The sequence below is a fragment of the Sarcophilus harrisii genome, chromosome 2, assembly GCF_902635505.1.
Source record: "Sarcophilus harrisii chromosome 2, mSarHar1.11, whole genome shotgun sequence".
NCBI classification, from domain to species: domain Eukaryota; kingdom Metazoa; phylum Chordata; class Mammalia; order Dasyuromorphia; family Dasyuridae; genus Sarcophilus; species Sarcophilus harrisii.
In genome coordinates, this window is record NC_045427.1 from 436,596,098 (window position 1) to 436,740,276 (window position 144,179).

Here is a 144,179-nt window from a genome sequence, read left to right on the forward strand (position 1 = left end):
TATTTTATGTATGTTATTTCCCTGAGAAAACATAAATCCTCCTTCTCCTTCCCCTCCTCTTCTTCCTTCAGTCTTTTTCTTTCCTTCTCCCCCCTCCTCCCCTCCTCTCCCTTCCTACCTCTCCTTTTCCTCTTCTCTCTCCTCCCCTTCTGTCTCCTCATTCCTCTCCTTCCCTTCTTCCTCCTTCCCCTGCCCCTCCTTCCCCTCTCTTTCTTCCTCTCCTACTCCCTCTCCTACTCCCCTTTTTCCCCTGCTCCCCCCTTCTCTCTCACACATACACAAAGGGATTGAACAGAAGTCCTGAGGTTCAGATGGTTGAATAAACTTCCCTAATGTTATAGAGCCAGTTGGCGTCATACAGCCTGAATATGGATTCAGGTCTCCTAACTCTCATTTTAATGTTTTTCTCACCATTCTATCACTCCATAAATATTAGTGAATGAGTAGAGTTGGAGAAATGGGTACTTCAATACTTTAATGGACCTAGAGTCTCTTTCTTATGGCTACTCTCTCTGTGGATGCCTATTGTAGCTCATCCATCCGCATCTTTTCATCCAGTACAATTATTCTTTGTGTCCTTTCATGATACCTCCACAAAGTGTTCATCCAAAGCAATGGAAGCCACTCTCTATTTCTTTAAATATTTCATGAATATCAGTGTAACATCTGAGTTGTCCTCTTATCTCTTACTTTAGATACCTTCTCTTCCCCCCAATTTTATGTGTCAATAGTGACTTTTATGTAAATTCTATTTTGATTGTTTAAAAATGTATTTATATCTTGTTTTTATATTTCCTTCATTCCCCAATATATCTCTTAAAACTCTAATCCAATGAACCATCCCATTAAAAAAAATTAAAAAGAAAGGAGAAAAAAGCAGTTAGTGAAATTAACCAGTATATCTATCATGTCTGACAACATATGCAATATTCCAGATCTCTAGGACCCTGTCTGCAACAAGGGAAGGAAGAACACTTTTTCAACTCTTCTATAGATACAAAGTTGGTGATTAGAATTACATTGCATTCAGTTTTATTTTTTTTTTTTTGCTGCTATTGTTGCTTTCATTAACATTATTATAGTCACTATATCTACACATGTCTGTTTCTATCTGCAATAAATCTTTTCATGCTTCTCTGAATTCTTTATATTTGTCAGTTCTTAAGGTGTTAAGCAAGCAAGCAAGCAAGACATGGTTGGCCATCACATATCTCTATTGCCCTTTAGCGGGGCTAGATTATGGTTTTAAAGCCCCTAAGCATTTTTGTTTCATAGACCCTTTGGTAGATTCATTTTTCAAATATATTTATATGTGGACCATGTCTATTCATTTATATGTGCATCTTGGGTAAATTATTCACATATGGTGCTCATTCAGAAAGATTCTTTTTTTTTAAAAAGGGTCTACTTAGAAAAATACACTATAGTTTTCAGTAGTCCCTAGATTTAGCATCTGTTAGATAATATAGTCTTACCTTTTGGGCTAATAAAATATGGATTCTGTAGAATTCCTGTGTGTGATTTGAATAGTATATATGTTGTGCGTTATCAAAGAATTGAAAAAAATCATACCTAATAATAGCAATATATTTTTAGAATGACAACTATAAAGAACATATAAAGAAAGATATTACCTGTATCCAGAGAAAGAACTGATACATAGAAATATGCATAGAATAATTTTACATGTATATATCTATTGTTGTTTGTTGTCGAAGAGGACCATGACATCAGATAGATGATGTCATGAAATGCAAGTGAGTTGGAGTTGAGTGAAAGAGGGTTGTGCAAGGTCACCTGCTTCACTTTCCCCTCCAGAGTCATTTGGGTCCAGTGGCCAGATATAGATCAAGACAACTGGAGATGGCTCTGGATAAAATGGGAGACCTTGGCCTTTTTAAGCTAAGATCTTCAAGAGGTCTCAGTTTTTCTGAGGCCATGCCCATTCAGTGATTAAAGGTAGATAGCTATATAAGGCTAGATAAGCCCCCCCCCCTATTTTGGGGGAGGAAGGAGGAAAGGAAAAAAAATTCACTTGATGACTTTATTATATATTTAAAAGGAATAGCAGTGAGTCAAAATAATTTGCAGTTTCATGAGCAATCATCTTTTTATTATGCAATGTTGTTATAAAATGCTTGTATTATATACTAAAAATCTATATTAAAAAAAGATGAATTGGTTGTTTTTTTTTAATCATGCTAAAATTGGGGAGTGCTAGGAAATGTGAAAGGAATTAGAATATTTTTATAGAGCTTGGCTCAGAAGTGTCATGATAATGCAATGATTTTTTCCTATGACTCAGGAGTCCATAATTCTGCACTAATTTAGAAATTGTTTCTGTATTGGGGACTGAGCCCCTTTTATCTTGAGCTGGCATGAAACTGAAGTTGCATGGCAAATGTGAGAAAGATTGACTAATATGCTCACCCCTTATGAGCAGGTGCAGAGTGCTTGACTTTTCCCATGTGGACTTTGGATCATGTGAAAATGTTCTTATTGGTCTGATCTGTTGCCCAAGTGAGAGTCTCTTTGATTTTTCTGCTTAGCCAGAATGGGGAGTCATTCAAAAGATATTATTTGTTTTCCTAAGGCAGATTCTTTTCTGTTGCCTTCTTTCTATCTGAGGTTATTGTGTTGAGAGAATTACTATAAGGTTAGGGCTCTTGGGTTTTTTCTATCTGAAGTCAATATGTGGCTCCTGAATATAAGTTTTGGCTTTTCTCTGCTGTGTTTGCCCTAAGCTTAGGTGGAGACCAGAGGGTGTGACTCTGAATTTCAAAGTCAAGAGAATGAATCATTTGGATGTTTAGGAGTGGGATATGGAGTCACTAATTTAACTTTGAAACACTAGGGAGTTAGTGGCTAAGGGCTGCTCTTCCAGCAGCAATGCTACATTGGGACATGAGTTACAGTGTTAACGGAGAAACTGTGTTTATTCTTCCCAGAGAACAAATTAAATAGGAAAGATTGTGTTGTCAAGTTGTTGGAAGAAGTTTGTACTTCTTGTTATATGCTTTTGAGGTAAACATCCCCTTGTTATTGGTATTAAATAGTTAGATGTAACTGGAATAGGAGAAACACTGGAATGAGGTCCAGAGGCAAGGGTAGTAGAGACACTCTCAAAGTATACCCTTATGACCTCAAGAGGAAACTGTAACTGGTTTTGCTCAGGGACTGTGATGTCAGAAAGTACTTGTTATATTTATAAAACCACTTGCCCTGCTGGAAAAAGATACTTCCCTTATCTTTGTTTTGCTTTTAGACCCTCTGGCAGGGAGTAGATGATGAACCCTGGACTAGGGACAAATAATAGTAGTCACAGCTTGGAGATGGATGAATGTCAAGTTCAATTCTGTCAATTTTGTCACTGACACTTTTATCTCTTTAGTCTGAGATGAGGAGCAGAGAAAAGAAAATGGGAACTTTGCTAGAACTAGGGAACTACTGGCAAATGAGAAAAGTGGTGGTGGGAAATAGAGGACATGTTCAAGACATGTTATATCTTCCACAAAATGCAAACTTCTTGTGGGTAGGGGTTGTAGCTTTGTCTTTGCATTCTTCCCCTTCCAGTTAGTAAATGCTTATTGAATTGCACTGAATTGGTCTTGTAGCCCTTTAGGGTATAGGTTTTTTTGGAGGTGGGATTCTTAGCAAGTGTTATAAAGGTTAAGATTCTATGGGACACTGAGAGCCACAATTGGGAATTCTGGTGCCTGAAAAAAGTCGGGAGTGAAGAAGTGGGGAAAGATCATGAAACCAACCTGAAGCCAGGAGCAGGAAGGGCTCAAGGAATGGTTAGGCCAAGAAGAAATGGGTGGACGAATGAATGAAAAATAAGTATCTAGGTGGCATAGTGGATGGAGTGCTGGGTCTGAAGTCAGCAAGAGTCCTCTTTTTGAGTTCAAATCTGCCCATAGACCCTTACTAGCTGTGTGATCCTGGGCAAGTCATGATCTTGTTAGCCCCAGTTTTCTTATCTGTTAAATAGTTTGGAGAAGCCATTCCAGTACCTTTGCCAAGTAAACTTCAAATATAGTCACAGAGTCAGACACAACTAAACAACAACAAGTACTTCTATGTGTAAATCACCCAACCAAATGATAGGAATTTAGAAAAAATTGAACAGCATAGGAAGTTTCTTAGGAGTATGGGAAAGCATGGGGATTCTATCTCCAAAGTAAGCCAGCTTCATCTCCATTTTGCTATGATTTGTGCTCTCTGAAAGGCAGCCAAAGACCCTCAGTCCCATTTTCTCCATCCTGCATGGCAGGTGTATGCCTCGATCTTGGGATTCAGCAATGAATTGCAGCAGGCAGGACAATCAGGTTCACTCAGTAGTGACTAGACCTGGACAAAGGATTGGTAGTAGTTGCCGCAGATGGAGGTGAGGTGAGCTGTGATAGTATCTAATTAGTTACAGAACCGGATGCAGCTGAGGAGACACATCTTTTAATTTGGGCATCAAGGCAGCAGCTTCCTCATCTCCCCTTCCCTTCTTCTTTGACATGTTTCCCTGTTGCTATGGTAACCTCCTTGCTGAGGCAAAATATTCCAAGACTAGAATAATATTATCTTGAAACTTCTCATAGGTTATACATTTAGAGCTGGAAGAAGCATTAGAGGCCATCTGGTCCCTTCCAGATGTGATTTTACAGAGGAAGAAACTGAGACCCAGAGAAGGGAAAGTGACTTCTTATTAAGTCACACAGCTATTAGGGAACATTTCTGGGGTTGGAATTCAGGTCTTTTGACATCAATCAAATATTTTCCCCCGTATATTATATTTCCTTTGGATATTGGGGCTTAGAATATTCCCATCCTGCCTTGCCCCACCCCAGCAATATTTTTTTAAAAGTTCTTTGCCTAGAATTTGCTCAGAACTAAGACAAAAAAGTGTCTTAGCCCGATGATGACTTTTTCATTTATATGGCTCCCTTCTTGTTAAGGTCTATTTGATAAAGCAGAAGAGTTTATAAATTTATAAGTGGAACCTTGGGGGAGGTGATATACAATGTTCAACTCATATTAATAGTTCTTGTTGCTTGCTGGCTATCGTTTGCCTCCAAAAAGCTTTGCTATGAGATCTTTGTGAAAACAGGACTTTTTTGGTATATATTTCTGGAAAGGATAATTGGAAAATAAATATAAAGCTAGAAGGAATTTGACACCATCCGCCAACCCCTTCATTTTACAGATGAGAAAACCAGAAGTTAAGGTCCCACAATTAGTAAACATCCAACAGGAGATCTGATCCCTTTCATTGCAGGCCTTGTAATACACTTTCTACTAGACAAAAGGTGATTTTTTTTTTTCAGAGAAAAAGAAACTAGAGAAAAGCAAAGAAAGCCCAGCTTACATTAGACAAGTGGTTTAAGAAGGACAACATCCTTTGTGGTTTGGATACTTTTAATATCTGATATTTTGTCTAGACTTTCGGTGCCTGTTGAGGAAACTCCTTCAAACTGCAACTTATATTTGTATGGAGTTGCTTGGTTTTTAGTGACTTGTGGGGGTCATACAACCAGTATGTGTTAGTGGTAGAACCCTGAATCCAGGTTTTCTTGAATCTGAGGCTGGCTGTCTAAACACTATACTATGTTGTTGTTGGAATCATTTTTCAGTTGTATGTTACTCTTTGTGATCCAATTTGGGTTTTCTTGGTAAAAATGCTAGAGAGATTTACCTTTTCTTCTCCAGCTCATTTTTATAGATGAAAAAGTAAGGAGGAGTTAAGACTTGCCCAGAATTACACAGCTGGTAAGTGTCTTGAGGCAGGAGTTGAATTCAAGAAGAGAAGACTTCCTGACTCCAGACCCATTACTCCTTGGCACCTGGTGCCAAATCATTATGCCATGCTTTCTCTCTTCCTGCTTTTCCCCCTAGACTTGTAATTTCACTGGTTTATGAAATCCCTTCTATCACTACAGACCAATGATTATTCCATAACTTTTAATCTTTTTTTCCAGAAAAAGAAATTTGGGAAGTTTAATATAAATTAATGCAAAATGCAGTGAGAACCATGAGGACATTATACATAGTATTAGGAATATTGTAACAATAATCAACCATGAAAGATAACTACTCTGATCAAGATAATTCCAAAAGAAACATATTTTAAAATTCTGTCCACCTACAGAGAGATGATGAATACTGGCTATAGATTGAAGCTTACTTTTTTCACATTATTTTATTTTTGGTATTTTCTTTTTTTAAAAAATTATTATAGCTTTTTATTTACAAGTTATATGCATGGGTAATTTTACAGCATTGACAAATGCCAAACCTTTTGTTCCAATTTTTCCCCTCCTTCCCCCCATCCCCTCTCCCAGATGGCAGGTTGACCAATACATGTTAAATATGTTCAAGTATAAATTAAATACAATATCAGTATACATGTCCAAACAGTTATTTTGCTGTATAAAAAGAATCGGACTTTGAAATAGTGTACTATTAGCTGTGAAGGAAATCAAAAATGCAGGTGGACAAAAATAGAGGGATTGGGAATTCTATGTAGTGGTTCATAGTCATCTCCTAGAGTTCTTTCGCTAGGTGTAGTTGGTTCAATTCATTATTGCTCTATTAGAACTGATTTGATTCATCTCATTGCTGGAGATGGCCACATCCATCAGAACTGATCATCATATAGTATTGTTGTTGAAGTATATAATGATCTCCTGGTCCTGCTCATTTCACTCAGCATCAGTTCATGTAAGTCTCTCCAGGCCTTTCTGAAATCATCCTGTTGGTCATTTCTTACCGAAAAATAATATTCCATAATATTCATATACCATATAATTTTTTATCTTAAAGAATAGCTCTGGCCACTGAGAAGAGAAATGATTTACCTAAATGACAGAACTAGGACATAAACCTGGCTATTGCTGATTTCCAGGCTAGCTGTCTACTTATCTGTAGCTTATGCTCTATTTCATCATGAACACAGATAAATGATTACAAAACTTACCTGAAATGATTTTGGAGAGGGACTAAGCAAGTAGAGGGTGATTTGATAAGCTTTGTTAAGAGACTTAAGGTGAGCCGTGAAGGAAGTTACAGATTCTAGCAGGGTGAGGTAAGGAGAGAGGGAGGGCTTCATAGACTCATGGAATGTCAGAACTAGAGAGGGATAATAATATTTGCAATACCTTTCTCACTGGATTGTTTTTGGGAAAGCCTTTTGTATACCTTAAAGTGCTATTGGAATGTGAGTTATTATTATGACACCAGAAGGAGGGAGCAACATGAAAGCAATCTACCAGGATGGGGATGAGGAAGCTATTATTCAGTCTGGGAGAGAATGGTAAGGTAAAGGTGACTGGAGATTTAGAAAAAAAATTAGGCAGCGGCTAACTATAGATGAAATGTAACACAGTTATCCTCATCTTCCTCCTACCTTCAATCTTTTAAATTACTCTTCATTCTCCCTTGTCCTTGCCCCAACCGTAAGATTTATCCCATTTCTTCTTCATTCTCCACTTTGGTATTCCTTGGACCCCCTGCGACAGACCTGGATCTACTGGAGGGAAAGAAATAAGAGACTCAAGCTGGAAGCAATAGGTACTTCATTTTTCAAATAGGGCAAAGAGGCCCAGAGAGGGGACCAAACCACATAACCAGTTAATGAAAAAACCAAAATTGTATCTTGGGTCTTCTCTTTTGCAGTCTAATATTTGTCTTTTTTCTTCTTTTTCTTTTTCTTTTCTTTTTTTCCCCCCTGAGGCAATTGGGATTAAGTGACTTGCCCAGGGTCACACAGCTAAGAAGTATTAAGTGTCTGAGACCAGATTTGAACCTGACTTTAGGGCTGATGCTCTATCCACTGCATCACCTAGCTGCCCCTCTAATACTTTTCTTATCACACACACTGCTTCGTCAGTGGCGCAATCTGTATTTCCCTTTACACTCAATTCCTGAAAGAATACATTAGTCTACTCTTAGAATCTTTAGTTGTCTTCAATATTCAATTCTAATTTCTCCTCCCATGAAACTCTTTTTTTAAACTGATGATCCTTTCCATTAGTGCCTACCTGCAGAGAGAATGTAACAAAAAGTGAAATGGAAAGTGTTAGTTGCCACGGTTATTAATAGGACAGTGATGGACTAGGTTATATCTGGATCATATTTTGGCCCTGGAGATCTCAAATGCTAAAAAGTTTTAGGGGTAATTCTCATACTTCTTATATGGGGAATATAGCCCTTTCAAAATTTCAAAAATGAATAAAGAAATGCCTGTAAAAGGAATGGTGTAAAGGGACTGGTCCCTTTCTGGCTTGAATTCTTTCTTTCTTTCTTTTTTAAATAGGCAGATAAAAATTCTTAAAAATTAAAGCTGTGCTTTAGGCTACTTTGCACCATGGGAAGTGTACCCTTGTCATAGATATCTTAGAAAGAATTCATGCATAAGACAGGGGACTGAACTAGATAATTTCTAGGATATTAACTCTAAAGATAGAAGATGCTGTGATTTTTTGAGTATTGTAGGATAAATGAAAATGGATGTGAACAATTCTGTAGATCTTTCCTCCTACTTAGCTCCTGGCAAAATAACTTCTTAAGAATTGTAGGGAGATCAGTGGTGCTTCAGATGCAATACCAATGAGGTTGTCTTTAAAAAATATATTACACTTAAATTATGCCAGAAACAAAAATGGAGATATTATGCTTTGTTGAACATTAGTACTTTACAGCACTGGCTAAATAAAACTTTCTCAAAGAACCTGTTTCATTCAATCTACTTTTATTAAGCACTTATTTTGTGCCAAATATTGTGCTACAGGGGAGGTCCACTAGAGAGAGCTGACTGGTAACAAGAAGATGACTTCTCCAACAAATAACTCCAGAACTCTCAAAAGAATATGATTACCAATGAGAAGATGACCCAAAGACCTTGTCTGGCCTATCAGGATAGTGCAGAAATGAGCAACTAGAATTGCTGGGTCTGAAGTCAGAAAGACTTGTCTTCATGAGTTCAGGTCTTATGTCAGACCAGTCATTTAGGCCTGTTTGCCTCACTTTTCTCCTCTGCAAAATGAACTAGGGAAGGAAATAGTAAACCACTCCAACATCTTTGCCAAGAAAACCCCAAATGGGGTCACGAAGAATCAGACGACTGAAATGATTGAACAGTGAATAAGTACTGCTCACTATTTTAAGTCTTTCTGTCAGTGCCCACTTGTAAATGTTTTGTGTTAAGTATTTCTTTTGAATGCATAAAATAATTCCTTGCCCCATTCCCAATTCATATTATATATTGAGTACTTTTCATTCCTCCTCACTTTTCATCAGCAAGGTGCCCAAATGGATAGGTTTCTGTATCTGGAGTTAAAATGATGAGCTCGAACTTTATTCTACTGGCTACATGTACCTGGTCAAGTCATTTAACCTCCTTCTGCCTCAGTTTCCTCATCTGAAAAATGCAAGAATTACCTGCAAGAATTATGAGACAAAAATGAAATAATATAGGTAAAGTGCTTTCCAAACTTTAAGGAATAATATGAAAACTAGCTATTATTATTATTAATCAGCTCAAAAGAAATATGAGATGTGCAAATTTAAGACAGTTCCACTCCAAATATTTATATGGACTATTTGTGCCCATCCTGTGGTAGAGCATTCAAAACTCATATTGATCTGATCAGCTATAGCTGGACACACTATACCTTGACTCTAACACAGTTATGCCATTTTGTTATGCTTCAAGAAGAGACTATTCTCCCACCAACTATTATTATTGTTGTTATTATTATTATATACTCTAGATCCACATGCCATTATTATCTGTGATTAAGAATAAAAAATTATTATTTTTCTTTCAGTTTATGTATATAATTTTAAGGGGTTACCAACTTTTAAAGACATACTGATTAATTTATTTGGATATAAATAATATTTGGAACAGTTAAGTGTTTCTTTTGGTCTGGAGATGCCCTGAAAAAATTACTAAGAAAGTAAGATCTCCATGAACTGAGAAAGTTTTGGAACCTACATTCTAAATATGTCTAAACCTCAGTCTTAAGAAATTTTCCCACTTAGGTACTATGGAGGGGGACATAGAAAGAGAAAGAGTTGAGAAAAGTGAACCTAACTTTATTATTTTTTAAAATCAGAGATCAGACTTATCCAATTTGGAATACATACATTAATCTAGGGGAGAGAGGTCTCTGAGAGATGGAATGGGTTAAATCTCCTAATCTCTTGAGCCAAGTAGTGGTTTCTTAATGTTAAATAATACATATAAAGAGCTTTACAAACTCTAAAGTTCCATATAAATATAACCCATTATTATTGTTTATTGTTATTAATTATTATTTTGTCTCATCTCTTCCCTGCCACTGCTTATATGGAAAAATGAGTATTGGCTCTACTTGAGGTTTCATGATAAGAAAATATCAGTGATTCCATTGGGATGACTAGCTAATGAGGCATGTTGACATCCGGAAATGTCAAGTTAGGAGGAGGAAAAAGAATAAGGAAAGTACCTGATGGAATTAGTGAAATATTTAAATGGCTGTGGGGTAGTCCCTTTCTCTGAGAAACTGATAAAGAAGACATCAGAGCTGTTCCTGACCTTATACTCTTATATCAAGAACATATATTAGTATCTTATCCTTTTTCCTTCCTCCATCATCAAACTCTACCAAAATATAAGAAATCTCCAGTATTTATTTATTTTTTTTTTGCTATTTCTCACCTTCCCTTCTTCCCTCCCCAAATCAGTCATGTAGATGTTCTGGTAGGTGGGGTGTTTTCTCAGCCTTCATTTTTATGAAGTCTTTGCATAATTTGATATTTGGTAATGAACTTTCCTAGTTCTTTTATCTCTGATCACACATCTTCTGATTCTTTCCAGGGTTCTGGGCTCCTTCTACTCCTGAACTTTAAGTGTTATTCAAGAATCAATCCTTAATCTTATTCACTCACTCTGCTCTTTATTGGTGATCTCAACCACATTCATGGCTTTAGCTATGACTATTGCTGATGACTCTCAAACTTGAGTCCCTAGCTCTGATCTCATAGAAGTGAAATTGTCTGTTCTAAAGTTATGTCAAGTTACCGGTGGCTGAGGGACTACCTCAGCCTAAGTCTCAGTCTAGTACTTGTTAGGTTGTAGTATACTACTTGTCTCTTGGATCTTCCTTGTAACTTTCTTTTTTTTAATTTAAATTTTTAATAGTATTTTGTTTTTCCAAACACATGCAAAGATAGTTTTCAATATTCACCTTTGCAAAACCTTGTGTCCCAATTTTTTATTCTTTTCCTCTTCCCCACCTCCCTAAGACAGCAAGCAATTTGATAATAGGTTAAAGCATGCAATTCTTCTAAACATATTTCCGTAATTGCTTGTGACTTCCTTATTACTGAGAGTGGTATTATCATTTCTTTATGGTCTTAGAGTCAGCTTGGATTTTTTCCTTTGCTTCACCTACCAGAATCAATCAGACCTCATGTTATCAATTCTCCTTACCTCTTAGGTCATCCATTCTTTCCATTTCTACAATCTCCATTGTAGTCCAAACATTCATCACCTCAAGCCTAGATTATTTTAAGAGTTGCTCTTTTTTGTTTGTTTTCATTTGGGTCCCCTTGTCCTCATTCTCTTCCCCTTCAAATCCATTCTGCATCTTACCTTTATATTTATCTTATTAAAAACCTTTTTTTTTTTCATATTGCATTCAAGGATCTCAATAGGTCCATATGATCTGCAGAATTAGTTAAAATTCTTTAGTTTAGTATTTTAAACCTTCAAAAAGCTCACTGCACCTTATCTGTTGAAACTTTGAGACTACTTTTTCCTATAAGGAGCTCTTTGCCTTGGTATCATGTCTACCTTTATGGCATTGGCTCGTTCTGTGATTCTATTTAGAAGATGACTTCTTTTCTCTCAAATTCTATACACCCTTTAAAATCCAGCTCAAATTCCACTTCCTTCATGAAGCATTTCTTGACCTTTCTACCTCATATTTCTTTATCTAGAATTCCTGAAATATCTATTACTCATTTGACTCATAATTATTTACTGCTTTCTGTCTCTATTTGACTTTTAATGTGTATTCCTAGTTTTCCCAACTAGATTGTTTTACACCTTGAAGCTTACAAATCCTCATATGATGCTGTTCATAATTTTCAATATTTGGCAATTTACTTCCTTTGTGATTCATTACTTTACTGTTCTGGGGCTTAGTTTTTTCTGCAAAAATGAAGTGGTTGAACTAGATCAGTAGTGAGCTGGTAAATGTTTAACAGCTGGCACTCTTAACAAGCTCAGTAGATTTTTAAGTTTAATATGCACTATTAAAATTGTTTTCATCATTTCCTCAAATCGGTAAAATCAATAAAACAAGCCCGATTTGTAGTGTTTGCCATTTTTGAGGTGTATATGCTCACATTAAAAATTTAACAATCGGCTCTGAGAAGATTCTATCGTGCTTCCGGGCCAGATGACCTCAATTAAGCTACTACATATAGCACAGGGTGCTTGGCCAAGGGGAAGCTCTTGATAAAGCTGGGAATGGTGGCACATGGCAATCATGTCTAGTAATAGTGGAGGTTGGGGCTCTTGGCAAAGTTTTGGAATTCTGAGCTTCTGTGGAACTAAAGTGAATTAGGTGTTAAAGTCTGATACCAACATGATATGGTGTATTCCTGCAGAAGGGATTATCAGCCTGCTGGAGGAGAATTGAGTCATTCCAGGTCAGAAATGGAGCAGGTCAAAGCTTCTGTGCTTATCATCAGTGAGAAACCAGCCTGGGCAAGGTAAGAGGAACTTAGTCTTCAAAAAATCCAATCCAAACCAAAATAATGCTAAAACACATTTGCTGTCCTCAAGGAATGTTTTTGTTTTAAGTGCAGTCTGGTGTGGTAAAATGATACTTACTTAGTCTTGGCTCTATTCACTTATGTGTGATCTTGGATGAATTTCTTTAATTGTTTACTCAACTATCATATGGGAATTATGGGATTTAGATTTACAAGAATTTTAGATTTCTTCCTAGTCCAATTTCCTGTCACCCTCCCCTTTTTCTTTTATAGATGAGGAAACTGGGGCCTCGATAGGGAAATGCTCAATTTAATATTTTACAGACAACAAGAAGTGAGGAAAGAACCAAATTCAGGTCCAAATTTAGATCTTCTGACTCTGAATATATTGCTCTTTGCACAATGATATGGGATCACCTTGGCCTACTTTATAAGTAAATTTTTAGGGTCTGATGAAATAATAGATGTGAAAGTGCTTTGTAAACTAAATGCTGTGTAAAACATAAATTATACTACTTTAATCATAATCCAGTAGAATGTAACCTCCTTGAGGACAGGGATTTTCTTTTCTTTTTGTTTCCTTAGTGTACAACAGATTCTATTCATGGGGTCATAGATTTAGAACTGGAAGATTTTATAAAACATCTAGTCCAATTCTCTTCTTTTCAGATTAGGAACCTGAGTCCCAGAAACATTAAGTGACTATCATAAAGTCTCACACATTGTAAGTACTTAATAGATGCTTTTAGAATTGAATTGAATAATCATTAGTATTATTCCCAACTAGATTTTAATAGCAGAAGTCTTTCTGTTTCTCTAGTATACATTGTCTCTCTATTTTTCTACTGGTATTCAAAACTGTTGTCAATGAGTGGTAGTAGTCGACTCTGAGGGATGGACAAGAATTAGGGAATTGATGATGATGGTGTTAAAAGTAGGCAATAAGGCTAAGAAATCTATTCTTACTATCTACAGAATCCAACATATCTGTGAAAAACCCTACTTCATATTACCCATAAGAGTGAGAGTGTTAGACTTGACTGCATAGTTTTTAAAAATAGCCCATATAATATCTACTTTGGGTGCCCATGATGTCACTAAGGAGTTTCCCTAGGCAGTATCAGACAAAACTGGGAATGCCTCTATGGCTACTGAAAGTTGCTTTGAGCGGGGAACATCCTAGCTGAAATCCTTTTGCCACAGTTCATAGGAATGATTCCAGTAAGTGAAGTGCCTGAGGCAGAAGCCAAGTGGCATTGACAAACAGATTCCTGTGGAGGAGGGTAGCAATGATGGCAAGGAGGTTAGGGCATTAAGAGATTAATTTGAAGGAATTAGGCTGTTAAATATGAAGTCTACAAGATCTTGGAGTGATAGTGGTGGTGAATGACTAATATCTTCTAGTATTCATTGTACCTTTTTGTACCCAGATGAAACTTGTTTAGATTTTCCCCAGAGAGGGAATGAGCAGCCCATGAGTTGAAGTATAGACAGGCTGAATATTAGCTGAATGAAAGAGAAAACATTTTTAATGAGTATGGTATCTCAAAGTGGAATGGGATTCCTCAAAGGGTGGTGGGCTCACCTTCAATGGAGGTCTTCCAGCAGAGGATGCTGGAAACAGAATCATTGGTCAGGGATGTTGGAGGAGTTCCTGGTCAATTACAAGTTGGACTAGATGCTCCTTGAACTCATTTCCACTTTTGTGAATAAGACAGATCTAGAGAATTATTCTTGTTTTTCTATTGACAAAGGAATACAAAAATATTTAACATTAAGAACAAGGACAATTCATTCAATAAATATAATACATACTAATAAGGTTAAGAGAATGGGGAGGAAGAAAAAGAGAAAAATAAAATAGACAAAGATACAGAAGGCAAAAGAAAATGATCAAAGAGGAAGAAGCAGAAGGGAAAGAAGATTGTGTGTGTGTGTGTGTGTGTGTGTGTGTGTGTGTGTGTGTGTAATATAAAGTACACTAAAATTGTAGCCTGAAAATACTGATTCAAATCCCAGTTCTACCTGTGTGATCTCATTGGGCAGTGAGTCACTTAAACCTTTCTGGATCTAAGTTTCTTTCACCATAAAGAGGGGGTTGGACTACATGACCTATGTAGTCCCTTCCCACTCTAGATCTCTGATCCTATGAAGAAAGAGGAGACAAATACAAATATCTATAGACAGAGAGCAGGTAAGAAAGAATGTAGTTATCAAAATGAGTTTTGGTACAAATGATACTTGAGTGGTCAATTTCAAAGAATTATCTTTTATTAAAAGATAGTATTGCTTAAAATTCCTTAATTTTACTGATTAATAATCACTCTTTACAGATATTTAAGTGCCCCAATCCTTAAACCTTTAGAGATCTTGGGATTATTAAACATAGCTCACCTAGAAGAAGGGAGTTTTTATAGTGAGAATCGGAGGTTCTAATTTAAGCAGATTTTTATCATCTCTAGGACCAGATATCTTATGAGACCAAGCCAAAGAATAAAATTTGACCACTTCAACATTTATTAAGCACAGTGGCACAATGATCTTGGGTGGTAGGTTCTTTAATTAAAATGATCTTTATTTTTCTTGTCTTTCAATGTTTCCTTCCTTTGTGCATATCTTTTCCTTTTCCTTTTTCCCTATTTCTTGCCTCTTTAGTGTCTCTTTTTCCTTTTCCTCCTCTCCCCCTCTTACTTTTCTCTCCTTTCCTACTGTCTTCTTTCTTTCCCTATGCTTTTCTCTTTCTCCCATCTCTGTTTTTCAATTATCCTTTTTTGTTTTTCCTCCCTATTTCTCATTCCTCTTTGTTTCCCCCTTTCCTTAACTCCTTTATTCCTTTCTGAACATTTCTTCTTGTTCTCCTCTTCCTTCTTTTCCTCTTTCTCCTCCCCCTTCCTCCTCTCCTCCTCCTCCTTTTCTCTATCTCTCTGTCTCCTCTCGTTCTCTCTCTCAACTTATCCTTTATGTGCTCCTGCCACATTTTTGTTCCTCTGTATTTCTGTCTCTTTTTGTGTCTTTCTGCATTTTTATATAACCTGCTCCTTTCTCTTTCGTCTTTTTTATTCCCTTACTTCTTTGTCCTGTTTTCTATTTCTTAATCAGAGTGAAGAGTATTTATTGTGTGGCTCACAGGGAAAGAAGAAAAAAAATCCTAGTTTTCTTTGCCCTGCTCCCTTTCCCCGCTCCTCATATTCTCTGAGGGAGAGTTTCATTGATTCTTGTCAGGAAGTAAAGCAGGAAGTTGGGGCCACAGGGTGGTTACTTTGCTCTTATCAGAGAGAGGGGGTGCCAGACAAGAATTTTATCTATCTACTCCCTTTAATAGTGCTAGTCTAGGGTAGCAGATTTGTAATACTTGTAAATACTTGCAAGTATAGCCCAAACCAGACTAAAAATATAATTGTGAAATATTCAAACAGAATAAATTTTAAAATGTAATAAAGCATAAATACTGTTTATTTGCGGTTTTCTAAAATAATATGTGGTCTATAAGTATCTTTACATATAGGTAAGTACCTCTTCTTTATAATTGTTTGGCATCACCTGTCTAGAAGAGTTAATTTTTAGGTTCCAGCTAAATAATTGATTTCTATTTATTAATGGGAAAAGTGACCCCCAAACTTGATATCCAGAGAGTAACTCTTTTCACATCAAATACCATCTTCACAATGAACATATGTAGAAAATAGCAAAGAAACCCATTTATCCAAGTTGATAGAAAAATAGAAATCAGTGAAAGTGAACATATGACAATGTTTACCAAACAATACAGATTGAAAGAACTCTCTCATTGGGAGCAAGATATCTTAGCTCAATCAAGAGAAAAAAAAGAGTGAGTTCCAGATCTCACCTAAGGGGGGAATTTCTCAAAGTTCCTATTATAGCAAGCTGAGAAAACGAATTTCATGAAGACAGCTGAGTCCTCTGAAGTCTACTTTTTCCAAGAGTCTTTTTTTCCTTTCAGCAATGTGAGGAGAGGTTGGAATAGTGCATCTTTTCTTTTAAAACTGTAATCCAAAAGCACTAAAGAGATCACATGTCTCTTCTGCTCTCATTAGCTCCCCTACCCTTCTCTTTCATGAGGTCCAGGGTATTGACCTCCATCAATGAGGAAAGCTAAGGACAGCTGGTTGGCATGGTGAATATGGAACCAAACCTGTTACTCTAATAACTTTTAGCCATATTAGGTTTTGATTTTGTTTCAGGAGGGTTTCTTTGTTGGGTATATTTCCTACCTCCCTTTCTTCACTTTAATGTCTTTTTTGGGTGTATGGAGCACTACATTTGACTTTTTTTTATTTTCAATATTGAGTCATGTTTGTTTGATTCTAGGTAATGGAGTGGTTTGCCATTTCTTTCTTCAACTCATTTTTCAGATAAGGAAACTGAGGCAAATGGGATTAAATGACTTGCTCAGGATCACATAGCTAGTAAGTGTCTGAGATCACATTTGAACTCAGATCTTGAATCTAAGTCCAGAATTCTATTTACTATTTAACTATCCTAATTATTCTGGAAGAAATGAAAAGCAAAGTAGTTTCATGGGAGGGAAAAAGTGAGTGAATGAATGATCTCTCCTATGGAAATCACCCCTTTTTACAGAATTGGTTGTAAAAGTTAGCATGAGGAAGGAAGATGCAACCTCAGAGGAACCTTCTCATGGATTTGCTCTCCTTTCCTCCTTTTTATTAATAGTGCAGGGGGTTAAAAAGGAAGGAAGGCTGGGTGGGAGAGGCTGCCCAGGTGCCCGGGATTCTTTCCCCAATCTTTTCTCTAGCCATGCTCTTTTTTACTGACTACCCCTACTCCTCTAGCATCTTAAGATGCTAATCAATTGAAGAAATATTTTTCACATCAGTGTGAGACTCATAAGAGGCATTTTCCATTCAGCTAAGGTAATTCTTAAAGCTATAGCTCACTATTTCACTTTGTGAGCAGGTTTAAAATTTCTAAATGGGTTCTATCCCAAGGCTCTGTATTGTCACTTCTCTTTCAGTTATAGGACCCTCCTCTAGCTCTTTTTTTTTTAAAGCAGGATTTGAGATTAAGTCTCCTGAAGTTGTCCACAGAACTGAGTGAGGGATTTCCCAAGGTTACATAGTTAGGAGATGTCTAGACTGGGTTTGAAGCTAGCTCCATATAACCTCAAGGTTGCCTCTCTAACTCCTCTAGGTGATTTCTTGTATTTGATGCCTAATTATCTATGGATGACAAAGAGGGTATGTGAGGCAATGCTCCTCTTTTTATTTTGATTCTAAAATCTTAGAATCAGACAAGTTCCAAATTCAGAATAGGGTTCAGGGGATAGAGTACCAGGCTTTGGGTCAGGAAAACTCTTCTTCCTGAGTTCAAATCTTGCTTCAAACACTTATTTGCTGTGTGACCCTCTGCAAATCATTTAATCCCATATTGGAGAAAGAATTAACAAACAACTCCAGTATCTTTGCCAAGAAATCCCCTAACATGACCTCACAAAGAGTAGGGCGTCACTGGAAAACCACTGAACAACAACAAAAACGTAATTTTGAAGTGTAGATTCAGGTCAAAGTAAATCTCTGAAAGAATCTGGGAATGATCTTCTAAAATGCAATTCATTAGGACCTCTCTCTACTCTAACATAGGATCATAGAAATTAAAAGCTAAGAAAACCTTAGAAGTTATCTAATCCAATCCCTCTTATTTTATATTTAGTGAATCTTTGGGAGCTATATGACTCAGAAGGGGAAAGGTTTCCCCAGATCACACAGAAAATAACTGGCAGTGTCAGAATTTGAATCTAGGACCTCAGACTCTCCAGCACTCTTTACAACATTGTACTGGCTTTCTTTGAGTCCCTTTGTTTTGTATGGTTTCTCCATTCTGATTTCTTCCTCATATCTAGATTCAACTTCCTTTCAATCCCTTAATTAGTGAAAAAGTGGAATTTTCTCTCTCCCCACAATAGAAGCTAATTTCAGAGGCACCTCTTCCAAATGCTGTGACCTGCCTTTGTCCTGACCTCCAGCTTTCACTAATCCTAATAGCTCAGTATCAGATTTATTAGAGCAACTTGGGTTTTTCCCCTTCTGTCTTGCTTTCTGGGTTTTTTTTTTTTTTTTAATTTCCCAACAGGTTGCCTAGTTCTTCCTCATATTTGAATCGGGTTACCCTTGATTTCCCTATTATTTTCTCTTCCAAAATGATTTTTCCCAAGACCTCTAAATGACACATTCTTTCTTCAGAACTTCATCTGTATTTATTCCTCTCTTCAATATCACTAGTTAGTCATGGAACTAGTTAGTCATGGAATTAGTTTACCTTTTCCTTTACAAGATCTTGTCAGTTATTATGAAGTATGAATTCTTTATTTATACTCTCTATTGTACTTTATATTCCTTTTTATAATTCAATTTTATTTTATTCCCCCCCCCACCCATAGAGAAGGCATATATAAATATGTATAACCATGTGAAATAAATTTCTGCCATAACCATGTTGAGAAAAAGAAGGAAGAGGAAAAGAGTGGCTATAAATAAATATTTTTTGTACAAATGGGGCCTTTTCCTCTTTCTTTGATTTCTTTGGGAGTATATTATCACTGAATCAAAAGGCATATACAATGTATTGTTTAATGACTATTGGGTGATAGTTCCAAACTGTTTTCCAGAATGGTTGGACCAATTAATAGCTCCATCAACAGCACATTAAAATTTTCTGACCTCTCTTCCAACATTTGTCATTTTCCATTTTTTGCCCATTCAACCAATTTGATGGATGTGAAGTAGTACCTGAGAGTTGAATGAGTTTGCGTTTCTCTACTAGTGATTTAGACTATTTGTCATATGATTATTGATAACTTTGATTTATTTCTTTGAAAACTTTCTTGTTCACAAGAGAACATTGTATATAGCAGCAGCAAGATTAGGTGATGATCAATATAATGGACTTGGTTCTTTTCAACAATGAGGTGATTCAGGCCAATTACATTAGACTTGTGATTGAGAGAGCCATCTGCATCAGAAAGAGGACTATGGAGACTGAATGTAGATCTCAGCATATTTTTCACATTTGTTGTTGTTGTTTGTCTGTTTTTGTTTTTTCTCTTTTTTCCTCCTTTCTTCCTTCCTTCCTCCCTTCTTCTTTTCCTCCCTCTCTCTCTCTCTCTCTCTCTCTCTCTCTCTCTCTCTCCCTCTCCCTCTCCCTCTCTCTCTTTTCTCTCCTTCCCTCCCTCCCTCCCTCCTTTCCTCCCATTCTGTCTTCCTCCTTCCCTCCCTCCCTCCTTTTCTTCCTTCTGTCCTTCCTTTCTTCCTTCCTGCCTGCCTGCCTTCCTTCCTTCATTCCTGACTGCCTGCCTTCCTTCCTGCCTTCTTTCCTTTTTAATTAAGGTACCATTCATAGCTGAGAAATATATATATTTCTTTCTATTTCTATTCACCATTTTCCAGAACCTTATTTTTAATTCTAAGTATATTTTTTTTTCTTTCATATGTTTTCCTTGTAAGCAATATAGCATTTGATTCTGGGTTCTAATCCTTTCTGCTCTCTTCTTTTATTTTATGATTAAGTTCAACCCATTAACCTTTGTGGTTATGATTACTCACTCTGTATTTCCCACAATGTTATTCTCTTTAGTACTTTCTCTTTTTTTCCCTGATAGCTCTTTCTTGACTTTCTATTCTTTCCCTCTAGCACTATTGCCATCCTAGTTTGTATTACCATTTAACTTTTTATATACTGCAAGAGTCTCTTAAGTAATCTCTCAGCCTTTAGCTTCTGTTCCTCCCCAAATTCATTCTTTATCCCAATGCCACTTTATCTTCCTTATCATTTCTTATATGTCGTATCTCTCCTCAAAAACCTTCAGTGGCTCCCCATTACCTATAAAACAAACCTGAAAGAAGAAAACTTATGGTGACCATGTTGATGTCCTTCATAATATTTTGAAGAAGTCTATTTAGGATCAAAAGTTAGTCATTTACAGGTGGAAAGGACTATGTTGGAGGTAATAAATCCCTTACTGCTACAATTCTGTAACCTGGAGCTAGGTTACCACTGCTTGAGTATGACGTAGAAAACTTACCCCACCCCATATCCAATAAATTACCAGATAATGTTGATTCTTTGTGTGTAACATAATCTCTCTTTCTCCCTCAAACTACTACCACTTTGGTTCATTCTTGTATTACCTCCTACTTGTAGTATTTCAATAGCCTGTTTATTAGTCTTCCTAAGTCTCTCTCTCCACTCCATTCCAGTCTCAACTTATCTGTTAAATATATTTTTCCAAAGTTCAACTTTGACCATGTCACTCCATTTTTCAATAAATTCCAGGATCAAATACAAACTCTTCTGTTTAGACCCTTTATATTATGTCTCTTGACTACCTTTCCATTTTTATATCTTATGTCCCTGCATGTACTCAGTGATTGAGTGACACTGCTGTTACTTGCACTAATTTTTCAAGTCCAAGAATTTTCATTGGCTGACCTGATACCTAGAATTCTCTTCTTCTTCATTTCTAGAAATACTACTGCTTTAATAAAGCTAATTGTGACTGCTGGTTGACCATTAAAGATAAGCAGTCAGGGCTCATCAGATTAGAGCTACAGAATACCTTTGAACATGGGGTAGTAAACCCAACATATCAGTATAAATACTTTTAGAATTGAAGGAGGTAACTTAGAGTACAATACATACATATTATCTAATAGGATTATAATAATGACCCCGTGAGGTAAACATTAAAAGTATTATTATCCCCATTTTACAGATGAGGTAACTGAAGCTCAACTAAGGCAGTGGCATGCTGATGGTTACAAAGTTAGTGTCAGAGGAGAGTCACAATATTCAAAGCATTGCTAGATGCTCACGTAGATCCAGAATAAATAAGATTTTAATCCTTCAAGAAAATGTTAGTAATAGGTCCTAGAGTCTATAGTAAACATTGCTATATGTTATTTTTTAAAGAAGTAGTTTGTAAAACTTCTGGAATCCTGTTAGTGAAGCTAATAATTTTCATCAAGGTGATATGTAATTATGACACACATTATATAAGTGATAATATTTAGAAAGGGAAGCAGTTATCATTCTGTCAACATGAATTTATCAAGGACAAGTCATATCAGAGAAATTTCATCTTTTTTTGACAGTGCTGCTAGGTTGGTAGATGAGGAGAATGCTATAGACAAAATATACTTCAAATTCATCAAAGTATTTTCAAAGTCATTCATGCTAAATTTAGATAAGATGAAGAAATATGGACTAGATAATAATATAGTTGTAAGAACAGACATAATACCATTAGTTGAACAACTATGCTGAAAGAGTAGTCATTAATGGGTTAATGCTGGTTTGCCAGGGGAAATGTCTAACGGAGGTCTCCAGAAATCTGTCCATGGCTATGTGTTGTTCAACATTTTAAACAATCACTTGAATGAAACTATTTGACAAATATTCTAGTCAAATCAGCAAATGATACAAAGAAGAAGGAAGACCTAACACATGATATTTAAGATCCAAAACATTTCAAAGGACTAGAATGATGTAATGTCTAAGAAGATATAATTCAATGGAGATAAATATGAAGTTCAATGCTTAGTTTAAAAAAATCAATTTCACAAGTACAGACTCTGGGAATTGTCAAAGTAGAATAGCTTTTGTGAAAAAGATCTGGAGTTTTTATTGAATTGACAATTCAATAGGAGTTCATGGTATGACATGGCAGTCAAAAAAACATACTATCCTAGGATGCATTTGTGTCAAGAACACAGAAAGTCTAGAATATTGGAGCTTGGTAATAGCACATCTGGAGTGATATGCTCACTACTGAGTGCCATATTTTAGGTACTCCGGAGTCCAGGGCTGGTGGTCTACACACTGTGCTAACTAGCTGCCCCAATACCATATTCTAGAAAGGACATAGATAATTTGAAGTATATCTGAAGAAAAGAGGCTAAAATAATGAGGCAAATGGAAATCATATTTTTAAAAAAGTCAATTACAAGAGAAAACTTAGGGACATATGATAGCTATCTTCAAATATTTGAAGACTTATTCTGCTTGGTTATAGAGAATTTGGCATAATTAGGAATAATGGATAGAGATTGCCTGAATATTTGCTATCTTTTGGTAAAGCCTGTCTCAGAGAAGTACTTCATAGTCACTGATTAAAAGAGCTATAATTCTCCTTTGTGGGAGAGAATATTGAATAAATAGTAACCAGATCAGCAAGCAGCCCTGAAGATAGCTCCTTAATTTAAGACTATAGTTAAGACCTAATAAGAAGCTAAAATAGCTGACCAAAAAGAGCTGTAGATCTTTCCTGTTTTTGAGAAGCATACTAGGCACAGTACTACTACATTATCTATTAATAATGGAGATGACTGAAAAAAACTGACCAAGAAAATTGTGGTCCATCCCACTTCAGAGGCAAAGTTTACTCACCATAGAATATTTCAGTGAATATTGAACAGAGTTTTCTGGGTCTCTGAAGGAACCCAGAGAATTGAATATCAGGTGGAATACCTGAAAAAACTCTTAGCAGGGAGCAAAATCTTTGATAAGCAGAGCAATGACATCACTGGAAAGCACTGACAGCTTCCTAATGTCAGAATGAATTGTGCCTTCATGGGTATAACTTGATCATATCTTTTATCCATAAGTTTATATGTGATTCCTGTGCATATTTACCCATCCCACTGAGGATATTGAATTTATGATAGAGTGAGTTTTAGGTTAATAGACGGAATGTTATATATATCATTACTTTTGTTCTGATTTATATAGGTCTTCTGGCTGACTAATAAAAATAAGTATATTGGTGGGAGCTTGTGAGCTCTGGCTTATAGAGTTCTGATCCATAAAATATCAATAAACAGAGATAGCTTTGGGGGGGGACTATAGGGAAGGGGGGACATACTATTTAGAAAAAATACTGGGATCCAAATTGGAGGAGAAACTTGACCAGGATCTCATGTAGATGGGTCGAGAACTTAGTTCTCTTGATTCCCATATCTAGTATTGTTTCCTTCCTTCCGCTAGAGAGCTTTTTAGGAAGACAATAGAGAACTAGACAGTAGAAATGGTTTTGTTTTGTTTATTTGTTATTTTTTTAATTTGCTAAGAGAAAGGTGAAAACCAAGAGTGGCAGGATTTAAAATTGACATCTCATACTACATAATCATTAGCAGAAAGAAACATTTCCATTTTCCTAATATTTAAGAAGATGAATCATAGAATCTTATAGTAGAAAGGAACTTAAGAGGATACTTAGTCCAACCCATATTCAAATCATTAATTCTCACTACAAAATTTCCAATGAGTGGTTATCCAGCCCATTCTTTGTTTGAAGTTCTTTGTTGTTGGGTCACTGACTATCTTCTGAGACAACCCATTCTACTTTGGGATATCTCTAGTTGTTAGGCCATTTACATTTTTTGAAATGAGACTTGTATCTCTGTGACTTCTACTCATGGTTACTAATTCTATCCCTTCACTGGTCAAATCCATCATTGGAAAGATAAGTTCTGATTCATAACCTGAGTGGCATATGTCTTGTATTCTATCTGGGACTGTTTAATATGGATAATTATAGCAGTGACCCAGCACTAACTCTTTTTCTATAAACTCAGTCACTGCTGGTTTCTGTGGTTGCCTTTTTTTTCCAGAGGAATATCTTCCCCAGAGGAGGAGAAAAAGTAGACTCATGCTAACTTGGTGAGATCTCAGTGCTAGAGAGAGTAGTGTGAATTTTCAGTTCTTCTGCCTGCTCTTTCCCATTGATGTTATCAACTCAACTCTATAAAACTCTTTTCTCATCTATAAAAGGGAGAATAGTATCTAACATGAATACTTCCATAAGTTTTTAAACAAAAAAATGTGGAGATTAATTAAAAACATGTCAAGATATAAACTATAAAGCTTTATGGTTATTTAGGGTGATGTTATCAATATTATTTAATCTATATCTACAACAAACATGTACTGGCAGCTAGATGGTACAGTGGATAGTGCACTGGTCCTAGAGTCAAAAAGACCTGAATTCAAATCCAGACATTAGCTAGCTGTGTAAGGCTAGAAAAGTCACTTAATCTCTCTGTCTCAGTCTCCTCAATTTAAAGTGGAAATAATAATAACTATCTCAGATTTATTGTGAGGATCAAATGATAAAATATTTGCAATGCACTTAACTGGATGTTTGGCAAAGTTAGTAGATACTGAATAAATGCTTGTTCCCTTTTCTTCATCCTTATAGAGCACTATATTAAGCAAGAGGTAAGCTTTAGAGACCTAAAATATTAGTCAGAAATCACTTTATATAGAAGATAGAAATAGCTGTATTTGCTCTATATTAGTGCTATGTTAGGTGCTACAGATGTAAAGACAAAAGTGAAACAGTTCTTGCTCTGAAGAAGCTTGCAATCTTAAAGTACAAGGAAAGACTACATGAACATATACATATATACACGAAAAATATGTTTTTTTTGTATATGTGTGTATGGAAGACTACAAGTTGGACGGAATCATTTTAGTAATCCATCTTTATTTTAGATGAGGAAATTAAGGTACAGAGAGAGGAAATGATTCATTACACTAAAAGATAAAGGAAATTCTGAACTGATACTTGACTTTGGATTCTTTGACCTACCAGTCTGGGGTTCATGGTCCAGCACCATGGTATATATTGCTTTTGGTGATGAACAAGGTTCCCATTCCAGGAAACTTTGGGAAGCATGCATAACAATTCTGTCGCCTGATACAAACACTACAAAATACTACTTGATCTGGTAGTATGAAAGGTATCCTCAAATTAACTTTATAAACTTTTATAAAGTTTAAATTAACTTTATTTTGGTTGGGGGGATGGGCCTTTGGTTCCAGGACACAAGATCCATAGTAGGATAAAACAGTACAATGATTCATGAGAGGCAGTCAGAGAGGCCACTGGATGGAGATAATGAGAGAAGACTGAGTGAGGACAAAATAAAGGACATCTGGGGTGTGATGTTGGTGGGATAAGATGGCAGAAAAGAATTCAATGACTCCTATTTTTAACTAGTTATTCTTGAAAACTATTTACTAAGCTCAGTCATTTCCACATTGCTAAAGTAGGTGCTATCAAAATCATTTAAATTTTGGCTCCCTGGACAAAGTCCTGGACATCCTATACTAGTTAAGTCTCAGCCTATGAAATTGTCTATTGTCTTTTGCAGTTAATTTAATGAGGGAGGGGTTTATAGGAGAGAGAAAATGAATGGATACTCAAATGAACACTTGCAAAGTTTTGCAGCAACATTGATTGCTTTGGCTGTTCAAGGTTGGCTCCAGAAAAGAGTCAGTTACTTTGATCAATGTCCAATTGTCTGAAAAAGATTTTTTTTTACTCATGAAATCTAAGTTATAAAGTCTGGTGCAAAAAAGAATCCATCATCCATGGCCCTGTTTCTTTTTCTAAGTCTTAGGATCTAATTTTGCTTGGACTTTGACAGCATGAAAAACCTAGTGATCATTCACTAGGTTTGAATTTTAATGACCAGAAATACCATTTATTTTTAAATAAAATGGTGTTTTCTTTGCTTTCCTTAGGATGAATGAGACCAAATGAATTATGGAACAGAAAAATGTTTTTAAAAATATAGAATTTGAGAAACCCCAATGGATAACAACAGAGAAACACATGTAGCCAAAGGCAAATAGACAGAGGGAAGACACTCTTGCCTCAGCCTTACCAGGCCACCTGATTGGAACAATTTAGCATGAATTCATTTCATTAGTAACTAGAAATTTGATGATATAGTTACTCTAACAAAAGTATTGCAAGAATTGAAGGATTATCCAGAATAACTCTAGGAAGAGACTTGTTCTGTCTTGCATGTTGATAAGACTGTAGACATTTTTTTCTCCAAAATGTAGCTTTTATAATCCAAGGAGGACACCATGTATGAGACTGAATAATCGCTTTGGTGAATATAAAACATATAAAAATGATAACTCTAGTTCAATTGCATGTTATGGCTTCAAAACACATTACACATGCTATCTTAGAATGTGAGAGCTAAAAAGGACCTATTTCAGAGCTTAAACTTTTTACACTTGTGACCCTTTTTCATCCTAGAAATTTTTATGTGACCCCAAGGTCACACATAGGGTGTGTGTGTGTGTGTGTGTGTGTGTGTGTGTGTGTATGTAATAGGTACACAAATCAAATATTTACTGGTAGTAAATCATAATTTCATCACCCCCACAATCAGTTACATGACCCCGTATGGGTCACAAACCACAGTTTAAGAAGCTTTGATTTATTTTAACTGTTATGAGTTCATTTGGACTTAAAAGAAAGAAGTCCAGCTCACACTTAGGGGAGATTCATCTATATGTAATTTATTGATGTGAAAAGAAAAGATATTCCAAGGGCACATGGCAGGCTGACAGTCATCTGAATTAGGGCCAAACCAGGAGAAAGCAGTGCAGATTAGATTAGAGAAGGTGCCAGCCTGCATTGGTAGAGGGAATGTCCTCCTCAAGGAAGATACCAAGGAAATTAGAGGTCCATTCCAGATCTTATTTGACAATAACAACAATAAAATATCAATCAATATTCACCTTATGTTTTAAGGTTTAAAAAGCACTGATCATCTTTTGATCCTACTAACATGCTTATAAGATTGGAGGACTTATTTTTGGTCCAGATCTGTGATTTCACCCATATAGGGACTGAGGAAACTACCCACTTATAAACAATTCATTTGTCTGTAGCAGGATCAGAGGTAAGACTTGAACCCTTTCTTCCTCACTCTAAGGTTGGCTCTCTCTTTCACCAAAAATTTCTATTTTTGAGGGAGGAAATTGCCCTTCACAAAAAGTAAATGACCTTAAGTCTCATAACCAAGCTGGCTGAGTACAGGCTCTAGGGCTCAGTGAAACTCCTGCAACATTCCCTTCTAAATAATTTCAAATTAATGTCAAATTTTGAAGTGGCAGGACTGACAAAATATCGAAGGAAGACATTTTCTCTAGCTTAAGACAACTCAGGAGATACTAAAAATGCCACACTGATATGGACACAGGCCCAGAGCTTGGCAAGAATACCAATGGTAGCTCTTAGAAGTAGCTATGATAGTAGTTGCAGCAAATTCAGGAGTTCTTAGCCAAGAGGTGCTATGATATATGGACAAGTGGTCAGAAATAGATTAAGGGAATCCTTTGCTAGCATTGGGTGCAGCCAATCCTGATTGTCAATTCTATTGTCCATAAGCAGTTCTAGTCTGCAGTTCTGGAGAAGGGATAAGTATTTGCGATCAATCATAAGGCACAAGGGGCATTGGGCACCATTCCAGGGACAAAAGGAGTACTAGTGTTTGTGGCCACTAACATTAGGAGATCTGGGACCATTCCCAGGTAAGGATCAGAGTAGAAAGCGGGAGTAAAGGCTGTATCTTTCCCAGGATGAGACCACCTTGAAAGCACTGAAAACTTGCAGATTCTCAGAATTATCTTTGAAAACAGCAACATGAAAATGCCTAAAGCTTGACACAGTGCCTCTTTAATCCCAGGTAAGCAGAACCAAACTTCAAAGGGAAGAAAAAGGCAGGAAAAATGAGTAGAAAAAATAAGACCTTGATTAGAACAAACCTACTTGGTTACTTGTCCTTCCTTCTTGAAGAGGACCAAAGTGACATAATTATGTTGGAGTCAATACATCAAGTGGATTGTCAGACCAATAGAAAATTGAAATGCTCTACCACAGGTCAGACATAAATAGTACATATGAACATTTGTGGTAGAAATGTCTACATTTGCACACCTCACATTTCTTTTGAGCTGCTGAAATTCTGCTGCTCATGGAACACAGCAAATGATGAGGGCATACTTGGAGGGGTGTGTGATATCGTTTGCCAGCATCTCCCATGTCTTACAATCAATTTTAATTCTTCAGAGAGGCCTTGAGAGTGTCTTTTTATCTTCTTCTGATCACCATGTGAGTACTTGCCCTGTGTGAATTCTCCATTAAATAGCCTTTTTTGGGGGAAAGCATATATTTGATATTCAAACAATGTGGCCAATTGCATTCTTCGCAGTAGAGTTTGAATGGCAATTCAGCTTGAGAAAGGATTTCATTTTCTAATACTTTATCCTTCCAGGTGATCTTCAGAATCTTCCTTAGATAATTCAAATGGAAGAAGTTCAATTTTCTGGCATGGTACCTGTGTATTGTCCAGATTTCAAAGACATGCAGCAATGAAATCTGTAGCCCTTCAGTTTGGTAGTCAGTGTGGTATCTTTTCTTTTCTACATTTTCCTTCAGAGACTCCCAAACACTGAGCTAGCTCTGACAATGCTTGCATCAGCTTCATTATCAATATGTACATCTCTGGAAAGTATATTGCCACAGTAAGTGAACTTATTTACAGTTTTCAAAATATTTCCATTTGCTGTATCTGATGGTTCCATGTGAATGATGTGTGCTGGGTGGTGGGGAGCCTATGTTTTCTTGATGTTTCGACCAAAATTAGCATCAACAGCAGAGAATAGATCCATACTTTGTTTCATTTAGGCTTCTGCGGCTGCATTGAGTACACAATCATCTACAAACAAAAAACCATTCACCAACTCTCCTTTGATCTTGGCTTTGTAGCTTTTTCAAGTTAAATTATTTATCATCAGCAAGGTAGCTCCTCTTGATGCTGTGTTTGTTCTCATTAAAGGCTTCTGACAACATATCTGAAAACTTCATGCTAAAAAGCATGGGAGTAAGCATATAGCCATGCTTCACTCCAGTATAGTGGCAGGAAAGACCAAGACATAAATTTAGAAGAAAAAACAATGTGAAAACAGCTTCTATCAAAGCCCTAAAGACAAATGCTAATTGGACCTGTGGCTAACAAAAATTTCTGGAAGACTTAAAGAAGTAAATGAATGGTAGAAGAAAAATTGAAAAAAGAAATGAGAGTGATGGATGCAAAAAATTTTTGAAAAGAAAATTAAAAGCTTTGTAAAAGAGACAAAAAACCCTGAAGAAAATAACACCTTAAAAACAGAACTGACTTAATGATGAAGCACAAAAATTAACTAAAATTAAAAATTCCTTAAAAATCTAAATAGGCCAAATGGAAAAAGAAGTGCAAAAAGTCACTGAAGAAATATCAGTTTCACAAATACCAGTCATATTTTTGAAATGGTCATTGATGGTCTGTAGTTGTAGAACAAATACTTTTTGTATTGCTAACAGGTCTTCTTGAAATCAAGTTCCCTTGCCCTCAGCTGAGAATTGAGTGCCTGTTGAATTACCTTTACTGCCATAGGTGAGATAAGAGATAAAGATATAATTTTAAAAATCCCTATTTTCAATCTCTTATTACAAAGGCAGAACTTTAAACAAAATTTAAACAATGCTTATTAAGTTCCTTTTTATGTAGAAGAGTAGGAAGACTGACAAGCACATGATAGAGAATATTAAAAGTTAAAATATAACAATTTTGTAAAATATAACAAGATTTAATATGACCAAGTGCCATGATTGGTGATATGGGCAGCAACTGTAATATAAAGTCAGAAAGTAAAAAAGGACAGAGATGATTGGAATTATGAGGAAAAGCTTCATAGAGAGAAAGGCACTTCGGATAAGATTTTAAAGATGTGTAGTATCTGGATAGGTATTTAGGACTGGAAAAGGCAATCTAGGCAGAGGAAGGAACAAAGACTTTGAGGTAGGAACAAAGCTTTGTTATATGTGAATGGTGATGGATGAAAAAGTGAGGTAAGACATGAAAGTAGTGGCTTGAATAGAGGAGATTCTTACAGCTATTTTAAGATAATTTCTTCCACTCATACCATTTGCTTTTTTCACTTTTCATTCTATACAATCTATCCTACATGCATTTTGGGGTAATTATAGCTGGAAATGACCTTAGAACAGTGGTCCTCAAAGTGTAGTCCAAAGAATTGTTGGGGTTTCTGAAACCCTTTCAGAGGATCTACAAATTCAAAATTATTTTTTATTTCTAATATAGTAAATAGCTATAAATATAACCCATGTGAACAAAAACTCTTTGAACAGTTCGATAGTTTTTTTTAACAACATGAAGATACTGAGAACAAAGGTTTGAGAACTACTGCCTTAGAAGTATGAAATCCAACCTTTTTATTGCAAACAGGAAACTGAACTTTGAAAAAGGAAAGTGACTTTTTCAAGATTACACACTATCAGAATAGGGACTGGAACCCAATACTTTGGACTCTTTAATGTATTATTTTTCTATCACACTATGATTCTTTTGGGGGAATTGGGAGGCACAGTGGATAGAGTGTTGGGCTTGGAGGCAGGAAGACTTTTTTTTTTCTACATTCAGTTGTGACCTCAAACATTTAACCCTGTTTGCCTCACTTTCCTCATCTGTAAAATGAGTTACAGAAGGAAATGTCAAACCACTAAAGTATCTCAAGAAAACCTCAAATGGGGTCACAAAGATTAGACAGGACTGAAATTACTGAACAAAAAGGAATCTCTTTATTACATTTATTTGTGTTATAATTCTTTATGCATACATATTATCTTTCCAACCAAACAGTAAGGTATTTGAGGGCAGATTGTCTTTATATATCATTATCTGTATTTTTATATTTCTACACTGTTGAACAACATGAGTTGAGTAAAGTACTTATTAAATATTTATTCAATGAGTGAAGGTGTAAAATACTAATCAGCAGAGATTTTCTTACCTTGTTATCCTGGGGAGTTAGCATTTTCAGGCACATCTATACCAATCAAGTTAAAAATAGGAGAGTAGAGTATGATAATACACTTTATCCTGTTTTTTGCTTTAATGTATTTATGGTTCTATTCCCTGGGCTACATTTCTTTTCTTCTGTTTTACTGTGGAGTAGAAGTCTGTCATATATTCTAGAGCTTTTGAGCAAGACAAAAGATAAGAAGGAAGGAAAGACCTAGGGGGAGTTGAAAAAAAAACTCCTGGTTTTCATTGTCAAGGCACTTGAAAACCTTTGATTTACTGATTGTGAATCTCCAAATCTGAGAATGAGAGAAGGCCAGAATCTGATCCATAATAACCCTTTGCCTTGCTGAAGATATGCTCCATACCCTGTTTAATGAAATTTCCAGTCTTACACCATGTCTTTTGTCAGGGTCTAAATTGGTCCAGCTCTTCTCTAATTATTCCCTAGTCTGCTGTTGATGTCAGATGGCATAGCTCAGCATGGAAAAACACAATTTTCCCCACATAAAGCTTGCTCTCAGCTTATGGGTTGTGAATTGTGAACTAAATGAGTACCCTGGGAATTAAGTTTCTAGTCTCTGAAACAATCCTATGTTGTTTTGAGAAAAATCTAAGAATCTAACAATTGCTTCCACAGGAATTTGGGGCAATAAACTGCCCATATAACATAATATTTAAGGTAGGTTTAGTAGGGATAGATAGAAAATAATTCTTCCTGACTAATTTATTTGAAACTCTCAATATGGTGCAGTAGAAAGGGACCAGAACTAGAAATCCAGAGACCCAAGTTCTAGTGTTGGCTGTGCTACTTAATTCAGGATAAGATCTTGAGCAAATCATGGGATCGGTCTCAGAACTGGGTGGAACCTTGGTGACTGCCAATTCAATCCCTCATTTTACAGATGAGAGAGTATTAAGGCCCACTGAGGCTGAGTTGCTAAAGGTCACGAAAGTTACAAAATCCTGCAGAAGCAGGATTCAAATATTGCTTCTTTCACTGCTCTGAGTATAAACCCAGCACTCCTTCCTGAATGAACCCTGAAAATCACTCTCTTGTCTCAGTTTCTCCATATGCAAAATGATGTATTCTATTAGTTAGTTTTTTAGGGCCTCTTCCACTTTAGACATCTTATCATGGCACATAATAACTGACATCCTAGGGGCAGCTAGGTAGTGCAGTGGATAGAGAACCATCCCTAAAGTCACGAGGACCTGAGTTCAAATTTGGTCTCAGACACTTAACACTTCCTAGTCACTTAATCCCAATTGCCTTAGCATTAAAAAAAAAAACTGACATCCTAAGACTTTTTGATATTCTAACATTTATCATTCTATTAACTTCCAGCTGAATGCATTTATTATTTAATGACTCAGAGAATTCCACAGCTAGAATACTTACTACCCTGCAGTACTTGCAGGCATAAAAATGATCATTTTGGAAAAGATATTTCCAGCCAATGGAAAAAAGAAATCCACACATACATGGTATTCAAGACATAAACCACTAAATGAGAATTCCTGACAAATTATTTTGAGCAAGTAATTGAAGTTTGAGACAAGACACATTTATTCTCCATTAACTAAAACCCACAATTAAAGAATAAACTCCCTCTCCCCTCAACTTTAATTTCTTGAAGAAAAAGACAAAGAAGCTCATGTCAGAGATTTAGGAAATTTCTTGGAGGTAGTTCACACTTAGACCAATTTCTCACATCAACTTCCATAATGATATTGTTGAATCAGCCAAGATTATTGTGTGTGTGTGTGTGTGTGTGTGTGTGTGTGTGTGTGCACCCATGAGCTTTTATGGTACATTGGAAAAGGTGCTAAACTTTGAGTCTGAAGATCTTCTGCCTCTATTAAACTTACTAGTAGAATGATTTTATGTAGTCAGTCACTTCTTTCTAAATCTGTTTCCCGAGTAGTAAAATGAGTATTGAGTTGGGTGGAGACTGAAAATTCACATCTTCTATATTTTGTCTTGGGTAATCACACCTCCTTAAGAAATTTCTTGTTCTTTATATGTTCAATTGGTTCAAATGGGGGGCATGAAATAGTACTTCTTGTCTTAAGGGCACTTCTGTCTTCAATACTAACATTCACTGGAGAACTCTCAGACAACAGTAGAAGGAATATAATAAAACTGAGAAAATCTCTATTCCCAGAATCCTAATGGAAGGCTGAAAAGAAGGAAGAAGTAGTTGTGTTATTTGTATTTCTACTAATGCCATGAAATGATGAAACATTTCCTAGACAGAATATAGAAACATTAGGAGTCCAGGCTGCTATGTTCACTTATTTCTATTTGGATCCTGTTTCTTGCGACTTCCATTTTCTGACCCTTTTAAAGACCTGAATCCCTCCTGAAGACACCATTTCCATTGTCATTCTTAGCAGTACTACTAGTTATTCTTTCTCCCTTACTCTTGACTCATGATCTTTGGGGAGGAATTCATTTCATCATTTTCAGACTGTTCTTCTATCACCTTCATTAAGCAATCTCTTCATTTGTGATTTGTTGTTCAGTTGTTTCAGTTTTATTCAACTCTTGGTGACTACAGGTAGGGTTTTCTTGGCAAAGATACTGGAGTGGTTTGACATTTTCTTCTTCAATTCATTTACAGATGAGGAAACCGAAGCAAATAATTAAGAGCCTTTACCCAGGGTCACAAAACTAGTTAGTATCTGAAACTTGGCTTGAACCTAGCCTCCACCTAGCTGTCCTTGCTTGGAGATTTACATGATTCAAATTTATCATTCAATCTAGATCCTGTTGACCATATTTATCAATTCCCAGGACATTCTCTTTCCTTCTTTAAGGAGTTCTGTTCCCTCTTCTCTGTTTTCTGTCCTCATATAAAGGCACTTCAGATATACATTATGTTCCTGCAAATATGCTAACTTCTGGTTTCCTCAATCTACTCAATTCCTATGACTTATTCCTTCACAAATCTCAGCTAAAAGACTGTCATACCCCTAGTCTTGCTATAGATGTTCTACATTCTTGTTCAAGGATTCTGAAATACCTGAATCTGTTGATCATCTTCAATCATTCCCTCTTTCCTTATGCTTTACGAACCTTCACTCTGTACTTTTTCAGTGTGTCCTCAATTCTCTCTACCCCTTGGTTCACTCCTGCAATGGCTGCTACTTTCCCCTTTCCCTAGTTTTTACCCTTTGATGAACCAATTCACCTCAAAGTTATTCTTTATCCTGAAATTCCTTGTACCCTTATCCTATTGATAGTCATACCTTACCATGCTTCACTGGAGATTACTCTCACCTTTTGACTCCTTTTTTATCTGTTCCTGAATAGAATGGAGGAAATGGAGGAAATGAGGAATCATGAAAAGCTATTGCTACAATTTTTTTTCTCTATGATTAATCGGGTTTTCACTGAAACAAAGCAGATAACTGATTTTTTCCTTGTTGGTTCTCAATTCCACTTTCCATAAGGGCTGTTCCAAACATTTATTTCTCCTTAAACCCTTGCAGTACCCTCTATACTTGTCTACCATCCTCTCAGCAAATAGACTTAAGCTCTTACTTCACTGAAAAAAATTGAAAATGCTTGCCAGAGAGAGTACTTCCTTCTCCCAGCCTCCTCATTTCACATCATTCAGACTCACTATCTCTTTTACACTGTTATCTGATGAAGAGAAGCTCTTCATCTTACTAGGACCTCTACATGACTCTTGATCCCATTTCATTCCATCTCTTCTTTACTTTTCCTGCAAATCGCCCCCACAATCTCTCTTTTTTATCGTCAGTCTCTATTTCTCTGTTCTGCTGCCAATAGACAAATCTACATTTCTTTTTTATCTTTGAAAATATATTTATTTAAAACTTAAATACAAACTAGAAAAAGGCAAAAAAGAAGAAGAAAAAATTGCCACGTGCATAACAGAAACTTAAGAGATGATTCAAAATACAAGACAATAAATATCTACTTCAAGAAAACTTATATAATAAATACTAAACATTGTGGTCAGAATTGTCCATCTTTTCTTAGTTATCTTTTGTTCTCTACTGTGTGCTTGTTACTTTTTCTTCCCCTCTTCTTATCCTGCCAACTGCCACCAAGAAGGCTACAATTAAGCATGAATATATTTATATATATTTGTATTTGTGTATTTATACATAGACACTTATATATGTATTTGTATACATATATAGATATAGATATAATCATACACATATATATATATATAGTCTTATACTTCTATGTAAGGCCTTATTATGCTTTTTGTCCTTTATTTCTCTGAGGTTAATAACATCTTCCTTTAAAAGTTCAAATCTTTCCATATTTTTCTAAATCTACCAACTCGTCATTCTCTACATCACAGCAATATTCTAACCTTATTCTATCTAATTATTTTAAATAGTTTAAAACAATGACTGACATATAATATAGTTTCCCTATTTCTCTCTTTTGATCAAATCTATTTCAGCTTTAACTTTTTCTGAGATCAATGATTGCTACTCCTGATCATTATTGTTGTTTGTATGTATCTCTTATTTCCTATCCCTGTTGACTCCTCTGCTTTATTTCTTCTCATCTTGCCTTGCTATTATTTAACCTACTTTCCATTCAAAGATCCCTCCCTTATTGTTTTCCCTATCCTTTCTTTCCCTTTTTATCCCATTCCCATTAATCTATACACCCTTAAATATCCTACCCTTAACTTATTCCCCTAAATTTAGATGACTTTTATATCTCTCTAGCTATATATGTATTATATCCACTTTAACCCAGTCACAATGTCCAGAACCACCAACCCTCCTCCCCCATCTAATTCCTCTCTGAATCAAAACTTTTTCCTACACAGTTTTGCTTTGTAGAATCATACTGAGATCTACCCCAGTCTCTGTTTCAAACTCCCCAATTACTAATGAAATCTTTTATATATGGTTTGCATATAAAAACATAAACTGTTTATCCTCATTGAGTCCCTTGAAATTAGTCTTTGGCTCACATAAACTGATGCAACGTGAAGTGAATAGAACCAAGAGAACATTATATACAGCAACAACAAGATTATGTGATGATCAACTGTGATGAATTTGGCTTGTTTCAACAATGAGGTAATTCAAGTCAATTCCAATAGACTGACTCAGATACCAACTTCCCACAGTGTCTGGGAGGTGAAAATTCCTGTATACATATATTGTATTTAACATATACTTTAACATATTTAACATGTATGGGACTACCTGCCATTTAGGGGAGGAGGTGAAGTGAAGGAGGGGAAAAGTTGGAACAGAAGTTTTCGCAAAGTTCAATGTTGAAAAATTACCATGCATATGTTTTGTCAATAAAAAGCTATAATTAAAAAAAAAAGAAAATTCCTATGGCTGATACTACCTCCCAACCCAAAGGCTCACCCTGTTTCAGCAAAATTAGCCTCCAGGTGTTTATACTTCACATGACCAAACCTCTGTGTGGTATCTTTTTTCGAGTTCTGAGGACTACTGTTCTGCCTCAACTTTAATATGTTTATAATGTTCTACATTTACCCTTAAACAACATTTTGTCTTGTTTGGAGACATTTGGAGAAAAATCTAGAGAGCTTAGAATTTTCTAACCTATTCTGCCACCTTCCCAGAATCTTCTCCAAATCTATGTTTCTTAAAAATAATCTTGCTTGATCTAACATTCTAGCTACTTATCATTTTATAATTCTCTTCCTTTTTGTGTCTAAACTTCTTGATAAAGCCTTTTATATCAGGTGTCTTCACTTATTCTCTTTACACTATCTTCTAACAACTCTTAGAAAACTGGTTTCTAATCTCATTGTTCAACTGAAAGTACTCATTCCAAAGCCAACAAAAAACTTAGTTGCCAAATGAATGGCCTTTACCCAATCCTGATTTTTCATCTCTCCATAGCATTTAATACTTTTGATCATCTCCTCCTGGAGGTGATCCATTCTAGGTTTTTGTTGTACTGTTTTCTTAATGGTTTTCCTATCTGTATGTTTGCTTCTTTGATGGTTTTTCATCCACATTACATCCTCTAACCATGGGAGTTGTCCAAGGCTCTATCCCTAATACACTTCTCTTTCTGCTCTATACTATTTCAATTAATAAAATCATTTCAGTTGTGTCTGATTCTGTGACTACATTGGGAGTTTTCTTGGAGTGTTTTTCCATTTCTTTCTCCAGCTCATTTTACAGATGAAACTGAGGCAAACAGGCTTAAGTGTGACTTGCTCAAAGGTCACATAGAGCCAGGGTCACACATCTTCAAGAGGAGACTTCTTGGATATTTTGAACTAGATATTTCAGTGGTGTTTTATATCCAACATGTCTAAAACTATCATTTTCTCTCCTACCCAAAACTCTTTCCTTTTTTGAGTTTCCCTAATACTATTTTTATAATAAATTATTATTTTTCAAAATACATGCAAAGATATTTTCAACATTAACCCTTGTAAAACCTTGTGTTCCATATTTTTCTCCCTACCTCCCCCCACCCTAGAAAGCAAGTAATATATAGATTGAACATGTGCAACTCTAAACATAGTTCCACATTTATCATGCTGCACAGGAAAAATCAAGATCAAAAAGAAAAAAAAAAGGAGAGAAAAAAATAATCAAGCAAATAACAACAAGGGTGAAAATACTATGCTTTGATCCACATTCAGTCTCCATAAGTCCTCTCTCTGGATACAGATAACTCTTTCCATCATAAGTCTATTGGAATTGGCTTTAATCACTTTATTGTTGAAAAGAGCCAAGTCCATCAAAGTTGTTTATCAAGTAATTTTGTGTTAATGGGTACAATGTGCTTTTGGTTCTACTAACTTCCCTTACCATCCAAGTTGCTCCAGGCCTTTCTGAAATCATATTGCTGATCATTTTTTATATAAAATAATATTCCATTACATTCATATACTATAACTTACTTAGTCAATCTGATGGGCATTCACTCAAATTCCAGTTCCTTACCATTACAAAAAAGGCTGCTACAAACATTTTTGCACATGTGGGTCCTTTTCCCTTTTTTATCATCTCTTCTTGTTTTGGGAATTAAATACAAATTCCACTGTCTAATTAAATATTTTCACAATTTAAAAAAAAATCTCTTTTTTTGTTTTAAAAAAAAAAAACCAGACAATAATATAAATGCTTATTCTCTTTCTTTCTTTTTAGGGAATCAATTGAGGTTAAGTGACTTGCCCATGTTTATTTTACATAGCTAGGAAGTGGTAAGTGTGTGAGGTTAGATTTGAACTGAAGTTCTCCTGACTCCCAGGGCTGGTACATTATCCATTGTGCCATCTAGCTGCCCCCTTCTTCTTTCTAATTCCTTAAACTTACCTCCCTCCCATGCATCCTATGTTCCAGCAATATTGCTTTTTTTGCAGTTCCATCACTTATCTCTGAACCTTTAATAACTCTTCCTCATACCTAGAGCATGCTTCTCCATTACTTTTGCCTTGTACTTTTTTTAGTCACTACCTACAAGATTCAAGATCTTCTGAAGGTCTTTTATAATCCTTTGGTGCTATTGCCTTCCATTCATTGTCATAGATTCCATTTACTCTCTATATCTTTTATGTACCTATTTATTTACTTTTTTTTGGCCTCCTTTAGAGTGTGAAAATCTAAGATGTACCAAGTTTGTGCCTTTCTTTGCATTTCCAGTGTTTAACATAGTAAGTTTAGTATTGTAAGTCCTTAATAATTGCTTGTTTACTAACCAATTGTCTGGTTACTCCTGTCTTTTATTCAGCATTAAGTTGGCTATTAATTATTAATCTTCCTACTGCCTTCCTAATAGGAAATATCTTTACCATTAGTAATTTAGCATCTAAATCTCTTGTATAGCTCAAAAACAATATTGGTTTTATGTGGATTCTGATTTATGGACTTGAGGACTAAACTTGATAATCCTTTAGTTTTTAGATAAGTAGCCATCATACATGAAAATAGTAGAAATCCCTATTCACTTAGAATCATGGGATCTTAAACCTTAGGATATGGACTTTTAACTTGTGGTCTGTAACTTTAAAAAAATATTTTTATAACTGTCTAGCAATATAATTAGTTTTCTTAATAAGCTCATTTATTTTATTTTGTGCATTTAAGGACAGCCTTCTGAGAAGAGGTTTATAGACTTTGTCAAATTACCAAAGAGGTTTGTGACATAACACACAAAATAAATAATACCTGCTTCAGAAGATAATTCATATAAATTTATTTCTGATTTATAAATTCTCTGTAATGTCTCTGATGAGAAATTGTTAGGATTCTTATAAGGTGCTAAGTGGAATTGAGGAGACAGTAGTGAAATCTAGTTTAGCATTGATTTAATAATGGTTTCCTAGTGATATAATGATTGATGTGTACTCAGTGTACAGCATATAAACAAGAAGCTTTCAGGGCCAGGAACACGAGTCCACTAGAAGGTCTTGGAGGAGGAGACAGATTCATTCCATCTTTCACCTTTGTGCTGGCTGGAGGCTGAAGCTGGCAGAGGCAAAGGACTAGCGGCAGGAGCTCTCGGAACCAAGAAGAGAGCTAGGCCTCTAGTGTATTGCTAGGAAGAGGCCTGTGAGGATTTGGATGATTAGGCATACTCCTAATAGAGATCCAAAGTTCCATCAGGCAGAGATGTTAGATGGAGGGGGGAGGTCGATAAAAGAGTGGTTGATAGGGGCGGAGCCAAGATGGCGGAGAAGACACACGCGACTTTCTAAGCTCTTCTCTTACCCTCTTTATCAATATTATATCGAGCCTCAAAAATAGTCTTGACTGCTACAATTAGAAGATAAGAAGTAGAACAACTTCACCGGTCAAGAAAATCTGCAGTCTCGCCAAAAAGGTTGGTTCCGGGGCCAGGGGAGATCGGGCAGACGGGAGAGAAATTAGGTCTCGAGGAGAGTCTCAAACCGAGGGTGAAAGCACAGATCTCAGCACAAGCGCGCAGCCCCAACCCGCAGTAAGGGCTTTTCCTTGGGGCAGTTGTGATCCTGCACGGCAGGAGGACACAGCCCAGGTTACCCTCCAATCTGCGCAGTGGGAGCTCGGCTTGGGGCCATAGAGCTTTTCCAGGGCCGATTTGCATTGGGCAGAGACACTGGGGCAGAGTTCCAGGCGGTCTGCTGTCTGGGCTCAGCTGCTAATACCACAGTCCCACAAGAGGCTCCGCCTGGGGCAGTGACACTTTCACCACTTAGTCTCTCAGCCTAGGGCAATCGATAATCCACTCAGCCCTACTAAGCCGTTTGATAGCTCGGCCAGTGCTGAATCCACTTCCTGTTGGGGAAGGGAAAACTCTCACTCGGAGCACTCCCATACTCGGAGCCGGAAATCGCTTTTAAATCTTTCCCTGCTCTGCAGAGGAAGCTGGTAACCCCTTGCTCTAGGAGACCTACCCTAAAGGCTTTAAAACATGAATAAAAGATGAAAAGAACGATCAACAGCTTCTATGCAGAAAAAGAGCAGGTCAGCAAACCTGAAGAGACCTCAAACAGCAAAAATGCATCAGACTGTCCTCCTTATACATAATGCCTCATAGAAGAGACGATTAAAAGTCTCAAAAGAGAGTTAGAAGATAAATGGGGAAAGGAAAGAGAAGCCTTATAAGAGAGCAACAACTTCCTGAAATACGAATTGAAAAGTTAAAAATTCCCAGGAAGTGCAAATTGGTGAATTGAAAAAATAAAAAATCACAGGAAAGTAAGAATTGTGAATTGAAAAATAAAGAATCTCACTAGAAAGTAGGATCCGTGGAATTGGAAAAGACAAAGAACACGCAAGAAAGTAGGATCGTGAATTGAAAAGAAAATAATTCACTAAAAAATTAGTGAAATGGAAAAAATCCACAGACCAAAACAATACATTCAAAACTCAATTGGACATATACAGAAAGAAGTAAAAACCTAATGAAGAAAATAATTCTTTAAAAATTAGAACTGAACAAATTGAAACTAATGATGCATTGAGACAGCAAGAATCAGTCAAGCAAAACCAAAAAATGACAAACTGGAAAAACCATGAATTATCTACTTGCTAAAATGACAGACCTGGAAAATAGATCTAGGAGAGATAATCTGAGGATTATTGGACTCTTCCGAAAACTATGATGGAAAAAAAGAGCCTAGATACTATTTTACAAGAAATCATCAAAGAGAACTGCCCAGATGTAATAGAACTCAGAAGGTAAAATAGGCATTGAAAGAATTCATCGAACACCTTCTGAAAGAAACCCTAAAATAAAAACCCAAGTGAATATTGTGGCAAATTTCAGAACTATCAGATTAAGGAAAAAATTTTACAAGCAGCCAAAACCCATTTAAATACCGAGGTGCCACAATAAGGATCACCCAAGATCTGGCTGCCCTCTACATTAAAGGAAAGAAGGGCCTGGAATATGATATTCTGAAAGGCACAAGAACTTGGGATGCAGCCAAGAATAAACCTACCCAGCTAAGCTGAGCATTTGCTTCCAGGGAAGAAGATGGATTTAATGAAACAAATGAATTCCATTTGTTTCTGAAGAAAACCAGAACTAAACAAAAAATTTGATCTCCAAGAATAGAACCTCAAGAGATGCAGAAAAGGTAAAATAACTTTGAGAATTGTATTTCTGTTGTGGATATACAAAAAATACATGAAAATTTGATAGTACTGATATAATATAAAAAGGGAAGTAGATATGGAAAAGGGATGATGGCAGAATAAGGTGGGAAGGAGGGATAAAAAGAGGGAAACCACATCCCACAAAGAGGCTAAGGAAACTTATCATATCTGAGGGAATTTAGAGAGGGGAGGAACATTGTGTGAATCTTACTCCATCAGAGTTGGCTCAAAGGAAAAATAATTGACATTTGTTTTAGAGAAAATTCTCCTCGCCTCATTAAAAACGGGGAGAGGAAAAGGAAAAGAAAAAGAGTAATAAGGGAAGGAAGGGGAAAGACTCAAAGGGGGGAGGGAGGGATTATAAAGAGGATAAGTATCGTGATACAAGAGGGGTACATAAGTTTAAAAGGGGAAAGAGGGTTGGGGAGGCAAGAATAAGTAAAGCACAATCTGGGGTTATTAGGATGGCAGGAAATACAGATTTAGTAATTCTAACCGTAAATGTGAATGGGATGAACTCCCCATAAAGAGGAGGCAGATAGCAGACTGGATCAAAAGTCAGAACCCCTACGATATGTTGTTTACAAGAAACACATTTAAAGCAGGGGATACATATAGAGTAAAGGTAAAAGGCTGGAGCAAAATCTATTATGCTTCAGGTGAAGTCAAAAGAGGGTAGCCATCCTTATCTCAGATCACAAAAAGTAAAAATTGATCTAATTAAAAGAGATAAGGAAGGAAACTACATCCTGCTAAAGGCTAGCATAAACAACGAAGCAATATCAATATTAAACATATATGCACCAAGTGGTATGGCACTCAGCTTCCAAAGGAGAAGTTAAGAGAGTTGCAAGAAGAAATAGACAACAAAACTGTTAATAGTAGGAGATCTCAACCTTGCACTCTCAGAATTAGACAAATCAAACCACAAAACAAATAAGAAAGAAATTAAAGAAGTAAACAGAATATTAGAAAAATTAGGTATGTTGGATCTTTGGAGAAATTGAATGGAGATAGAAGGAATATACTTTCTTCTCAGCAGTTCATGGAACCTATTCAAAAATTGACCATATATTAGGACATAAAGACCTCAAAATTAAAATGCAAGAAAGCAGAAATAGTAAATGCTTTCTTTTCAGATCATGATGCAATAAAACTACATTCAACAAAAAATTAGGGGGAAATAGACCAAAAAGTAATTGAAACTAAACAATCTCATCTTAAAGAATGATTGGGTGAAGCAGCAAATTATAGATACAATTAATAATTTACTCAAGATAATGACAATGATGAGACATCATACCAAAATTTGTGGATGCAGCCAAAGCGGTAATAAGAGGGAATTTTATATCCTTAGAGGCTTACTTGAATAAAACAGAGAAAGAAAAGATTAATGAATTGGGCTTGAACTAAAAAACTAAAAAGACCAAATTAAAACCCCCTAATCAAATACTAAATTGAAATTCTAAAATTAAAAGGAGAAATTAAAATATTGAAAGTAAAAAATCTATTGAACTAATTAATAAACTAAGAGTTGGTTCTATGAAAAAGCCAATAAAATAGATAAGCCTTTGGTAAATCTGATTAGAAAAAGGAGGGAGGAAAATGAAATTAGTAGTCTTACAAATGAAAAGGGAGAACTTTCCACCAAGGAAGAGGAAATTAGAGAAATAATAAGGAGTTATTTTGCTCAACTTTATGCCAATAAATTTGATAACCTAAGTGAAATGGATGACTACCTCCAAAATATAGACTTCCCAGACTAACAGAGGAGGAAGTAATTGCTTGAATAGTCCCATTTCAGAAAAAGAAATAGAACAGGCAATTAAACAACTCCCTAAGAAAAATCCCCAGGACCAGATGGATTTACATGTGAATTTTACCAAACATTTAAAGAACAATTGGCCCCAATGCTATATAAATTATTTGATAAAATAGGGAATGAAGGAGTCCTACCAAATTCCTTCTATGACACAGACATGGTACTGATACCTAAACCAGGTAGGCTTGAAAACAGAGAAAGAAAATTATAGACCAATCTCCTAATGAATATTGATGCTAAAATCTTAAATAAGATATTAGCAAAAGACTCACAGAAAATCATCTCCAAGATAATACACTATGATCAAGTAGGATTTATACCAGGAATGTAGGGCTGGTTCAATATTAGGAAAACTATCAATATAATGGCCATGTTAATAACCAAATTAACAAAACCATATGATCATCTCAATAGATGCAGAAAAAGCATTTGATAAAATCCAACATCCATTCCTATTAAAAACACTTGAGAGTATAGGAATAAATGGACTTTTCCTTAAAATAATCAGCAGCATCTATTTAAACCATCAGTAAGCATCATATGTAATGGAGACAAACTGCAACCATTCCAATAAGATCTGGAGTGAAACAAGGTTGCCCACTATCACGTACTATTTAATATTGTATTAGAAACGCTAGCTATAGCAATAAGAGCTGAGAAGAGATTAAAGGAATAAGAATAGGCAATGAGGAAGGAATTATCACTCTTTGCTGATGACATGATGGTATACTTAGAGAACCCCAGAGATTCTGCTAAAAAGTTATTAGAAATAATCCACAACTTTAGCAAAGTTGCTAGTTATAAAATAAACCCACATAAGTCATCAGCATTCTTATATATCACTAACAAAATCCAACAGTCAGAGAAATTCCATTTAAAGTAACTACTGATAATATAAAATATTTAGGAATCTATCTGCCAAGGGAAAATCAGAAACTTTATGAGCAAAATTACAGACCACTTTTCACACAAATTAAGTCTGATCTAACCAATTGAAAATATTAAATGCTCTTTGGATAGGGCGAGCAAATATAATAAAGATGACAATATTACCTAAACTAATCTATTTATTTAGCGCTATACCAATCAGATCCTAAAAAACTATTTTAATGACCTAGAAAAATAACAACAAAGTTCATATGGAAAACAAAAGGTCAAGAATTTCAAGGGAATTAATGAAAAAAATCAAATGATGGTGGCTTAGCTGTACCAGATCTAAAATTATATTATAGAGCAGCAGTTACCAAAACTATTTGGTATTGGCTAAGGAATAGATTAGTTGATCAGTGGAATAGAGTAGGTTCAAGGATAAAACAGTCAACAAATATAGCAACCTAGTCTTTGACAAACCCAAAGATCCCAGCTTTTGGGATAAGAACTTACTGTTTGATAAAAATTGCTGGGAAAATTGGAAACTAATATGGCAGAAACTAGGCATTGATCCATACTTAACGCCTCAGACACCAAGATAAGGTCAAAATGGGTTCATGACCTAGGCATAAAGAATGAAATCATTAATAAATTAGAGGAACATAGGATAGTTTACATCTCAGACCTGTGGAAGGGGAAGGTCTTTATGATCAAAGCAGAACTAGAGATCATTACTGATCACAAAATAGAAAATTTTGATTATACCAAACTGAAAAGTTTTTGTACAAACAAAACTAATGCAGACAAGATTAGAAGGGAAGCAATAAACTGGGAAAATATTTTTACAGTCAAAGGTTCTGATAAAGGCCTCATTTCCAAATATATAGAGAATTAACTCTAATTTATAAAAATCAAGCCATTCTCCAATTGAAAATGGTCAAAGGATATGAACAGACAATTCTCAGATGATGAAATTGAAACTATTTCTAGTCATATGAAAAGATGCTCCAAGTCATTATTAATCAGAGAAATGCAAATTAAGACAACTCTAAGATACTACTACACACCTGCTCGATTGGCTAAGATGACAGGAAAAATAATGATGATTGTTGAGGGGATGTGGAAACTGGGACATTGATTCATTGTTGGTGGAGTTGTGAACTGAATCCAACCATTTTGAGAGTAGTTTGGAACTATGCTCAAAAAGTTATCAAACTGTGCATACCCTTTGATCCAGTAGTGTTACTTACTGGGATTATATCCCAAAGAGATTATAAAGAGGAAAGGGACCTGTATGTGCACTGAATGTTTGTGGCAGCCCTTTTGTAGTGGCTAGAAACTGAAACTGAATGGATGTCCATCAGTTGGAGAATGGCTGAATAAATTGTGGTATATGAAAATTATGGAATATTACTGTTCTGTAAGAAATGACCAACAGGATGATTTCCAGAAAAGCCTGAGAGACTTACACGAACTGATGCTGAGTGAAATGAGCAGGACCAGGAGATCATTATATACTTCAACAACAATACTAGATGATGACCAGTTCTGATGGATCAGGCCATCCTCAGCAACAAGATCAACCAAATCATTTCTAATGGAGCAGTAATGAACTGAACCAGCTATACCAGAAAAAGAACTCTGGAGATGACTAAAACCATTACATTGAATTCTAATCCCTATATTTATGCACACCTGCATTTTTGATTTCCTTCACAAGCTAATTGTACAATAATTCAGAGTCTGATTCTTTTGTACAGCAAAATAATGTTTTGGTCATGTATACTTATTATGTATCTAAGTTATATTTTAATATATTTAACATCTACTGGTCATCCTGCCATTTAGGGAGGGGGGGGGTAAGAGGTGAAAAATTGGAACATAGAGGTTTGGCAATTGTTAATGCTGTAAAGTTACCCATGTATATATCCTGTAAATAAAAGGCTATTAAATTAAAAAAAAAAAAGAGTGGTTGATAATTTTTAAAAGGGGGTGGGTTTTATGTAGATTGGTCATTAGTTTTTGTAGTTGAATTACAACAATGGTTTTTCATGTCATAGGTTATGGTTAGAGTCCATACTAAAACTAACATGGAAATGATGCTTGTTTTTATATTGTCCTTGTTATTAATTTTTGGGTTTGTGGCTTTTGCTTCTAAGCCTTCTCCCATATATGGGGCTTAAGTCTTGTGGTTAGTGGGGGGTTGGGTTGTGCGATTGTTGTGAGTTTAAATAGTATGTTTTGGGGGTTAATTGTATTTTTTACAATATTTGGGGTTAAATGTATGTTAATTGATTTATTTGGGAGGAATGTCGGTGGTTGGTTATACTGCTGCTATGGCGACAGAGGAATATCCTGAGAGTTGAGTGGGTAATATGGTGGCTTTTAGTATGTTGTTGCTTAGTTTGTTAATAGAGATAATTTGATTTATGGTGTCGGCGGAGGTTGAGGTGGTTACAGCTGTTGAGTTGTTTGACTCGTTGGGTAATTATTGTGTAGGTCAGGATTGGAATGGGGCTCCCTGAAAAGAGACAAGATTTTGAAGGAGAAAATAAAGGATTTGGACTTTAACTCCTGGCTGCATTTGGGGTGATTACACTGAACTGAAACTAAGGCTGCCTCCAAAAGCCCCGAGAAACCTGCTCACAGAAAATATTATATTTTAGAGAAGAATATTATAAGAAATTATCATTTAATTTGTACCTGAATATTTCTATTAGTGGAAAGCTTCCTTTTGTATGAGGCAGTCTATTCCTTTTTTAGGGGTATTAGCTTTTGTGAGTTCTGATGAAGTGATATTATTCCTGGCTTACAGATGTTCTATTTCATTGTTCCTCTTCTTTATCTTCTTTAATCTCACATGCAATTTCTTCATTGTTATAGATAGCAAAAGGTTTAAATTTTCCCCTCCTATTAAAGTTTTATCCTTGTATCTAGAAAAGTTTCCCCCTTTGTTTCCTGTGCCCATAGTTTCTGATTTGTTGGAAACTTAATTATTCTAAAGTTTATTATCTTTTTCTTACCTTTGTCCAGATTTTGGCTGAAAGTAGTAGTTATCTTGCTTCAATAAACAAAACTTGTCTGTATTATATTGACTTTATTTTTATAATAGTGCCCTTGAAATGGGCCTTCTTTTTTGTACAAACAGAGGAAAAAGGAAGAACCATTTTTCAAATACCATCTCCATTCCCAGATGACAGCCCAATCATATTCTTCCTTAGTCAGATGAAATCTGGAATATTGTTGTGTTTAGTCCTCAGCACAACATTTTTGAAAGGACTACAAAACTGGAATAGATTCAGATGGGGAAATCAGAATGGTAAGAGGACTGAAAACCACACCATATTTTCATAATGGGGTAGGAGATGGGAGCAGTGAAAAGTAGATTTTTGTTCATTTAAAAAAATTAAATATTAAGGGATGGAGGAGTGTTCCAGATGTGGAATATTGTATGCACCTGCAAATAAGGTCATTATGTTGTTTATTTTACATCATTGTTTTACTTGGTTACAAGAGACCTCCCATGGAGTGTGTGTGTGGGGGGCAATGGATAAATGTTTGTAATAGAAAAATAAAACATAAATAAAACTTTTTCAAAAATCTTAATTGAAGAAACTAGGTTTTTTAAAGTAATGGATAAGGGATGGTATTATAGCTGCCTTTAAGTATTTGAAATGTTAACAAGAAAGAGGATCCATGCTTATTCTGCATATGTACATGTAGAAGAATTAGAAGCAAGTTGCTGTTAGATAGATTTCAACCAAACAGAAAGGGGAAAAAGCCCTAATTATTGGTATCCAAAAGTTCTCTTAGGAAATGGTGTGAGCTCTTGAAAAGCAGGGTCTATTCTTTGCTTTTTGTCGTTTTTGTTTTTTGTATTCTAAGTGCTTAGCACAGTATTGGGCACATAGTATGTACTTAATAAATGTTTACTGATTGAATGATGGATTCATCATCATTGGAAATCTTCAGGTGGAGGTGGTAGCCCATTTTCTAGGGATATTATTTAGAAAGACTTCAAGTCCAAGTTGGAGGAAGATGAGATCCTTCCAAACAAGAAGTTTGTTTTTGTTTTGTGATCTGCATATGCCCTAGGGGTCAAGCTAGTTAATGATTAAGACTGAGAAAACTTTCAAGAATATTCTTCATCTAAAAGAATATATATTCTCCCTCCCTTTTACCTTGACAGAAAAGGTTCCTTTTGCTTTCTCCAAGAATAAGGTTGGAGACATTTAAATAACCATTACTTTAAAAGGGCAAGGGTGTAATGCCAGAGAAACTGCGGCAAGATAGAGCTGAGAGAGTTATAATATTTTATTTGAAAGGGATGATCCATGATCCATGATCCATGGTTTAGTCCCAGGGCTGAATGAGGCTATAGTCTCCAAGAATCCAGAAATGTGAGTTCTCAATGACATATATATATATATATATATAAAACACATACACACACATGGCTCAACTATAGGGGTAGAAGCAGGGGTGGAATCAGAGCACTGAGAGTGGGAACTGGACTATCAATCCGGTTCTGACAGGGTTGGGGGAGGTACTCTGATAAATTGAGATTACAGAATTGGGAAAGGCACTGGACATTCTGACGATGTCTAAGATAGAGAGTCTTTCTCCTTATCTGGATCATCATGATTAGGAGGGAGGGGTGGTTTTACAGAATTGAACAGAACAATTAGGAACTGAGGCAGAACAATTCAGGGAAACCGAAGCAGGACAATTGGGGAAATCGAGTCAGGACAATAAAAGAACTGTGGTACAACATTTCACACTTTCTCTTCTGAATATTCAAATCATTGAATTACCTTCCTCTAGATAACTAGGTCTTAACACCCTAATTTTGATCAACCCTATGTAAAGCAAGTAAACCAAAATAAAACTAGAAAAATGCAAGGCATTTTTATGGCAAAGACAAGTCTCTCCCTGATAACCCCAGAGTTAATAGCAGTACAAAGGCTCCCTGTTGCAAGCATGTAAGGTCCTCTGCAGTCCTCTGCAGATGGACCACCACCTCAGCCAGAGAATCCAGTTTGAGATGGACAGTTCACTGTGAGTTAGGTCTGCAGTCATTTGTGCATTTAACTCAGCCTCTGCTTATAGAGCAGCAGGGCTCAAGGGCTCAAGGCCCATTCAGAGGGACAGCCTTCTCCAGGGGAAAAGGGTGAGACTTGGAGTAGCTCTACCTGTCCTTGCCCAGAGGAACAGACAGGGCTGCAGAAAGGATCCAGATTTCTGAGGAGATTAAGCACAGTTAGACCAAGGCAGGTAACCCCAAACTTTTAGAGGCTTGATATCAAACTGCAAGGTCCTTTGAGGATGCTGAAATACTAATTAAGGAACTGGGATTGCAGGAGTAGAGAAACAGATCAGAGAGACTGCCAGTCCTAAGACAGGTGTCTGATTTCTGGTTGTTTCTAAAAAAATTATCCCAAAACCTGAGCCTGCCAGGGCAATTCCAACAGAATAAGGGATTTCAAAGTTAAAGCATAATCAGCAAATCATAGTCCAGTAAATTTAAACAAAGGACAAAAAAAAAAAAAAAAAAAAAGAAAAGGACTGTTTAAAGGACTTCCAATTCAATCTGAATTAGTGAAATAGGGGGTGGGGTAGAAGTGCCTAAGGCAAAGTGAATAGGAACTAGGGGTTCCCATTTTTCAGGTATTTTAAGAAAAATCCAGTTTCCCCAATTTCCTATCTCTTCTTCCCTTTTTTTCTCATGGAAAAGAATTATCAAATAACCATTCCACATATAAATCCCAAGAGTGAATCAAAATTCCTATACATAACAGACTAGTATAGTAAAAATCCCTCAAACATACAGCAATAGTTACACAGTTTTAACATTTCCATCCCAAATCTTACACACATAGTAATAGATGACCTAATCAGTCATTCATCAATCACTCCCAATTTCCCCATATCAGTTCAAAGTACAGTAGGAGCAGGGGCAATGGTCTCATTATTCAAAAACTGCTTCAAGCTGCACTGATGGGCCGAGACCCTCGCTCCAGGGAGGGGGATGGATGTGGTTTGGCATGCTGACAATTAAAAGCTGATCTAGGTCCCAGAAGCAAGTCAATGTCTGTAATTTGACCAAAATCTAAAACAACTCTCCCTTCCTCCCCCAATCTAACAAATAAAGGTTAGAACAGTCTGAGAGAGAAAGACTGGTCCACAAGGACTGCTACAAAATGCAGGGAGGCCAAAATAGATTGGCCGGCAGTTTAACAGGTTTTCTTCACAGGACAGGCAAACGGCTGTCAGCTGTATTCCCAATAAACAAAACAGCAGTTAGGCTTCGAAGACCACTTTTAATTGTCCTTTAAAAACACTTGAATATCATAGACACAATATCCAATAACAGATAGATGACCAGGCTTATTTGTCCAAGTATTTAGAATATAATGACTACATATAACCAGATTGGAAACAGCAAGGTATGACATAATTGAATTGCATTAACAGTTTCTATTGGCCATTGCTCTGATTATAGAAATCAGTCAAAGGAGTAAAAAAATGCAGGGACATGACTGTAACAATAAAAGCAGTTAAAACTCAACCTTCAGCACATACAGGATAAAATAGCTTTAATTCATTTTTACTCCAGTTAATTGTCCCACTAACTATCAGAGGGTGGAGCTTTAAAACTCCCAAATAGCATTAACTATAAGCCCAAGAAATTTTACTCCCAATAACAAATCTCATTAACCAAAATTTCAGATAAATCCTAAACAGATATTTACTGTAACCTTATATTGATAACAGTAAGAAATTTGTCCCATTAAGTTCACATTTTTCATATTTAAGTAAATGTTTCATAAGTGAACGTTATACATACAAACCACTTTGCTTTTAAAATATCCAGTACATAGACAAATATCCCAAATTGCATATTCTCCAAAACAGAAAAAAATTTTCAAAAGGATAAAAAAAACCCTATATTTTCAGAGGCCCTTTAATTGACCTCAGGATGATCCAATACAATCAATTAAAACTTATATAGAATATTCTAATAATACCACATATGAGAATCTGAAAGATTCTTAAAAATATCAACTAAACTTTTAGAAATAGCCCTACTAAATTATGGATCACATTTATGACCATATTCCTTAACCAAGGAAATTATCTATCAAAAGAAACAAATAGTCAATTAGCTGAAATCACAGTTTGTTCCTCCAGGTGGCTACAACTTCATAAAAATGGCTGGAACACACTTAGTGGGGGAGGGGGAAAGGAGAGGATTCCACATGGCCTTCCTTCTATCTCAGGCTTAATTGGGGGAAGGGTATTTCACATGGCTACCTTTCCCTCAACCCCCTCCACTCCGCCTCCAAAGAGGCAGAGGGGAGGGAAGGCAAGCTAAACTGTACCCCTGGACAAAAGATTCCCTCCCGTTTCCCACTCAATTTTCCCCCCACAGAAATCTTTCCATTAAAAAACTTTCCTGTCTTTCTTTTTCTTAAACAATTCCCAACCCTACAACCTTTCTAACTAGATGCTCCATTCCTAAAGTAGCAGAGAGCAGTGGGGAGGTAAGTTGAACCTTCACCTTTGAAGACAAAAAATCCCATTTCTCTCTACCCCACTCAACCTTTTTCCACATGCAAATTTTCCTTCTAGTCTCTCCTAAATTGATTTCAAAACTGTTAAGATTCACAATACAATGGCTAGCTAAATGACTCATAAAACCTACATGTCCAGCAGAGCTGGATTTAAAGCATAACTTATAAAGCATAACATATATAATTTTAAAGCATAACTTAACAAATTACCCAGAGTGTTTCAGAGGGTAACATACTTTACTTAGAGGCATGTAACCCCCTTCTGTACTTAAGATCTTATACTCAAAAGATAACCAAATCTAGCTGGCAGTAAACCATTTTAACAACTGCCCAAAAGGATACTTTTGTTTTTTTCTCCAAAACCTTTTCCCCAAGTTTCAAAGCAATTAGCATAAACTCCTTTGTCCTCCAGAGGCTCTATCTCCCCAGCCCAGCCTAAGCCAAGCCTGAATTTTAAACTGCTTCAAGGAAAAACCCAAGTGCCAGTTTTATTTGAAATTAGTCCAATAAGTTAAAAAGTTTAAAATCCACAATCAAGTTCTATAGCAAGCATAGTTGAATAATTCTTAATCATTGTTCCTAAACTTTTAGCAGAGCTCTTAACCAATAAGACAGACAGACAAGTCACACAGAACACAGATCACACAGACATAGACTGCACAATTACAACATTAAACAAAACATTAAACACATATAACCAGAGAGTGCCCTCACAAAGGCCCTCAGAATCAGATCAGACCAGATGGGCAACCTGGAATGATACCCTTCTCAGAATTTAATGCCCATTGGCATTCTATTATTCTGAGAATCCAGATGCTAGCACAGATAGAACAGGTAAATAGATTAGATTATGTCCTAAAACATCCAGACTTACTCTCCAGTGGCTGAAATGGAGTGTCCATCAATGGGCTGTGGCTGAAAACTACTCTCTTTCTCAGAGACTCTGGAGAAATCCAGAGGGCCAGCCCCTCCAGGCCAAGAACCCAGTTCTTCAACTACCCCAAACCCAAGGCAGAGACTGGAAGTTCTCTAATTTTTAATCCTGCTCTCATTTTCTAATATCTTGCTGGGGTTTCCAAAATGTAATGCCGGAGAAATTGAAGCAAGATAGAGATTAGAGAGTTATAATATTTTATTTGAAAGGGAGAGATTTACTGGGACCCATGGACCAAATGGACCCATGGTTTGGTCCCAGGGCTGAATGAGACTATTGTCTCCAAGAATCCAGCCAACAATGTGAGTTCTCAAAGGCATGTATCTATCTATCTATCTATCTGTCTCTCTATATCTATCTATCTATCTATATATATATATACTGGACTATCAATTTGGTTTTGACAGGGTGAGGGAGGTACTCTGATGATGTCTAAGATAGGTCCTTCTCCTTATCTGGATTATCATGATTAGGAGGGAGGGTGGTTGAGCAGAACAATTAGGAACTGAGGCATAACAATTCAGGGAAACTGAGTCAGGACAATAAAAGAGAATTGTGGCACAACATAGGGAGTGATTCAGACCCCACCCCTCTACATATTCTGAAAAGGCTGTGGCCCTAGGTGCTCTCCTAGCTAATGTTCTCAGATTCCTAATTCTGGAATTCATGGAGCAATCTAAGGAGATAGAATGGACTCTATCATTTCCATTTCTTACTCTTTTGAACACAGAAGTGTCCCCTGGAGCTAGAAATCAGGAGATTCCCATCTCTAATTCTGTAATACCAGAGAGACTGAGGCAAGACAAAGATTGGGTTTTAATCTTTAATGTGGAGAGATTAGGCTAAGTGACCAAGTGGGACTCATGTCCAAAGCATTCAGTCCTGAGGAACTGAGGCAGGGAACTTATATAGAGTTTTAGCTAATTAGGGTTTGCAAGCAGGATATAAAAGCTGAGAATGCAATTATTCTAACATTATGCAGGTGTTGTTATCTTTACTTCAGAGAGAGAACAGGGAAAGAGGAGTTAACTTGGTATTTACAACTTGGAGATTTACAACCTGACTCAGGCCCTGTCAGACAAGGGAGGAGGACCATTCTTGGATAGAAAGGGACTTTAACAAGGGCATAACTTAGGTTTTTAGGTAGGAGATGAGATAACATAATTCTATTCCAGGATAGTTTTGGACAAGGATGGAGTCAAAGTGGTGAACGCCTGGATGTTTTTTTTTTTTTTTTTTTTTTGTATCCTTTATTGTGTATTGTGAAGGGGAGTTGGAGCATCAAGGTTTTTCCTGACTCAGTTCTCCCAGTTCTAATGGCAAGGAAGGAGGTGGCCATAATTTTTTTATTCAGAGCATAATATTCTGACTGCCACTTGGTAACCTTGGACAGGTCACATACTTTCTGTAGGACCCAACTTTTGCACCAGTAAGAATAGGGGCTTGGGTCAGCTAACAAAAACAGAATATGAGGGGAAAGGGGTGGTTTTCTGAAGCCTCCTATGTAGTTCAAATCAGATCTGACTTAAATGAGAATTTGCTTTTTCACCTACCAAATAAGTGGTAATTCAATCTTTGCTTAAGGACTTCTAGTGAAGGCTAATATTACTTTCAGTCAACCCATATCACTTTTTGAGCAAGTTTTACCTTAAATCTAGGATAAATTTGCCTCTTTCCAACTTAATTCCACCTATACTCCTTGATTTGTCTCATGAGACTTAGAAAATTAAAATTAATCCTTCTTGCATATGGCAGCTCTTCAGATACTTTAAGATTATTATCAAGTTCCCTCCCATAATTTCTCTTCTCAAGGCTAAATATCTTCAGTTAATCCTCATATGGCACAATTTGATTATGTCATTCCCATAGTGAATGAGTTCCTATTGCCTCTAGGATAAAATGTAAACTCTTGTGTTTAGTTTCTAAAACCCTTTTCAACCTGACTTCAGTTTATCTTTCCAAATTCATTATTCTTTACTTGCTTTTCTGTACTCTATGATTCAGCCAAACTGGCAAATTTTTTCTTCCTTAGATACATCATGCTTCTTGTACTCATTTCTGGACTTTTATACTGGCTTTATCCCCTATCCAGAATTAACGTATCTTATAGATTCCCTCTATTCTTCCCTCAAGCACTGCCTTCTATAGGAAACTCTTCTCTAATTCCCACAAAGGCTACCCTTCCTTCCCCATTTTATATTTAACTTCCTTAGATTCATCCTTTTTAGTGTAATTTTTTTCTTTTCCTTTTTTTTTTTTTTTTTTTTTAGGTTGATAAAAGAGGTTTATTATGGGGTTTGGAAGTAAGGTGTTTTTTTGTTTGTTTGTTTTTTTTTTTAATAATTTTTTATTGACAGAACCCATGCCAGGGTAATTTTTTACAACATTATCCCTTGCACTTACTTCTGTTCTGATTTTTCCCCTCCTTCCCTCCACCCCCTCCCCCAGATGGCAAGCAGTCCTATACATGTTAAATAGGTTACGGTAGATCTTGGATACAATATATGTGTGCAGAACCGAACAGTTCTCTTGTTGCTCAGGGAGAATTGGATTTAGAAGGTATAAATAACCTGGGAAGAAGAACAAAAATGCAAGCAGTTTACATTCATTTCCTAGTGTTCTTTCTTTGGGTATAGCTGCTTCTGTCCATCCTTGATCAATTGAAACTAAGTTAGAAGAAATCCACTTCCATCAGAATACATCCTCATATAGTATGGTTGTTGAGGTATATAATGATCTCCTGGTTCTGCTCATTTCACTCAGCATCAGTTCATGTAAGTCTCGCCAATACTCTCTGTATTCATCCTGTTGGTCGTTTCTTACAGAACGATAATATTCCATAACATTCATATACCACAATTTACTCAACCATTCTCCAATTGATGGGCATCCATTCATTTTCCAGCTTCTAGCCACTACAAATAGGGCTGCCACAAACATTTTGGCACATACAGGTCCCTTTCCCTTCTTTAGTATCTCTTTAGGGTATAAGCCCAGTAGAAACACTGCTGAATCAAAGGGTATGCACAATTTGATAACTTTTTGAGCATAGTTCCAAATTGCTCTTCAGAATGGCTGGATGTATTCACAATTCCACCAACAATGTATCAGTGTCCCTGTTTTCCCACATCCCCTCCAACATTTCGTGTTATCTTTTCCTGTCATTCTAGCCAATCTGACAGGTGTGTAGTGGTATCTCAGAGTTGTCCTAATTTGCATTTCTCTGATCAATAGTGATTTGGAATACTCTTTCATATGAGTGGTAATAGTTTCAATTTCATCATCTGAAAATTGTCTGTTCATATCCTTTGACCATTTATCAATTGGAGAATGGCTTGATTTCTTATAAATTAGAGCCAATTCTCTATATATTTTGTAAATGAGTCCTTTATCAGAACCTTTGACTGTAAAAATGTTTTCCCAGTTTATTGTTTCCCTTCTAATCTTGCCTGCATTAGTTTTGTTTGTATAAAAACTTTTCAATTTGATATAATCAAAATTTTCTATTTTGTAGTCAAGAATGATCTCTAGTTTTTCTTTGGTCATAAATTCCTTCCTCTTCCACAGGTCTGAGAGGTAAACTATCCTATGTTCTTCCAATTTATTTATAATCTCATTCTTTATGCCTAGATAATGGACCCATTTTGATTGATGATACTGAGTAAAATTATAGAAAGAGTTAAAAGAGGTAGCAATGACTCCAAGGTTACAAGCCTGGGTATCTGAAGGGATGGCAGTATCCTTAGCAAAAGATATGTTAAAGGTGAAGTTAGAAGTGGGAAGCAGGTAAAAAGAATTAAATGATAAATTTTAGAAATCTTGGATTTAAAGTAAAGAAAGAATTTCCAGAAAGAAAAAAAAAATGATAAAAACATAGGACTGAAACTATGGAAACATTCTGGTGGCAGAGACAGAGCTTTAGAAATTATTTATATAATTTAAATTATCAGATAATATAAATAATGGAATCTGATAAAATTACTTAGATAAAATTACTTACTGTCCATAGGCTTGGAAAAGAATCTGGAAAATAACTTCACTTAAAAGCAAAGACAAGAATGAGTAGACAGAAAAAAAAAATAAGATCAGGAATAATCATTGAAATACTTGTGAAGTCATAAAAGTTGAATATTATGAAAGCGTAGAGAAAATAATACTACTTTATTTTTTCTAAATTTATGTTACAGCACTGCTTTGCAAGGGACAGAGCCAAGATGGCAGAGAGTAGAGAGTAGAGAAGTCTTTTTCTGAATTTTTCCTGGCTTCCCTCAGATTAACATCAGTTTAAGTCTCTGAACTGGTTTTGGAGTATCAGAATGCACAAATATTTGAAGTGTAATAATTTTCTGGCAGAAGATATTTTGGAATAACGTCAGGAAAGGTCTGTCTCAAAAAGGGACAGAGGGATGGGGGCAGGCATATGCACTGATAATAGCATAAAAAAGGGAAGTAGAAATGGAAAGGGTATAGTGTCAGAAAAAGGGAAAAGGGAGATAAAAAGAGGGAAACTAATGACGATGAGGCAAAGGAAACCTATCATATCTGAGGGAACTTAGAGAGGGGGAGGAACATTGTGCGAATCTTACTCTCATCAGAGTTGGCTCAAATAGGAAATAATTGACACTTTTGTTTTACAGAGAATCTTCTCTCAACTCATTAAAAGTGGAGGGAAAAGGAAAAAGAGTAATAAGGGAAGGGTACAAGAAAGGAAGGATTCAAAGGAGGAGGGAGGGATACTAAAGAGGGAGAGCTGGGACGCAAGTGGGACCAATAAGTTTAATACTAAGGAAGGGGGGAAGGAGGGCAAGAAAAAGAAAAGCATAATCTGGAGATATTAGGATGGCAGGAAATACAGAATTAGTAATCTTAACCATTAATGTGAATGGGATGAACTCCCCCATAAAGAGGAGGCGGATAGCAGACTGGATCAAAAGTCAGAAAACTACAATATGTTGTTTACAGGAAACACATTTAAAACAGGGAGATACATACAGAGTAAAGATAAAAGTCTGAGCAGAATCTATTATGCTTCAGGTGAAGTCAAAAAAAGCAGGGGTAGCCATCCTTATCTCAGATCAAGCAAAAGCAAAAATTGATCTAATTAAAAGAGATAAGGAAGGAAACTATACCTTGCTAAAAGGTACTATAGACAATGGAGCAATATCAGCATTAAATATATATGCACCAAGTGGTATAGCATCTAATTTCCTAAAGGAGAAGTTAAGAGAGTTACGAGAAGAAATAGACAGCAAAACTATAATAGCGGGAGATCTCAATATTGCATTCTCAGATTTAGATAAATCAAATCACAAAACAAATAAGAAAGAAATTAAAGAGGTAAATAGAACATTAGAAAAATTAGATATGATAGATCTCTGGAGAAAACTGAATGGTGACAGAAGGAGATATTTTTCTCAGCAGTTCATGGAACCTACATAAAAATTGATTATATATTAGGACATAAAGACCTCAAAATTAAATGCAGGAAGGCAGAAATAGTAAATGATTTCTTTTCAGATCACAATGCAATAAAACTACATTCAACAAAAAGTTAGGTGTAAATAAAATCAAAAGTAATTGGAAACTAAATAATCTCATCTTAAAGAATAATTGGGTGAAATAGCAAATTATAGACATAATTAATCACTTCACTCAAAATAATGACAATGGTGAGACATCATACCAAAATATGTGGAATGCAGCCAAAGCGGTAATAAGGGGAAACTTTATATCCTTAGAGGCTTACTTGAACAAAATAGAGAAAGAGAAGGTCAATGAATTGGGCTTGCAATTTAAAAAGCTAGAAAAAGACCAAATTAAAAACCCCCAATCAATTACTAAACTTGAAATTCTAAAATTAAAAGGAGAAAATAATATTGAAAGTAAAAAAAAAAAAAAAAAAACTATTGAACTAATAAATAAAACTAAGAGTTGGTTTTATGAAAAAACCAATAAAATTGATAAACCTTTGGTAAATCTGATTAGAAAAAGGAGAGAGGAAAACCAGATTAGTAGTCTTAAAAATGAAAAGAGCAAACTTTCCACCAGTGAAGAAGAAATTAAAGAAATAATGAGTTACTTTGCCCAACTTTACGCCAATAAATTTGATAACCTAAGCAAAATTTTGCTTGATGACTACCTCCAAAAATATAGGATTCCCAGATTATCAGAGGAGGAAGTAAATTGATTAAATAGTCCCATTTCAGAAAAAGAAATAGAACAAGCTATTAATCAACTCCCTAGAAAAAAATCCCCAGGACCAGATGAATTTACATGTGAATTCTACCAAACATTCCAAGAACAATTAGTCCCAATGCTTTATAAACTATTTGAAAAATAGGAATGAAGGAGTCCCACCAAATTCCTTTTATGACACAGACATGGTACTGATAACTAAAGCAGGTAGGTTGAAAACAGAGAAAGAAAATTATAGACCAATCTCCCTAATGAATATTGATGCTAAAATCTTAAATAAAATATTAGCAAAAAGACTACAGAAAATCAATGCCAGGATAATACACCGTGATCAAGTAGGATTTATACCAGGAATGTAGGGCTGGTTCAATATTAGGAAAACTATAAGTATAATTGGCCATATTAATAATCAAATTAACAAAAACCATATGATTGTCTCAACAGATTCAGAAAAGCATTTGATAAAATCCAACATCCATTCCTATTAAAAACACTTGAGAGTATAGGAATAAATGGACTTTTCCTTAAAATAATCAGTAGCATCTACTTAAAACTAGCAGTAAGCATCATATATAATGGGGACAAACTGCAACCATTCCCAATAAGATCAGGAATGAAACAAGGTTGCCCACTATCACCATTACTATTTAATATTGTATAAGAAATTCTAGCTTTGGCAATAAGAGTTGTGAAAGAGATTAAAGGAATAAGAATAGGCAATGAGGAAACCAAATTATCACTCTTTGCTGATGATATGATGGTATACTTACAGAACCCCAGAGACTCTACTATTAGAAATAATCCATAACTTTAGCAAAGTTGCAGGTTATAAAATAAACCCACATAAGTCATCAGCATTCTTATATATCCAAAAAATCCAACAGTCAGAGTTACAAAGAGAAATTTCATTTAAAGTAACTACTGATAGTATAAAAATATTTAGGAATCTATCTGCCAAGGGAAAATCAGAAACTTTATGAGCAAAACTACAAACGCGCCCACACAAATTAAGTCTGATCTAACCAACAGGAAAAAATTAAATGCTCTTGGATTGGCGAGCAAATATAATAAAGATGACAATACTACCTAAACTAATCTATTTATTTAAGGCTATACCAATCAGACTTCCCAAAACTATTTTGATGACCTAGAAAAAATAACAACACATATAGAAAAACAAAAGGTCAAGAATTTCAAGGGAATTAATGAAAAAAAAAATCAAATGAAGGTGGCCTAGCTGTACCAGATCTAAAATTATATTATAAAGCAATGGTTACTAAAATCATCTGGTATTGGCTAAGAAATAGACTAGTTGATCAATGGAATAGATTAGGTTCAAAGGACAAAATAGCCAATAACTTTAATTATCTAGTGTTTGACAAACCCAAAGACCCCAGTTTTGGGGATAAGAATGCATTATTTGACAAAAATTGCTGGGAAAATTGGAAATTAGTATGGCAGAAACTAGGCATTGATCTGCACTTAACACCATACACCAAGAAAAGGTCAAAATGGGTCCATGATCTAGGCATAAAGAATGAGATTATAAATAAATTGGAAGAGCATAGGATAGGATAGGATTTTTTTTTAACAACATGGTTAATATGGAAATACATTTTATATGATATACATATTATATATAATTTGCTTTCTTAATAGGTGGGGGAGAAGTGGGAAGAAGTAAGAGAATTTGGAACTCAAAATAAAAGAATGTCAAAAATCAATCTTTTTTTAAAAGATTCATTCTGTTTATATTTTTGTGTATGTTGAATGTTTTCAATACGTTGTCTGTAGATTCTATGTGTTATATATTCTACATATTCAACATATAGGATATATATTCTAGATGTATTCTATCTATATCACATGTAGAATACATGATATATTCATTATATCATAGACATATATATATAAATATATGTATTATATGTGTCATGAATTTATTTTGATATAATGAATATAACTCCAAAGGTATACAAATATATCATATCCAGAATATATCATATAAAAATGTATAATAGATTGAATATGTGATTTATGTTATAAATTATACAAAACATGACCCATATATATGACACTAAGTATATATAGCATATGAAATATATTTTGTGTTGAATATGTATCATATAGAGAAGCAAGGTTTAAATTTTGGTTTGTTTGTTTAAGACGACTTGACCTCAGGATAATTATTAAGCTTTTCAGGACCTGAGCTACTGTTTGCTTACCCTAGGAAAAGAGAGTTTTAATGCAGAGTAAAGAGGGTAGAAGAAGATAATTCATACAGCAACTTTATCAAGACAAGAAAATTTTGAAAGACTTAAGAACTCAGACCAATGCAATGACTATCCATGATTCCAGAGTACAGATGAAGAAATATGTTATTTCTTCATCAGAAACATGTTATTTATTTCTTGATAGAGGGGTGATGGTTTCAAGATACAAAATAAACTATTTTTGGACACAACTAACATAGAATTTTATTTTGCTTGATTATGCACATTTGTTACAAGGACTTTGTTGTTTTGCTTTTTCTTTTCTTCTAGTGGGGGTGAGTAGAAGGGAAAGAGGAGATAAGAATAAAGTAGGAAAAAAGGCATCTAGAATATTAATAAAAAATGGATAGAATAGGATGGAAGGCCAGAAAGATTCAGACAAGTAAGATGGCTTTGAATATATAGTGTTGAATGCACTATATATTTAAAAGAAAAGCAATCTACATAAAAGATCTATAGTTTCATGTAAATCTGTAATTTATATGCATATACAGATCATATATATATATATATATACATAATCATATACATACATGTCCACATACATACACACACATATATATGGAAATGCTAATCTTATTTGGTTTAAGTTCAAAATTTGGAAAAAAAAATTTAAAAATGAAATGAAGACTTTAGATTAGAATATCTCTAAGATTCCTACCTACTCTAAATAATATACTAGCTAATGAATGAAATGACCATCTAGTTGCTCTCCTCTGGAAGTTTTCCAGATTATCAGTATCTTTACTAAATTGGGATACCAAGTCCCAAATATATTCTGACCATCACCTGGACATTATAGTGCAAGACACTTAGTCTGTATTTAACAAAAGTAGATTTATTTTTAGGTCTACTCTCTATCTAGTCATAACTATGCCATCTTAGGCTTGTGAAGTTGAATTTTTTTAGGGTTTTCCTATAAGACAATACATAGCCATCTCTACTACACTTCTTTTTTTTTTTTAATTAAAGCTTTTTGTTTTCAGAATATATACACAGATAATTTTCAACATTCACCCCTACAAAAACCCTGTGTTCTAATTTTTTCCCTCCCTTCCCCTCACACACTTTCCCAGTCGGCAAGTGATCCAATATATGTTAAACATGTTCAATTCCTCTCTATATATTTCCACAAATATCATGCTGCACAAGAAAAATCAAATCAAAAAGGAAAAAAAGTGAGAAAGAAAACAAAATGCATTCAAACAGCAACAAAAAAGAATGAAAATATTATGTTGTGGTCCACATTGAGTTTTCCCTCTCTGAATTTCTGTATGCCTTTTGGCATAGTTCCAAATTGCTCTCCAGAATGGTCGAATCAGTTCATAACTCCATCAACAATGCATTAATGTCCCAGTTTTTCCACATTCCCTTCAACATTTATCATTATATTTTCCTGTCATTTTAGCCAATCTGAAAGATGTGGAGTGGTATCACAGAGTTGACTTAATTTGCATTTCTTTGATCAATAATAATTTACAGCACCTTTTCATATGACTAACAATGGTTTTAATTTCTTCATCTGAAAATTGTTAATATCCTTTGACCATTTATCAAGAATAGCTTGAATTCTTATAAATTTGGGTCAATTCTCTAATGAGGCTTTTAGAAATGAGGCTTTTATCAGAACCCTTGAATGTAATTATTTTTTTTTTGCCAATTGCTTCCCTTCTAATTTTGTCTGCACTGATTTTGTTTGTACAAAATGTTTTTAATCTAATATAATAAAAATTATCCATTTTGCATTCACTAATGTACTCAAGTTCTTCTTTGGCCACAAATTCCTTCCTTTTCCACAGATTTGTGAAGTAAACTATCTTTTATTCTTCAAATTTGCTTATAATATCACTCCTTATGTCTAAATCATGAACCCATTTTGATCTTATCTTGGTGTATATGATATTAGGTGTGGATCAGTGCCTAGTTTCTGCCATACTAACTGCCAACTTTCCCAGAAGTTTTTGTCAAATACTGAGTTCTTGTTCCAAAAGCTGGAGTCTTTAGGTTTTTGAAACACTAGATTACTATAATCATTGACTTATTTTGTCCTGTGAATCTAACTTATTCCACTGATCAACTTAACTAGTACCAAATGGTTTTGATGATTACTGTTTTAGAATATACCTTTAGGTTTGGTACAGCTAAGCCACTTTCATTTGCATTTTTTTCACTAATTCCCTTGAAATTCTTAATCTTTTGTTATTCCAGATGAATTTTGTTAATTTTTTTCTAGCTCTGTGAACTAATTTCTTGGGAGTTTGATTGGTATGGCACTGAACAAGTAGATTAATTTAGGTAGCATAGTCATTTTTATTATATTAGCTCAGCCTACACATGAGCATTTGATATTTTCCCAAGAGATTAGATCTGACTTCATTTATGTGGAAAGTGTTTTGTAATTGTGTTCATATAGTTCTTGACTTTGCCTTGGCAAGTAGACTGCTAAATCTTTTATTATCAACAGTTATTTTAAATGGAATTTCTCTTTGTATCTCTTACTGCTGGACTTTGTTGGTAATACATAAAAATGCTGATGAGTTATACTGTATTTCTTCTTATTAGATTTTGCCCAATGTTCTAGATTGTTGAGTTCTTTTGGGATCTCACAGCTTTCAATGTGTTGGCTATTCCTCCCCAAATTTGTATTGTCTATCAATTGTATAAGCATGCTATTTGTCAGAGAAAAAAAATTAAGCAATTCACAGACAATCATGGGCTCTTGTAGTACTCTAGTCTATTGGAGACCATGTTTCAAGCTGACATTGAATTCCTAATGATTAAGTTCTGGCAATTCAACCAATTCTGAAGTCGACCTACTTGTCTAACCTAAAAAACAGCATCTTTTTTGACAAGAACAACATTAAAGATTTTTTCCAATGCTTTCCTAAAAGTTAGTAAGGTTAAGTCTACTTAAACCTTAGTTTAAGTTAAAAGGTAGAGGGTTCATGTGACATGACCTGTAGTTTTTTATAAAGTGATGCTGATGAGATCAACCAAATCATTTCCAAAGAAGCAGTAATGAACTGAACCAGCTACGCCCAGCAAAAGAACTCTGGGAGATGACTAAAAACCATTACATTGAATTCCCAATCGCTATATTTTTTGCCCACCTGCATTTTTGATTTCCTTCACAAGCTAATTGTACAATATTTCAGACTCTGATTCTTTTTGTACAGCAAAATAACGGTTTGGTCATGTATACTTATTATGTATCTAATTTATATTTTAATATATTTAACATCTACTGGTCATCCTGCCATCTGGGGGAGGGAGTGGGGGGGGGGTAAGAGGGGGAAAAATTGGAACAAGAGGTTTGGCAATTGTCAATGCTGTAAAGTTACCCATACATATAACCTGTAAATAAAAGGCTATTGAGTAAAAAAAAAAAAATAATAAAAATAAATAAATAAAAAGAAAAAAAAATAAAGTGATGCTGGCTCTTTTTGTTCACTTTTTTTTTTTTTTTTTTGCTCATCCTTTCCTCTATTTGTAATGTGCTCCTTCCCCAAATGGCCACTCCACTCTCCCTTTACTGGAAGCTTTTTGAAGGCCTTTTTTTTTCTAATTTTGTCTTTGTGTTTCTAGGATTTAGCATAATATATTACACATGGTAGATTTTCAGTACATATTTGAATGTCTTACCATTTTTTTTTGTTGTTATTGTTATTTTAAAGTGTCTGGCCAGTCATGATTTCCAGTCTCCAAGTCCTTTCTTTATGTAGTTCATCTCTATCATCAGTTTAAAGAATTGTGTACAATAGTGATAGAAGCACAAAAGAAAAGGATCTGGAAACGTATTCTTCATTTTTATGCACATTCTCCACAATTTCCACCAAGCATTTTCTTTCTCAAGATTTAAAAGGAAAAAAAAGTAGCAGTTTCACTTGTCAATCACACGGTTCTTCAATGTGTTTCTCAAGACATTAGGGTGGGAGAATCCTGGAAATATGTGGAGTAGGTTGATAAATTTCAAGCTCTTTGATTTCTCTCCTAAATAAAACAAATTGGTGTCTCAAGGTGAACACAGACTGGTGGAAAATCAAGGCGATTTGGGGAAGAACAGAGGTCCTCATGATACAACCCAACAAGATCTGAAGAAAGACCCTGGGCTAGGTTTATTCCTTCTGAAGTGCAAACATCTTTCAGCTAGCTCTCCAGAAACACCTAGTGAGGACCTCTTGGGCTACCTGGGTGTGGCTGGAGCCTCAAGGCAGGAACCATAGACTTTCAACTCCCAGAGTGTTTGTGGAGTCGGGGTTTAAATCTGGGGAGACTGAGTGAACCTCAGCTAATGGAAAATGCCAGACCCAGCTGTGCTGCAGAGATGTGACCCTGGATGAGAAGGAACCAGTACCCTGTGAGTTCATAAGCAGTGGGACAGTGACACTGTTGGCTGTGGACACTTGCAAGATGGAGCTCTTGGTTTAGGTTTCCTTGTCAGAGTGGAGAGCTGAAGAGAAGCTTTTATTTACTCTGGAATGTCTCATTTCCTCTCTGGAAAGAGATTAGATATCAGTAGAAAGATGAATTCTTCAGAGGAAGTTTTCAAGGTCCAGTTTAAAGGGTAAGTGACTACAAGTGTTACAGCATAGTAAGGCATGATCAAAAACTAAGTTACTGAGTGAAACCTGAATATACTGCCTAGATTTTAGTACTATAGAATTCTATGCCAAGATGGGAGTTTAGAGAATATTTCTATTTCTACTTCCTATTGTATGGTAGAATGGATGGAATCACACATTTGGAGTTAAAAGATCCATGTTCAGCTATCAGCTATGCTACTCACCCCCCTGTAAGACTTTGAGCAAAAAAAACAAAACAAAAACAAAAAAACAGTCTTTCTGGGTCTTGACTTCCTTCTGTCTAAAATGAGACTTGAACTTGAACTTGAATCTTTAGGGGTCACATGTATGATTTAAATTTATACTTTTAATGCTTTTTCTAATTTCTTCCATTTTTTTTTTCTTCTTGGTTCTATGACTTCAGCTAACCAGTGACAAAATTTTGTTAGTTCTATTGGATAGCCTTAGGTTACTATGAATTCAGTCATTCATAGGACTCAATTCAAATTACCTATTAATTAATTAAATATTTGTAAAGCACTTTTTATATTCCAGACACTGGAATAGATACCAGTCTATTGGTATCTATTGATACCAATAACACTAGATACCAATGAACACTTGAAGTCTTCAGATAGAGGTTGGGTGGACTTCTTTTTGGGAATGATTTATAGGGAAATCCTTAGACAATGAAAGGAATGAAATAACCCCAAGAGATAGAATTCCTGGGTAATTAACAACGTATTAATCAGGGTAACTAATAATCAGTAAATTGATGATTAGTGGTCTCTCATCAACCAAAGATGATCCATGAAGAATGTGATAACTTTAAATAACCCTTTAAAGGGAATTCCTTTGACAACTGAAAATAATCCTGATTGGTGGACATTTAATAACGAGGAGAGCTGACAGATCTCTTTTTAAGATTGTGACTTGATCATGAGACTCAGCCACCTCTTACAGTCTGGACAAAGGAAGGGTATCTCCTTTATGAGCTGAGTCATCCCAACTCTAATGAAATGTACAGATAGGCGCTCCTTTGCCCCAGATAGGAACTCATCCAGATTGGATTCTGCTTAGACTTTAAGCAGAAATTAGGTCTCCTAGTTGAGTGGAATCCTGCCCAAGTTTGGAGACCATGTTCCTTGAGGGTAATAGGGTAATTTCCTCAATAAGTTATGCCCTTCAGAGACTGACTTTAACAAGATTGAGTCTTAATGAAGAAACTGAGAAGAGCCTGGATCCCAATTTAATAATTGGTATTAATATAATAGCAAAATAATTTCTCTCATTAGGTAGGAGTTGGAATACATGCTCTTATAGGGCTCTCTCAGCTCTTAGTCGTGGCCTAAAAATTTAAGCTTGAACATAAGTATAACTATTTTACCTATGAGATAGACACATGGGAAAGCCAACAACAATAAATGGGAAAAAAAAAAAGGATTCATGCTATTTAAAATTTAAAAAATGCTTTTTAGTGATAATTTTCATTTGTTATTATTCATATTTCTCCATATCTTTTTCATTTCTCCTTCCTAGAGAGCCACCTCTCATAATAAAGAATATTTCCTAAAAAAGGAAAAACAATCAGCAAAACTGATAGCAAAATCAAATCTGAAAATATATGCAAAGTTTCATGTCTGTGACCCTTCCACTCTGCAAAAGAGTTCTTTTTGGGGCATTTTATTTGTTCTGTATAATTTTGCAGTATTTATTTTCTATTATATTGTGATTGTGCTTTAAACTTTCAAACCTAGGGTGTTGTTTGCATGTAGGATTAGGAATAGAACTGCTGATTTGGATTTTCCACTGTGAAGGATAAATGAGATGGGCCAAGATACCTATCTTTAGTTATATTCCAGGGCCATAGTATTCATCCAAAATCTGATTTTGTGAGCAGAAATAAAGCTGGTTTGGAAATTTGTTCAGAGACATGGAGCAGGAAAAAAACTTAGAAAAGATGGAAAACTGACATGAGATGTATTTGATCAATGATCTTAACTTTAATATAGTGTCTACTAGAGAATTTTGATATGGAATTTACTACTTTATATCCCATTCAGTCTTTGCTAAATGCATTAATAAGGCCTTAGCAAAGAACCTGGGAAATGAAGGAGATCAAATTAGTTTGTCACTGAAATTAGGTATTTGAAAAGCTCCTGAGCCAAAGGCTCTTCCATAATGAAAGTCATTTGATATTCACATAACTGCCTGGGAAACTGGTCATTTGTTAATAGCCTAGTGCTTGGCAATCATTGAAGCTTGTTCCTTAGAAATGACACAGTAATGGCCATAATGAAATATGCTTTGGATGTGTGAAGCTAGGGGCTAAACAGCCAAACAGTTATTCTTTCTCCTGCCTTTTTCCTTCCATCTGCTTTTTTTTTTTTTTTTTTTTTATTACAAATACTAATCTATTTGGGATTTTCCTATTGAGTTGTTTCAGCACAATGTTAGTGAGAAATTGAATCAGACTGTTTTATAGAGTACATGGGAAACAATGAATAGTGAAAACAGCTTCATTATATTCATGTATCACAATTTATTTAGTCATTCCCCAGTTGATGAGCATCCACTTTGTTTTCAATCCTTAGCTATCACAAAAATTGCTACTATAAATACTTGTAATATATGAAGACTTTTTAAAAAATCTACTTCCTTAGAGCAAGGGAAGCTCTAGTTCAAAGGTTATGAACATTTTAATCACTATTTGTATAATTCCAAATTATTTTCCAAAATGATTATGCCATTTCACGGCTTCACTTAGAATGTATTAATATATCCTACAACCCCTCCAACATTGACTGTTGCTATTTTTGGTCATTTTTGCCAAATTGCAGAGTATGAAGTGAAACCTTAGGGTTGTTTAACCTTATATTTCTCCTATTTGTGACCTAGAACATTTTTTACATGTGGTTTGAATATTTTGCAATTCTCTTGAGAACTATTTATATCCTTTGGCCTTCCTCTTATTTATCGGGGAATGGCTATTAGTTTTAAATATGTTTATTAATTGTTAACATATCTTGCATACTAAACTCTTATCAAAGACATTTGATATTTTCCCATGCAACCACTGCTCTATTGTGTAGTAGGTGCATTAATTTTTTTGTGCAAATGCTTTTCAGTTTTCAGTTCACTTTTCTGCTGTAGGCCGAGTATTATGTTCTTTCAGTTGCTTTACTTTAATTTTTTTTAAAGTTGCCTTGTTCCCAATGAATCTTTCCCCCTCACCACAGATCTCTTTGTATTTTATAGTTCCCTTTCTTCTTCTCCCTTTCAGCTGGTCCTGGATTTTAGTTCTTAAATTTCACTTTTTTGTACCCCTTTCAAAAAAAAAAAAAAAACCTCTTTCTCTTAATCCATGTTATTCTGTTTACTCCAGACCTTCATTACCTGGTTAATGACCTCTATAATTATCTGGTCTCTCTCTTTTCTCAATATTATTTTTATAGGCAAAACTTTCCATTCCAGGCTTTCTCATCTATGTGCTTTCAGTCAATGCCTTGTAGGGCTTACTTCATGGATTCCTCTTTTCCATTATGCTTCACTTCCAGAGGGGATGCTGCCCTCATGATAAGGTACGTTCCCTTCCATATCCCCGATTGCAGCCCACCACTGATCTGTACCCTCTGTTGTTGACCTTTTTTTGGTAGAAGATGTTTTTATTTGAACATTTCCTTGCTTTGTCAGTGCTCTCCCAGTCCTTCAAAAGGTTTTAATTTCTTCCCTCCCAAAACAGTACCAAATCTCTGATAAATCCAATATATAAGATCTTTATTTTCCTTCAGTCATCATCTTTTCACCTACAGAAGGATTCATCAGTGGAATACACTTCCATTTCCAAAGTAAGGTCTTCCTTCCCTTCTTCCCTCTTTCAGTTTTTCTTCCTTCGTTCCCAGCAACACCTCAGTATTTTTTTTTTTTTCTGAGACCAGAGAGCTCACTTTTCCTTTATTGCTAACCTTGGATTTGACTCTGGTTCATCACTTATTTTTTTTATTCCCCTCCCCTCTTTATGCAACCTCTTATATTATAATGTAATCCTACAAAAGAAATATTTATCTGTAGTTAGGGAGTGACTGGGTTCTATCTATAATGCCCCCGGTCTGCCTCTTCACTGTTACTTCACCTTCACCTCTGTCTCTTTGTTTACATTAATAAAGAAGTCTCTAAGTCGTCTGTTTCTTGTCTCATTGTTGCTATTACTGTCCTTTTTTGCATTTATTCTTCCTTTTTTTATTGTTTGAGTTTTTCTCTCTTTTAAATGTTATTATTAATATAGTTTTTTATTATAAAACATATGCAGGGGTAATTTTTCAACATTGACCCTTGAAAAATCTTCTGTTCCAAAATTTCTCCTCTTTCCCCCCACCTCCTCCCTTAGATGGCAGATAATCCAATACATGTTAAATATGTTAACGTATATGTTAAATACAATATATATATATATATATATATATATATATATATATACATATTTGAACAGTTGTCTTGCTGCACGAGAAAAATCGGATCTAGAAAGAAAAAAAAAAACCTGAGAAGGAAAAGAAAAATGCAAGCAAACAATAACAGAAAGAGTGAAAATGCTGTGTTGTGGTCCACACTCATTTCCCATAGTTCTCTCTCTGAGTGTAGATGACTCTTCATTACTAACCAACTGGAACTGGTTTGAATTATGTCATTGTTGAAGAGAACTATAGTCTTGCTGTTGCCATGTATAGCGATCTCCTGGTTCTGCTCATTTCACTCAGCATCAGTTCATGTAAGTCTCTCCAGCCCTCTCTGAAAATCATCCTGCTGGTCATTTCTCACAGAACAAGAATATTCCATAACATTCATATACCATAAGTTATTCAGCCATTCTCCAGTTGATGGGCATCCACTCAGTTTCCAGTTTCTAACCACTACAAAATGGGCTGCCACAAACATTTTTGCACATGTGGGTTCCTTTCCCTTCTTTAAGATTTCTTTGGGATATAATAAGCCCAGTAGAAACACTGCTGGATCAAAGGGTATGCACAGTTTGATAACTTTTTAAGTATAGTTACAAATTGTTCTCCAGAATGGCTGGATGCATTCACAACTCCTCCAACAATGTAGCAGTGTCCCAGTTTTCCCGCATCCCCTCCAACAATCATCATTATTTTTTCCTGTCATCTTAGCCAATCTGACAGGTGTGTAGTGGTATCTCAGAGTTGTCTTAATTTGCATTTCTCTGATCAATAGTGATTTAGAGCACCTTTTCATATGACTAGATATAGTTTCAATTTCTTCATCTGAAAATTGTTCATATCCTTTGACTATTTATCAATTGAAGAAATGAGTCAATTCTCTATATATTTTGGAAATAAGGCTTTTATCAGAACCTTTGAATGTAAAAATGTTTTCCCAGTTTATTACTTCCCTTCTAATTTTTTTCTATATTAGTTTTGTTTGTACAAAAACTTTTTAACTTAATATAATAAAAATTGTTTATTTTGTGATCAATAATTGTTATGGGCCAGAACTTGAAACAAGGTGCTAGGTTCAGTGGAATTGATAGAGACAAGGATTATTTAGCATGGTATTTAACAGCATGCTAGTTCAGTTTACTATAGTTCCACAAGATTCACAACTTTAAGAGAGCATATATAAGCTAGGAGGCTCAACTAGGATTCAGTTGGGGAGAACTAAGGAAAACAGAGAAGAGGTGGAAGGCTGTCCTGTGGAGAACACTGAAAGCAAGATCCAGAAGGCCTCCAGAAAAACTAGCCGAGCCCCAAGTGAAGGAGACAAAACTTGGAAAGAGACAATAAAGGATTTGGACTTTAATTCCTGGATGCATTTGGGGTGATTATTGAATTGAAAGGCAGGATGCTCCCAGAAGCACCCCAAGAAACCTGCTCCCAGAGAACATTACATTTTAAAGAGAATATTACAAATAATGATTTCTAGTTCTTCTTTGGTCACAGATTCCTTCTTCCACAGGTCTGAGGCAAACTATCCTATGTTCTTCTAATTTATTTATAATATCATTCTTTGTCTAGATTGTGAACCCATTTTGACCTTATCTTGTTATACGGTGTTGTGTGGGTCAATACCTAGTTTCTGTCATGTTAGTTTCCAATTTTCCCAGAAGTTTTTGACAAATAGTAAATTCTTATCCCAAAAGCTGGGGTCTTTGGGTTTGTCAAATACTAGATTGCTATAGTTATTGACTGTTTTATCCTGTGAACCTAACCTATTCCACTGATCAACCAGTCTATTTCTTAGCCAGTACTAAGTCATTTTGATGACCACTGCTTTATAATATAGTGTTATGTCTGGTACAGCTAGACTACCTTCATTTGATTTTTTTTTTCATTAGTTCCCTTGAAACTCTTGACCTTTTGTTCTTCTAGATGAATTTTGTTATTTTTTTCTAGGTCAGTAAAATAGTTTTTTGGGAGTTTGATTGGTTTAGCACTAAATAAATAGATTAGGTAGTACTGTCATCTTTATAATATTCACTTGACCTATCCAAGAGGATTTGATATTTTTCCAATTGTTTAGATCTGACTTTATTTGTGTGGAAAGTGTTTTGTAGTTTGGCTCATACAGTTTCTGACTTTCCCTCGGCAGATAGATTTGTTTGGGGGTTTTTTGAGAGGCAAATAATCTCCTCAATTCTGATTTTCTTTTTTAAAATGTCTCAAATTCTCCTTTATTGTTGAACAACTATCTTTTGTCCTGTATAGTTAAGCTCAAATTTGCAGGATAGGCTTATATAGGGTTTGTCTTCAGCTCCATTACTTCTTGGGACATCCCATTGTAGTTCCTTCTCCTTTTTTGAACTGAATTGTTAAATTAAAACACTATATATCTTGGAGGGTTTTTTCCTTCTACGGGTAATCTCTGAACTTTTTCAATATGTATTTCATTTTCTGTGTTTAGAAGTTATAAACAATTGGCTTTTCTTATTTCTTTCATTATGGTTTTAAGGTTTTTTTGTCTTGTGGTATTCTTTGGGGAGATCTTAGGTTGTTTCTGTACTTTTAATTCAATATGTTTTGCTTGCATACTGAGTATATTTTCTCTTATTATTATTATTGCTTCTCCTCTAAGTTTTCTTTAATTTCTATGTGTTGCATTTCCAATCTATTGTTCTGTCTTTTGTTTCTTTGGCCAGATTTGTCATCATAGATTCAATTTTTTTCTTAATCATTATTTTTGCTATGTAGTACATAACTTCTCTCATAATTCTAATTACTTTATTAAAACATTCAGGAATAGCATTTGGGATTTGTCCTCAAATTCCACAAATTACTCTGTCTCTTCAAATGTTAGATCATTTTTCTTTATTTTGCAGCATTTATTCTTAGTTACCTGACTGTGTGTACTAGAATTGGAAACCATATTTATTTCTGTTATTATTTTTCCTGTTGACTCATCTGTTTATGATCAAGGTTTTTGAAAAGTCTTCTCCCTAAAATATTTGGTAATTTTAGTCTTTTTGTCCTTTATTTTTCTTATCATTCACTTTCTGACTCCCTCCCCTCTGATTATGGCTTCCATTTGGGACTGGGTCTCAATGTGTCTCAGCTTTTTTCCCACTCTGGACAATTCAAGGTTCACCAGCCTAAGTATTTATCTGATTCAGCCTTTTGGACAATCAGAACTAGCCCCAATTAAATGCTATGTTTTCCCCTTAAGTTTGGAGGAGAAAGGATTTGCCCAAAGTTTCAAAGCTAATGACAGATCCAGGATTAGTTTCAGGTCTGCTAAATCTAAACCTAGTCTATTTTCTAATGTACTATTCTGCCATGTATAATAATGTCTTTTGTTCCTCAGGTTGCTAATTTGTAAAATGAGACATTGATTTAAAATGTTTAATTCAGGCCAATTATAGCTGACGAAAAATACTACAAATAGATAGAATGACAGCTAGATTGGTGAATTTCCATGAAAGCAGCTTCTGACTATAAAAGAATTTTATCAACTCTAGTATTTAGTTTCAGTTGATCTACTAATAGAAGCATCAGAAATTATTTTGGGTTTACTTAAACAGAAGCATCCAGTTCCCTTGGATATCTAACTCATATCTAACTCAATATGAAATATTGTATTCCTCTATTACCTATATGCCATTCAGAACTTGTTTTAAAACTGCTTATTCAATTATTTGTATCATTTTCTCACAAGCTATATAGGCTTAGTGATTGATTGGACACATCACAGATGACTTGCTTATCTGAGGAGTGAGGGAACAGCATATTACTATCTTACATTATACCCATCCCTTCTCCCTCATCCCTTTCCTCCTCTGGATTGGGAGATACAGAACAACAGGCCAGTATTTTGGGAGGTGAACTGCCTCTCTTTCAGAGAAACTGACCAAGGAGAATTAAATTTTTTTGCCACATGGCAATTAATGTGAAGGCTATTTATATGCTTTGGGTGTCTTGAAACCTTCTAGTAAGTACCCTGGACAGGAACCTCCCTGGACCTTGTTCCCTTAGCGGTGTCTTCCACAACAATGAGCTTGGAGTATCCCAGGGTCTTTGTCTTGCCACAACTGTATCTTATATCACTGGGCAATCTCTCTCCAAGGTATTTCCCTGGGATTCCCACTTGCCATCTTTCCTCTAGTGCGGAATTGCTAGTAATAGTAGTAGTATAGAATAATGGAAGTAATAAGTTCCTTTCCCTACTTCAGACCAAAGCAAGTACTCTGGATGGTGGTACTGTATCTAGGATCACATCTTTTATATTCTTCTCCTGTATATGAATATGTACATATGGTTTTCATATCCTTCAAAAAAATCTTGCTGTATTAAATTAAGATGGGTTTGGCTTTATCTTTGTCCTTTGAAATTTGGCTAATGCAGCAATTTCTTAAATTCCTTTCAGCTGAAATGTTCTTTTTTTGTCTCGCATTCTGTATTCTAAGAACATTTTTAGCTTTCATATTCCATGTTCTCACATTCTGTCATTCCTCCCACAGCCTTAATAATTTCATTGTTCAGAGATTTCTTCACTTCTGCCATTCTATTGTCTTTCCAGTGATAACATTCTATTTTCTCACATTCCCTTTTGGTTTTTTATCTCTTTGGGGATACAGACCTAGTAGTGGTTCTCACATTCTATATTCTACCTCTGACATTTTCTTTGAAGGTTTTCTTTAAGCTTTGATGTTTCTTACTCTTTAAGTAAATAATTTAAGGTTCCTTCTTGTGCTAATGTTCTAAAAAGTTTAGAGGGATGTAGCAATGTGCCGAAAGATCTAGAAGATCACTGATTTTTTTTTTTCAGGCTTCTGATATTTTTGACACACATACAAGGAAGGGAAAATATAATTTTCTTTAATTTTTTTTCTTCTGAAGAAAAAAAAAAGCAATCTGTTCTCATTTTCTATTTCTAGCATATCCAGGAGACATACTTATAAACAGGATGAAAAGGAACTCGAAACTTCTCTGGGTTTAGCTGTTTAGAATATGTTATTTGTATATGTTAATAGGAAAACAAGGACATTCTGAATGCAATGTAGAAATAAATGAAAGGCTATTAAAATATAGTGAACCAATTGTACCTAGGGACAATATTGTGATCCACGGAGTTATGGGAAAGGAGGTATAAAGTTATTTTTCTTGGCATGGAATTGGTTTTTTTTCCCATGATTTTTTATTTAATATTTTACTTTTTCTCCAGCTATATGTAAAAACAATTTTTAACATTTATTTTGAGTTCTATTCTCTCCCTTCAGTCCTTCCCATTCCCTCTCATTGAGAATGCAAACAATTCAATACAGGTCACACGTGTGTAGCCATGCAAAACATTCATATTGTGAAAGAAAACAAAGCACAAAAATAAAATTCTCAAGAAAAAAGTTTAAAAAAAGTTAAAATGCTTCAATCTGCACTCAGACACTATCAGTTATATATAAATAGCATGTTTCAGCATAAGTCCTTTAAGAGCTGCCTTGAATCATTGTATTGCTGAAAATAGTTATATCATTCACAGCTGATTATCCCATAATATTGCTGTTACTTTGCACACAATACATTTTTTTTTTTGCATTAGCTTATGGAAGTCTTTCCAGGTTTTTCTGAGAGTTTATGATTTCTTATAGCATAATAGTATTCCATCATAACTACATACCAAAATTTATTCAGCTATTCCCCAATTGGTTGGACATCCCTTTGATTTCCAATTCCTTGCCCTCAGGAAAGAGCTGCTATAAATAATTGTGCACTTGGTCTTTTTCCTTTTTGTAAAATCTCTTTTGGGATATAGTCTAATAATGGTATTGCTGGATCAAAGGGTATGTATGGTTCCTTAGTCCTTTGGACATAGTCCAAATTGTTCCACAGAGTGGTTCAATCAGTTCACACAGTAGGTTAATGTGTCATTTCCCCTCACATACCTTCCAAAATTTGTCATTTTCTTTTCTATCCTAGGATCTAATCTAATATGTATGTGGTAATACTTCAAAATTGTTTTAATTTGCATTTCCCCAATCAATAGTGAGTTAGAGCATTTTTTCATATGGGTATAGATAGCTATGATTACTTTATCTGAACACTGTTCATATCTTTTGATCATTTATTAATTCAAAGATATTTCTTATTTTTATAAATTTGACTCAGTTTTCTATGTTTGAGAAATGAAGTATTTCTTAGAAAAGCTTTTTAAAATTTTTTCACGATTACTCTTGCTAACTGTATTTTGTGCCTGTTTATTCCATTTTCTCTCTCCTGATTCCCTACTCAAAAGTTTTTTTTTTTTAGTCATGGAACCTTAACAAAGGTAAAAGGACTGGAGTTATATCAGGGCACCAAAATTTAAAGGAAATTGGTAACCCTTGTACTCTTCCACAACCTGAGTTCAGCACTTAGTTAACAAGAATAACTAGTTCAAATAAGAAGCCATGAGAGAACTCTTCTTTGGCCCATTCCAACCCAAAATATTCCCCATCTTCCTAATTCTTCCCTTATTCTGTTCTCTGATGTTCCTTCTATTCACAATATCTAGAGCAGTATCCAGGTTAGTTATTCCTCTACTCTTCCTCAGAGAAACTTTAAAAACTGAAGTGAGGTTATATTTTTTGTTACATTCCCTGTGTATCAAATAGAACAAATCTAATCCTTCACATACTGGACAACTTTAAATACTTGAAAATTACTATTATAGCCCTACTGTATTTATTTTTCTTCAAATTAAACATCCCAGGTTTCTTTTAGTCAATTCTGGATGGCATAAACTCAAAGTATTTAGTTATCCTGGCTGCCCTCCTTTGGAGAGTTTTGCCCTTATCAGTGTCCTGATTAAATAGTTATTTTTTACATGTACAGCTAACCTATCCCATCTTCCTAATGCAGCCCTAGTTCACATTAGTTTTTTTGGCTTTCACTTACATTGTTGAGCTGTCCATTGAGCATAACCCTAAATTCGCGTCCACTAAAATCTTTTATTACACAAATTTCCTTTAAGGATGCCTCTTTCATATTGTACTTTTAAGACTGATTTTTTGACACTTCAGAGAAATACAAAAAAATTTACTATTCATATGAGAATTCACTAATTTTATTTTAATAGTATTTTATTTTTTCCAATTACATGTAAAGATAGATTTTAGTATTCATTTTTATAGGATTCTGGGTTCCAGATTTTTTTCTCTTTTCCTGTTTTTTTTACTCCTCAAGATGGCAAGCAATCTGATACATGTGTAGTCATAGAAATATATTTCAACATTAGTCATGTTTTGAAAGAAGAAACAGAACAAAAAGGAAAAGCCACAAAACAAACAAACAAACAAAACCAGTATGCTTTAATCTATATCAGACTCCACAGTTCTATCTCTGAATATGGATAGCAATTTTTTTATTATTGTGAATCTTTCAGAATTGTCTTGGATCATTGTATTGCTGAGAAGAGCTAACTCAATCATAGCTGATCATAGCACAGTGCTACTGTAACTGTGTATAGTGTTCTCCTAGATCTTCTCACTTCACTTAGCATCAGTTCATGCAAGTCTTTTCAGGTTTTTCTGAAACACAGTTGCTCATCATTTCTTATAACACGAGCATTTCATTACATTCATTTATCACAACCATTTCCCAATTCATGGACAGCCCTCGATTTCCAATTCTTTGCCACCACAAAAAGAGCTTGTATAAATATTTTTGTACATGTAGGTCCTTTTCCCTTTTCTATAATCTCCTTGGGATAATAGACTTAGTAGTGGTACTGCTAGATCAAAGTTTTATAGCCCTTTTATAGCCTTTTGAATATATTTCCAAACTGCTTTCCAGAATGGTTGGATTAGTTTACAACTCCACCAATAATACATTAGTGCCTGATTTTCTCACACCTTCTTCAATATTTATTATTTTCCTTTTCTGTCATATTAATCAATATGATATGAGGTAATATCTTAGAACTATTTAGTTTGTGTTTCTCTAATCAATAGTGAGTCAGAGCATTTATTTTCATGACTATAGACATCTTCAATTTCTTCATCTGTAAACTGTCTGTTCATATCCATTTACCAATAGGAGAATGACATGTATTCATATAAATTGGACTTGGTTCTCTATATAGTTGAGAAATGAGGCCTTTATCAGAAACACTGGCTCTAAAAATTGTTCCCATCTTTCTGATTTCCTTCTAATCTTGGTTGGATTGGTTTTATTTGTACAAAACTTTTTAATTTGATATTATCAAAAGTATCCCTATCTCTATCTCACTTGGTCTTCACTTCTTCATAGACCTGACAGAAAAATAATTTCTTGCTCTCCCAATTTGCTAAGAATGTCACCCTTTATATCTAAATCATATACCCATTTTGACCTTATCTTGCTATATGTTGTGAGATGTTGGTCCATGCCTAGTTTCTGTCATACTATTTTCCTATTTTCCCAGAAGTTTTTGCCAATAGTTTATGCTAATTATTTCAAGAAGTTTCTTAGTTGATTCTCAAGGATTCTCTAAACATTATTACACCATCTGCAAGGAATGATAGCTTTGTCTCTTCATCACCTATTCTTGTTCCTTATTTCTTTTTTTCTCTTATTGTTAAAGCTAAAACATTTTGTTATTTTTCATAAAAAGAGCTTTTAGTTTTATTTATTAGTTTTCTTACTTTCAGTTTTTTTTTTAATATCTCCTTTGGTTTTCAGAATTTCTAATTTGCTGTTTAGTTGGGGATTTCTAATTTTCTTTTTCTAGCTTTTTCAATTGCATGCCCCAGTTCATTGATCTGTTATTTCTCTAATTTCATTCATTTTATCATTTAGAGATATAAAATTTCCACTAAGTATTGCTTTGGCTGTGTTCTATGAATTTTCATATGTCATCTCATTATTGTTGTACTCTTTGACAAAATTATTTCCATGATTTGTTGTTCACTCACTTATTCTTTAGTATTAGATTAAATTCAAATTAATTTTAAAACTTTTTTCCAATGGACCACTTATTACCTATACTTTTTATTGCATCATGATCTGAAAAGAATGCATTTAAAACTTCTGCCTTTCTGCATTTGAATTTGAAGTTTTTAATGCCCTAATACAAGGTCAAATTTTTTGTTTGTTTGTAGGTCCCATGTGCCACTGAGAGAAAAGGTATATTAATTTCTGCCTTCATTCAGTTTTCTTTAGAAAGTTTCTTTAGAAAGTTCTTTAGAGGTTTATTATATTTAAGTTTTCTAATATTATATTTATCTCTTTAGTTTCTTTCTTGTTTATATTTTGGTTGGATTTATCAAGCTCTGAAAGAGGTCGGTCAGTGTTTCCCTACAAGCATGGTTTTGTTGTCTATTTCTTCCTGTAATTTATTTAACTTCTCCTTTAAGAATTTGGATGTTATATCACTTGGAGAATATGTATTTAGTACTGATATTACTTCATTTTCTATGGTACCTTTTAGCAAGATGTAGTTCTATTCCTTATCTATTTTAATTAGATTTATTTTTGCTTTTGATTTGCTTGAGATCAGGCTTATTCCCACTGTTTTTTTTTTTTTTTTTTTTTAATTTCAGCTGAAGCAGAATATATTCTGACAGTCTTTTACCTCTACTCTGTGTGTATCTCTATGCTTCAAATGTGTTTCTTGTAAACACATTATAATATTCTGGTTTTTGATCCACTTTGCTCTCTGCTTCAATTTTCTGGGAGAGTTAATCCCATTCATATTCACAGCTATGGTTATTAGCTATGTATTTCCCTCCATCCTATTCTCCCCCTCCTTTTCTCTTTCTCTGCTTTCATCTTATTCCTCCTCACTCCTTCCGATGTCCCTATTTGGTAAGAAAGATTTCTTTACACAGCTCAGTATATCAGTTTTTTCCTCTTTCAGTCAAATCTGATAAAAGTAAGATTCAAATGATACTAACCCTATCTTTTCTTTTCCTATGCTATAATAGGTCTTATGTCTCTTTATGTGATCCCATTTCCTTTCTCCCAATGCAATCCTTTTGTTTACCTCTTAATTAATTTTTTTTAAAAAATCATCACATCAAAGTCATCTTATATCCATATCCTCTTAGGAAAGTTTGAAATTCCCTTATTTTATTGAATGCCTATCTTTTCCTTTAAAAAATTATGTTCAGTTTTTCTGGGTAATTGATTCTTGGTTGTAGTCCATGCTCTTTTGTCTTCTGGAACATCATATTTTAAACCCACAGATCTCTTAATGTAAAAGCTGCTAAGTCCTGTGTAATTCTGACTGTGGCTTCTTGATATTTTAATTGTTTCTTTTTTGTTGCTTGCAGTATTTTCTTTTTGGCCTGATACTTCTGGAATTTGGTTTTACTATTCCTTGGAATTATCTTTTGGGATGATTGATGTATTTTTTTCAATGACAATTTTACTCTTGGGATCTAGGATATCAGGTTCCTTTTCTAATTTCTTGATATATGCTTTCCAGGCTTTTTTTTTTTAAATTATGGTTGTCAGATTGTACAATAATTTAAATTTATCTCCTGGATTTTTTTCCATTTAATTATTTTTCCAATGAGAAATTTCTCATTTTCTTCCATTTTTTAAACTTTATAAATTTTGTTTTATCATGTCTTGATGTCTCATATTGTCATTAGATTCCACTTGCCCAAACCTAATTTTTAAGTAATAATTTTTAGATTCCTCCTTCTCCATTTGACCAATTCTGTTTTTAAGGAATTATTTTCTTCTATTTTTGAGTTTAGTTTTCTATGCTATTAACTCCTTTTGCATAATACTCTTGCATAACTCATTTCTTTCCCCAATTTTTCTTCTACCTCTCTTTCTTGATCTGTAAAATCTTTTTTGAGTTCTTCCAAGAGGACTTTTGGGACTTTAGACCAATTCATATTCCTCTTTTGGGCTTTGCATATAGGCATTTTGACATTGTTGTCATCTTATAAGTTTGTGTTTTGGTTTTCCCTTTCACCATAGTAACTTTCTCTTGTCAGGACTCTTTTGTTTTTTGCTCATTTAAAAAAGTTGATCTCTGCTTCTGGGCTACAGGGGGCACTGGCCCAAACTTGTTGTACTAAGGGTCAGTGGTCAGGTCACTGGTTTTCTGCACCAGGACCTCTGGGGGTGATGACTTACCCACTGCACTAGCCTAGTCATGCTCATTGTGCCCTGAATCCAGAGCTGGCAGTTTGTCTGCTGTGCCAGGGTTGGACCTCACAACTGATCTGCTGTGCTGATTTCCTGCTGAGCCTGGACCTTGGGGCATCAGTTGCTGATATGTACTGTGGCTACCGATCTCTTGCTGGGTTGCCTGAACATTGTTTTTGCTGGGCTACTCTCCCATTTTAACCTGAGATATACCTTTTCTGAAGTCCTTTTAAGTTATCTTCAGTTGGAAAATTCACTTTTATCTTTTTGTGAATCCATTTGTTCCAGAATTCTTTTAGAGGCTTGATTTAATATTGTTCCTGAGGTAAACTGGAGAAAGCTTAGGCAACTTTCTGGCTGTTCTCTGTTATCTTGGCTTCCTTCTCCCTCCATCAGTTCTTTTAGTAAAGATGATTTATATGTCACAGGATTCTTGACAATTCCTGGAGTTTGAATCGTGACTCAAGTTTTCTTCCTGACTTTTAACACTTAGTAACCAATATGACTTTAGACAAATTTTGTTTCTCTGGAGCTTGGCTTTCTATTCTTTGTAAGGGTCAAATGAGATGAATATGGAGGTGCTTAATAACCTTAGAATGATATAAGTAAGGATAGTGATTATGAAATAAGGATATTCCAAAATGTATTTAAATATTTACAGATTATTGCTTAATAGAGAAATTGAATTGGGGTGAGGGAGACAGAATGATCAAAAGTTTGAACACTGAAACTAAAAGCCCAAAGAAAGTCACAAAAATCTCTGAAGTTCTGATGAAAATCAATGGAAGAAAGATTTTGATTTATCAAACTTTAATTTGTGTACAACAAGACAGGAATATATCTACTGCATGAAGCCACTTCCCCTTTGTTTATCTATCTAAACATATGCTTTTCCCCAGATGTCTGGGTGGGTACAGAAAGAAAGTTTATGAGCCTTGTATTTATTGCAGTCTTTCTTGCTCCAACCTATCTAGTGAAGTTTATTGTAGTCACTTAGGATTTCCTTCTATTATCTTCAGGATCACAGTGATGGAACTTGTCCAAGTTCCATCCATGGCTTTCCAAATATTAAGATTTCTACTCTGTCCTTTTCAACATATTTGCCTACATTTGCATCTAATATTTTCCTGAAAAGCACATGCAGGAATTAGTATCAGCACAGACACTAAGAGAAGTGAAGGTCCAAAACATATACAGCTATTTCTCTTATGTTTACAAGAGAAAACACTCCAGGCATCTGTAGCAGCAGTCATTTGCTGCTTCTATGATTGTCATGAACTATAGTCATTGTTACCAGCTAATGTTCATTGACAGTATAGTATTTCATGTTTTGAGGCAGCAGGAGGCTAATGATTACATGTGCTTGATATGGTTGTTCTTAATTAGAATAAATATAGGCCTTAGTTAATAGTTTACTAAGCATCCCATCTAATTAGTCTTCCTTTTAATCATCTCTTGTTTTTAAATACATTTCCTCCACTCCATGGACCTAGCTTGGCATTGGAGTACTCTACTACAGAGAATCTTCCCTGATATTTGTTTCAAACCACGTGATTTCCTGCCCAGTCCAGCCATTTACTATAATATTCTGGGCATTATTACCAAGTCAGACTATAGGGACAGGTAGCCCAATCTTTCTTGGTTGATTGATCTTTCATTGATTTGGAATTTTAGGTGTGGATGCTTGGAGAGTGGGCTGCTGTGTGACTGAAATTTCTTTTATCTCTTTTGAAAAAAAGTTCCACCAAGAGCCTCTCATATCATCACAGAATGAGTGATGAATGAAAGTGGGTTGGGCATATGTTTTGTACTGTTTAAGGTTTTAATCTAATGACAAAGGTCTCCAGTGAAAAGATTTCTTTTTCTCCCCCTTTAGTTTATGAAAAGCTATAGATGATGTGTGGTATTAATTGATGATTCCTCTCCAAGGACCAAAGGAGGTTAGAATCAGTCAGTTAGATTGCTGTACTTGAAGGCTGCCAACACGCTCTCAAGAGGGAAGGTATTTGTATCCACATATTGGAATTCTTCAACCTTGATAGACACGGTATTGTTGACATCTAGATCTTCCAGAAAGAACTGGGAGAGGTTGGTATAGATTTTCTTTGTTCTTGTTTTTGATTCACAAACGGTAACCAGAGCTTGCTTCTTTGTTTGGTTATTGATGAGAAGTTCCAACTTCAAGTCAATAGTATTGTTTGGGCAACTTGGCACAGAAAATTGCAACTGACAATAGATGATATACAAGCCTGGAGATTGGATGATCAGATCTCCATCATGATATCTAAAGCCATTGAGGATTCCATCTTTGTTCCAGGTCAATTTGGAACTGTTTATTGGCTTTGAAACTGGAAAGAGAAACATAAAAGAACGGAATTGTTGTGTGTATTTGGGAAAAGGTCTAGAATTATCTGTTAAGAGTGTGTAATTAGGATAATCAAGGCTCTGGGGGTCTTTGAGAACACTGTAGGTATAGGATCTCTATTAGAAAAAGCTTGTTAGATAATAGATAAAACATTAGAATCAAGAACACCTGAATTCAAATCTTGTTTTAGACATTTACTTGTTGTGTGACCCTGGGCAAGGCACTTGGCAACACTCTTTTACTTCTTTATTTGTAAAATAAAGATAATTCTCACTGCAACCCTGAGAGTAAGTGCTATTATTAAGTGACATATGTAAAATACTTGACCAGCCTTAAATAGCCATAGAAATATTATTTTTTATTATTTTTACTATGATTATCAGGCTAATTATAAATATTTCAAAGACTCATTGAAACATAAAATCTCAGACCTGGAAGGTATCTTAGTGGCCATCCAGTCCTACCCATACATTAAAAAAACACACTCATCAAGTAGTCATCCAGCCTTTGCTTAAAGTCCCACCTCCTTTCCTTGTAAAGGAGAATCCACTTCCTCCTGAAGTAGCCCATTTCATATAGGGTTAGCTCTAATTCTTATCATTCTCCCCTCTGATATCAAACTTTCATTTGTTTCTTTACATTTTGCACTCCTTGCTCTTTATTTCACCCTCTAGTATACAACAGAACAAGTCTAAAAAACTATATGATACTCTCTCAAATACTTGTAAGATACTTCCATACCTTCTTCCTCTTTCCTAAGTCTTTTGTCCAAGCTGAAAATCCCAGTTCCTTTAACTGATCTTTATATGTCATGAAGCTGAGGATCTTTACCATCCAATTTGTCCTCCTGTTACATATACAGTTTATTCTGGATGTCCCCTATATAAGAACTTTTAGCAATAAGTGGTAGTTTCATCTAATGGATCATAGTTTCGAATCATAGATTTAGAACAGGAAGGTAGCTTAGAGTACAAGCCCAAAGCCTTTATTTTATAAATGAGGAAAATGAGGTATAAGAAGTAACTTGCCCAAAGTTTCATAGGTAAATAGCAGAACTGGAATTTCAACCAGTCTTTGAACTTCAAAGCACACTTTCCATAGTGCCACAGGCTTGACATAGGGGAAAACACATACAAAACCCTTTCTATTAAAACCTATTCTAAGTTAGAATGGGCTGCTTCAGGAAATATAAATTCCCCTTTACTAATAAGTTCCCCTTTAGTAGAAGTCTTCAAATAGGATGGCTGCTTTTCAGGGATGGTTTAGAGGGAATTTCTGTTCTTATTGAAATAAAATTTTATTGATATTTTTATTTTTTACATCAGCTACTGTTTCCAATGTATCTTTGCCCTCTCTTCTCAAAGATCTATTTCTTATAATAAAGAATAAAGGAAAGAAAAAATAATTTGGCATAACAAAACATCAAAAATATCTGATATCATATGCAGTACTCCATGACTCCAAGTTCTGCAATCTCTGTAAAGAAAAGAAAGAGCTTCCTTCTCATAGCTTTTCTTTGGGGCCAAGTTTTGTTATTGTAATTTCATAACATTCACTTTCTATTTTATTGTTGTTTCCATTTATGTTGTTGTCATATATATAGTTTTCTTTACTTAACAATGCATCATTTCATGCCTTCCCATGTTTTTCTGTATTTACAATTTCCTATAAAACAGTAATGATATGCCATTATGTTAATCTATCATGATTTGTTTAGCTATTCTCCAATCTATGTGCATCTATTAGTTTCAATGGAATCTATATATGGAATCTTTCTTTTTATCACTGATACATTCCTAGAAGTGGAAGCTCTGGATTAAAGGGCATGAGATGTTTAATCATTTATGCAAATTACTTTCCAGAATGTTTAGCCCCTTAAAAGCATTGCTAAGAATATGTTAATATCTGTCTTTCCATAATCCTCCTAATATTGACTATTCTTATCTTTTGTCATCTTTCCAATTTGTTGCATTTATATCCAACTTTATAGTGATTATATTCACTTTATAGTGAAACCTAAGAATTGTTTTGATTTGACAACATTTTAATATAGTTGTTAATAATTTGCTATTCTTTTGAGAGCTGTTTGTTCACATACTTTGACTACTTATCTGTTGGGAAATGACTTTTGATCATGTATTTCTTAGCTAGGTGGCACAATGGATAGAGCACTAGTCCTGGAGACAGGAAGACCTAAGTTTAAATCTTGCCTCAGATACTTACTAGCCATGTGACCTTGGTCAAGTCACTTGATTCTGTTTACCTCAGCTTCCTCATCTGTCAAATGAACTGGACAAGGAAATGGTAAACCATTCCAGTATCTTTGCTAAGAAAACTGCAAATTGTAGGACACAGTTGAAATAGCTATAACAGCTTAGATATCTAATGCTTATCAGAAATATTTGATACAAAGATTTTTCCTCAGGTAACCATTTGATTAAAGTTATCTCTTTTAAAATTATTTTTAATTGTCATGGGGAGATTTCAGGTACAGAGTGGACCAAATCATCTTTGGAGTCTTTTTCAACTCTGAGATTCTTTTTTATTTTTGTAAGAAAAAATGATCATTCTCATTTTATAAAAGGTTCAATGTCTTTTAAAAAATTTTAATAGCTTTTTATTTACAAGTTATATGCATGGGTAATTTTACAGCATTGACAATTGCCAAACCTTTTGTTCCAATTTTTCCCCTCCTTTCCCCTACCCCCCAACTCTGAGATTCTATAATCATGTTGCTGAGATTGACTTTGTAAAAACTAGACTTCACTAATAAAGTGACTTTTAGATGATATAATGGATCTAGCATTGGGCTTGTAAGCATGAAGACTTGAATTCAAATCTGGCCCATGACACTTACTAGCTGGTATATAGCAGGTACTATATAAATGCTAATTATTATTATTATTAATTTTCAAAACAGAGGCTAAAGTTAGTAGTTTTAATTGCCGCTGCTACTATGCTACTCTTTTATAACAGAAAGTAAAAATTTCTCACTGATCTCTAATGCAAGTCACTTGCTAACGGTAAGATTTAAATTACTGGCAAAAACAAATTTAAAAAGGAAAATAAGATGACCATGGCTAATGAGGAGATTTATAGCTAATGTTAGATTTTTCTTCCACTTAGGCTTTGGAATAGCAGCACATTCTAATATTTCCTCGAAACATCTGTCTCTTGACAGAAGCATCTAGCAATATGCAAAAAGGTTTTGGGGTTGTTCATTAAGAAGTCAATTGGAAAGGCAGAAGTTTGCAATATATTAAACACATCTTACTAGTACAAAAAAAGTCCTAAAGATAGTCATTCTATTGAATATGTGGCTTTAGTAGCCATGAGGGAGATAGTCAAAAGTCATATAAACATGATAAAATTCAACAATTCTTTGACTCATATATGGAACTCTCAATCTGGTCATTCTGTTCTCTCATATTTAGCCAGATCCAATCATACTTCACTTTATATCCTGGCTATCTCTGCTGCGCTTCCAATCCCTCCCCACAATGAATGCCATGCCCTCTTCCCTGCCATTCTTCAACTCTGCAGTCATAATCAAATCAATACTACTATCACTGGTGGAGAGGATGTGTCACGTTATTGTCTTAGGTTCCACTTAGCATTGCTCTGACATCTCAAACCAAAGCATAACTCCCTGGCTACCATTTCCTTTTATAATATGTATTATCTCCCCTTAAAAGAAAAAAAAGTTTCTCAGTGTCAGGAACTGTATTGCTTTTTTGTCTCTAGGCTTAGGATGGAATTGACATGATAATTTCTTAATAACTCCATCTTCTTTCGGTCTTCCCTCCCTCTTTCCTTTTTCCCCCTCTTTTCTTCCCTCCTTTCTTCCCTCCTTCCTCCCTCCCTCCCTCCCTTCCTTCCCTTCTCCCTCTCTTCCTTCTTCCCTCTCTCCCTTCCTTCCTCCCTTCTTCCCTCCTTCTTTTTCTCCCTCCCTCCCTCCTTCCCTCCCTCCTCCCTTGCTTCCTTCCTCAGTAACTAAATAGGGAAATGACCATTAGAAGTTAGGCAAATAGCTAGGTGGCTCAGTGGATAGAATGCCAAGCTTGAAGTCAGAAAGATCTAGGTTCAAATCAGGCCTCAGATATTAGATCATCCAGGGCAATTCACTTAACCCTGTTTGCCTCAATTCTTCATTTATAAAATGAGCTTGAGAAGGAAATAGCAAACTATTCCAGTATTTTTGCCTAGAAAATACGAAATGGGGTCATGAAAAGTTAGACATAACTGAAATCACCTAAGAACAACCAGATAGAATTTAGAGGATTAGATAAAGGGAATTCAGTTACTGACCTTGTAGATATGCTGATGACTCAGTCCCAAGGGGCTTCTTCAGGATACTTAAGAAGTCCAATGAGCAATTTCCTAAAAACAAAAAACCCCAACAAACAAAAAAGAAAAAAAATACTAAAAGTTCTTATCTCAACTTTTGGGAACAACATATACATTCCTGATTACCCTCCAAAACATATGATTTAGTATGACAATTTCTTTTTCAATATCAGGGGAGTGGCTTTTTTCTCATTTCACCATTAACCAATTCCAGTGATTTCTAGGTAATAAATACATAATTATGTCTAGATAAGATGAGATAGGAAAAAGATGTTGACACATTGCTTACAATGCAGTAGGGAGGGAGACTTTTCTTTAATGGGAAAAAACAAGGACAGCTCTTATGATCAAGTATAGTGATATCACCAAAGAACTATAAGCCATTTTACATTTTATGAGGATAAGGGATTCACTATCTCAAATCTATTGACACTTTCAGTTATCCTTTCATTCTATACTCCTGTTTCTGAAGAAGTACATGGTCCATTCCTTTGCAGAGGCTAATAACTTCTTTTCACGGCATTCTCTCACGTGTTCTCTGGCAGGACTCTGTCTCTGTCTTTGTCTCTCTTCCCTTCCTCTCCCTGTACTTTCTTCTCCCTCCTTCTTTTCCCTCTCCTTCTCTCCTCATTTTTTCTCTTTTTTTTCTTCTCACCTCCCTCTCCTTCTTTCTTTTCCCTATGAATGGGACTGATTGGATGAAGTTTCCTCAATTTATGAGACTAGGTCTAAGTCACAAAATCACTGTTTCCAGAGCCAGAAGATCAGGTTTTGGACCCTGGGTTGCAGAAAGTCACATGATCTCTAAAAAGTCAGACCCTAAGTTTCAGGAAGTGACATGACCCACAAGAAGCAGACAACATTGGTGAACATTGGTCTGTGATGGTTATTTCCTTTTTGTCTATCCAGTGAAAAGGCTCAGGTCTTTTGCTATTTACATCTCAACAAGCCAGAAGTTTATGAGGTTACTCCAGGGAGCTGGGAGGCCTCCCAGGTGTGTGTCTGGGCCTCTCCCTATAGGGACTAAATAAATGCTTTCGCTTTGTATTTGATGATGTTTCTAACTGGTTAATTTGGGAAAGGGGCCGAGCACCCGTCCCACACACCCATTAACTTCTTTCTGCTTGCCTACATACATGCTCAAATCTTCCTCATTCCTAGAAACAAATCTCTTTGACCCTGCAATCATTTAAAATAATCATTGTATACTAGATTTCCTCATATTGCGAAACACCTATAAATTATTCTTTCTACTTGTTGCCTCCATTTTCTCATTACCCAAGAAATTCAGACATTATCACCCAACTGAAATTGCTTTCTCTAAGATTATAGATGATCTTTAAAAATTGCTTTTTACTATAAAGTCACTTCTTAATATGCATCCCAAATAGAACCCATTCTTGAAACAGAGAAAATAGGTAAAATATAGCAGTCATATTGCACAGTATTATAGCATTTGACACCTGTATCTCTTGCCTCTCTACAAAGAGTATGTTTCCTCAACTGTCTTCCAAGACATTTTGCTTAATTGGAGTTTAGCTGTAATCAATTCATGTTTTACTTTCTATCACCATACTTACTGTGTTTATCGCCTTCTACTTCTGCTTTATTGATTGTACTAGCTCATATGATACTTTACATATTTCTCAGATCTCCTCATATTCATAATTTCTTATAGCTTCATATTATTCCATTATGTTAACATGCCATCCTTTGTTTCATTCTTCCCCAAATGATGAGCTCCTACTTTGTTTCCCATTTTTCCTACCACAAAAGATCATGGAGTATGCTGAAGTCAATTTATGAAAATTGATAGTTAAATTTTCAATGTAAACATTTATACCTCAGAAATTGCCTAAAAATTCAGGTATGAATTATTATTCTTTGTCTAGATTTAAGAAAATGAAGGGAAGATGTTAATAATACAGGTTAAACTTAGAATTATATCTTGCAACACCCCTGAAGTCAGGAGTATCTTTGTTCAAATCTGGCCTCACACTCTTATTTGCTGTGTGACCCTGGGCTCACACTCTTATTTGCTGTGTGACCCTGGGAAAAATCCTCTTTCTCCCCCCCAAAAAATAGCATATCACACATATATTTCCCTCCAGAAAGTCAGTTCTTAAATATTGACCAGAATCACCCCTGAGTGATGCTCTGAATATTTTGGTAAGTGATAGAACTGAATCTGATATCTTTGGAGTATATGCCCAGTTTCTAGATTTATTGGATCAAAAGATCAGAAAAATAAAGTGACTTTTCTTAGATAAAACTGAACTACTTCCTAGAACAGGATCCAAATTGTAACTCTACTAACAGTATATTAGTGTGCCTATTTTCCAGCAACACTCTAACATTGATTATTTCCATATTTTAAAATCTTTATCACCTTAACACATGAAAGTGAAAATTCAAATAATTATTTTAATTTACATTTCTCTTTTAGTAATTAGGAGAATTTTAAAATAATTTACATTTCTTCTTTTGAAAATTATGTTATCATATACTTTGATCTTTTATTTATTGGGAAATTGTGTAAATAACATATATCTTACATATAAGATTTTTATGGGAGATAATTTAAAGTAAATATGCTATTAACTCTATCCTCTGAATATTTAGTCAAACTCGTTGATATGTAATTTTGATTATTTGAAACCAATAATTTTCAGAGGTATCTTTATGAGTAACTACTTTTCTTTTAAGCTGTTCAATATGCTAATTCCAATTACAGAGTTGGTATTAGTTTTTTCTGGTATTTTTCAAAGGAAGTCTTTATCTTATCAGTACAAAAAAAGACTCCCTTGTTAGGTACAAGCCTTTGTGTTCTCTATTTTACTGGATGATAGAATAGATATTTAAAATCATTTTCTTCTCTTGAAGTCATTTAATGCTTTCAGATAATACAGCATGGTATTTGCAACATGTTGGGGGAGGTAGAAGTGATGGGATACCTACCATCAGTAGAGCAATTATTTCTATAACACATACAAGAAAAATTAATTAGGATCAGCTATCCTTGGAATTGTCCTTAATCTCATTGAAGTTAATTAATTCATATTTCTCAATAAATGCCATCTTGCAGTTAAAGTGCTGATAACCAAAAGCTTCAGTATCTGGGCTTTCACAGCTTTTAGCTATTAGCATTTACTTATTGCTAATTTTTCTCTCTCCCTTCCAATTTAATTTCTTTTGATTCCTCCTCCTCTTCATTTGGATAAGATTATGATTCCAAATCTTCCTCTATCACTCTTTCCCATCAATCTCTTAACTTAATCAATACTCTTTCGTGGCAATCTTTTCTGAGAAACATTCATTTATTCTGTCCTCTTATTTCTATCTTTATTTGTTTATTCTGAATTTTATTTTCTCATTAATGGTCATATATTAATATATTTCTTTTTTTATTCTTGATGTGTCCCTCATGAAAGGTAGGGCTTCTGAAAAACAAAAATAATTGAATTTGGTCCTCTATTCCATTCCTGAATTCTTACATTTTGAGATGTTGCCTTTATTTTCCCTTCCTTTATTTTTTTCTTTCATTATTATTATTAATTTGTGGATTCTTTTTTTTGTATCCTACTCCTTGAAATATTAACTCAAGAAAGAAAAAAATTGGGATTGGAGAAATCAGTCTATATTCTGAGTCAGGTCTGACTCCCATACCTTTCTCATGAGCATGCACCCCTCCCATTGTTCACCTTACTCCATCCCACCGTGTTCTTTTTGTCATCCCTAGAGGACAGTACACATTTATATTTTCTCTCCTGAGGTAAGGTGCCATATTGCCACCTTTGTTCAGAATGAGTTGTCCTGTAAGCATTTCAATGTGCCATTCACCCCAGTGCATCTATTACATTTTTTGTAATGTACATACATTTTTTGTGTCTTTTCTACCTCCTCCCACCATGGAAACATTTCAATTACATTATTTCCTTTTCCCTTCTAGGAATAGAAGAGGAAGAGGGAGAGAGAGATGAATGAAAGATCATTCTTTTATTTCCTGCCTCTTATCCCTTCTTCTCCATTGTTCTTACCTAACTCTCTAACAACCTCTCATATACTTTGAGAGTCTGAAAAATTATTACTCATTTTTTACAAATACATCTGGACTGGATAGAATTTCATTTCTAGGATTCTTCCTTCTCCCTATTTTGTCTTTCCCTTTCCCCATCAGAACAAGTTACCATTATGCCTTCTTCCTATGCCACGCTGAAATGAGTGATTTACTTGTAAGAGGACTGGTTTATCATTCATAAAGTATCAAATCAATTCCCCCCTTTCTTTCTCTTGACTCTTTCAGTTCCCTTAAGTTTTTTAGCCCCATTGTACTCTTTTATTTCTTAATAGTTTTTCTTTACTTTTTCTTTTAACTTTCAATTAGATTTTTAAAAAAGTAGCCTTTTCTTAATCTGAATAATTAGATAATTGATTTCTTTGCTTAGTTCATGATAATTGCACTATTGCCTTTAGGATGTTATTTTTTCTTTGTAGTAACTGAAAATTAAATACCCTCACCCTAAGTTTTTCAAAGAAACAACTTAAATGGTTTTCTTTTTTTTTAAGGTTAATATTCAGATCTCTTCATGGATAAATAGCTTCATCATTGAAAGATGTTACTTTAGGGATGGATCCTTTATTTTTTCAGCTATTCTACATTCTGATTTATTGTTGATTTGAAGCAATCTTGATTTATTACAACTGACTTTTCTTCAGTATTCAAAACCTTTTTCTGTTCACTTGCAAAATTAGTGGTGAAAATGTCAAACTTATTATCAAAATGCCTTAGAATTTTAAACTTGAATTTTGTTTATTAACAACCTGCCAATTTTATCCATTAGTACTTTGATCTCTGTTTTCAAAACTTCTGGGAAGTTTTCTGGAATCATTTCCTGAGTATGTTTTGCAGACTTAAATTTATTATTCTTATTACTTTTTTGGAAATACAGTTTAGCAAGAACACCGATAAGCCAGAAAGCTTTAAGGGGGAAGATACTCACTATGATGAAGGACCTTGAGTTCATGCCATGTGAAAACTGTTAAAATACTATATCTTAGAGAAGAGGAGATTTGAGTTGGGATGGGGGATGGAGGAATATAATAATTATCTACAAAAATTTGAAATCTCATGTGGAATGAGATATTAGATTTCTCATTCATGGTTCTAAGGGGAAGAATTAGGCTGAAGTTGCCAAGGGAAAAATTTAGGCTTGATAAAAGAAAGGAAAAAAAAACCTTAATAATTGGAGTTCTTCCAAAAAATAATGGGAATCCTCAGGAGTTAGTATATTTTTCTGTAGAGGGCTGAAACTCTTGAGTCTTGCCCTGAGGTCCGTTCAAGCTCTTAGGACTAATTACTGATTGGACAATACTTATGCTTAGACAATGCATATGCTTAGAAAATGGTCCTTCCCACTATCCTGTGCTGGCTCAATGATTGGTGTATATAGAGGATTGTAGGAGGGACTAGGTGGTGGTGTAAGACAGAGTTACACTTTGGCGGTAGAAGAGGAAGAAGGTGGTCGTGGAGATTCTGTTTCCATCCTGTTCAATCCTGCATCTAAAGACCAAGAATAAAGACTAAGGATTTTTGCTTATCCTGACTCCAGCTGATTCTGGGGTGTCTGGGGTGCTAGTGTGGTGGTCACATTTTTCCTTATTAAAGGTCTTCAAGCAGAGGCTGGATGACCACTTGGATATAAGATAAGAGATTCTTATTCAAATTTTATGGGATGACTGTGTCTCTTCTAATTTTAAGTTTCTGTGAATTCCATGAGTAATAAGACAATGGTTTTTGGAAATGGTAGTATCAATGGTACCATTCTTGTTCTTCTTGTTCATGTTCTTAAAGTTTACTTACTTTGATTCTGAAAGAACACAAATTCTGTAAAAGCCATTGTCTTTGGTTTTTCTTCTACCAGTTTTTCTGTCACTTATTGGATTCTACATCTGTCATACTGTTTTTTAGAGATATTACTTTGCTGAGATTTTCCTTTAAATGTTTTAAGCTCTGTGTTTTGTTTATCTTCCTCCTACCTCTGCCTTTTAGAATCCTTGGTTTCCATTAAGACTCAGCTCTTGTTCCAGTCTTTACCCAGTTCTTCTGGAGGACAGTGACTTCGCCTTTAAACTTATCTTGTATCTACTTTGTATATATATTGTATGCACCTGTGTGTGTGTGTGTGTGTGTGTGTGTGAGAGAGAGAGAGAGAGAGAGCGAGAGAGAGAGAGAGAGTGAATGAAAGAGAGATTTCATTAGAATATAAAAAATTCTTGATGGCAGGAATTATTATTATTATTTACTTTTTCTTCTTATTTCCCACACTTATAGTAAATTTTTGATAAATACTTATGGATTGATGAGTAGAAAACTTGAAATTCTGAATCTCTATCCTTCCTTGAATTCCATAACACTCTCCTTTTTGATTCTCCTTTTATATATCTGACTGCTCTTTTTCAGTCATCTTTGCTGAAGCTTCCATCTCCTTACTCATCCTATTTCATCAGAGTGTCCTTCTATATTTTGTCATGGACCCTCTTCTTATCTACTTCTTCTCCTTGGTGATTTCATCTTTTCTCATGAGTTGACATTATAAGTACATAAATACATTATTTGTCTACATAACCAGTCATAACCTCTCCCCTGAATCCAGTACTACCTTACCTACCAAACATTTTCACTTGGAAGTCTCATTAGCAACTTTAACTCCACATTTCAAAAACCAAAACTTTCATCTTTGTCCCTAAATCTTTTCCTCTTTCAAATTTCCCTATTTCTAATGAGAGTACTCCTATCAAAATCATCCTAAATTCTTACATTTCCCATGCCTCCCATTTCCAATTGATTTCTAAGTTCTGTTGACTTAACTTTACAACATCTCTCACATATGTACCCTTCTCTCCATTATTATCCTTTGGGTCTTCATCAAATTTATTTTTATCTATTTTTTTTTTCATATATCCATTCTATTAGTAGAAAATAAACTTGAGAGCAATATATATTTTTTTTGTATTCCAGTCTCTTACATCTTATTTTGAAAATACCAGACACTTAATATATGTTTGTGGGATTGGATAGCTATTATGCTTTTTGTTTTCAAAAATAACAACAAAAAGCTTGTATAAATAAACTTCATCTAAATAAATGTTGCTACTATTCATGAAGTCATATTAACCTGAGATATAGTCTTAGTACTAAAATAATTTTATCAAATTATCATATTTAATTTAATGAAACTTGAAGATATTGCTTCCTTGGGCCTCAGATTCCTTTCATTTCTGATATTTGCTGATTCAGACATTTGTGTTTTAATGGCTCTATGAGTATATGTCTGGTGACACCCTCTGAAGAAGTCTGTAACCTTTAACTCATCAGTTTTTTGTTCCTTTCTTTTCCCCCCACCCCCATAATTTTGACCTGAAACTGATGGATCAGCGTGAACAGTTACTTAGAAGTTCAAGTGGGCTGAAGGGATTGAAGGATGATGGCACATAAAATTCTGTTAGATTTCTGGCTTTGACTCTGATTGCTTCTCTGGACCTTTAGACCCAGGACTTGGGCCTTGAAGTTATACACTTCTTGGTTAGGAGAAGAACTTGGATTTCAGTTACTGTTATGTCTACATGCAATTCAAATCAGTTAAACCATTCTGGTGGGAATAATTAGTCAGTCAAATGGTGATCATTAACTGATTGACCTATTCTGGCCACCCTACCAAAGTTGTTAGGGTTTATAAATACTGACTCATTATATAATTGAGCAAAGGTAGTATTAATGGAATTCTAGATTATAAGTCAATGGAACTGGGTACCATTACTGTATGATTTTGTACATGTTGGTTTTTTTTTTTTTTTGCTCTGAGTCTCAGTTTCCTTATCTGTAAAAAGAAGGGATTAGACTAAATTCCTTTCCAGTTATAAAATTCTATGTTCTGTGAGCTATAAGTTCAAGTTTTTTTTTTTTCCACTCACTCATTCAATATTTACTAACCATCTATTTGTAAAGAATACACTATGCTGAAGTTACAAAGAAATAGGAAAGGAGTCCTGCTCTAAATTCAAAGGAGGGAAGAGGAACTAAGAAGACACAGATAATTTTTATATTCTAGGAGCAAGTGAGATGAGTACAAAGGAAAAGTTAAGGAAAAGGACTATGAGAAAACAAAAAGGTTCCTAGGACAGTGCTTCAATTAGTAGGTATATAATAAATGTTGTTATCAATCCATGTTGATTGATTCCTTTCTCCTGAGGTGGGATTGAGTCAGAGAATAGGTTGAGGTGTAATTCAAATCTTGTGGGAGAGAGAAGACTTCAATAGATGGACATTAGGGTTGGGGAAGAGGAAGGAAAATCATTTCAGTTGGGGGAGATAGAGACCCATTTTTGATCAGAGGAGTAACATAAGCAAAGTCATATTTTAGGAATAGAATTTTCACACAGAAAGAGTTTGAAGAGAAAACTGAAAATAGAACAATTAGGAGATTATTGCATTTATACTGTATTTGAAGTGATGAACCTCTAAATTGCTTTCTATGTCTGAATCTATAAGTTCATAAGGACAATATAGCTAGTAGTCCACTTAGGTTGGGACATAGCCAAATGAAGGGGATGAATAAAGCTAGATTGGAACCAGAATGTAGAGGTCTTGAATGTCAGAATTAAAGATTTAAACTTCACCCCTTCAGTATTCAGTGGACAGTGTTGGGAACTTTTGTGGAAGTTGTAAAAAAAAAAAATCACTGTTACACGCACAAAAGAAAATCAATTTAATATATTAAAGAGGAAGTGAATCTTTTTTTTTTTTTTTCTGAAGTGTTGAGGACTTGCTCCAAAGCTTAATTGTTCTTTTTTTTTTTTTTGACTTTAAAAAAAGATATTCTATTTTTCCAAATATAAGTAAAGATAGTTTTCAACATTTACCTTTACAAAACCTTATTTCCATTTTTCTCCTTCCCTCCCCCCTCATTCCACTCTCATAGACAGCAAACAAGCCAATATAGGTTAAACATGTGCAATTGGAAGAAAATCTTCAAGCATGTCTGGCTTATTCTTCCCCTTCTCTCCCCACCAGGATTTCTGTGAACATAACTGGAAGTTCCATCATTGCACTTAACATTGAGGAAATCAAATTATGTTTTCATAATTTATTCCCATGATTTAGTAGCTAGCAGAGCAATTAGAAGAGATCTGAGTTATTTTGAGCCACCAAAATTAAGAAGTTAAATAGTCTAGGTTCACACAGCTACTAAATGTCTGAGGTCTAATTTGAAGTTAGGTCTTTCTAACTCCAGGCCCAGTGCTCTGTCCACTGTGCCACCTAGTTATCCCTATTAAATATAATTATTGTAATATATATTTTAATAATTTATTTTTAATTTAATAATAAAATAAAGTAAATTTAATAATTATTTTAAATGAATTCATGAAAAGAGTGTTGGGGACCTCCAGATCTGGAGGTCTGGATTCAGATCCCTGCTTTGGCACTAGTCATTTAATCTCTTTGAATGTTAGTTTCCTCATCTGTTAAAAGGGGACGGCAATACATTCACTACCATACTTGGAACTGGGAAATATGCTTCTGTTTTCTTTTGTAACCTACAGGGTACCTGGGATAATGCTATGAATTTATCATAGTAGAATTTGAAAAATCTTTAAAGATCATGTCATCCAAACCCTTAATTTTATAGATGAGATAGTAAAGATCCAAATGAGGGAAGTGACCTACTCAGGGTCACATAGCTCATAGTAGATACTCAATAAATACTTCTTGATAGAATGAATATTTTGATTAAATGGACCTACTCCAAAATCCCTCCCAGCTTTAACATTTTGTGATTCTGTGATTTGACCTTTCTTTTTAGACCTAGAAGAGACCTTAGAGACCAGACACCAACTCTTATAACCTTATTCTCAGGCACACCTTACAAATGAATTAGATGGGAAGATAAGATATGCACTCCAGACCTAAAACTGTGTATCACACCCAGAACAACTACTCCCTCAGCTGATGAAAACATCTTCACCCCACTTTGACTGAGGTAGTACCAGTTATGGCAGGTGAGAATTTAAAGATATATATCAGAAGCCTGACATGTCTGGACTTGTCTTTCTTAAATATTAACTCTTGTCTATCTTTCTTCCTTCATTTCTTTTTTTTCTTCTTCCCTCCCTGTCTCTGTTCTTCCCTCCCTCCCTTTCTCCTTTCCTCCCTCCCTGTCTTCTTTCCTCCTTCTCTTCCTCCCTTCCTCCCACCCTTCCTTCCTCCTTTCCTCCCTTCCTCCTTCCCTTTCTTCTTTCCTTCCTTCCTTTCTTTTTTCTTCCCTACCTCCCTTCCTTCCTACCTACTTCCTTCCCTCTCTCTATCTCTCTTTCTGTCTCACCCCTTCCTCTCCTCTCACTCTCTACTCCTTCCTCTCCTCTCACTCTTTCCCTTCTTCCTTCTCTCTGTATGTTTCTCTGTCTCTGTCTGTCTATCTGTTTTGGTGAAATCAGCTGTGCTTCTGAGAAAGCCAGGGATGGGGAGAAAGGATCTTTAAGATTCATACTTCCTGAACTCAAATGCCAGCGTCTATTTTTAACCTCTTTTAGATTTCTGTTCTGATAGTTTTCCTTTTAGTTTAAGGGAAAAACAAAACAAACTCACTAACCACCCTTCTTTAAGCTTCTTGCTTGAGGGAAAGTCAAAGGTGAATTAGTTTGCCTGGAACTCATGAATCCCCTTAAAATGAGACTACAAAATCTGAGAGTCAAGGGTGGAACATGGAGAAAGCATAGTGTAGATTTGACCATGGAGAGACCATGCACATCCCTCTTAACTGCCAACTTCTAGATTCAGGCTGCCATATATGAACAGCCCAGACAGACTGATTTTGGGGCAATTGGGTGTTGTGCTGAAGTTTCTCCAGAAAGCCAAATGTAATTTCTTTCCTTCTGTCTCATAACTCCTTCTGAATATTGGCCCTAGTGAATAAATATGACAAATTTTCCTCAGTACCCCCATTTAATTTTGTTGCTATTGAAGGACATTGACAAGGGTCTCAGCCAAATGGTTGAGAGATAGATTTATTTGGTTGCCTCTGGTGCCATCTATACTATTGTATGATATACCTGTTTCCAAGAAACTATAGCCCTATAAGGAAAATGCTGGTAGACAGCATTTCCATGTAGATGTTAACAACTGAGCTCTATCAATAGATTTTTGAGCACTTAATGTATGCCCAGGTCTATCCTAGGAGCTAGATGATTATAGGGACAAATATATGTTGGAAATGAGACTTCCGCCCTTTTTAGAATATGGACACATAGACACAATCATACACACACACACACACACACACCCCACAGACAAAAGTAGATTTGGAGACAATGAAGGCTTAAAAAGATCATGGGGATTTATCTCCTCCAATGCTTTTATTAGACTATGCAAGAGAGGGAAGAAGGTTCTTTTCAAAAATCTCATGGTCTCAGGGTGTGTGTGTGTATGTGTGTATGTGTGTGTGTGTGTGGTGTGTGTGTGTGTGTGTGTGTGTGTGTGGTGTGTGTGTGTGTGTGTTGAAAATTGTAGAGAGATAAACTTTTTATTTAAAGATTTCCTAATAAATTAGATCTGTTTAGATATGGACCAGACTAGATTGCCTCAAGAGACAATGAACTTTCTGTTGCCAAATGTGTCCTGGGAGGTCCCTTATTCTTCCTCACCTCTCATTGCTACCAGTTGAAATATTTTAGAGGGATAGGGGATGAGACCAATCTTTTTGAAAAAGATCTGTTCCAATTCTGAGACTTCATATTTACAAAGTAATACAGGATACTTATTGTGTATCTAATTTATATTTTAATATATTTAACATTTACTGGTCATCCTGCCATCTGGGGGAAGGGGTGGTGGGGGAAAGAGGAGAAAAATTGGAGCAAGAGGTTTGGCAATTGTCAATGCTGTAAAGTTACCCATACATATAACCTGTAAATAAAAGGCTATTAAATAAAAAAACAAAACAAAACAAACAAACAAAAAAAGTAATACAGGGGATGAATTATATTGTTTGGACTTTGGAAAGCTAGAGAAATTTAAAGAAGGTATAGCTCAGAAATGGCTAAAGAAGGCTTAATCAAAAAGGTACATCTTTAGTTGAGTCTTGAAATAGAGGTGAAGAGGAGTGATGAGGGTATTTGTATGAGGCTAGAAAGCATAAGCAAAGATAACAAGAGGGAAATAAGTATTAGTGTATTTGTAACAAAATTACCTCATATTTATCCTAAAAGTCTTAGTATATATATTTTGCACATGCTTATTTTCCATATACTTTTATGGTTACCTATTGTTTTTCCCCTTCCTCCCTCCAAAGATAAATTGATAGGTACTGTGCTATTTATGTCTTTATAATCCCAAAATCTAGGATAGTACTTGACACATAGTCAAATTTCATTGGTATAGAGATCTCTCTGAGGTAGAGAGTGAGGAAACTCCCTCTCTCAATGGAGATGGACACCTTCTTTGCAGCTTAATATTTTAGTGAGTTGTCTAGAACCCTGAAAAGTTAAATTAATTTCTCTATGGTCATAGAACAGATATGTGTCTGAGATTGGCCTTGAACCCAATTCTTCTTGGCTTTGGGATAGTTCTCTATCCACTATCCCATGCAATGCCCATGTAATAGGTACTTATTAATACTTTTTTAAATTAATACTTATTGATTGATATGGTCTCTATGTGAGGACTATAAAGAGGAATCTGGCATATTGGAACATAAGGTACTTATTGGGGAGGAGGGGAAACCTGAATTTTGGGGAAGATGCTCTGCAGTAAATAACCAAGGTTCAGTATGACTTGTCTTCAGCCTCTCTTTTCATAGGCAAATGCATTGAGCAAAGTGGGGAAAGATCAGAATTAGAGCAACTTAAGTCAGCTTTGTAAAAGCCTATTATTAAAATTTCAGTGTGAGCATTTATACCTTGAAATTCAATAAACACTGCTGCAAATCAAGGCTTGATTTTTTTTTATTGTATGGAAATAGTATTAGTAAGGTAGATTAAATATTAAAGTATGTTCAGAATGTATCTCCCCCACTATCTGTATTAAAGCATTTGGACTTTATTCTGTGGATAATGGTTAACAATCAAAGAGTTTTGAGTTAGGCAGTGACATCATCAGAATTTCATAATTATCTCTGAGGATAATTTCCAATTACATATTTTCCTCTCAAGTTTTGTTCCTACCATATCACCTGCATATTCCAGGGCAATTTCAAAATTCCACATTTTTAAAAATAAAAAAAAATCTAAATTCATCATCTTCTCATTTATTTCTCCTTCTTGCCCTTAAATTTCAAACTTTGTTTTTCTTGGATTACTTATTCTGACATTTTAACTGGGCCTGGACTGGGTTGCAGACCCTAGAAATAGGGTGTCAGAGATGGTTGTAAGAAACATTGTGTTAAAGTAAGTAAGTGTTACACTTACTGTATACCACTAAGAAGGACTCACTTTTTTTTTTTTTTGCTACTCACATTTCTTTAGAGCTGAGAGGGTCCTCAGACCTATACAGTCTCAAGTAAAAAACTGGGAACATTTTAGCCACTTAGACTCTGTTTATGGAAAATCTAATACTCCAGAATATAGAGATTCAAGCAAATCTATTTTAAACAAAAGCCTTCTTATTAGGAAAAAAAAAAAGATTTAACAAAAGAAATAATGATCTCTTGTCCCTGGTTGTGACTATGCTACTACACTGAAAAGAAAGTTAAAGAAGTCTGGAAAATAAGCCTTTAATCAACCTTCAAAAGCTCATGCTATCTAGTCTGCCAGCAGATGATTTCAGATCCAACCACCAGATCCTGCCAAGGTACAAATCAGGAATAATCAGGCTTTTATAATGATATATCAACCCCAGATCTGGCAGACAGATAATACACTCTCCAAGTGTCAAAACCTGGTAGGACCTAAGGTGCTACTTTGTAGAAATCTCATATTTACCCTTGTCAGGACGGGTTGTATTAGTCCTGTCCTGAGAGCGATGAGTAAAGACAGTTTCTATTACCTATTAAGTTGGAAGGTGATGACTAGAGAAATGGAGCTTCTGTTTTCCATTAAAAGGTTATTTAATTCTGTGCTATTTCAAGTTTCCCTGTTACGTTGGATACCACCAGGTGGTGTCTGTAACTTAACTGAGAGAATGACCTTAAAGGGTACATAGTACTAGACTTACATATGTTAGAATGATCTATTCTTTCATGGAAAACTTGAGGAGTCTTCAAGAGGAAAGTAGAATAAAGGATCTAAACATCTTTCCTGTAAATATCATGTGGCCTTGGACTTATATACTATATTAGGACTTGACTATATGCTCTAGGACTTATTTAGAGAAGGAAATGTAGTGGAAAGGGTGTTGATTTTGGAGTTAAAGATATCCACACTCTTGCTGCTTGTGTGATCTTGGACAAGCTGATTAACCAACCTGGGTTTTATTCTTCTTATCTGTAAAATGACGAGTTATTCTGGTTCAGAAATTCTTTATCTTTTATTTCTGTGTCAGGACTGATTTTGCAATTTGTTGATATTTATGATAATTATGATATTTATGAACCCTATCTCATATTAATGTTTTTAAATGTGTAAAAAATGCATAGGATTACAAGAGAAATTGATTCTGTTGAAATGTTTATCAAAATAGTTTAAAAAAAAAACAAGTTCTTGGAATTTAGTCCAAGTTAATTCAGTAATCTTTAAGAAATCCTAGGTCTTGGGAAGTCTTACATAACTGATGCTAAATGAAGTGAGAAAAACCTAGAGAACATTGTACAAAGTAACAACAAGATTCTGTGATGACCCACTGTGGTGGACTTGGTTCTTTTCAACAATAGGTTGATTCAAAGCAATTCTAATAGATTTGCAAAGGAGAAAGTTATGGAGACTAAATGTGGATCAAAACATTTTAATCTTTTGTTGTTGTTGTTTTTCTTTTTCATATTTTCCCTTTGATCTGATTTTTCTTGTATAGCATGACAAATATGAGAATATTTTTTAGAATTGTACATATTTAATCTATGTTGTATTGTTTGCTGTCTTGGAGGAAGAGACAAAAAAATTTGGAACACAAAATTTTTCAAAGTTGAATGTTAAACTATCTTTGCACGTATTTGGAAAAATAAAATACTATTTTGAAAAAAAAACCTTTAGACTTTCTCTGGGTCTGATAGGTGGCACAATAGATAGATTACTGATCTTGGAATCAGGAAAACTCATCTTCCTGAGTTCAAATCCAACCTTATAGATTTATTAGTTATATGATCCTGGGCAAATCACTTAATCCTTAGTTTCCCTTAGTTTGTTTCAGTTTCCAACATCTGTTTAAGAGCTGGAGAAGGATATGGCAAACTACTCCAGTATCTTTTCCCATAGGGAATCACAAAGCATCAGACACAACTGCAAGAATTCAGCAACAACAATAACAAAGGCCCCAAGAAGATCTCTCACATTACTTCCAATTCTAAACTATACAAAGGAATATATTAACTTACTACCTCCTAATTTCTACTTATTTTATTTATTTATTTATTTTAGCGATTTACTTTTTCTTCACCTTATTTATTCTGTCTGGGATAATGGAAACAATACTGAATCTGGGATCAGAGGCATTTAGAATCTACCTTTGACCATATGACCTGGGACAAGTCATTGGGATCAGTCCTTCCTTTAAAAAAATGAACTAGTGGGATGGGCTGTGATCTGAAGTCTCTTCTAGCTCAGGATTTGTAATCTCTCTCAATAATACAAAGGAGTTAGACTACATGGTCTCTAAGGGACCCTTATAGTATTGACATGTTTTTTTTTTTTTTTCTAGATCTCTTTTAGCTTTAATATTCAATGTTCTAAGCCTGCTTCTAGGTCAACATTCGGAGTTCTAAGATTTCTTCTGTCTTTGATGTTTATTTGTTCCTTTCAGTTACAGCAACATTAATAATTATAGATCTTTATATATTGACAAAGTGCTTTATGTAAATTATTTCATTTACTTCTCATATCAATTCCATTAGGTAGATACCACAGGCTTTATTGTTCAGATGAGCTAATAACACAGATCCTTCATTACTTTTAATATATTATACTTTCTACTACATTACATTCCTCCTTCACAATTAAGTTTTTTCAGCTCTGATTTTCTTTGTTTTAAGACATTTTCTGTCTCTAAGATTCTATATGCAGCATTACTTAGTGGGTAGACAAAACTTGGGAGATTTGATTTCAAACGATTCCTTAGATATTTACTAGCTGTATTAAGCTGGTCAAGTTATTCACATTTTATGATCCTCACTTCAATTAGAGAGTTGGGTCAAATAAACTCTTAAGGTTTAATTTGTGATCCTATGGCCCCTCTCTGCTTTTTATATACTTTATATATTATTTATATAATTATTATATCTTTGCATTATGTTAGCATTATATACTTTAAGATCCTTTCCATAGCTTTCTATAATCTGTGTTCTGATGTATTTATTTAAGGTTTTTTCCATCTCTAATATAGCTTGCTCTGGGGTTACTTTTGGCTCTCATAGTCTAAGAAACCCATCAGTTCTCATAGTCTATTATCTGATATTCTATGCTTTAAGGCATTGGTGTTAAACATGAGGCTGCCCACAACATTCCCAACAGCAGCCCAAGCAAAAATTTGAGATGTAGATAATGTTAATATGTGGTTTTCTTAGTTAATATGACACATTCAGTGATCCTTATGTATGTTTTACTATCCCCATCTCTTTTTTGAGTTTTTACTAGAGATTTAAGTTTTCTTTGACCTCTTGTATTCTTTTCTTCTAAGTAGTATGCCGTTGCCTGGGGACAGGGTTGGATTCTATTGGGACACAGAAAATCCTTTCACTGCATATTTGGCTTCTGCTTTCTGTGGTTTTCCTGTAATGATGGTTCATCACATTTCATCATATTTTTTCTTTTTTTCATATGAACAAAAACTTCCTTACCTCAGTGGAGGTGCTCAAGATTTGCTGTTTCTGAGTATTGTGTGGGCAGAAAATTTACATCAGTGTGAAGGTCTAGAGTTCCCTAAAGGGTTTTACGTCTGTTCCCTGGCATTCCCAATAATGATGTTCTGCTTTGAAAAGAGACATAGCAAGATCTAATAATAAGCTCACCATAGTGGGTTCCATTTGAGTGGTAAATCCCCTCTCTTCTCAGGTTTGCAAATAGGACAATTCATTACATATACTTTTCTTGAATAAAACTGTAGTGGAAGATGGATGTGCTTTTATTTTGTTCTGGATTGTTCTTTGGTTTTTTTCCTCCCTTAGTACATAGAGAAAACCTTCTTGGAGTTTAATATTTAAGTGGGATACTTGCTCATCCATGTATCAGTGGGATTTCTTGGGCCAAGAACTGGCTATAACTGATTTAAAAATACAAAAAGCCGTGGGGCAAAAAATAAGTGGAATTTAAATCACCTTGTAGAAACACAGAGTTTGCATATTGAGGTGAGAACTGGTCTAGGAATAAGGAGTGCTAGGTGTGAGTCTCTTGCACTATTATGAATGTATTAAGCTATCTAATCTTTCTTGGTCTTGGTTTTTTAATTTATAAAATTGGATTAACAGTATTTCCTTATTTCAAAAGGTTGCTGTGAGTTTAAAATGAAATGATAGATATAAAATACTAAATGTTACCTGTAACTATTTTTATCTTTCTTTTGCAAAGGAGAGACAGGTTTGTCCTTATGCTGTTGAATTTGTATTCTGGAAGAATTGCTATGTTAGATATGATAAATTTGCATTGACTACCCCAAAGGACTTCTGGACACTGGTAGAGGAATAGTTTCCTTAACAGAAGAGTGTTTGGACTAAGTCAACATTACTCAAGTATCCTCTGGTCATTGGGCCCTGTTATTTTATTATCTTTGGCAGAACAATGAAGCTGATGAGATTTGATTTTGGTACTTTCCCATATTTCTCCTCCTGGTCCTTGACCCCTCTATCCAGGGTGCCCCACTACAATATTCCACCTGCTCATCATATTTGGTCTCTATCTCCATTTTGTATATTTGTAATTATTTATATATTATCTAGTCCTTTAGACTTTGATTTTGCTTTGAACATCTAACAACTTGCTATTGAATAAACTTTCATTCTACACCTCTGAGTATTAGCATTTGTGTTTTAACAGTTGGTATATGAAGAAAGTATCTTTTTTTGCAGAAGAGGAAAGTGAGACTTTTAGAGTTGAAGTGACATGATTAGAAGTGGCAAAATCAGGACTCAAAACCTCTATTTTATGACTATAAATTCGATCTTTTCACTAGAAATGGCTGTTTATTAGTGGGAGTTCTTACTCTTTGGCCCCTCAAGTCCCACCCCAAGCATAGTAGGCCAACCAGAATATGGTTTTGTTGAAGATTTTCACTTTTTCTACTCTGACAGTCAAGCAACAAAGTTTTATAACAAGTCAAGAAACTGAAACATTCATTATTAATTTCAAAGTCTTACCTCCTACAAGGCGAAAACTGTCAGATGGCTGAGGGATGGGTTCCTGAAGGAACAAAAAGAAGCCAGGAATGAAGGATGTCATTCAAACTTAATATTACTTGCTTCTTTTAAAGTACTATATCTTTCTTCAAATGTGTTTTTTCTTCCTGATATGAATCCTTTAATTGTCCAAAATATGAGTATATTCCAATCAGGACCTGATCAGTCCGAAATCTATTATGTTAGGCTGTCCCTCCTGGCTACCACTAATGTCCTTCACTGTTGCCTCCCTGCGTTTCAGAGGTGATTGTGAGGTTAAAGATGCTGAGTTAATGGGACACAAACTCTGATAAATTGGCAAGGATCTGAATGTAGGCAGAGCTGTTATGAGCAATTTTGGGACTTAGGCCAGGCAATAGAAAATATCCCCTAGGCCTGCAATGCCCTCAAATCGATTTTGTAATTTATATTATAAAGATATTACAAGAAATAATTAAGACAAATTCCGTTGAGCAAGAAAGTTGACCCCCAAGACTTTGATCCTGTAACAGACACCTTAGGATACCAACCCAAAGGGAGAAAGTTCAGTTCTTCACAGTGAGAGGAAACCTTTATCATCAAACCCTCATGGGAGTCTTGAGGACACTAAACATTGGACCTCTAGGGTAAATAGGGCTGAGTTGGATAAGGAAGGAACTTACTTGGGGTGTGGATGCTAAGAGGGTATATGTGTGTAAAGGATAAGTGGTAGCTTCCAATTTTACTTGCTAATTCTTGCTAAAGATAACAGTTTTTTTCCCCCGAGGTACTTAAATTAATGTAAGTGCCATCAAAATGAAAAAAAAAAAATTAAACTGCTACACTCTTTGAAAATTATTAAGTTTTGTACTCTAAAATTGGTAAAAATCAAGCCCCACTCACTTATGACTACAGGCTCATCTGTGCTAATGATCAGCAGAGCCGTATTTAAGGAGGCTTGTCACTAGCAATGTAGACATTAGATTAAAACTTTGCTAACTCTTAAAGAATTCACAGAATCACACACACACTCAAAAAACCCCCTCAGAATTGGAAGTAATTTCAGGAACTATGTAGTCTAACCCTTATCTGAGCAGGAATTTCTTCTTTAAATCCCTAAGAAGGCATCTAGCTTCTATAGGAAAATTTCTGATTTAGAGGAACTCACTGTAATTCATTTTACATTTGAATAGCAAACACCCAGATTCTCATTCTGATATCTTGAAAGATCCAATTTTTGATGAATGTGGATTCTCCTATTAACAATGCAGACTGTGACTTAGCAAGGACATTGACAAACTGGAGAATGGCCAGAGGAATTTTTTTCTCCTTGCTTCAAGCTTAAATCAGTTTTTCTACAACTCAACTTCTGGTTCAGTATTTAGTTCTGCCATCTGGACCCAAGCAGAATTAATAGAATCTCTCTTTGCCCTGATAGCCCTTCAAATACTGAAAGACAACCGTCACATACTGTTGCCCTACCTCTACCCTTACCACTATGGCATTCTTTTCTTTTCCTCTGATATTTACAATCTGCATAGCCTTGGACTTTGCCTCCTCATCCTCGTTTTTCTCATATGCAAAATGAAGAGCTTAGACTAAATGCCCTTTAAGATCATTTTCCAGCCCTAGATCTATAACCTTATGAATACAAAATGTTCCCACTTCCTTCAATTTTATAGGATCATACACCTAAAACCAGAAAGGACATTTATAAATTTCTTCATCATCCTCATCACTTTCCTTTGTCTGTGCTCCAATTTAACATCTTTACGAAGTTATGGGTTTCACTACTAGAGGGAATTAAGCATATGTTTTGACCCATATGGATCAAAACCTGAATTTCAAATTGAAAATCCTATAAAGTGCTTCCTGTATGAGATTCATTAATAAGAGATATAAAAACTTTTTTTGGTTGAATTAAGCATTGGTAAGGGAAAGTTTGGGATTTAGAATCTGAGGTTGTCATTCTTAGTTCTTGAAAGGAAATGAAGCAAAGAATTTTCAGGTGGTATTTCCCAGAAGGAGGAGGTATTTGGGAAAAAAGGGATTTGACTGTAGAATTTATACAGCTCTTTTACTTTCCTTGACCATGCTACTTAGCCATTCCCTGTCCATGATGATATCTAAACACAGTTAAAAATGATTAGAAAAGACTAAAAGTAAAACATTTTATTTACCTATTTGAAGCGCTGTCCTATGGAATAAGGAGCTGGCTTGTTCCAGTATGTAGCTCCAATACATAGAATTAGTATTATTAGTGAGTAAGTTATAGGTCTACCATATAAAAGGATGGTCTTTTTAAAAAAAAAAATCAAAGATATTCTGTAATGCAACATACTGCTTCAAGAGATAGTAAGTTTCTGTCCTAAATGCTGTGAAAAAGGAAAGGCTTAAGAATTCTCATCAACACAGTGATCAACCCTAATTTCAGAGGACTAATAACAAAAGAATGCTACCTATCTTCTGACAGCAGGGGAAGGTCTAACTATGGGTAATAAGACATACTTTTTTGGACATGACCAATGGAGGATTTATTTTGTTTGATTGTGTATATTTGTTATAAGTGTTTCATTTTTGTTATCTTTTTTTTAATTTTCAAATAAGGGGGCTTGAGGAGAGGAAAAATGCTTGTTAAGTATACATCTATATACACACATATATGTAATATAATTATGGTTATGATTTCATAAGTTCTTCCTTCAGAACCTTAGTTTCCTCCTCCCTAAAATATAGGCAGGAGACAAAAATGTAAACTAGATAACCTTAGATTCTTAGAGAGTCTATAATTTTATGAGCTAACTTTACCAACTGATATATTTCTTTTTGGAAGTCTTTAGAAGCAACAAGCAGATTATGTTATAAGTAAATGACACTTCGTTTTTATTAGTGCATTGGAGTAGGTAGACAGTGAATGAAATTCTAGCTAATTCTGAGCACAATAAGTTAACTTCTTATTTAGCTACTCTATATCCTATCATTCTGTCAGAACCCTGCTCTTTCAAAGATGGTAGTTTGTACTCTGATAAATTATTCATTTTTAAGGTGCTAATATTTGAGAAAGTAAACCTAATTCAATTCCCAAAGGCCTACTATATATCTAATATGAACAGGACACTTGTAGGACGGGATTAATCTATTATCCCTCTTAAACCTGTTTGCTTTTGAATAAGGAAGGGCTTTTTGGAGGTACAGTCTTAAACAGCTATATGTGGTTTTGTGGAAAGTTCTTAGAAGGAATCATAGGATGCACAACTCTGTCACTGATTCACTTATAAGGCAAATTGATAACACCTCAAATCCAGCCCAGCTCTAAATCATAAGGTTCTGGTGTCTCTTTGTCCACAGATAAGATAAAGCATTTTGACTAGATAATCTCCAAAGGCCTTTCCAGCTCTGACAAATCTATGTTTTGTGTTTTGATATTTTATAATCTAAGTTTTGCTCTAATTCTAACATTTTGTGATTCAAGTTGTTTTCATCAAAATAAAGTAAAAATAAACAAAAGAAAAAAATTTAAAATGAAGTAAAAAAAAATCTCCCAGTCTCTTAAGGACTTTCATTCATTGTTGCAGATGTATGACCTGATTCTACAGAATTCCCTTTCATATAGTGTTGTAAGGAAGGAAAGGAAGGAAATCACAATCACAAGTTCTGAGTTTAAATTATAATTATTCAATTGTTTTGGTCATGTTCAACTCCCCATTTGGAGTTTTCTTAGCAAAGATACTGGAGTGTTTTACCATTTCCTTTTCCAGCTCATTTTACAGATGAAGAAACTGAGGATTTAATGACTTGTTCAGGATCATATACCTAATGAGTATTTGAGGCCAGTTTTAAACTCAGATCTACCTGACTCTAGACAGGGTGCTACCTAACTCACATTTTTATAGCATTTAAAGGTACTATGAAATAGGCAGTGTGCAATGTGAATATTCTCATTCTTATTTTATAGATGAAGAAACTGAGGCTCAAAGAGGTTTGAATGGCTCTCTCAGGGTCATGCAGCATTTTCAGATTCAGACATCCAGATTCCTAACTCCACTTTTTTCTCCCCATAACTTAATGACTAAGCTGACTCATCCCTTCTCTGGACCTTAGTTTACTCTGAAAAATGAAGTAATGGGCTAGCATAAAGATGTTGTCAATGTCACCATACAATGCTTTTTTCCACCATCTTTATGAGAAGAGCAAATAGAGAATTTTGGAATTTTACTCTGATGGCTAATTTTATTAGAGCATGGTTGTTGACTCATTATGTGTCACAGTTCAAAGAACATATAATTTGTAACTGAGTCAATTTCTTTAAGTGCTCCCATTCTTCCTCTTTTGGGAGACTTAGATGGAATGAGTTAGAGTATGTACTGAAGTTTTTGAAGGTAGAGGGGATCTAGACAATGCATATGACTTTGTCTCTTATCTAAAGGAATTTCTAATTGATAAAAATGAAAAGGTCAAAGACCATCCCATTCAATCTCCTGTTCTTTCAGGATCAACTGGGCCATTGGTCATCTGTTCTCATGCTGAAGATAATAACAATTCACACTTTAAGTTCTATATTAGTCCTATATAAGTCCTTACAAGAGCCTTATAAACCTGTGAAATTGTAGTGCAAGTATTCCCCACCCCCTCACCCCCAGTTTTACAGATGAACAAACAAAGCCTTAGGGAGATGATGTGATTTTCCATGATCACAGTGTAAACTTTTGAGTTAAGATCTTCAGGGAAGGAGGAAGGAAATGGGCATTTGTTAGGTACCTATTATGTGCCAGGCACATATGTAGTTTGTCAATATTACATCATCTGATCCTTACAACTATGTTGTAATATAGGAGATATTATTATCCTCATTTACAAATGAGGAAACTGAATCAGAGGTTAAATGACTTGCCCAGAGTCACTCACACAGCTTTTAAGTATCTGAGACTGGATTTGAATTCAGGACTTCCCAACTGCAGGTTCATTAATCTATCCACTGAGTCACTTAGCTACTTCTAGTATAAATGAAGGGATGAATTAAGACTTTATTTTGGTGATCGATACCCATGTTTTATCACAGTGAAGAATCCTAGAATTATGAATATCTAGAAATGGAATGAACCTTAGAACCCAACAGGTAGAATATTAGACCTACTAAAAATGAAGTAAAGCAAAACCTTTGCATTTGTCTAGTTTAACCCCCTCATTTTTTAATGAAGAAACCAAGCTCCAGAGAAAGGAGATAGTTTACCCAGGATTACAGAGTATTAGAGTCAGAGCAATCACTAGCATAGGTCACCTTTGTCTTAGTAATGTAATTCATTCACACCTTTGGACTACACAAAATGATGCTCAAAACTTATTGTATCAAGATTCCCTATATGGCTTCCTTTCGAGTGTTATTCTGAAATCTAATGCAAGACAATAGGACTGAAACTCCCAGATGGCAAACTGAGCTTTTCCCAGGGTCTCCACATAGGAAGGCAAAGCAAGGGGAAATACTTCCTCCTTCATTGCCACTATACTCCCAGACTTCTGACTGATAATACTCCAGCTTCATGTGTTGTGATTACTCCTACTTCTTCCTCCAGTCCCATAACTAGGTGGCTCTATTCCTGCAGCCTCACTCCTCAACTTCTACTTGGTGAGGCTATATTCTCTAGAAAACAGCCACTCTGAAGAAAGCCATTTTGTCCATAAGAGTCAGAGAATCTCAGTTCAAATTCTGAATCTATTACTTCCTGCCTATATGACCTTGATCCAACCATTTAAGTTCTTTAGGCCTCCATTTCCTTAATTTAAAAAGTGAAAGAGATGAACTAGATGAAGATATGTTCCAACTCTATTTCTATAGGCTTTAGTCACTTGAAAGACTTTAAAGTTACTTTTTAGTGATGTCTCTTTTTTTAGGATATAGCAGTGATACTGTAATAGTTGGCTCAATACCTCCAATTGCAGAAAGAAGCAATTAGATTCAAGTGCTTCCTCTTTTTTTTTTTTTTTTGATGAGAATTGAATCAGATTATCAGATATAACCACTGGTTATAGGAGATATCACAGGAAAAATTGACCCAATCTCTTTCCTGTTCATCCTTAGCTAATAACAATGACAAAATAACAACAACAACAATAATATTTACTTTGTCTTTTAAGGTTTATAAAGTGCTTTCTATGCATTATTTCATTTGATCATCTCAATTGTATGAGGAAGGTACAATTATTACTCCAATTTAAGAGATGAGATACTATCAAGTTTAGGTTTGTACTTTGATATGTCAGTATTATTTTTTTAGAGCCTAGTTTCTTCCAAAAAGAAAAATCTGTGTTTGGAACCCATGTTCTAACAATTGATGTTTATTCTATGTGGGATATAGTTGGTATCACTGAAAAATGTTGTGAAAATGTGATGTTAAGGAAACAGCACTGGAGCAAGAGCAGCACACCAATTATTATGAGACAGTTTGGGATCTCTGTGATGAATGAATTCAGCCCTCTGTGACCAAAGTGACTTGAATTAGTTTTGAGAGAAACCACTAGCTGGATTATACCAAAAACAAAAAAGTTGTCTAAAATCAGAATTTAAAACCCAGTCTAAATGAAAACGAGAAGACCAATACCTTTCTGCCTCTTTGCCCTATCCCCTTTAATAATAATCCTTTCTTCTTCTGGCCCAACGAAAGCCATGGAGCAAGAATAGGAAGAGCCTATCTGCATTTATAGGAGGACAATGCAGTTCTTTAGTGTATCATGACATCTCTAAGGGCACCTTAGGAACCATGTAGCAATGGGCTTCCCTTGTTCCAGACATGACCTAGCATGTATTGTCCAAGGTAAAAGCTATGTTCTCCCTGCCAGCAGCTAATGGTTGTCCATTCTTTACTCCATTCAAGTAATGTCCTAGATGATAGAAAGAAGCATAGTGATAACTTTGGCAGTGTCTTTAGAGACTATCCAGCTCATCCCTTAATTTTACAGAGAAGGAAACTGAGGCCTAGAGAAGGGAAGAGACAGCTTATTCACTAAGTTAGGAGAAAAGAACAAAGAAGTAAGAGCTCTGGGTCTGAAAATACCATATGACCCTGAGCAAACCACTTAAATCTCTTTGAGCCTCAATTTCCCTATCTATAAAATAAGAATGAGAATACTTACACTGTACACTACCAACCTCAGGGTTTTCCTCAGGAAAGTGGTAACCTTAAATGAGAATTATTATAATTTGAACTCAGGTTTCCAGACCTCTCAATGTTTCCTTCCTTAAAACACTATGTGTCTCCTTCATTAGGAGATTGGTTTCCTTCTCAGTCTTTTGCTAGTAATTGCTCTGGCTTTTTGTAATTGACTGCCTTTCTGCCAATATTTCTTTTTTTTTTCTCCAACTTAAACTTCCTGTTTATAGCAATCTCTTTCTCTGGGTCAATATCTCTGCCTCTCTCATCCTTTCCATATTTGTCTGGGTCAATCTCAATCTCCCTCCCCACCTCCTCTCCATAAACTTCTTTCTTGCAAATAGTCATACTTCTAGAAAATTAGTAGTCTTTTCCCATCATATGACCCCTCCCCATCCCTATCTAGGGATCCAGAAATAGGTGTTCAGTTCATACCAGCTGAGGACATACAAGGCAGCTTTTGGGTCCTAATTTATGAAGATCATTCCTTTTCCATGTTACATGGTGTAACATGGTATAAACTTGAATTAAAGATAAGTTAGGCTGGAGTCACTATCTACATAGCTGAGGTTAGCTCTGCTCTTGGATTCATTGTAGGGATTATATTCACTTCCACTAGTGTCTCTAGACAAAATAAAAACAAAGTCTACCTGGATAGTCATCTCTTTATCTAAGCCTCTTCTTCAAAGAGGAGAATATAGTACAATACATTTTAATACTAGTAGTCCAGTTTATGTTCATAAAATTTTTATTATATATTTTGTTTATAGGTATTCCCTGCCTTGTTCTGAATACACACCCATATATATTAATTAATGAATACGCCATTGGTCAGTTACCCATGTCTACATTTTTTTGAAAGCTTATTCAAAAACTATGATTTCAAGTTTTAATTCCTCTATATAGCTTTCCCTGAACTCTCTAGCTCATATTGCAGATTTCTCATTCCTTTGAACCCCTCAGGAAATTAGTGTGAATTTGACTCCCTATATACATTGTTGAGGGTATTGTTACCTATACACATGATTTCTACAATTAGGCATATATATAACCTATTTTTTCCTCTGTTAGTCTATAAGCCTCTGAATGAGCATTTCAAGTTTGCCAGGACTTTATTGCATTGTCCCTATAAGAGTCCTTCAGCTAAGCAGCTGCCTGACACTTCTCTGGGAAGGAAATAAAACTTTGTCCAGTCATATAATCATTTTTTTCTAATGCATTTATACTTCCAAATAGAAAAGTAAGCTTAAGGAACAGAGAGCACAAGGCTTAATTTAAAGACCTTTCTACTACTTTGCTTTCTGGGAAATAAGATAACCATACTCAGTAAATGTCTGTATTGAAGCAAATAGAAGAACTGAAGTTTACAATAGATTTGAATGAGAATTCACAATGTAGTATAAAGAATGCCATATTAGATTAGGTGACTTAAGATGTAGTTCTCTTTTTGCTATTAAATATTGTATTGATTCCTGATCTCTAATTTCTATGTCTATAAAATTATCAAGTTGAATCTTTAAGATTTCTTCCTATCCTAGCATTCCATGTCCTAAAGTCCCTTCCATCTTTAACATTCTAGATTCTAAGGTCCCTTCTTGCTCTAAAAATTAGATTCCAAGTTTCCTTCTAGTTCTTAAAATTCTACATTCTAGGGTTCTTTCCAATTCCAGCGTTCTATATTCTTACTTGATATTTTCTAAGGTCTCTTTCAGTTCTATCTTTTCAAAGTTCCTATGAATTTAGACTCTAAGCTGAGAATATTTTTCAGATTATTTATAGCTATATATCCATGATTTTTCTCCATCTTCTTCTGATTTTTTTAAAAGCCAGATTTCCTGTGTGTATAAATACACACACACACATATATATGTATATATATATACACATATGCATATATTTATACATATATATGTATATAAATGTAGTCTGTATATATACTCATGTACACATATGTATTATATGCATTGTGTATACAAACAATATATATGCACACTTGTATATGTGTGTATGTATATATGCACATGTGTATATGTATATACATACATACATATATACATACACACAGAGTGGGAAGGACGAAGGGAGGGGCAGAGAGACAGGGTCAGGAATGAAGCCACACCAGGATTATTTGGGGACATTGTCCCATTTGGATACCTATATCCCCAACTAGAAGTTCTCTCTTGAAAACTACCTGTTTGTTTACATTGTTATATGTTATAATATCTGGGATCCATTAGTAAAATATGACTGACTGTATGTATGTAATGTATGTAATCTATTGGAAAAGAACTTCTTAAGGATTGCTTCAACTTTTTGTGACTATGCTAGATGAAAATAGACATTAATTATTCCACCATTCATCAATAACTTATACAAGAAAACTGCTTTAAAAGTAAACACTAATGTGTCATTTCCTCACAGATTAGAATGTAACCTTTTTTGGGGATTGACTACATCCTTTAACAAAGCTAGATACACCAAAATCATTTATTGAAATGAGTTTTTATATCTAGCTTGGGCTTTTAACTCTCAAAAACTTACAATAATGTTTGGCCACAGGCAGTTGGTTTTTAAGAAACTTTTAGTCCTTTGTCCTGAAAGATCATGAAATATCTGGCCACTTGTATTTTATGTGCTGCGCAATAAAAGTAGAATAGTTCATAAAATTCTGAATAATTCAATAGCATTTTAATATAATAAGTGATGAACCAAGTTATGTTGACCATCCCTGTGATTTGCTTTGATTTTTAGCTTTATCAATACTAAGGAAATATATTTAGGAAGATTCTTTTACAAGAATCATGCTTTGGGCTTATAATTTGTAATTTTTTCATTCTGATTTTTCTTCTGTTGTTAATAACAACACTTACTTTATTGGCTCCTACTTTAGTGATTAGTTGCACCCCCCCATCACTTTTTTTTGTATGTATGTAATATATATATGGCTGTTTAACTTTAGCCTTTGTTGTTTCACTTACTAGCACAGTGTGTTCTGACACATAGTAGAAGCTTATTAAATGCTTGTGGATTTTATAATTCCATAATAATATTAGTAATTGTGTTTTGTACATCACAGTTTTGGAGCATACTAGGGTTTACAAATCCCTTTTCTTAAAGCCCTGTTAGTAGATAAAGCAAATATTTCTTCTCTTCAGAGAGGAGGGGAATTTCTCTTTAAATATATGTATGAGACTTGATGACCTCTAAGTTCTCTTTTGAGATTCTATGATTCCTGTTTTGTAGATGAGAAGACTGAGGCTCCAAGAAGCTAAGTAATTTGTATATGGTTACCTACATGTTAAATGTAGGAGTCTTAGTGCCTTTGATTGAAATGAAATAAAAGTTCTATACTTAGTCAGAAGATCCTGGTTATAATCCTGTTTTTTACATGATTAAGTGATTTGACCTTGGCAAGTTGTTTTTAGTATCTATCCTTCCTGTTTCATAATCTATAAAATGAGGAGATTGAACCAAGTAATCTTTAATGTCCTTTCCGGCCTGCATATTTTGAATTTCGAACATTCCATTTTTCAAAAATTTTTCTGGCTCTAACATTCTCTGTTCTAAGTAGAGGAAAACTAAAATAATTATGCCAAGGTCATTTAAGCTTTCAAGTTTCATAGTAGTAGTACCAATACATAGTATAACTTCCATTATCGCCATTGATCATTGTAATGTTTTGAAGAAGTCTTGAGGGAACATTCCACCTACTTTGTTATTGAGAAGCACTTTCTTGGGAGTAGATGAGTGGATTGGATGTCCTGGGGAAAGTGGGGGAGCTTTCAAGGATGGACCTGAAAATGAGCCTTCCAGATAGTCCCTTCTTTCTCTATGATGGTCCAATACTGGAGCATTCATGTAAAACCAGTTGTGAAGGGTGTCTTTGCCTCTCCTTCCTTATCGGTGTGACCATGGGAATCTTACTTCTCTGTCTTATAGGTTCTTATCAGTAAAGTGGTGGGGGGGGGGGAACCCAACAATATCTATGCTGCTTTTCTCACAGAGTTATTTTGGAGAAAATCCCTTAATGTGACAGAGAAATGGGAGTAATTGGAATTTTTGCCATGACAATTCACTCTTGGTTTATGTCCTTAGAAAGGAATCAACTTTTGGATTTAATATTTGGAACATTTAAATTTAATGGACTTATTTTGAACTTGAGGGCCAAGTCTTTGGAACAGAAAACAAGTAGATTATGATATTGTGTTGACTACACTCATTGCTTCCTGCCATGATATGAGTTCTGTGTTTGGACCTTTTTTAAAAAGCTGCCTTGCAACCTCACTTCTACCATGCACTTGTTGTTTGTGGGCTCTTCTCCCTTAACTTTCTGAAACATTTGAGGAAGTACCCGAAAAAATGTGCCCCAGCCAAACAAACAATTTAGCCAGAATCTGGTTCCTCTTTTCTTTCTGAGTTGTTACTATTTATCTCAAATAATTTATTGGTTTTTTTTTCAAAGAATACCTCCAGGAAGAACAAAAGCACAACAAAACACAACAAAAGTTAAGACAGGAAGAGGGAGAGGGTGCCATTGACTTACCTTCTTCTGAACTACTAAGACCATTATAGTCGCCAAAGTAAAGATGAGACACAGAGCCAGGGTGGCTGTGGTGAAATAAAAATAAGTCCGGCTAGTGGCCCTGAGCTGGCTTGTGACTGTGCCTTCAGACACATTCATGGCTGCCTCAAGAGAAGCATTCAGTTGGTGGAGGGATGTTTGCCGTGGTACAGAGGACATTCTTTATATAATCCCCCCACCTCCACCTCACACCTTATCGTCCTTGATCTGTTGAGACTCACAGGCCATCTCTGTTCCAAGTAGGATTTTCCCCCTCCATCCTGGATCATGTGACCTGGAAAAAAATCTTCACTGTTTGTCGGATGAAGAAAGATTTCTCTGGGGGCGTGATGTGAAAGGCAGCAGGCGATGGGAGAAAGAGATTCATTTTCTCGCCAAGGATTTTGTTGCTGGTCGTCCTGTGAGCTACATCGAAAGGGTCTGATGTCAGAAGGCGAGTGGGAAGCAACCTCACCCCCAGCTCTGTATGTGTGTGAAGTTGTGTGGAGTGACTTATGTTTCACTTACAGTCACCGGTGGTGGCAGCTTAGTGCTTCAGCTAATGCTTTCTTCTTCCAGAGAGTCATTTCTACACGGTGATCTCCACTTAAAAGAGTTGTCTACCTAGAAAGTCCATATCTGTTTGGGGGTCAGGAAGACTGGATTTCCCAGTGGAGAGGCTCTCGGGCAAGTTATTTCTCCTCACTGGGCCTCAGTTTCCTCATCTATAAAATGATTGGGTAGAATAAGATGGTTTCTAAGGTTCTTTTTAGGCATAAAGTTTATCCTATTACTTAAATGAATTAGTTTTACTAAAATTAATATGTCTAAAAATGAGCATCTCTCTCTTTTTATCTCCTTATATTTATGTGTCTATCATTAATCTCTATGTATATAGCTACAAGTATATATGTATAAAATAGTTATGTGTGTGTATAGCTATCTATATGACTATAATTATGCATCTATATGTATATAGCTATCTCTATCTCTATATTTGTAGAATTTCTTTTTTGAAAGGCAGTCTGGAATACTGGAGAAGAGTCTTGCATCTGGAATGAGAGGATCTGAGTTCTAATTCCACCTCTGTTATGCTGTGTGATCTTGGATAAATCACTGAATCTCTCTGAATCTCAGTATCCTCAGTTGAAAAATGAGATGGATTGACTAAATATTTTCTAAAATCCCTTTCAGTTTCCAATCTATAAAAAGGAATAGAAAAGACCTTCTGAGACTTTTGGAAGAATAAGAAGGGGTGTCCTGTGTTCAACATTACTGAGTCAGAAGATATGAGTTCTAGGTATTGCTCATTTACTAATTTGCTATGAGTCAATCCCTTTTCTTCTCTGGGACTTAGTTTCCCCATTTACAAAGTGAAGGGATTAGATTAATTGATATCTAAAATCTAGTCTAATTATGAAATTCTATTAGAGTTCTACAAAATATTTCTAGGTTTAGATTAAGTCTAATGTTCTAGAATAATGTCTCAACAAATATTATTGGCCAATAAACTAGCTGACAACATCTCAACAAATACCATTGGTTAGTAAACTAGCTAATCGAAAAGTCACCCAAACAAATCTGTCTGGAGTTTTTGAATCTCTAGAGGGAGTCTGCTATTAACCAGATTAAGTAGCAATACTGTCACATTTTTCTTTACTTAATGAGGCCTGTGAATACCAGTTAGTACTTGCCACACTGGCATGACAAAGGAATGACATGACAAATACCCATGTAATTAATGTCCTTTTGCCAGATAATGCAGAAATAGCCCCGATACTTCACTGGGCAAAGAATGTTTTACTCAGTTATAATACAGGGATTATGAATTCTTTTTGTGTCATGGGCCTTTCTCTTTGGCAGTCTGATGAAGCCTATGGGCTCCTTTTTAGAATAATATTATTTAAATGCAGAAAACAAATTACATAGGATTACAAAGGAAACCAATTATATTGAAGTACAATTGTCCAACATTAAAAAAGAAGCCTGCCTAAGTTCATGGTCCTCAGGTTAAGAACAACTAATACTTCCATGGAGTTGATATATGATCAATGTTTCATGGAGAATGTACTTCTGTCTACCTCAGATTGTTCTAGAAGCTTATAGCTTATATTCTTTTCTTCTTTATTGATGTGAACAAAAGGAGTCACTTGACACATTCATTATACTAGGATACTCATATTTTGAAAATAAACTGCAATTAGCTAAAATAGCATTATTTAAACTTTGGAATTCCATTTTCCACACTTCATTGCCGAATTTCAAATGTATATGAAATTAAATTTTAGGTTAGGTAAATATCAGGTATCGATGTAGGGCAGATTTGGACCGTTAGTTTTGGATTTTCTTCCAATCAATCAACTGAGACTCTTGAGTTTTTCTATTCCTAGAATTACATTAAGAATTAGAATAATTGCCTGATAGTTTCAAATATGGCTTAGTGATATATTGTTTCCATCACCTCCTCTCTATTCCATTTCCAGGTGATTTTGTCTAGAGAATACCTAGAGGTGTTACTACTTTTCCAAGGTCTAATCAGAGGCTTAAACCCAATTTTGATTAAGAGTTCACATTTCCTTCATTTGAATTTTGGACTGGCCCCTGAAATTCCTTTGGTGTAAGTAACTCTAGTAAGGAGCTCTTTCTTCTCAGACAAGCCCTTTCTCTGCAATTTAAGACTCTTCCAAAGGTGTCTGTAAATAATAGGATCATTTGTCAGGCTGGACTTGAATCTGGGGCTTTTTGATATGGAGGTTGGCTCTCCATGATGCTATGTTGACTCTCATATTTCTGTAGCATTTCAAAGGGGTATTTCTATAGCATTTCAAGGGGTAGCTAGATGGTGCAGGTAGATTTAACACTGCCTTGGGAGTTAGGACTTGAATTCAAACCTGGCCTCAGACAATTACTAGTTATGTGATCCTGGGCAAGTGATTTAACCACAATTGCATTCAAAAGTATATAGTATATAATATGTATACATATATATATATACACCTACATATCAATACTTATTATATATACATATTAAACACATATACATATATACACATGTATCTATGTAGGCATCTTTACCATACTATAGAGTCCATGAAGTCAGATAATGAGCACATTTTGCCTAAATTTTCTATCTCTGTTTATGCTGAGCATACAGCTGATGAACTGTGTGTGTATTTATATATATATATATATATATATATATATATATATATACACACACACACTCTCATATCCAGAATCTTTTTTTATGATAGGTCTGATAGGTCTGTGAAGTCCAGAGAGCAAGTATTCTTATGTCTCTTTGAAAGATAAACAATCTCAGGAATCCACAGGCTTCATTTACTATGGAGAATAGGATTAACATACACATTTATGTAGTGCTTTATATTTGACAAAATACTTTCTTCCCAGCAACCCTGCAAGGTAAATATTAGAAGTCTTATTCTCATTTTACAGATGAAGAAACTGAGGCTCAGAATGTGACATGGCCAAGATTTAAAATTAGTAATTTGAACACAGACCTATTCTGACTCCAATCTAGGTTTCTTTCCAGGATATTATGATACCTCAGCTAATTGTTGCCAGATCTGGAACTTGAGACCAGGGGCTCTGACTATAAGGAGAATCCTCTTTCTGGTATATTGCCTTGCCTCTTTTTAGAAAGAAAGAAATTAGCTCAAGTTCTCAAGACTGAGTCTCCCAGCAACCTTCATTCTTTGTTCCCCATGCAAAGTTTCATTCTGGAGTTCTGTGACTTAGCTTGCAAACTAATATAGCTTCTCTGTGTTAGGAATATCCTTCTCTTTGCTCTTCACTTGGTGAATTCATCCCTTGCTTGTAGAGAATAAAATTCTGGTGCAGGCAGGGTAGGTATAATGGATAGAATGCTAGGAGTGGTATCAGGAAGACTCATCTTCCTGAATTCAAATATAACCTCAGATACTTCCTAACTATGTAACCTTGGGCAAGTCACTTTACTTTGTTTGCCTCAGTTTCCTCATCTGGAGAAGGAAATGGTAAACCATGCTAGTATTTTTGCCAAGAAAACCCCAAATAGAGTTATGAAGAGTTGGATACAATTGAAATGACTGAACAAAAAATAATAAGAGGATAACTAAAATTAATTTAGTTAATTTTAACTTAAGAAACTTAATCTGATTCTCTTCCTCTGTCATGACCCTTCCCTCCAAATCTCACACAGAACCTTATTACCTCCCTTAGGTTCTTTTTAATTGTTTGTATGATAGTTGCCTATGTGTGTACCTTATCTCCTTAGAATTCCTATAGAATCCATGAAGTCAGGATTGTGAGTGTATTTTACCTAAACTTTCTGTATCTACTTATGCTGAATGCATAGTAGGTGAACATTTAAGACAATGTACTGTACATAGCAGATACTTAATAAATGCTTATTCAATGAATAAATCTGTGATAATAAAATATTATAATTATTAATAGCCCAGCCGGAGCAGCTAGTTAGTGTAGTAAATAGAGCACCAGCCCTGAAGTCAGGAGGACTAGAGTTCAAGTCTGGCCTTAGACACTTAATACTTCCTAGCTGTATGACCCTGGGCAAATTACTTAACCCTAAATTGCCTCAGGAAAAGAAAAATAGTCCAATCAACTTCATTTATTAAGCACTTACTATATGCCAATAACTGGTGAGCTCTGATGAGCTCTGATCATACACAAAAGGCATTAAACAATACTAACTCTCAAAGTGTACAAATAAGATATATACCTGATAAAGTAGAAATAGTATCAGAAGGAAGCCATCAAAATTAACAAAGACTAATAAAGATTTCTTACCTAAAGTGGGATTTTAGCTGAAATTTGGAGGATGTTAGAGAGGCCAAGAAGAAATTCCAGATTCTGGAGTTTATTGAATCGGAGGAGGAATGGATGACATTGTCTGACTTGAGCTTTAGCAAGATCAGTTTGATTTCTGAGTGGATGATTATCTGGAGTGCAGTATATAGAGAGAAAGGAGACAATCTGGAGGCCATTATAGTCCAGGCATGATGCGTGATGAGGAATGTGGCAATGTCAGAGGAGAGAAGGAGCATACATCACAACTTTCCCCATTATGGTTTCATTCTATCATGGGTCAGCATAAGAAAGTAAATGGGAATTTTGGGGGAGTTTTACAGAATCTGAAGATGACACACTAAAGTCAGAAGATAATAATATAGAGCCCATAACCAAATACTTAATCCCAATTTTATATTAAAGTAATGTTAACACCCGTAAAAGCAAAAATTCATATTTCTCTGTTACAAAATTTTTGGAGGGGATTTTTCAAGATCATAGGGACACTGTATTCAAGATGTGGAAGGTGTAACTATAAGAAAGATATTGCATGAGTAGAAACAAATATGGATGGCAAATCATTGAATGTGGGGATGCAGAATTGAGGATGACACAAGGTTATTGACTGGTAACATGGAGAGAAATTAGGAAGAGACGAGGATTTTTAGGGAAGAGATAAAAAATTGTATTTTGGGCATGTTGAGTTCAAGATGTACATGGCAATACAGTTAGGTGTTTACATGTAAGACTGATAGTCAGAAGAAGGATTTAGGGCTAGATTAATAGATTTGAGGTTTATTTGTTTAGAGATGATAATTTGTGGGAGCTGATGAGATCCCCAAGTGAAATAACATAAAGGAAGAAGAGAACCCAGCACAGAGCCCTGTGAGACCCCCATGGTAATTAGGTATAATAATCTGAAGATTCAGCAAAGTCAGAAGAAGTGGTCAGAGAAGTAGGAAGAAAAACAGAAGAGAGAAATAATCCAAGACAGGAGAAAGTATCAAGGAGAAAATGCTAATTGTGTCAAAGGTTACAAGGAAATTAAGAAGGAAAAAAGATTGAGATAAGGTAATTAGATTTGGCAGTTATTAGCTATATCCCTGAATTTGGTCTTGACATTTCAAATATTTTTCCTCTCCAATCTATCCTGCAATCAACTGTCAAAGATGATCTTTTTCTGAAGTTTTGGTGTGACTGTGGTCACTCAGTAAACTCCACTGGTTCCCTATAAGTCTACAGTAATAAAATTCTCTGGCATTTCAAGTAGTCTTTCACCCGGCCCCTCTCTATCTTTCTAATCTTTTTAGACTTTATTTCACTCTTCAGTACTCTGTGATCTGGATGTACTGACCTTGGTAGTCTACAAACATGTTATTCCATAACCTCTCTCTTGCTAGGTTACAAACATGTTACTCCATAACCCTCTCTCCCCCCCCCATTCTGTTCCCTATGCCTTTCCTGTACACTTTCCTTAGCTTCCTTAGCATTTATCTCAAGTCCTTTCTTCTGCACGGTGCCTTTCAGGATTTTCTTATTTTCTGGTGACTTCTCTTCAGAACTTAACTTCCAGCTACCCTGCATATATCAAGCACATAACTAGTTATGTACATTTTATCTCTTCCATTAGAATGCGAGCTCCTTGAGGGTTTATTTTATCTTATATTTGACTTCCAGGCCTATAATAATGATCTGATATGTGCATTTTGACTGACTGGTCAACATTTATACAAGGCTTTTGAGATTTGCAACATTACAACATATTTTATTTCATTTGGTTTTCACAATAACCCTATAAAGTAGGTTCTCATCTCTGTTTTAGAATTGAGGAAGCCAGAGTGACTTTCATTTAGTTAATGTCTCATATGGCCTTTAGGGCACTTTATGTTTGCCTAGCAGTGTTTCTGATGCTCATAGTTCTGATGCCTACCTAAGGATTTAGGTTAGCCTCTTGAGATGTGGGTCTTCTAGGGAACCTACTCTCCTCATTATCCAAGAACTGAATTCATCCGCAGATCACAAAGAATAAAGTTGGAACTGACTTCAACATATCGAATGATTCAGCATCTTCCATCTTTGTTAAATTATTGTTATTCTCATTTTATATTTGTTCTCTTGTCTTTTCCTTTCGTTGTCCCATTTAAAGACTCCATTGAGTTCTACTAGAATTTGAGAGAAATAGGAGTATTAATCAGTTGCTTTGGTAATTGTATTGGTTAGAGGACAGGCTGTTGGGCAACACTTTTGAGACAGATATGGAAGTCGGTTTTGGAAAAGACTGTATTCTTGAGAGACCGGTTGAGAGCTCTTCACTATCTCAGCCTCTTTGCTGAAAATGGAAAACTTCTAATAGTTGAAATGGAAGATGTGGGTGTTTGAAAAATAAAAAAGACTCAGTTAAAAGAGCAGATCTTCCTTAACCTTCAGCCCCCAGGGCCAGCGATGGAAAAAAATGTTTTAGTTACTGTTACAGGTTTTGCATACAATATATAGTTGCAAAGGTGATTAGAGAGCAAGTAGGAAAACATAACTTTGTTCTTACTGAAAAATCTTCAGAGCAACTTAGAAGTTCAGGATGGTCTAGGTCTTTACAACTCATTAGGCAGGGGGCACAGTTTTTATCATTCCATTCCCTTCCTCAAGAATATTTGTTGGTTCCCTGTTTTCCATCCATCATATTTGAAGTTTTCCTTTCTTTTGAGGCTCTCCCAGAATCTGGCCTATTTTTACCAAACACTCATATTTCATATTACTTTGGGGTAAAGAGGAAAGATTGTTCTAATAGGTCACTCATTGATGTAAAGTTATATGGAAGTAGAGTCACATAATCCTAGATCTCATTTTACAGATGAGGAAATAGAGACTGAGAAGAAGGCATTTTCTGAAAGTAGAGAATGGTGATTTGCGCAAGAACCAGGTTTTCAATCCAAGTTTCATCTTGTTAGTGTCTCATTAACACAGGGCAGCTAGGTGGGTCAGTGTATAGGCCTGGAAGTCAAATATAAGATAAAACATCCAGTGTAAGTTCTGGAGTCAGGAAGATTCCTTTTTTCTCAATTTAAATCTGAGCTCTATCACTTAATCCTGTTTGCCTTAATTTTCTCATCTGTAAAATGAAGTGAAGAAGAAAACCACTCCAGTATCTTGACTAAGAAAATACCAAATGCAGTCATGGAGTCAAAAATGACTGAATAATAGCAACAAAATATAGTGTACTAAATACTGCCTCTGTACTTTCAGTCATGTTTCCCCCATTCTTTCCCTAGCCCCCATACCACCATCTAATTTTTTATTAAAGCTTTTTATTTTCAAAACATAGTTTTCAACATTCATCCTTGTAAAACCTTGTGTTCCATTTTTTTTTCTCCTTCCTTTCTCCTCAATCCCTCCCCTAGATGGCAAGTAATCCAATATATGTTAAACACCATCATCTAATTTATATCCATCCTGTAAAAAAGAGTTCAAATCTCACATCACCTCTATGAAGCTTTTTTTGATTACTTTGGCTTTTTGTATCCCCTTCACTAGAATATAATGCTTATGAGTCTTTGCACACAATTTAGCAATTAGTTACATTCCTCTTTATGCAATGTGTTTTCTTGTGTTTGAGTCTAATCTTCCCAGATAACCTCCTTGAAGTTCTAATCCGTTCTTTTATAACCCCTGCTGTGTGTAGCACATAAAAAATATTCAATTAATGCCTGACTGCTTGAAACTCTTTAAGAGAAGTGGTAGTCCTATGGATATTGTTTCAAAAAATGTGAGACATAGTCTCACACTTCCCTATCTCCTCTCAGTTTTTCTTCCCCAAATCACCTTACCCGCTGACTGTTGCATTAGCCCCCTTTCTTTCCATATTCCAAGAATGCATCGGACCTGCAGTGATCTTAATATAGATAGTATGACTATAGGGTCTGGGTGAACAGCAGAGCTTAAAATCTAATTGTCATCTTCTGAATGAGAGAATATTTTAGAAAGATACCTTTCTAAATCAGCAAAAAAGAAGTGATCTGGTAATGATGGCTTCCATGTCTTTTTGAGGGACTCTACTCTACGACTTGGTTAGCTTGCAGCGCTTTTTAAATAGAGAAGCAGAAATTCTTCTTTCCTTGGTATAGGGATTTGTGAGATATCTGCTATACCACTGATTTATAGTTGAGGGATGCCAAAAATTTATTGATTCCATCTTCCTGTTTACAGGTAGGGCAGGTATCATTTCTCTCATTTTCCAGAGGAAGCACCCAGATTCAGAGTTAAAGGACCTATTTAGATCACATAACTCTGATGGAAACAAGGTAGGTCTTTTTCTTCTTAATGCAGTCCTCTTCCTGCTATACCACTCTTTGTCCATGGATGCACATGATGTAAATGCAGAGAAACTGAAGCAAGATAGAGATTAGGTTTTTAATATTTTATTAGTGGAGAATTTGGGCTAGCGGTTGAACAGGACTCATGTCCAAAAGATGTCTGACCCTTAGCTGGCTGAATGGAACTCTTCCGTCTCAAAACATCCAGCAGCAAGCAATTAATTCCAGAGACTTTGTTTAGAGATCCAGCTGATGAGGTTTGAATCCCTCCATTCTCGGTGGTGATGAGGTTAGTGGCAGTGAGAGAGTTGTTAAAATCCCCTTTAATTGGCCGCAGGTTTAAAAGTGAAAGAATTCACTTATTCCCGAAATATTAATTGGAAAATGAAAGTTTATTGTTGGATAGAAATCAGTTTGCTAAGAGACTGACTTCTATATTGCCAGAGTCCTGTTGGGAAATGGAGTTTTGGCACTGAGAGAATGCATAGTGGGCAGGGTCTTAGCAAATTGCTTGGGCCATCTGCAAGGAGTTGAATTTAAAGGAATCTGTTATATGGGCATCCTGGAGGGGAGCTAGAATGGCCTGAGCTGATCAGACCAAGATTTCTCAATTGAATGAGAATTTAGGATTTCTATGGGAGTTGATTTGCCCCTGACTAGTATTACTTCTGTCATGCTGGAGGATGGACCCTGTCTCAAGACTCTTTGGAGCCTGGGAGATCCTGATCTCTGAAATCACAAAAGGGGACACAATAAAGGGAACACAGCTTCAGTAAAGGGAACAGTTTCCCTCCTACTTCACAGCTATCAGGGAAACAAAGGCAAGGGAGGGGGAGCAGAATACTGGGTGAATGGAAATTCCAGGAAAGGATCATGACTTAGTCCTGATAGGGTGGGGGTCAGGAAACGGTGAGTCTAGGGCAAGAGATGGTGAGCAACACCCAGGCATTTGAGATAAGCCACCTGGAGTTTTATGATTCTTTAGAATGTAAGAGTAGCTAGAGCTTTGAGGCCCCAATTTTCTTAGACCCATTGGGATAAGGAAGGGGGGTGGCCACAACAATTCTTGTCCATATTCTCCCCTAAGGTCTCCATAGGAGATCTACTCAAGGTGCTGGGTGCATTTCTTTACTTTCTCTTGATATAAAGATCCCAGGGAAACATCTGAGTTATCAGTTTAGCCTCATTTTTACCATGTGACTTTTTCAATCAAGTAAGATGATATCCTTTACTCTGGTTCATTGTCACAGTCACTTGTTTGCATGTCACACTGTTTCAAAAGAGTGGACTAGGAATCAGTAGCTCCAGTTTCTAATACCTCTTCTGCCATTACCCCTTGTGTGTGTGACCTTGAACATATCGTTTTTCTCCTCTGTATCTCTAAGTGGTTTTGTAGGCCCTTTACACATATAACATTATTTGATTATATATGCCTTTAAAAAAACCTATAGTGTGAGATCAGTTGGACTCTACTAGTGATAAGACTTAGAAAAATGAATTGTAATTTCTATATTGCGTTTATAGGTGCTGAGTTTTAGGAAAGTTTTTTCCCCCTTCTAGATTGAGTTAGGAATTTTGCAAATGCCCAAACATACCAACATCATAGTCCTAACAAGTCACTTATCATCTTTGAGCATCAATTCCTTTATATATACAATGTAGGAGATGACTCTTGCGCTTCTTACCTTGAAAAATCATTTTAAAGAACAAATGAGATAATGGATTTGGAAGAACTCTGAAAATCATAAAATGCTAGCAAATGTAATGGTTATTATTAATGTAAAATATTAATTTTGGATAGATAAGACCAGTCTCAAGCAGTGAGAAGTATGAATTATTTAACATTTTAGAATAAATATGGTTTTGTGAGATTTGGTGAACCCAGAAGCATTATTCATGTGTCAACCCAGTGTGAGGTATTAAGTAGGAGAAAAGAGAAATTCTATACCTGGTTTCCTTTTTAAATTGAGTTTTGGAGACTACATTAGGACACACATGAAATAATGAGAAGTCAAATTAGAGCCAAATTAAATGTTGAGTTGAATTTGGCTTTATGATACTGACTTCTTTCATTTGTTCATTCATCCATTCATTCAACAAGGATTTATTCATCATCTACTATATGCAGAGAGTACTTTGTTTGGCATGGGGAATTTTAAAGTTTAAATAGGACAAGAAGAGTTCAGAAAAGGAAGATAGTCATTTAAGAAAATGACCAATGTTGTCTAGTAGTTGAATAACTTACCTTCATAAAGGAATAAATAAGAAGACTACATTATTAGGCTACAAGATTGGCATAGTGGATAGAGTAATAAGCCTGGACTAAGAAAGATCTGAGGTACTTACTAATTATATGACCACAGATAAATCTCTTAATTTCTGTCTGCCTCAGTTTTCTCAACTGTAAAATGGTGATAGTATTAGCACCTACCCCCTAAAGTTGTGAAGATTAAATGAAATATAATTTGTAAAGTGCTTAGCACAGTACCTGGCACCTACTAAGCACTTAATATTTATTTTCTTTCTTCAAAATTAGCCTATCATTCTGTAGTATGAAATTATATTTCTAATGCTCATGAAAGCCTTTTGCTTTCTTTAGATCCTTTGCCTCTTCCTTTTAGTACTTTTTGATTTCTGTTTGTTTTGCTTTACTAACTTACGAACTGTCATAAGCTCATTAGTTTCATATAAGAAGAGATCAGTGTCAGTGATATGTCCTTAAAACAGGGCATGACTATTGAAATTTGAGGAGAAGAGATCAGAGAGAGCATCATTCAACTAGAGACTTGGTGCTTTGTACTTCAGAGGATTGACCCAGTAGTCAGGGGACTACTAGTTTCTAGTCACTAACCTGTCAATTGTTTGCTGTATATTCATGGACAAATAACCTCATCTATAAAACAAGGGATTGGATAATATTGTCTTTAAGATCCCTAACATTCTCTGCTGTATATATGTTTTAAAATTTTATGCTACAAGTTTTATTTTTATTGGTCATTTTAAGTCATTCAGCATTTTTTAGTCTATCATTTTGTATTTTAAGATCTCTTCCAGCTCTTATGTTCTTTTTGTCTAAGAGTCTATTCTATTAGGCCTATAAACTGAAGTAAAGGAAATTATTTAATTAAGAATGTTTGTTTTTAGTGGTAGTGGGGATGGGGATAGAAGAGGCCAAATAGAGGGATAGAAAGGAATGTCTGAGAGAGACTTGATAAGTTGTTTTACATGCTCATCCAAAATAATGAGAGAGCAGATGTCCCTTAAGATTTATGAGCCTTCCAGATCACATTGTTTTGGGAGTGAAGCAAGGAATTTCCTGAGGCGACCTTTACATTTCCTGACATTAGCAAAATCAGGAAGTGAATTTTTCTTTTTAAATGGGTTGAAGTTATTTTCTAATTTCTATGAAAGAGGAGGTTGGATCATTTCTTGGTTTTTCAGCAAAAATGTGTTTCTGGCCTTAGGTAGCAAGGAGTTATTTGAGTCAAACACTTCAGCCTTTCAGATATGAAACAGAACACATTTTGTTATTGCTACAGTGGCTACCTGCATCAAAGTGTGTTTCAATGTTTTGTTGTCAGTTGTCAAAGGGCCAGGAGGGAAAACAGATGAACCACAACTGTAGCTGTACTGATTGCTTCTGTGTACTGATGATTCTTACTGGGAAAGGGAGTTTAAAAAAGCCCCAGCTTACCAGTTAGCACCTCCTCTCAAGCAGAAATAGTGGGCATAGTCAAAATCTGTTCATATTATGGATGTTCATGTAGCTGGGTGGCCAATGAAGAAAAGAAATTAAGTACAGACATGAGTAAAAGACAATAAACTTTTTACAAATGGAGACATTATACATTTTTTTCTTTTTATTATGAACTTAGTCATCAATAGTACAAGCATTTCAGTTTACAAAGAAGAATACAAAATGGGATCATATGTAAAATTATGAGCTTCCATTATATGATTTTAGTAACTTTGTGGCAATATTTTTTTCTAAGTGATAGAAAACTCTTTTTTGTAAACTTAAAGGCAGAACATTACCAAGAAAGTGCCAGTGATTACATTTCACTCAAAATTCATGTCTTAGATTTTGATTCATATTTAAACTTTAAATAATCATTGATATATATTTTACACCTGGTATCAAACATGTTCTCTGCTAGGTAGTCAGTCAGTAAACGTTTATTAACCGCCTATAATATATCAAGCTCTGTGCCAAGTATACAAATAAAATAAAGCAACAACAATGATAACACCACCACCCCCTCCCAAATCCCCCAAACCCAAATTCCTTGCTCTCTAGGAATTCAGAATCTAACAAGGGTTAAGAAAACATGCAGTTTTTAAAAATAAACAAAGTTATGTCCAATATATATCTTAGAATATATATGAAAATATATTCTATTATCTATTATATATCTAATATATATGAGAATATATATATAGAATATATATAATTTATATATATATATGAAATAATCCACCAAGAGAAGGCACCAAAATTAAGAGGAATTGAGAAAGGCTTCCTGTACATAATAATATTTTAGTTGGGATTTGAAGGAAAGTAGAGAAATAGTAGGCAGAGATGAAGGAGGAACTATTCCAGGCACAGGGAACAAGTAGTAAAAATGACTGGAGGTGGGACATTGCAGATGCTGAGAGAAGACTAGGATGTCAGAATCATGGAATCACAGAAGTCATGATGGAGTTGGGGATAACAACCATCACCACAATAATAATAGCTAACATTTATGTGGCATTTATTAAGGGCTAAGCATACTGTGTTAAACACTTAAAATTATCTCATTTAAGCCTCACAACAACCCTGCAAAGTAAATTCTATTATTATTGCCATTTTATAGATGAGAAAGCTGAGGCAAACATAAATTAAGTGTTCACACAGCTAGTAAGTGTCTGAAGCTGGATTTAAACTCAGATCTTCCTGACTCTAGGTTCAGAGCTCTATCCACTGCACAACTTAGTGTAAATGTAAGATTAGAAAAGTGTAAGGGAAGCTAGTCATGAAAGACTTTGAATTTGAAGTTTCAAAATTCCAAATATTTTTCTACATTTTTCTACAAATTGGTAATGTCTTGAGCAAGCATGTTTCTCTCCTCACCATACCATGCCAAAGGGAAGGGATAGAACATAGGGATCTAAGGAGGAAAGAAATGGAGATTATAATGAAAGAGTATGAAAGCAAGAGTGAGAGCAAGAGGGAAAGAGAGGAAGGTGGTGGAGGGAGGAGAAAAACAGAGCGACAGAGAACACAAGAAACAGAGACAGCGAGACAGAGACAGAAGCAGAAAGAGAATGAGACAGACAGAATGAGGAAATAAACCTCTATTAGCATATATCAGGCACTTAATATATGCTTCTTGAATTGAAAACTAAAGAATTTAGATCAAGATTCAAGTTTGTTGGTCAGTTTTTATTCTTGTCTATGCCTCATTCTATAGATTACATTAAAGCTGAAGCAAGTCCTATTTTCCATATGCTAATATCTTTCCTATTGACTCTTCCATTCTCATTAAGGAAGCCTCAATTTTTGTTGTTTGTTTCATTTTTATTCAGGAAATAGTTTGATAAATGAATATTAGTTTCTGCTAATGATGTTAAAGTAATAGGGCTGGTTCCATGCTTTAAGGGACTTGTTAGTTTTTCTTTCTCAAAGAAAGAACTCATCTCAAAAAGATGTCTTGTTAATCATGTGAAATCCCATGTAATTATATAGAATGAATCAGAGAAAATTCTCTTATATAATTGGGAAAGCAAAGAAATGTCACTTGTATTATCTATCTATCTATCTTGTTAAACTTGTTAGTTTTTCTTTCTCAAAGAAAGAACTCATCTCAAAAAGATGTCTTGTTAATCATGTGAAATCCCATGTAATTATATAGAATGAATCAGAGAAAATTCTCTTATATAATTGGGAAAGCAAAGAAATGTCACTTGTATTATCTATCTATCTATCTATCTATCTATCTATCTATATATATATATATACTTATTTACCTATTTTATGTACCTTCCATAAGCTTCATCTTTCAAGTTATAGAATTTTAGATTATTGAAAAATAGAAGAAAATCTTTTCTCTCAGTGCCTTTTTCTGAGACAACATAGTACAATGGAAAAACCCTTGATTTGTATTCTGTGGACTTGCCTTCAAATCCTGGTTTTGTCACTTCATTCCTATGTGACCTTGGGCAAGTGAATTAATTCTCTAAAATAAAGAGGTTTGTCATTTCCTTTTAGCTCTTCATCTGAGATCCTATAATCCACAGAATCTGATTTAGATGGAACCACAGGGAGCATCTAGTTCAAGTAGTACCTGAAGAGAAATTTATTCTGTAACTTCTTTAACAAGTGTCATTCAGCCTCAGGTCATTATTTCTAAAGGATAAGGTACCACTTCCTAAGTGAAAAGCTTTTCTTTATTTTGAAGGCCTCTTTAGAGCTTCCACTGAAGACTTTTCCTAGGCTTCCTTCTGGATCAAAATGAAACTCATTTCAGTGCACTTCTAACTTTGACTTTCACTAGAAAACGTTATTTAAATCTCTTCATCCTGGAAGTTAGCTCTATCATAGGTCTTCTCACATTGAAAGTATTTTCCTCTCCCTTCTGTCAGCTTCTTTTGGTTCTCTGTCTCTGTCTCTGTAGCCCTGTCTGTCTCCTTGTTTCTCTCTGTCTCTGTCTCTATTTTTCTGTGGCTTTATCATTCTCCCTGTCTCTTCTCTGTTTTCTTTTTTCATTTCCTCTCACTTCCTTTCTTCCTTCTCTCTTTTTTTTCTCTTTCCTCATTTCCCCCTCTCTTTCTTCCATTCTTTTTGTCTGTTTCTTTCCCATCATATAGTTTATTGAATATGGTAAAAATAAAAGAAAGGAAATTGGTTGTCACCTCATATGGAGCCTTCTTCCTGCAGGCATCTTCTAAACCTCCTTTAGTTATCCCTTACAAAACTTTGGGTAGCAAAGGAATTCTTAAAACACATAATAGACTTGTAGCTTATAGAAAAGGAATAATTAAAATATGTAACATGTTTGATATCCCATCTTTTGATGAGACGATAACAGGAAAGCATGGGAAAAGATATGAAAGAAATGTCTTCAGCTCAACAGTCTATGGAAATCACAATAGTTGGTAGTGTTAGGCACTTAGGATGCTTTCTTGTTGTGACTTCTATCTCAATTCCTGCTCCAGGATAAGAATCTCTTTGGTGATGAGATTTGATGATGAGATTTGGTGATTGAGAGCCATCAGCTATAGCAGTAATGTCAGTAGTAGTCCATACCGTATATCTTACCTGGAAATCTGGATGTTCAATTCTTAAAGGCAACAGAAGCAAAAAAAGTAAAAGACAGACCTACCTAAAGCAAAATGCAAATTGTATCACTTCCTGCCCCAGAATATGCTTGGGGAACTAGAAATTTTCTTTTTCTCTCAGAGTCCTAAAGGAAGATTGAGGTAGTTTTCATTTGTCAGAATTAGATAAATTCTATTTTTTTTCTCTGTTTCTTTCTCTTTGTCTCTCTATCTCTATCTTCCTTCTGTCCCATCTCCTCAACTTCCAGAGCTTTGGGTCTTCACACAAATCATATGTTAATGCAAAATAAAGATATCTTCCTTCCTAGTTACTTTTCTTCTCCAGTTATCTTTTTGTTTTGTTTTGTTTTTTTTTTTATCTATTGTACTAGAACAAGAAATATTGTTTGGAAACTCATCACAGAATCATGACATTTTCAAGGGAAAAGTAATAGGAATTATGTACCCGAGTTGGGGTCTAACAACAAACCTTTTTGGATGCAAATTGGGGGTGGGACTGGAGAAAAAGGAAACCCTTTTTTTTCTACAGTAGGAAATCAGCAAACTCTCCATTGTATGTAGCATCATTAATGTCCTCTTTAATTCTGAAAATATGTGATCTGGTGTGCGTGTGTGTGTGTGTGTGTGTGTGTGTGTGTGAGAGAGAGAGAGAGAGAGAGAGAGAGAGAGAGAGGGAGGGAGGCAGATGGCCAGCAGTCCTATACATGTTAAATAGGTTACAGTATATCTTAGATACAATATATGTGTGCAGAACCAAACAGTTCTCTTGTTGCACAGGAAGAATTAGATTCAGAAGGTAAAAATAACCTAGGAAGAAAAACAAAATGCAAACAGTTTACATTCATTTCCCAATGTTCTTTCTTTGGGTGTAGCTGCTTCTGTCCATCATTGATCAATTGAAACTGAGTTTGATCTCTTTGTTGAAGAAATCCACTTCCATCAGAATACATCCTCATACAGTATCATTGTTGAGGTATATAATGATTTCCTGGTTCTGCTCATTTCACTCAGCATCAGTTCATGTAAGTGTTGCCAATCCTCTCTGTATTCATCCTGCTGATCATTTCTTACAGAACAATAATATTCCATAACATTGTTATACCACAATTTACCCAACCATTCTCTAATTGATGGGCATCCATTCATTTTCCAGTTTGTAGCCACTACAAACAGGGCTGCCACAAACATTTTGGCACATACAGGTCCCTTTCCCTTCTTTAGTATCTCCTTGGGGTGTAAGCCCAGTAGTAGCACTGCTGGATCAAAGATTTTGATGAGCAAAATGAGCATTTTGAAAACTTTTTGGGCATAGTTCCAACTTGCTCTCCAGAATGGCTGGATGTGTTCACATGAATTGTTTTTTTTTAAAAGCAACGAATCAATATTGATTTATTAAGCATCTAATATGTGCTAGGCTATTAGCACATTATACAAGTTATACAAGTATGATAAATGAAACAGCTCTTGCCTGTCCTCAAGGATCTTACACACATAAATGCACAGAAAGTACAAGGTGATATTTAGAGAGCCATCATAAAAGCTACTAAGTATCTGAGACCAGACTTGAGATCAGATGTGCTGTTCAAGGGATCTATCCTATCTACCAGGTAACTGGTCAGTTTATTGACTTGTATTAAGTCATACAGACACTAAGAAACAGAGTTTGGATTCAAATATATGGCCTCAGACTTTTCTTCTCTTATCATATATTCTCAGTTTCATAGGGTAAGTTCTCCCCATTGCAGGGACTGTGTATCTGGTTATTGCATCCATAGGTGGATAGAGGAGTAGGGTAGAGAGTATTTGCATATATATCTGAAAATACTATATATGATTTTAGGTTGTGGTTTGGTCAGTTAGTTGTATCCAACTCTTCATAACCCCATTTGGGATTTTCTTGGCAAAGATACTGGAATGATTTCCTATTTCTTTCTCCAGCTCATTTTACAAATGAGGATATTGAGGTAAACAGGGTTAAGTGACTTGCCCAGGATCATACCCATAGGAAATATCTGAGGCCATATTTGAAGTTAAGTTCTCCTGCCTTTGGGGTCAATGCTATACTATGGCTCTACCGAGCTGCCTGTATATGACATATACTTGAAACAAATTTTACTTTTTTGCTTTTGGGATCTGGTATTTCGATAATGACATGTTTTAGTTCCAGACCTATGATTATACTATACTAGTTTAGATGGTATAATCCCCACCTGTTTTGCAACTAAGAAAGTCTTCAAGTTGTCTGGGTCACTGAGAGATTGTCTTTACTCAAGGTCAAATAAAAGTAGGACTTGAATCCAATTCTTCTTGACATCAAAGATACCCCATTATCAAGGCCCACTAGGTGGTATGTAGAGGACTGCAGATATTGGGGAACTCTGAAAAAAGTATACTTGAAGCAAAGATACTTATATAGCAGGGTTTTTAACTCAGTGTGATTAATGAGGTGATGGTTCTCTATTCACATATACTTAGTACTTAGTATGGTGATGTAATGGTTCTCTAGTTCACATATACTTAGTGTGCTGTAATGATGTAATCATACTGAGGTATTTTAATGACTGAGAGGACTGGAAATAGAAACATTCCATCTTTGACCAGCCTCGTGGTGGCTCTCCTGCCTTCATCACTACTTCTCCATTAAGACCAAGGACTAAGTGGCTAGAAACTGGAAACTGAATGGATGCCCATCAATTGGAGATTGGCTGAATAAATTGTGAATAAATATATGAATTTTATGGAATATTATTGTTCTGTAAGAAATGACCAGCAGGATGCATACAGAGAGGCTTGGAGAGACTTACATGAATTGATGCTGAGTGAAATGAGCAGGATCAGGAGATTATTATATACTTCAACAACAATACTATATAATGATCAATTCTGATGGAAGTGGCTATCTTTGGCAACAAGAGGATCCAATTCAGTTCCAATTGATCAGTGATGAACATTACAGTGGTGCAGTGGGAAGAGAATAGAGTTAGGAAGATCTGAATTCAAATACAGCCTCAAACACTTCCTAGTTGCATGATCCTGGAAAAGTCAATTTATCTTTCTGCCTCAGTGTACTCAGCTATAAAAATGGGAATAAGAATAGCATCTGGGAAAGTCAATTAAGTCAATTAAAACTACCTCAGTTTCTTCAACTACAAAATGAGGATGAGGATAGCATCTACTGTCCAATATTGCTATGAGGATCAAATGATATAATAATGTAAAGCTTTTTGCAAACCTTAAAATACCAAATAAATACTGGCTATTATTAACTATACTATGCTGCTTTTTTCCCCCCACAATTAATGGAAGAGGTGAATAGCCTGATAAAATCTAGGCATTTGGAAGACAGGAGTAATTATATCATTTGAACAAGGAACTGAGATTGATTAACTTTTCTTTTTTTTAAGATTCATGAACTGACTGTGATCACTATAGATTAATCATGAAAAAGAAGTACAAGTAGAATTAATAAAATCCACATTTGGTGAAGTTTTGTCAAACATCTGGATTGAGAATATTAATAATTTTATTTTTAATACAATTATTGCTACCATTTAGCAAATTACTATTAGCAAATTAATTATAATTAATTTAATTGTTGGTCACTAATAATTTAGTTTTGCTAATGTAGTTCAGAGATTTATTACGTTTGCAGAGATATTAATAAAATTGAGGCTCCAATTTTATCTTTCATCACATAATAATGAATCCATTTGAAGTTTCAAATGGATACCTAAGCTATCTTAAGGGAAATTTTATTTTTTTTAACGGAAACAATTTTGAAGGAAATTTTTTTTTTCTTGCTGAGGCAATTGGAGTTAAGTGACTTGCCCAGGGTCACACAGTTAGGAAGTGTTAAGTGTCTGAGATCAGATTTGAACTCAGGTCCTCTTGACTTCAGGGCTGGTGCTCTATCCACTGTACTACCTAGCTGCCCCCAAATCTTATTTTTTTTCTATTAAATTTTTTGGAGAAAGTTTCCACTTATATTTTACATGCTTATATTTATGCACACATAAATATGCACATTATGTGATAGCATCAATAAATTAGGAAATCAGTGTTTGGACAAAAACCAGAATTTTCTGTACTATTGATTGATTTGCAATTTAGTGGTTTGAATATTTAATGGAGAGCTGCTTTGCTCATCACTGAGGGTTTGCACATCATAATGGTATCTTTGGAACATGACAATGAACTCTGATATTAGATTATAAACTCTTTAAGGTTAGAGGTTCCTGGCTTGCAATATCTGCAGCCTCGTGTATAGTAGATATTTAGCAAATTTCTGCTGAAATGAATGAATTAATACAATAAGCAAATGAATGAATGAATGATAGAAGAGCCTTTATGGAGAATAATATTTAAAGGTTCTTTGAGAAAGCCTGAAAAATTGGGAAAGATGAGTTTGAAGAAATGGTTAAGATTATGTGACTATAATTTTTTATAAGGCTAGCAAAGGCATGATATTATCAAAGAATCTCAGAGCTAGAAGCCGTCCTAAAGGGCATCTATTTTAATCCTTACTGAATCATAGTTCTCAGTACTATATCCCTGACAAGTGGTCAGTCATCCAACCTCTGTTTAAATACTTTCGTGAAGAGGTGGCTTCATTACTTCCTGAGGAAACCTAGTCCACTGTTAGACAACTATTTGCTAGGGAGCACCTTCTTATATTGAACCAATTGTTTTTCCTTATAATTTCCATCCTTTGGTTTTAGTTTTTCCTTTTTATATATAATAGCTATTTGGGTATTTGTAGATAGTGATTATATTGCTCATAATTTTGTCTCTTCTAGGCTAAATATGTGGATAACTAGGTGGCACATAGAGCACTGGGTTTGGAATCAGGAAGACTCATCTTCATGAGTTCCTAATATGATCTTAGATACTTACTAGCTGTGTGACCCTGGGCAAGTCATTTGACCCTATTTGCTTCAGTTTATCATCTATAAAATGATCTGGAGAAAAAAACCAGAAACCACTCTATTATCTTTGCCAAGAAATCTCAAAAAGAGTCATGAAGAGTTGGACATGACTGAAACAATTGAACACCAACCTATAATTGCATTGGACTTTTGACTTCTGTGTTACCTTATTGGCTCATATTGACTGTTTAGTTTACTAAAAATTCAAGAATATTTGCTCATGAACTATTGTCTAGACATATGTTCTCTATCCAGGACTCATTCAATTTATATTTTGAACCTAAATTTTAGACTTTAGCTTATTTAGACCTTAGCTTATTAAAGCCCCTATTAAAACCACTAGTTTTAATCTACTGATATAATTCTGGATTCTGACTTTATAATCTTCAGTTTAGTCATTCTTTTCAGCCTCATGTTGTCTATAGATAAACATTCCACTATATTTTCATTCAAATCTTTAGTAAATAATAGGAGCAACTGTGTAATTGTGTAATTATTAACAAGAATTGTGGGTTTGCAATCACTGGGTTTATAAGCAGTTCTAGCTCTAATCTGCTGTCTGTGTTATCTTGGACAAGTCATTTAATATTTTGAGGATTCATTTTTTTTTTTTTTACCATATATAAAGTGGAGGAGGTAAAAAGCAATGAATAGACGATTTTCAGATGAAGAAATTAAAGTCATTTATAGTAATTTTAAAAACTCTCTAAATCATTATTGATTGGAGAAATGCAAACTGATCAGCTAACTGGGAGAAGCACAGTAGACAAAACATAGATTCACACAAACAAACACAAACTGCTTTTCTAAATCAAGCGCCTTATTCTTAGCCCCACTTTGGGCTGGAAGTGAGGAGGGGAATTATGGAGTGAAAGCCTGAGGAGCCAGGAGCTGGCCAGCTGAGTATTGAAGGCTCCTTTGAAGTTATATATAGGATTCAAAGATTTGACAGTTCCTCTGAGTGGTTCTCTGGTAACCTAAAAAGGTTGTATGTTTGCATCTCTTAATTAGATGAAATATATTTAAGCTACCATGTTGCTTGCTAAATTGTACATTGGGCAATTTATAAAAACTATATGAGCTGTGCCTTAATGTTTTGTCAGCCCAGCTGGATTGTCTTATAAATTTTGTGAACTTTGGTCCCAAGTCATTTAGATGTTACCTGTATTCTGAATCTTAAGGTTGCTCTTGCTTTCTTCCTTTAACAAAGAAGTAAAAGCAAGAAAATTTAGTGCATAGAGATATATGTAATTGCAAAACAAATTGTATCTGAAAAATATGTAATATGTCTAAAGATAAATAAGAAGGCATTGAAAAGCATCCCTCTGGAGGGAGGGAATCTGGCTTCAAAATATTCAAGTTAAGTTTTAACGACATGATACCAGTACAGAAACTGAGATAGAGTGGACCACTTGATAGGGATTGGTAGGAGCTTTCCCCTGAGTTCTGCTGCTTTAAGAGGTAGTGGAATAAATAACATTGGAACAATTCGTACCTAAGTATGGATTGTTAGAGACTTTAGATTCTGATAAAGGAACATATTTTACTTCTAAAATTTTATAAGGAATAACAGGGAGGGATTGCAAATTGAGTGTGGAGATTCCATATATCTGGGTATCTGCCCTCATCAGGGAAAGCAAAAAGAATGAATCAGAAACTGATTACTAAACTGATGTAAGAGACAAAATTACCTTGGATTTGTTTGCCTATTACTTTGGTAAAGAATTAGAACTGTTCCCAGAAGTGATCTGAGATTTTCCCCCTATGAAATTTGGTTTATATTATTTGGGAGGAAAAAGGGAAAGACCCTCTATTGAAACAAAGAATAAGTTTTTAAGGAATTATATACTAGCAGTGACCATCAACAATGGACATTCAAATATGCAATGAAGAATAGAAAAGAAGGATTTTGTATATCAAATCATCAATCTATTGCAGATAGCTTGTTTCTTTAAAAGTATATATTAAATTTAGGATGTATTTCTAATATTGCTTTACTTTGTCTCTATTATGAACTTCCCTTCAATCTTTTTTATGGGTATTTTATTACATTCCATTGACATTCTTTTTTTGTTTTTGTTCTTTTTTTGGAAGAAACTAGAAGTATCACTATTTCTCTGCTCCTACACTCTCCATTTATGCCCCTCTTCCCCTCCTGCAAATAAAATCCCTCTCTTTTCTATTTTTTCCCCATTTATCTTTGCAAGTTCAAATACTATAAGGTACAATCTTAAATTTGTTTTTATTTACATTTCTCTAATTTTTGCATGTGTGATTTGAAACATTTTTATATGATTGCTGAGAGGTTGCATTTCTTCTTTTTAGGAGTACCTTTCACAATTCATTCATATTATTCTTATTTATTTGTATCATCTTTGTCTCTAACTTGGGATACCAAGGATTAAATAGAGAAATTTACAGCAAACATTTTTCCCTGTTATCTGTTTTCTTTGTAATTCTAACTGCATTGATTTTGTGATTTTCCCCCAATTTTATATAACTTTTATAATCTATTTTAATTCCTGCATCCTACCTCTTATTTGGTCAAAAAATGTTTCTTAAATAACCCTAATTCATATGAGGTTAACTTGTGATAGATCTTCTGAGCTCATATTGGCCTGATCAGTCACAATTAGACACATACTACTTTGACCTGAACATAGTGATGTCATTTTGGTCCTCTTCAGAAGTGAAAGACAATAACATAATTCCCTAATTTATGATGTGAAAGATATTTCCTTTTATGTAATATAATTTGTCTGTGATATGATCTTTTTATCAGTCATATATCAATTTGGAGTTCATTGTGGTATATAGTATTTGCTATATCTAGCAAAATTGTTGTTCTAAAGCTAATTTCTGCCAGACAGAATATGCAGTATACTGTTTTATATCTATATATCTGTATCTATATATACATATACATAGATACAGATACATATATATGTATATATATATTTATATATATACATATACTATAACTGAAATTGAATGGTTCATATACTGTCTGTGTTTGGTAATGATTGATTAAAGAATTAAAAAAAAAAGAAAATGATGAAAAAGTGTATCTTGTGAGCTCTCCCAAAGATGATTTAATTCAATGAACTTTAGCAATAGTGTACAGAGGTTAGTACTAGAGATGGTACTGGACAAAGGAGGAGAAGAAGATAAAGTTCAGATACTATTGCTCATGGAGTTGAGAATCTGATAGGGAATCCCCATTCTTTCCGGTTATTTGGATTTTCAAACTTGGTGTCAGTTTCAACTCTCATTCTCATTAAAATATTTAATCAGATGCCAAATTCTCAGCATGTGCGAATTTTCTCTGCTGGACTGGGCAGATGAGATTAGTTTGTTCCAATGGACATGAAAGTGGCTGAAGCAGATTCTGTGGAGCTTGACCAGACACTGAAGATGCCAAAGTCATCCAGTGCATCCCAAACCATCACCAGTCATCTTGACATTTGCCTTGCCACTGGATTTTGATGATTCTAGAAAAGAGATTGAAGCTAACAACCCTGTCTCACTTAAATCCATTTCGTATGCAAATTAAGACATTATTCCATGATGTAATTGGTCCTCTTTGAAAATAAAAGAAAAATAACAACTTGCTTCTTTTAATACATAATGCTCTATCTCCTCTCTCTATTCTGTTTTACTGGTCTCCCTATCTTAGAATCCCTAGTTTCCTTTAAGACTCAGGTCAAGTGCCAATTTTTTAGAAATCTTTTCTGGTAATTTTTTTGGCTAGTAGCTAACTCTCTAAGGTTACCTAGTTGGCTTACCTAAAATATATATACATGTTTTGTCTCTCATTAGAATGCAAACAATTCCTTGTGGGCTGAGACTGGTTTTGTATCCCTAACATTTAGCAAAGTTCCTAAAAATAACAAGAGCTTAATAAAAGCTCATGGGTTAATTGGTTGATTGCATTTTGTAGATATTGGTGTACTTTAATTGAATTCTCAATCTCTCAAGAGTGATAACCAAATAGTTTTTATATACTTAGTAAGCTAACTATAACATTGTAGAGATGAAACTATTTTTCCAGGTAAGAAAACATATTTAT

The 144,179-nt window shown here is 35.1% G+C and overlaps 1 protein-coding gene and 1 long non-coding RNA gene across 2 annotated transcripts; one reads left to right on the forward strand and one right to left on the reverse strand.

Annotated features, from left to right (window-relative positions):
* The first annotated feature begins 9,104 nt into the window (after positions 1 to 9,104).
* On the forward strand, positions 9,105 to 98,789 carry LOC116421728. Its single transcript, XR_004232224.1, has 4 exons — positions 9,105 to 9,465; positions 12,652 to 12,756; positions 13,429 to 13,483; positions 98,475 to 98,789. It is a non-coding gene; the product is annotated as an uncharacterized LOC116421728 (long non-coding RNA).
* Positions 82,688 to 118,970, reverse strand: TNFSF8 (TNF superfamily member 8). Its single transcript, XM_003757072.4, has 4 exons — positions 118,732 to 118,970; positions 107,047 to 107,089; positions 88,523 to 88,594; positions 82,688 to 84,197 (listed from the first exon to the last, which is right to left on the reverse strand). Exons 1-4 carry the CDS (start codon positions 118,927 to 118,929, stop codon positions 83,797 to 83,799), a joined length of 714 nt encoding a protein of 237 aa, XP_003757120.1. The 5' UTR covers positions 118,930 to 118,970; the 3' UTR covers positions 82,688 to 83,796.
* Positions 118,971 to 144,179: the final 25,209 nt, after the last annotated feature.

Coding starts and splice junctions, on each gene's coding strand:
- TNFSF8 (XM_003757072.4), bottom strand. CDS start 118,929: ATGTCCTCTGTACCACGGCAAACATCCCTCCACCAACTGAATGCTTCT. Junction 88,595..107,046: donor CAGTTTTCGCCTTGTAGGAG/GTAAGACTTTGA, acceptor TTTTGTTTTTAG/GAAATTGCTCATTGGACTTC. Junction 84,198..88,522: donor GTCATCAGCATATCTACAAG/GTCAGTAACTGA, acceptor TTCTCTTTCCAG/TTTCAAAGCCAATAAACAGT.